The sequence below is a fragment of the Elaeis guineensis genome, chromosome 11 (genome assembly GCF_000442705.2).
Source record: "Elaeis guineensis isolate ETL-2024a chromosome 11, EG11, whole genome shotgun sequence".
Taxonomy (NCBI): Eukaryota; Viridiplantae; Streptophyta; class Magnoliopsida; order Arecales; family Arecaceae; genus Elaeis; species Elaeis guineensis.
Genome location: NC_026003.2, coordinates 110,296,533 through 110,407,082, shown reverse-complemented (window position 1 = coordinate 110,407,082; position 110,550 = coordinate 110,296,533). Strand labels below are relative to the sequence as shown.

General features: G+C 37.9%; 8 protein-coding genes and 2 non-coding genes across 16 annotated transcripts in view; 7 read left to right on the top strand and 3 right to left on the bottom strand.

Moving 5' to 3' along the window:
• Positions 1-4,439: 4,439 nt before the first annotated feature.
• LOC105054204 (CAAX prenyl protease 1 homolog) lies at positions 4,440-22,139 on the top strand. 2 transcript variants are annotated; one of them, XM_010935662.3, is made up of 14 exons: positions 4,440-4,725; positions 7,591-7,738; positions 7,956-8,040; positions 8,129-8,224; positions 10,659-10,724; positions 10,894-10,992; positions 11,198-11,311; positions 11,537-11,647; positions 12,200-12,262; positions 15,547-15,639; positions 16,411-16,524; positions 19,279-19,350; positions 19,496-19,561; positions 21,733-22,139. In XM_010935662.3, exons 1-14 carry the CDS (start codon positions 4,695-4,697, stop codon positions 21,850-21,852), a joined length of 1,278 nt encoding a protein of 425 aa, XP_010933964.1. In that variant the 5' UTR covers positions 4,440-4,694; the 3' UTR covers positions 21,853-22,139. The 2 variants fall into 2 exon arrangements, with proteins under 2 accessions (XP_010933964.1, XP_073101503.1); XM_073245402.1 differs by lacking the exons at positions 19,279-19,350; positions 19,496-19,561; positions 21,733-22,139 and adding an exon at positions 16,655-16,702 and having other exon boundaries at positions 16,411-16,558.
• Positions 22,140-26,328: 4,189 nt separating this feature from the next.
• On the bottom strand, positions 26,329-29,989 carry LOC105054206 (probable serine/threonine-protein kinase At1g01540). The gene is given in 8 exon segments (XM_010935663.4): positions 26,329-26,698; positions 26,844-27,053; positions 27,180-27,309; positions 27,404-27,574; positions 28,252-28,374; positions 28,524-28,628; positions 29,210-29,483; positions 29,486-29,989. Coding segments are annotated over 8 exon segments (1,473 nt in total). The 5' UTR covers positions 29,844-29,989; the 3' UTR covers positions 26,329-26,596.
• Positions 29,990-30,583: 594 nt separating this feature from the next.
• Positions 30,584-36,071, bottom strand: LOC105054207 (2-C-methyl-D-erythritol 2,4-cyclodiphosphate synthase, chloroplastic). Of its 2 annotated transcripts, none has more exons than XM_010935667.4 (3): positions 35,658-36,071; positions 35,440-35,570; positions 30,584-32,648 (listed from the first exon to the last, which is right to left on the bottom strand). In XM_010935667.4, exons 1-3 carry the CDS (start codon positions 36,001-36,003, stop codon positions 32,499-32,501), a joined length of 627 nt encoding a protein of 208 aa, XP_010933969.1. In that variant the 5' UTR covers positions 36,004-36,071; the 3' UTR covers positions 30,584-32,498. The 2 variants fall into 2 exon arrangements, with proteins under 2 accessions (XP_010933969.1, XP_010933967.1); XM_010935665.4 differs by lacking the exon at positions 30,584-32,648 and adding an exon at positions 33,202-33,761 and having other exon boundaries at positions 35,658-36,064.
• Positions 36,072-37,504: 1,433 nt separating this feature from the next.
• LOC105054208 (uncharacterized) lies at positions 37,505-43,545 on the top strand. Of its 4 annotated transcripts, XM_010935669.3 has the most exons (6): positions 37,506-38,050; positions 42,244-42,398; positions 42,592-42,658; positions 42,874-42,925; positions 43,003-43,136; positions 43,262-43,545. In XM_010935669.3, the coding sequence occupies exons 1-5, from the start codon at positions 37,708-37,710 to the stop codon at positions 43,085-43,087; spliced, it is 702 nt and encodes a 233-aa protein (XP_010933971.1). In that variant the 5' UTR covers positions 37,506-37,707; the 3' UTR covers positions 43,088-43,136; positions 43,262-43,545. The 4 variants fall into 4 exon arrangements, with proteins under 4 accessions (XP_010933973.1, XP_010933972.1, XP_010933971.1 ...); XM_010935671.3 differs by lacking the exon at positions 42,592-42,658 and having other exon boundaries at positions 37,505-38,050; XM_010935668.3 differs by having other exon boundaries at positions 43,003-43,545.
• A 2,439-nt stretch (positions 43,546-45,984) lies between these two features.
• Positions 45,985-46,064, top strand: LOC114914651 (small nucleolar RNA Z199). The gene has a single exon (XR_003802190.2). It is a non-coding gene; the product is annotated as a small nucleolar RNA Z199 (small nucleolar RNA).
• Positions 46,065-46,177: 113 nt separating this feature from the next.
• LOC114914665 (small nucleolar RNA SNORD18) lies at positions 46,178-46,255 on the top strand. Its single transcript, XR_003802204.2, has one exon. It is a non-coding gene; the product is annotated as a small nucleolar RNA SNORD18 (small nucleolar RNA).
• Positions 46,256-55,263: 9,008 nt separating this feature from the next.
• LOC105054209 (G-patch domain-containing protein 1) lies at positions 55,264-69,215 on the bottom strand. The gene is given in 13 exon segments (XM_010935674.4): positions 55,264-55,550; positions 60,780-60,896; positions 60,967-61,145; positions 61,148-61,193; positions 63,662-63,861; positions 65,421-65,517; positions 66,935-67,001; positions 67,089-67,179; positions 67,255-67,279; positions 67,416-67,495; positions 67,630-67,692; positions 67,695-67,713; positions 68,990-69,215. Coding segments are annotated over 13 exon segments (1,119 nt in total). The 5' UTR covers positions 69,068-69,215; the 3' UTR covers positions 55,264-55,493.
• A 17,080-nt stretch (positions 69,216-86,295) lies between these two features.
• LOC105054210 (protein SAR DEFICIENT 4) lies at positions 86,296-90,817 on the top strand. Of its 2 annotated transcripts, none has more exons than XM_073245280.1 (2): positions 86,296-87,421; positions 88,184-90,361. In XM_073245280.1, exons 1-2 carry the CDS (start codon positions 86,401-86,403, stop codon positions 88,225-88,227), a joined length of 1,065 nt encoding a protein of 354 aa, XP_073101381.1. In that variant the 5' UTR covers positions 86,296-86,400; the 3' UTR covers positions 88,228-90,361. The 2 variants fall into 2 exon arrangements, with proteins under 2 accessions (XP_073101381.1, XP_010933979.1); XM_010935677.4 differs by lacking the exon at positions 88,184-90,361 and adding an exon at positions 90,378-90,817 and having other exon boundaries at positions 86,298-87,421.
• A 7,276-nt stretch (positions 90,818-98,093) lies between these two features.
• On the top strand, positions 98,094-98,749 carry LOC105054211 (protein SPIRAL1-like 5). Its single transcript, XM_073245283.1, is given in 4 exon segments — positions 98,094-98,125; positions 98,127-98,199; positions 98,232-98,471; positions 98,565-98,749. Coding segments are annotated over 4 exon segments (420 nt in total). The 3' UTR covers positions 98,640-98,749.
• Positions 98,750-108,819: 10,070 nt separating this feature from the next.
• LOC105054212 (beta-carotene hydroxylase 2, chloroplastic-like) overlaps positions 108,820-110,550 on the top strand; it is a 1,873-nt gene continuing 142 nt past the window's right edge. Inside the window, exons 1-6 of the mRNA XM_010935679.4 lie at positions 108,820-109,404; positions 109,500-109,559; positions 109,667-109,873; positions 109,947-110,072; positions 110,177-110,233; positions 110,387-110,550. The exon at positions 110,387-110,550 is cut by the window's right edge and continues 142 nt beyond it. Coding sequence (XP_010933981.3) covers positions 108,961-109,404; positions 109,500-109,559; positions 109,667-109,873; positions 109,947-110,072; positions 110,177-110,233; positions 110,387-110,479 — 987 coding nt within the window. The 5' untranslated portion in view covers positions 108,820-108,960 and the 3' untranslated portion in view covers positions 110,480-110,550. The remainder of the gene's footprint in view (positions 109,405-109,499; positions 109,560-109,666; positions 109,874-109,946; positions 110,073-110,176; positions 110,234-110,386) is intronic.

Below are 110,550 nucleotides of genomic sequence, written 5' to 3'. Positions count from 1 at the left end.
CATTGAAAGTTCTTTGCCTATTTGAGAGCTTTGAAGAAGGGGAGCCTCCTTTCAGTCGACATTGAGAAGAACTTGTTTAGAGCTGCGATTCTTTCGATTAAGTATTGTACTTATTTTATCATTTTTGGAGGCTTCATTTTCTAGAGAGCTTGAATTTTTTTTGAGTTTGCTTCGATACTTCATTGAGACAATATGAAGCCGAGAATTTACTGAAGGTGACATCAAATGCGCATTTGTTGGGGTTAAGTTTTAAATGAAAGCACTGCAGCATCGTAAATGTTTCTCAAGGTTGGTGATGTGATGCTCGATAGCTCTACTTTTGACAAGCATGTCATCGATGTATACCTCTATATTTCTATCGATCTGCTTTTTAAAGATCTAATTGACGGCCATTGATAGGTCGCACCTATATTCTTTAGGTCGAATGATATGACCCTACAGCAAAAAAAGATCCCGATCAGTATCAAAAGAGATCTTCTCCTCGTTCTCGGAGGCCATTCGAATCTGGTTGTATCTAGAGAATGCATCCATAAATGATAAGAGCTGATGTCCCGGGGTTGCATCTATTAGCTGATCAATGCAAGATAAAGGATAGCTATCTTTTTGGCATGCCTTATTAAGGTCGGTGTAATCAATACAAGCGCATCATTTTTCATTAGCTTTTTTGACGAGGACAACATTGGCCAACCATTTGGGTAATAGACTTCTCACATGAACTTTACTTTTAAGAGCTTGTCCACCTCTTTCTGCATGGCCCTTTACCGCTTGGGAGCAAAATGTACTTCTTCTGTCTGATCGGGCGATGCTTCGAATTTACATTGAGTCGATAAACTATAATCTCTAGGTCGATGTCAGGCATGTTAAAGGCCGACCAAGCAAATACATCCACATTGGCCCATAGGAAGGAGATGAGGTGCCAACGATCCTCTTCACACAGGTTTGAACTGATATTTACCATTTGTTTGGGTCTTCATCAATGGGCACCAGGATTAGGTCTTCCACCGGCTGACCTCTTTGTTCAGTTAGCTCATCTCGTGCATCCAACTCATCTATCGACTGTTCCATGGGTGTTGCTTCATGTAAAGTTGTCATGTAGCATTCTTTTGTAAGTTGCTGATTTTCTTAGAGCTCACAAACTCCATGTGGAGTAGAAAATTTTACCATCAAGTGGTAGGTCGATACAATAGCTCGGAGAGTGCTCAATCCAGGTCAACCTAAGATGACATTGTATACGACGGGCTTTTGACTATAAAGTAATTTATTTTTATGACAACTTTTTTGGAGCTCATCTAATTATTGTGGTCAAAGAGATAGTTCCTTCCATCGGGACCGTAGTACCTGAAAATCCGATCAGGGGTGTACTTCTCTTCATCAGCAGCTTAGAATACAAGTTCATATGGACAAAAGCATTATAAAAAAAATATTAACTGAACTTCCATAATCAATCAGGACCTGATGTACATCATAATTAGCAATATTTAAAGAAACAACTACAGGGTCATCATGTGGGCACTAAATTCCATCCAGACCGGCTTCAGAGAAAGTAACTTCATCAGCGACCTTTATTCTCTTCGAATTCTTATCCTCAGCTTGGCTTAGATCCGAGGTATGACGACCAAGCCACCCCCAAAAGATCATGCGGATCTCTCCTGCTACTGGCTGATCTCGGTGGGGATCTTTCTATCGAGGAGGCTCATTGCATTGGTTCCTCGAGATCCGCTATTCATCAATGTACCAACGAAGGAGCCCATGTCTGATGGGTATTTTTCTCTCCTCCATGAGCTACTAGCATTCCTCTATATTGTGCCCATGGTCATAATGGTATCTGTAATACTTCCTCGGGTTCCTTGCCCATGCCGGGGTGAGCATCTTCTTTGGTGGGGGCAGCTCTTCTTGCCCCTCTATCTCCATGAGAATTTAGGCTCGGAGGGTGTTCAGCGGGGCGAAATAATGAAACCTCCATAGGGGAGTCCCAAATCGGTGAGGTGCTGTAGGAGATTTAGGTCGGTTGTTCCAAGATGGGATCCGAGAATGATGAGATTTTAGCTCTGGATGTTGATGCTGCACTCGTCGATAATCTTTTTTCTCTTGGCTGGCGCTCTGATGTGACACTCAATCGAGGTTCTCCCCCTGTCGGTCCCATGCTTCCTCGGCTTGAGTATAGTTCTCAGCTCATTCCAGCATTTCAATGAAGTCTTTTGGTAGCTTAGGTTGAGCAAGAAGAGGAGATCATTTTGTTGGAGCTCGACCTTAAACGCGATCATTGCCACGGACTGATCTAGATTTCGAACTTTCAGAGTAATTAGCTTATGTAGTCTCGCAAAGATTCATTCTCCCTCTGCTTGATGCTGACGAGGGAGTCTGAGTTACGTCGCTGTGGAGGCTGCTGACGAAATATGCGATAAAGAGCCGACTCAGTTGATGGAAAGAGTCTATGGAGCTTAGTGCAAATTGGAGTAGCAGTAGGGAGCTGTCTTTCTCAAAGTTGAAAGAAAAGCTCGATAGAGAGTCATATCACTGGCCCCTTACAGAAGCATCAGAGTTTAAAAATTCTTCAGATGGTCTACTGGATCGGTAGTTCCATCATAAGGTTCCATCTGAGACATCTTGAATCGAGGTGGGAGGGACTCATCCATTATTTTTGAGTAAATGGAAGATCAATATTGAACCCCAAATTATCATCCGATTGCTTCGGTGCTTAAAGTGCATTGATCCGCCGCTATATTTCTCAAAGCTTCTTTTCCATCTCATCTTCTTAGATTGGTTAATGCCGAGGAGAAGCATGATCTGGAATAGAGTCCCTTCTAGAAATCAGGGTAGGAGACTGCCTATAACAATGATGAGGTAGGCTGTTATATCGGCTTTGACGACTATCCCCCACCTTTAGGCTACGGGAAAGCCGATCGGCCGATCTTCCTCTGGCTGGCTATGTATTTTTCACGACGGGGGATGGCTTCATATTTTGTTGTATCCCTCTCACCGCGACTGAAAGACTTGTACCTGCTGAACAAGGCTGTTATATTGATCGTGAGAGATTGCTGGTGCTGTCGATGGAGGATTCTCTAATGCCGGTGGTGGTGGTGCATTGGTCGGCTAGATGTTATTGTTCTAATGGTCGTTGGAGTGTTGCGATGTATTTGATGTACCCTGTCGTGTCCTCATGGCGCAGAGAGTAAGCTTTCTCCTCTCGAAATAGGACCCCAAGACTAATTCCGAAATAAGACCTCAAAACTAGTCAAAGAAGGTCCTTCCTCTAGCGCCAATGTTGCTGCCAATCTCTCCGCTTGAGGTCGGTCGTCGAGGTGGATATGGCCAAGGTGAAATCGCCACTGGAACTTCGTCCGAACACCTGCAAAATAAATCCTCACCGGGGTGGTGTTCTCCGGTGAAGACCCTCTAATACTCAAGTCAGAAAATGGAGAACAATGGGAGAAGAGAACGAGGAGTCGGTTACGTACCTTAGAGGGTCCGGAGTCTTAATTTATAGGGGAGGAGTTTGAGTCGTATCTGTTTTGGAGTCCTGATGGTTTCCGGATTTGTAGCACATATTGATTCGAAAAGGATATTTACCTTTTATGGAAGACTCAATCGTAGAGGAGTTCTACTTTATTTGGATTTTCTCAATTTGAAGGAGAGATGGAACTGATGAGGATATTAGATCGGCCACGACGAGCTATAATAGTCATCCGGGGCCGAGATATTGAAGTGTGGAGCAGATGCTTCAGTGATCTGGAATAGGTTGGCCAAAAATGATCTAAAATAGATCGTTCGAGATCGAAGAGTTGAGAACTACTGCTGACGGGTTGATATGAAAAATATACCATAAAAAAGAAAAAGTATTTAAAAGTCTGCTAAAAATATTTTTTTATATAGGGCAGATGCGAAGAACTATGTCATTATTTATATATCTTAAGATATATTTTAAAAAAAATTCTTAAAAATATTAATTAAACTACAAATACTCCATCATATTACTATTATAAATAAAATAAAAGCGTGACAACAAAGCCAATGCAAAACAATAAATACATGTTGTGCCGTCTTTAGCATGCTAACATGTATCCTCGGTAATAAGTTGGATTTTTTGGTATGGAGAAAAGAAACTTTTTTATTTTAAAAATATTTATAGTAAAAAATAAATATTTGGTCAGAGAATTTTTTTCATAAGAAAAAGAAATAAAAATTAGTTTTAAAAGTAGCTAGGAGGTACATTTTTAACTTCGCTTTCTCTGAGCCAGAAGAACGAACCACCACGCGGCATGAGTGCACGATGCCCGGAACGCGTGCATTTGACGGCCAACTCCGTGCGAGGGGATCACGTGCATTTCACGTGCGCTCATGTTTCCCCGGGTTCGCCGTTACATCTAAACCCGGACCCTGCCATTACTACAAGCCCCCCGTTTTCCTTCGATAATGACTTCAGACGAGCTCGTTGCCCCGATTCCGTTACTCTACCACTTTGCTACTTTACCGAATCTCGGCATTTGCGGTGATTGAGGGCAAGCGTAAGGAATCCTCGTCGCCTTCTTGTTCGCTCTCCTCTCTGTCGCGCATTTCTGCTCCCTTTCGCCGAGTCGCTATACCGCCTAGCTTCTCCCCTGCGCCCTCAAATACCTCACTCTCCCCCCTTACCCTCGGCAGTGGAGTTGTAGAATTAGTGGCAGTAACGCACCGATTGTTCTCCTCTTCCCATTATGGCTCTCCCCTACTTGGAAGCGGTCTTGGGTGCGTTTTTCTTGCTCTTAATCCCACTCCTTTCTTTCTCGCAGTATTTTCTTCTCCGTGCTTTGATCCATCCTTTGGGTGATGATGACGATGACTTGATTCGATTCTCGTTTTATTTGTCGATCTAATTGCCGTCCAAAAGATTGGGATTATCATGATTATAATCTCTTACAGTTGGACTTGGTTATGCTTTTGCTGTCTGATCGTGTATTTAGGGAAGAATGAGTAGAGAAACCCTTTTTCTGGGTTTTGGGTTTAGTCGTTCTTGTTGGTTAGTGCTTCGGGGTAACTGATTTTATTTTCTGTGAAAGCATGCTTTTATCTCTTCTGCGGCTCTTTTTCTGGATATCTGGGTTGATAAGGTGATAATCAAGAAGTGCAAGAAGATGTTTGAAGAATGTTTATTTGGGTTGATAAGGTGATGACTTCTTTATGAAGTCATTCAAGCATCTGGCTCAAAGAGTCACCTTTGTATTAGCTCCATCCAACGCCTGGCTTAATGTCTTGCTGCAGAAACTGTTCTTTTTTTTTTTTTTTTTTGATGTATTTTCTTTTCCATTGTGTTTGCTAGGAATTCCACCTAAGCATCTTGGTGGAGTTGGTATTTTGGGGTTCAATTTACCTGGTAATTCATCCCAAACACCATTCATATCGTTGACGTGCTTAGGGTAGGATTTCATCTAAGAGACTGCTGTAAGGGGTAAGTAAAGGATGTCCTGAGTGTGAAAAAATGCTATTAAGTTAACCTAATCCCGAAAATTTGATGTAATCATAGCTATTCATCAAGTACTCTATCTCAAATAAGGGATGTACATCCCCCAGATCGGTCTGTTCTCCTATCTGTAGGAGGTAATAGTCTACTCCCCGAATGTGAGAATGCAGATAAAGCAAAAATGGGGACTAGAGGAAGGGAGGGAGAAAGGTGGTCATGAGTTGGAGCAGGGAGTTCCCAACTGTGATGCTGCTAGAGGTGGGGGAATTTGAGGGAGGCAAAGAAGAGAGGCCATGAAGTAGGGGGTGGTTGAATATGGTTAGGGGAAAAGGATGGCAGTGCATGAAAAGAAAAATGAAGGGAGTAGAGAGCAAGCAAGAGTGGAGATAGCCTTGAGTGTTTGCAATATTAGTCTTTTCTTAATATAATGATTAGGAATCTTAAAAAAAGTAATCCAAGGGTCAATTTTTTTCTTATTTAAATATGAAGATAAAAATTGCAAAGCAAGACTAATGGTGAAAAAGGCCTACTGCTGGAAATTTAATAAATCATTTCTCTGAATTACTTTTTTTTATTTGACTTAACTTTTTTTTATCTGACCTATCTTTCGGAATAGAACTTGACTACTGATACTATTATGTGGTGTGTCTATGCTATTACATGGTGTATATGTATGTCTATGTGTAATTGATATAACTGTTAACACTTTCTAAATCTCTAAACATGATAGAACTTTGTGCTAATTATTTTTAAAACAAATGATAGAAGGCAACAGATGGCATGGTAGTGTCATAGTCATATTGACAAGTCATTCTCCACAAGTGTATGATTATTGCTTGCTATGGTTTTGGACATCTAACTGTATTATTGTTGAAACAAATTTCCATAAATGCTTCCCGCAATCAATTGTAAGAATGTTCTAGATGTCCAATCACTGTTATTAATGACCAAACCAAAGTAAATCAAAGTATTCATACGTCTCCATCATTCTGATCAAACCCACCATAAATTTATAAATCAAGAAAAAGTAAGTGGACTGATCCATTGAATGATGACTATGTCAGCTATTTTGATATTTAAATTCAATATAGATTAAATTGTACAAGTGGATTATGTGATGGTGTTTCCTTGAAGATGAACTATCTACTTCATCGATGCTAACATTTTAATTCTCCAGTTTGCATCTCTAACTTTAGCATAGACCCACTAGTGTAATGTAAAAGACCCACTAGTGTGCCTCTAATGTATCTCTAACTTTAGCATAGAGACTTAAAAGGCTTCTAAAGCACCAATAGCATCATGAACATTCTGCCAGGTGAGACCATCTTGAGATCCCAATTTCTTTGCTGATTTGCTCTGGTTACCTAGTCACTGGCTGTAGTATCCAATACATCCAAACATACACGGTCATTACATTTATTTTGGATGACTTTATTTGACAGTTAAGAGGTTTTTAACCCCTTTTCACCCTTTGTGCTAAGAAATGATCTTATTTCTCCATATATACCTGCAAAGCAAAGATTAGCAAAACCAAGATTAACAGTATATTGCTATTATAAAAAATACAATAATACTGTTTTTTAACAAAAGCTAATAAAACTCAAGTCAACAATGTTGTAAGAAGGTTTGACCAATTATTGATCAGAAAAGCAGAAAACACTGTCAATTTAAAAGAATATGGTCATGTCCTTTCTATATGGCAAAATGTGACTGCTATATTCTCTCTACTTAGTGTAGAAATATGATCCAATTCTAATCTAACTGAACATATTTTTGAAAGAATGATGCTGTTTTCACAACATTCTGGACAAGTTCAAGTTCATATTTGAGCTACTCGACTTACAGGGAGTGGTCAGTAAATGCTGCTGGCAGCAGTATAATATGGTTGTATATTTGCATCATCTTGCGTTGTGTCCATGTGGTCATTATATTTGCAACAACCTTTGCTTTGGTTCCTTAATTTTTTGAAGGTAATTTATATTTGATAATGATAAGACAGGTGGTTGGTAATTTATTGTGTTTCATAATAGATGTGATTTAGAAGTTGGGAGTGATAGGTTCATAAAGCTTGGGACATGATTTCATGGTTGTGGTTATGGCTATTGATTTGAGTTCTAAAGCAGGTATCTTAGTGAATACATTCCTTTTTGCAGGCTTTATGATCTTAATGTACATCTTTGAGACTTATTTAGACATTCGGCAGCATGCAGCTCTTAAGCTGCCCAGACTACCAAAACCATTGGAAGGTGTGGTGAGTCAAGAAAAGTTTGAAAAGTCTAGAGCTTATAGCCTTGATAAAAGGTCTGTTTTCTTCTTTCATGATCGTTCCTTTTCCCAGCGGATATGTCTTCGTGTATGTTTAATGGCATATCTTTTAGTAATATTTTACTCAATCAATTTCAATTCTTGAACTAATTCAATGGTCACAGTCCCCTATTAAATTATTATTACCATTATTATTATTATTATTAGTAATAGTGGTGGTAATTTTTCTCTTCTTATGCATTTTGACTTTCAGCCACTTCCACTTTGTTCACGAAGCTGTGACTATACTAATGGACACTGCAATCTTGTATTTTGGCATATTACCTTGGTTTTGGAAGGTAACTTAGAAGTCATTGTGCTCATGTGTTTTAGATGTTCTATTTCCCCAATATTCACTACACATTGCCATTACTTCTCTGGCTGCAGATATCTGGAAACCTTGTGGCGTACATGGACCTGAATGCGGAGAATGAAATAATACACACACTTTCATTTTTAGCGGGTGTCATGATTTGGTCGCAGGTGTGAATGGATTTTTTTATCTAAAAATATGATCTAAACATAAGTTTATTCACAAAAGCACCATCATTTTGTGTTTGTTTCTCTTATTTATGCTTGGTTAGAAAGTAACTTTGCACTTACCCTGGTATTTTACTTAATGATCATGATATTGACATTCATTATAATCTCAAACTGATATGGTGTCAGTGAAAATGTTCATAGGGCTATAGTTTTATTATCGGACATATCTGATAAGAGTAAAGAGTCATGGCAATTACCAACATCTTCAAGATTATGAGTAAAAATCATTTTGGCCACCAATTTGGTTTGAGAAACCTTCTCTTTATGCCAACCCACTGGTTATCTCATTTTCTATCTGCTTGACATGTCACAAGTGATAAAAATCTTTATGCGTTTCCCTTTTTGTTCCATTATGCAATTGGCTATTCATCTACCTGATCTATTTTTTCTTTCACTCTTTTCTGATAGAAACTTAATTCAGAAGGTAAATGTGCAAACAGACTTGGAATAACTTTCCTTTTATCATATTTCTCTGGCTTTGACCATTTTGCAAATTCATTCAGCTCAGATTCATAGTCACCATGTTAGGGGCCAAATTCGTTTGGTTGCAGCAATTGATTGCTTCACCCCTCGTATTCGTCATTGATCACCCATGTATTGATGTAAATATAGTAAAATTATATATAATATTAAATTATTAATATAAACTCTTCTACTATATGGTCATAGTATAATAATTTTATATTATCTACTATCAGCTGAGCATGTGCGATGCACAATTAAAAAAAATAATAAATAAAATAAATTGATTAGAAAATAAAATTGAAATTCTTCCAAAAATTTGAATCAAATGGATGCTTGAGCTTTTACTTTTTCTCTTGAGCAGCATTTTTACTAGATCATAAGAGAGGAATACTTTGTAAAAGATTCTAGCTATCAAAATTGTTGACCAAAATGCTATTAAACTTAGATGATCTTTGGTATCATTTTCATTTGTTCTATTTTTAGAAACAAAAAAATAGAAATTTTTTTTTCATGTTTTAAATTTTTATCCTATAAACATGTTTGGTATAGTTAGTTATTTTTAAAAACATATATATGGCAACGATGGTCGAGGTGATGGTTGTAGTGATGGAGGCGGTGAAGGTGCAAGTGATGTTGGTGGTGGGGGCACCGCTGATGTGGTGGAAGTGGTGGTGGTGGTAATGATGGCAGTGGTGGTAGCTGCAGTAGTAGTGGTGGGGTTGCTGGCAATATGATGGTGTCGGCGATCATGACGGTGATGGAGTAGTGAAGGCAGTGATGGTGGTGGTGGAGGTGGTTTTGGTGGTATTGGTAAAAACATGAGTTTCTTATTTTTGAAAATATTAAAAGTAAAGATTTCTTATTTTTTTGTTCAAGAAATTTTGAAAGTGACTGTTGTAAAATAGAAGCTAAAAGCAATATTGTGAAACATATTTTTTTTTTCTCGATTTTTGTGATTTTATTCTTAAAAATAAAAGATAAAAAATAAAAGTGATGCCAAAAGCTCTTAGTGAACAAAATTTACGAGAAGTCAATATCTTAAAAGGATATAAAGGGAATGTTGACAGCTAGGATCTGTATGTAATTTAATCCTTTAAAAAAAAATTTCCTCTAATCCAAGAGTTGAACAGAACTTCCTTCCTAGCCTCTCTGTCTATGAAACAAACTCCAGCATCCTTGATAGTTTTAATTTGAACAATAAAATCCATTTGGACCATCAATATTAATTTATTAATTAGTTGTAGATCTGGTTTTAGTTGTAGAGATAGTTCTGGAACTTTATGGTAGCATCTAATTTGTGCAAGGTGGAAAATCCAAATACTGCCAAGCAACTCTATGAAAATTAGTTAGTTCTGGGTCCTTGGAACTACGTCTGGTCAGTTGAGTGTGCAATTTGTTAAATGGCCCTTGTGTGGAAGCTTCACCTAGTTGGGACTTGCATTACTGACAATGATTTAAGTACCTGTTTGTATTGTACCATATCCACAACATGCAGTGTGCCAGAAAGTTTGCAGCATGATGAAGGGTGGGGCACTTATGTTAAGTTTGTGCCAACTCTTTTTGTTAATGTATAATTAAATATTTTGTAAAGGACAGAAAGATCACTCTGAGGACAGAAGAATCATCTTGGGTAACTTATAAGGATTGATGATTAACTGCTGAACCTCATTTTTATTTATTGTGGGAAGTCATAAAAAATGCATCACTTATTGTCATTTTAAGCAACAGTTTTGGTTCCATGGAGTTCTTTCATTGTACGGTTTCCCCCATTTCTTCATTTCCTTTTATGTATCTTGGAGTTGTTTTTATTAATTATTATGGATGAAAATTACAGGTACGACAAAGTTTTGGACCTATTTGTATATTGCTCCTAATTTTTTATGCTAACAAAGCTCTTACTGCCATACAGATAACGGACCTGCCATTTTCTCTTTATTCAACATTTGTGATCGAGGCTCGTCATGGGTTTAATAAAGTTTGTCTTCTGTCTTTTGTCTCCTCATATCTATGCTACACTTGTTTCTAATTCTGAGTTTTTCTAAATGGGGCTTCTGTAATAAGTTGCTTTGGTTGTTCGGGTATATCTTTCTTAATTACTTTTATTCTTAGTTGTCTTATTGAAAGTTCTCTGAAATGTTCTACAGCAAACAATATGGCTGTTCTTCAGGGACATGTTTAAAGCAATTTGTCTTTACATCTTACTTGGACCACCAATTGTAGCTGCAATTATTGTCATAGTACAGGTATGCCTCTTTCTGGTATCGATTTCTTATATAATCATCGGATGTGCTAGCTACATCCAAAAGATGTTTCACTTGCCTTATTTTTGTGATTACGTGGTTTTCTGTCAGGAAAGTTTACTCCAAACCCTATTTATTTCATAGTGATGTGGAAAGATGATCTGGGATGTGCATCATTTTGCTAATTCTCTTTCTTGTATTGCTACAGAAAGGAGGTCCTTACCTGGCCATATATCTCTGGGCTTTTATGTTTGTACTCTCCATTGTAATGATGACACTGTATCCCATTTTAATCGCGCCTCTGTTTAATAAGTTCACTCCTGTGAGTACTTGGTTTCCAACATGGTAACTTATTTGCCTCGTTTTTGCTTTTATATATTGATTGAGAATTATTCAATATAAGAGAGGAACAATAATATTTTGGCCTGTCTTCTCTTGCCTTTCCACACAATGCTTTTATTGCTGTGTTTAAGTGGGTGGATGTGATATCCTTTTACTCACCATGAAATCCATATTGCTCATACTTTTATGTAATAATGTTAAACAGCTTCCTGAAGGAGAGCTTAGAGAGAAAATAGAGAATTTAGCAGCATCCCTCAAGTTTCCATTGAAAAAGCTCTTTGTTGTTGATGGATCTACAAGATCAAGCCATAGCAATGTGAGATTTTTTTTTTCCTTTCATTTTTTTGTATAGCTGGAGTTCATCTTTTTTAATATAGAATTATTGATAAACTAGTAGGCTTATTATCAAATGTTGATGATTACTATTATCACTGATGATTATTGGTATAATCTTATACCGCATGGAAGAAGCATGGAAGATGGCTAAACATGATATTCATGTCAAATGTGCATGGAATTATCAAAGAAAAATAAAAACCACAGACAAGCCACATTTAGTCATTGAATAAGTGGTGACAATAACAACAAATATCATGATTGGCTTGAGGTGGCTTGTCTTTATGGAAGCCCACCCCCTTGTTGTATAGCCATTGCCTACGGGCCTCTCTCTACCCCCAAAAAGGGTTAATGGAGCCACAAGCTGCCATTACAATATCAATGATCACTATTTGGTGTCATTTTTTCCCATCTTTGGGCATTAATAAATTTGCTACGTAGTGTTTCACTGCTATCTATAGTGAGTTACTTTTATACTATCTCCCCAAACTTATATGTGATATAATTTATATTATTATCTTCTACCTGACAGGCATATATGTATGGATTCTTCAACAACAAACGCATTGTTCTTTATGACACATTGATTCAGCAGGTTTGCTCTAATATTGCTAATTTTGTGTATGCTGCTTGTTCAAGGTTATATAAATAACAAAATAACATTGCTATACTAAGATAACCATATAGGTTTTTGTTTATTGTATTAATATGCATCAAAACCTTTTTTTTTTTTTAATTTTAAGAATGAATTCATATTATATATATATATATTTATTTATTTATATTTGTGTGATATCTTCTTAATTAGGGTTACAAGTGATAAAGTACTTAGCAGGAAAATTTTTTCTTTAGTTGCTGCAACCTTCTATTTTAGATGCTGCAATACCTGCTGTATTTCCCACTTCAGAATGCTATACAAACTTTTCTTTGCTTATACTATGGTTATTGCTAAGGCTCATCAAGATAAACTATTTGTTCTTCTCTTTCAATAGATTTTTTTCAAACTAACCATCAGGTAAACTGTTTGATGATATGAAGTAGGAGCACCTTTTGTGCAAAAGTTTCCTATCCTCTCTCTCATTTCCATTCTTTCATGTGTTATTGTATCATCCTTCCTCTTGTGCAACTTTGTGTCCAGCTTTTCCTCTTTGGAATCATGAGAAAACCTAATGTAGCATGTGGATCCTAATGCTGATGAAAACGCCATATCATTCACAATTATGTTTATTTATTATGATTTCCAAGTTATTGCTATGCTTGTTTTAGGTTTTCAGTGAAACATTCAAGGACTTTGTAGAGGGTTTAAGTTTTTCTTTTCAAGATGAATAGTTATTATCAGTAAGTTTTTATTAGTGAAATAGAGGTATCTTGACTCAGTTATTATCAGTGCATAGAGGGTTTAAATCCTTTTTGAGTCAAATAACTCTTGGGAACATGATAAGCTAGGTTTTAACCTTTTATATTTACATTAAATTTGCTCTAGGCATGTTATGATGCTTCTCCCTTGGGCGATAACTTTGTGCTGAGTGCTGGATAATGAGTCAGTTTTTATAAGTTTATTTCAATGATGGTGAACTCCCAAAGGAACACCTACCTCATTTGGTTGTTCTAGAAGGATGCTTGTTCAATCCCTTCAAGGTTATCCAAGTTGTTTCTTTTATGAGAGTTGCAGTTGTATTAAAAAATGCCAACCTAGAGCATGTGGGTGCAATGTAAGTTCGGGAATAAGATCAATTTTGGCTCCATGGCTGAATTTTGTTAGGTTGAAGTTTGATATAGAACACATTAAGGGGCTATTTGAATCATGGTTCGCTGTATTGATGCATGTCACTCTGTACTAGATGTATCCTATTGGTACCTAACTGAGACCTGATACAAGAGGGATACCAAGTTTTAGTGCACCAAATTGGCCCCCATATTTGGCGTATCAATATTATGCCAGATGGTACCGGTAAGAGGTTTTGTGAGGAGCCATGCGAGCACATATTTAGTCCCATATCAGTTATTCATTGGGAAAATCTTAGGCACTTATATAGGGTAAAGGAATCCAAATAATACCTTCTGACTATTTTGGGTGAGGTTCTGGATTGTTACAAATGGTATAAGAACCGATCTAGCCTATAGTCTATGTAGACTAGGGGATATTGTAGTATGAGTTCATTGAGCTGACCACGAGCTAGTTGTGGTGTTTATGAATAGATGCATGAATTTGGATCTTTAGCCTGATGAGGATCCTAGGGCTTAAATCGGAGAACTATGCGAGGATCCGTACGGACATGTATTTAGTCCCGTATCCGTTATTCACTGGAAAGATCTTGGATACTTATATAGGACCAAGGAACCCAAAAAATATTTTCCAACTAGCTTTTATGGATGAAGTCTTGAATTGTTATAAATGGTATTAGAGACGATCCAACCTATAACTTATGTGGACTAGGAGATACTGTAGCACAAGTTCATTGGGACTGACCGCGGGCCAATCGTAGTATCTATAAATGGATGATGAATTTGGACTCTTAGCTTAATGGGGAAGCCAGGGCTTAAATGGGGGAAGTATGTGAGGACCTATGTAGGCGTGTTTTCGTCCCACATCAGTTATTCGTTGGAAGATCTTGGGTAGTTATACAGGGTCAAGGAATTCAAATAATACCTTTCAATTAGTTTTTTTGAGTGAGGTCCTGGGTTGTTACAGGTTTGGTACCAAGGCAATGAACCTTGGTTTGGATAGCAGCTACTTGGTAATGTGAACCTAATTGTAGTTAGTGGCTCAGTCCCATGTTTGAGTAGCTGCTACTGTTGTGGGGCCCATGTGTTTAGAGATGGTCAAAGGTTCTTATGGCCAATTCGGCTGTTAAAAAATGCAGCTAGCAGCTGGGCTCTCTTCACTCCCATTTACCGTGGTGGTTTGGGCTTAAGCATTTTACCCCCTCACAGCCTGCAGGAAACCTTTCTTCCTCCACTCAGGCCACCATCCCCGTCCTTGGGGTGAGAGAGAGAGGATTTGAATAAACATGTTCTGATATTAGAAATTAGAAAGTAAAATTGCAGAAATAAAAATTAAAAACACTGTGAGAATGGAGGTGCAAGATCTTATCTTTCTTCACCATTTGGTAGATTCCAAATCACTTGACATCTCACACATGCAGACGTCTTTTGGAGGTCAGTGTCAGGGGACCTATAGATTAAATTTTTGACATGAGCAGAAAAACAGATCATCGTTTCCTGTTCTGCATCAAAACTTAACTATGACACTAAAAGTGACTACTTTATGTTAAAAATTCATAATACTGTCAGCCAGATACCCCTTTGTCCCTTTTTAATTTTCTCCTTTTTGATCTTTTCTCGGCATTTGAAGTATATGTCCATCTCATAAGATAATCTTCCTGCTTGTGTCCAACAGCATTCAGTAGAGAAACTACAAGGTCGTTCATACTGCCTGCTGTACATATATAATAACAGCAGCTCAAGCTGGTCCTCTTGTTTTTTTACATGGGTTAGGTTGCGACAGTGGTGGTTTGCCGATTTTATGCAAGTTGAACAATTTTTCATGTCAGTTCATCTATGCTTTCCAATGCAATTTCCAGTTAGTTTCATTATACATATATATGGTGATATACAAGCATTCATGAACAGGTGCATTTTAAGAAACCTCCTTAACTATGTACACTTCAGCTTCTAGGCTACATCCACATTTCAAGCATCCTTTTCTTTTCTGTAATTCAATGTTTTAGGTGTTACCTTAATTTCTAATCAAACTTGCAAGAACATTTAGTCTTGTAATGGCGACAAGCTGCACATATAGTCGAAAAGCCATTTCTGTTCATTTTCTGACACTTGTAAATCACTTATTGAATCTGTATTCTATGGCATTTTCCTCAGTGCAAAAATGAGGAGGAAGTAGTTGCAGTTATTGCTCATGAACTCGGACATTGGAAACTCAATCATACAATGTATTCCTTCATTGCTGTTCAGGTAATCCTTTGAATGATTCATTATAACTTCTCCGCTGCATCATTTTTGATCATGCTTCCCAGAACATATGAATTTCATGGTCATAAGATTTAATGTCCTTCCAACTCTATATACAAGCTATAGGTCAATGATTCACATCCCAATGGTACTAAGGCATCTTGCTGGTACCGAATCATTTTGATGAAAGAATTGGGACCTAGGATAGGCGTGGGCCACTGGTTCTCTCTTGAATCGAGATGTTCCAACACTTAAAGATGGTTTGGTATCCCAGGATGTAATTGTTTCTTTTTTCCTTGTTGTTGATGACCGTTTCGGTCTGTTCTAATACTGTACCAACTTGGGGCCAAATTGAGATGGGCCTAGGAACCAGGATTTTGACCATTGCTATAGGTGATGCTAATCCATGGATTCTACTAGAATGAAATCATGAGCCAAGCTTGAATTATCAAGTACCAAACTCGTATCAAATTTCTTGATCCTTCCATGTGCAAAACTTGTGTCTGTGACTTTAGTAGCTTTGGTAGGCAAACAAATGCATAAATATCTGGCACTGGCTGTGCATTAAAGGGGCTCTTGACATATTAATTTGTTGGTGTTCAATTGTTTTTCCTGTTGAAGTAATAATTGTACGTGTATATTTTACTTGAAACGTATTGAGCTTTATAATAGAAAAAAAATGCAAATTTGTTAAAGTTGTGCTAACTTAAAGTTGTTAAATATTGAAAATTTACTTATCCTCATTGCAGAAGTTTATTTTTCATTTTTGAGCAGATTCTCACACTTTTGCAATTTGGAGGATATACTCTCGTAAGGAACTCAAAGGATCTTTTTCAAAGTTTTGGCTTTGATACTCAGCCAGTACTTATCGGCCTCATCATCTTTCAGGTACCTCCTTGTTACATGCTATTCTATGTCTAAGGTAAACTTATCCTTGTCATTCTTCTCTTTGTTCTATTTTGAAGCTTGAGTTCTGCACTCAAAAATTATTCTTTTTATCGTCCTGTATTTTTTTTAGGAACTTGACATCAGAAGTTATTTTTGACCTTTCATATCTACTAGTATTCACCATCATCTTTGACAGTATTTTCTTTGTGGGCACATCATATAATGATCATAGATTCTTCATGCGCTAGATTAATGAGGTAAATGTTTTTCCCCCTGAACATGGATTATTGAAATGTTTCAATGTCACTCATTACTTCTTATGATAGATCAGCTGAAAGTAAGCCTAAACTTTTCTGAGTTTTAAATAAAATTTTACTTGTAATGTGGCGATATTGCTTGGATTGTCTTGTTCTCATTAAAAAGAACCTGGATGTTCATCAAATCATTCTGGAAAGATGGTAAATTCTTGATTGCTGGTTCTTTCTCACACAGACAAATTCAGAGAGAGCTTCTATCAAATTGACCAAATTTTGGGTTCTACTGTTCATACCACTTATCTTTACGGCTGTTGTTAGGAACAACATCCAAATAAAGTTGTCAAACAGTCCAGATGACCCCAGGATGGACCCTCTTATTGCCCAAGTGATTGGGCAACCGCCCATGTAACAAACTTTGTACAAAATTTGTAAAATAATTATACATTTATATATTTCAATTATTAGTTAACCCTTGTATTCTTATTACTAAACAATCCATATTATCCAAAGATACGCAGGCAACAATTAAAACATGAGTTCTACATAAAATGTAATATTTCAAAGTTTATCACAATCTTATTGTTTGATCAAACCTTAATGAAATGCAAGTATACAACACCTTAGCTAAGCACAAAACAAAGCAAAAATTTCAGAATAAACCAGGGCAAAATTGTAGAATAACATAGCAATTAAAGTGTCAAACATCAAACAGAGCATCCTCTACTCTGTTACAGCTAAGCCAAGGTAGGAGAAGAAAAAGCAAATCAAAGCAAAGCCCCTTTGTTTTAGAGGCATGGACTTATCTCTCGTTCCTTAGTGGTTTACCTCCATCAGCGACGAGGGGAGCGAAGAAACAAAATAGAGAAACAAAGAGGGAGTGAAGTGGAGAAATGGAGAGATGATATACACACGCGCCCGCACGCACAGAGAGAGAGAGAGAGAGGGTCGTGCAGTCATTGTCATTCCAAACCTCACCATGCAAGCATCGGATGAGAGCGAATAAAGAAGACGGAGAGATATGGGAGCCCTGGGCATCTTGGTTCAGGGAGGCAGTGAACTAGATCACCCATTTATCTTTCCCACTTTTCCCTTTTTTCTCCCTCTTTTGTGGTTGGACCCAACCTAATCCAAGTCAGATGTACTCAGGTCTCATTGGATCAGGAGTCTGGCAGGATGGCTAGGCAATTGGCCCGTGGAATTGGGCACCCTAGGTGACTGCCAGTAGAATTGGGCACCCTAGGTGCCCAGGCACCCAAATCCAAGCTGTTTAGGTGGGCCTTGCCTAGGCAGGCCTACTTTGGTGCCCAGGCATCTGCCTATGTGCCTAGGCAGGTGCCTGTAACAACACTGCATAACCAGATCAGCTCCTATATGTTGACCACCTTGCCCTTCTATGAACACCCTGTCCTTCTGTACCAGACCCAACCACTACTATGCCCACCCATGCCTTCATCTGTTTACCCACTCAACCTACCACCATACTTTCATTCTTGTCCCACTTTTTCTATATTCTATGCCAGAATCTTTCTCCAACCTCTACTACCATCCAAGATATCTAACATTAAAAAAGAAGAAGAAGAACAAGAAAACTACCATCCATAATATCGGACCCCTACTAGTTCACCTACCCTTCCCATTTATGGTTACATGCTGGCAGCTTTTCCTTGCCTTTCCGCTTCTGTATCCTAGAACTATCATCAGCCTTCTTTGGCCCTTTTGCCCCTTCTAGTTTACCCCATCCCCTTCTGCAAATCCACTTCATTTGTTGGTGTTGAATGGTGGTCTATCTGGCATCATTTTGTCTGCCATTGCAGATGGTTCAGGATAGTTAGGTCTTAGGGAAGGGGACCAATATAAAGAGGTGGTTAAAGGGGGAAGCTTGTGTGCTGCAATGGCAAATATTGCAATTGGGCAAATCGGGAGATGGGAAAGAGGGAGAAAAGTTAGCCAAAATGAGATGAACGAAAAGGTTGGGGAGTGGAGGGTCGTAAAACAGTGTTTTTGATTTGTATTGTATCTGTTGGAGTGCATGAGCTAAACTCTAATGGCCTCTGGACCAGGTAGATTACAGTTTACATAGTTCTCATGGTCCCACCATTACTTGTCAAATTCAGTTTTTTGGATCCTGTTGCTAGCTCACTGTGCTGTTCCTTCTGATAGCAGGGCTGCATAATTATTAATATTAGATGTGACTGCTCATTGTCCTAACTCATGACTCATTTTAGCACTATCATTTTCAAAGTTCCCAAGTCTCAATTATGCGCTCTTCTAGTCTATGTAATTTACGATGCTTCATTTTTAATTGGTGGTAGAAAGAATTTGATATTCTCTCTATACAAGCCTCATGCTTTTCTGTGTCTTTTATTTGACTTCTCATGTGTTTGCCAGATAGAAATGCTGTCAAGTTGATTTAAGCCGATTCACCCTTGCTGGTTTGAAGGACATGTTATTTTGGCTTTGTTCAATGCTACTCTAATGCTCTAGTTTTTATTTGCAGCATACTGTTATACCCCTTCAGCACCTTGTCAGCTTTGGTCTCAATCTTGTCAGCAGGGCTTTTGAATTTCAGGTATTATTTTGGGTCTTTCTTATGCATCATTTCTTAATTCAACAAAGCTGCTGGATTTAGTTCTCAGTCTGGCTTATAGTCCCAAGTAACTTGCTCATTTGGTTAGCATATCTGTACCAACTCGTGTAACTAATATGTTTTCCAGGCTGATGCTTTTGCAAAGAAACTGGGTTATGCTGCAGCACTTCGATCAGGCCTCGTGAAATTGCAGGTTTTTTCTTTAAATTCCTTTTTTCATATTGGCCACTTTAGTAAAAAATTAATTACTTCTGAATGATCTAGGACCTAGTTCTCTTGTATACTATCATTTCTCAATCTTAGTGTTTTATCGATGTGATTCATTGTAGGGACTTGTCTTACATGGGGGAAAGACAAGGCTTTTTTGGTTTAACAATTTTTGATAATTTCCCCATGCTTGGTCCATTTGAAATTATTCTCTTTTATTAATAATTAGGATCATTGCTATGGGGTTGTGTTCCAATAGAGTTCTGGTTTATAACTTGTCACTCAAAGATTAAGAGAAATCCTTATGCCAAACCTAGTAATTTTACCTTCTAAATGTCTTGCACTGTTGCAATGGAATGCCTCCATTTACGTAACATGAATGTACATATGTACATATCGACACATACATATGCATGTTAATGTGTGTTTTCATTCCTGTGTTTGGATGGTGCATGTATGTGCTTGTGTGCATTTGTTTGTCGCTTTTCCAGTAAGATTGCTGATAAGGGTGTAAAACATCTCAGATTGAACCCTGAAGATGTACCAGGTTCTGCTTAGAAAGGAATAGGAAAAGCTTAAGTATACTGCAAAAGTCTTTTTTCTCCAACACTTGGACAACCAAAAAAAGCTTAGAAATCTCTACCACTTGAGACAAAACAATAGTGATAAAGTTATTATTTCTGTCATTTTATATTATGAGTTTTAGAGTATATTTTATAAAACATTCCAAGTGTTTTTAGTTGTTATTAACTATTCATACAATAAATTCAATTCGCATGTCTCAAGCTAGAACATTTGTCTCCTTAAAAGAATAAATGGTACAAAAATTTGTGATATTAATGTAGTTGATTAGAAGAATATTGAGTGGCCTATGATTTGTTTGTTGCTTGGTGACAGTGGGTGTTAGGTCTATCACGTTTCATTGGTTGAGCAACTTGACTACTGTGTTTTTACGCCTAAATGAATTTCACATGGTTGCTCCTTGGTCATGAATTTAGATTGCAATTCAATAAAACAGGTCTCTGAACCTCCCAACTTGTCCTGTGGATTGCATCTTAGGCTGTAGGCCTCTTTATTGCCTAAAATTACATGCTCCTGAAATTTGGTTCCAATTCTTGAGGCAGTTGTCTTCCAATTGACAAATAATTGAGGTTTGCCCAATCCCAAAGGACCCTTCTCCATTTAGAGTTTCACTCCATGTAGTCATCTCAAGTTTAGAACTTGTGCTTGATATGGTAAAAGATGATTCTGATGATTGGAATAGTGTCTGTTGCCTTGTAAACTTCAATGCTAGCTTCTTGAGTCTTGATATTCATGAGCATTGACATTATTATTAGTTGAAAGAAGATTCATATGTGAATGTGTGCCAATTCATTGAGTTCATATTGTCTTGTGTCAATATAAGGGACCTGGTTTGGATTCCTCCGTCACTGATTTTTTATCAGGCTTCCACCTATCAGGTTCTTTAAGAATCTTTTTTTTTTTTTTCCCTGTGAACGTGGTTGGTGTGGGGGGGGGGGGGGTGTTGTGGTGAACACAGAGAGCATTGTGCAAAGCCCATGGAATTGTTTAGATGGTATATTTAGCTGATGTTAGGAATCAAATATTGAGTAAATCATCACCCAATTGGAGAAATCCCGGATCCCTCAGGCCATGACATGAGGCCCAATAACTGATTCATAATTTGCTTGTGACCTGAAGAGTATCATTTCTGAAAATATTGTTGTGAACAGTTACTGTCTCAGAATCTCGGGGCTACACTGAATAATCAAAGGTAGCCATGGTTCGTGGTTCTGACCTGTACTTCCCTGTACCAGATGTACTGCACTGTACTATTAAGGTATCGGTAGAGTACGAGATTCAACAGGCATGGGTGCCACACCAAGCTGTGTTGGGCGGAACCAACTGGTTTGACCCAGTTTTGTGTCGTGCTGTTGGTTTCAGGCAGTACCATAACTGGGGCACGAGACAATGGTCTTGCTACCTTGTGCCGGTACAGAGGCTATGCCATACCGGTAAGGAACCAGTATAGCGAACATTGACTGGAACTGGGGTTATCACTATAATCCCTTGATATTGGTTTTTCCAGTGACTTGATATATACATCTATATGCCCTGTAATTTTGCAGTAATTGATATCTGTATTGTTTCTTTCAGGAAGAGAACCTGTCTGCTATGAACACAGATCCGTGGTATTCAGCTTACCACTACTCTCATCCTCCACTAGTTGAAAGACTTGCGGCTCTTGAAGAACCTGGCAGTAAGAAGGAGGACTGATCTGATGTAGGTACCTGAGATCTCATTGTGGAACAATAGTTGTTCATCTTTCGGGAGTTCAATCCTGAATGTTTCACGGAAGGAGCGACATTTATATGCTGGAGTTCAGGCATAAACCATGCTCAATAGATGTTGATTCAGAGGAAATGGGCATATAAGATCCTCTATATGGAATCTGGATTGTGATTGTCTTTTATAAGTTACTTAACCCGAATTTCATTATGTTATGACATGCCATACTTCCAAACTGGGATTCTGCATATGAAATTGCAAATTTTGTTCCAATATATGTACTTGCATACTCTTATCAGAAAATACAAATAGCTGCCTACATATAAGTGAACACATCCATATTTTTAAATCAAGCTAGCTAGCAGATTCAATGGTTTTGACATTATTAAATGCTTTGCGTATTTATTTTTCATCTAGAAGAGTGCATTAGGTGTTTTACTGCAACCAGGTTGGTGAATTGCTGATATACATGTTACTTAAAATGTAGAACAGTGTATTATATTGACCGTAGATTGTCCGTTGTCTGCTAATATCCTAATCAAAGTAGAAGTCAGCAATGATTCACCAACTTTATGGGATTGGAAACCTTTTTTTTTTTTATCGTAGCGGCTGTACTCCGTCCACCAGCTAATTACGGTCGGAGTTAGATGCCTGACGGACCATTTTGGTCTAGCACGTTGGAGGAATATGGAGGAAATCAAGCCCTTTCTAAGCCCTGTATGCTAAATTATGGAAGCATTATTGCCAATAATTACATGGTTTTGAAATGACCTGGATGTTCACGTCCGAACAGAGCTAGGACAAACTTTGTAAACTGCTGCCGCGAGAATTTGACAACAGACACTGATGAAATTAAAGAATTTGTGCTTATGCTATACTTTCACAAGCATTGAACGATTGACCCCGTTGTGGATGATCACCGATGGCTTTAGTTCCTTGTGCTCATGGTTTACCAAATGGAAAAAAACTTGGCAGCCTTTGCCTGTCACAGTGCTGTAATGTGATTTTTTCCCCCTCCAAGGATGCCTCTAATTTTGATGGTGTGCTTATTTCTTCACCGCAAACTGTCTCATGCGTCTCATATCTTTCTTTGGCCGTTTATAGCTTGGTCAGCCGAAGTCTTTCTGCCGGGAGATTGGAACGCTACTTACCTGCTTATTTTTCTCAGGTTCCAACACCGGTGCTCGTTGCGTGTGGTAGGGTGGCCAGCTTTGATGCATTTGCAACGTGTATGCTCAGCGTGTTTTCACTCATGTAGCCAATCTATAAAGCCAACCTTTTTTTCTTTATCTTTCACCATGTCCCTTTTTCCTTTTCTAACTACGTACTCTTCTTTGGTCCCAATTTTTACGTGATCTTGATAGAGGCATAGAAATGTATTTATCAGATAAGGAGAGGAAAAGGGAAGTCTGTGCTTGCGGAAAAGAAAGAACTTGGGCATAATTTCATCATATGATATTGAAATAACGGGCTAGAGTGTTAGAAGTCTATGCTTGCTTTAAGGTCTATGTTTGTTGATGACCTCTTATCTATATGGTGATAATAAAAGAGAGAACTATTAGTCTCACGTTGATTATGAGTTAAAAAGAAATTTAGTTTACATAAAAAGGAATCACTCTTTTCACATGAGGTGCTTTTAGATTGGAATCCAGAGAAGCAAAACCGTGAGGTTCATAGACTAGAATGAATAATATCTTATATATTGAGTCATAAATTTTTGACTACAATATCATGAAACTATCATTATCTTCTCTTTTTAATATGAAAAACCTTCTGAGCATATTATTTATCGCAAAACTGCTGCATACTTATTCAACAAGATTTGTGGAAAAGGCAGTTAGGTCATGACATTGCTCACATGCATCATATCGTAAAATATAATTTTTTAGGATGGAAAGAGAACACCGTTAAATTTGGGACTTTGGTAAATCCAAATAATAGGTTCTTAGAAAGAAAGACATTTTTTTTGCCACTATAATAAATATAACAACTGTTAGTTTCCCGATTCAATTTCAGGATAAATTTTTTAGAACAAAATAATAGTTTCTACGAGGGCTTTTAATAGCTAATCTGACTGGGAATAAGGGAGATAATAAGATTTTTTGGGTTAAAAGCCACTTATGGGTTGATTTTGTTAGAATAGATAGAATTAAAAGTAGCCAGGAATTGTTTGGTGATTCCAGATGAAAGAATTAGTGATAGATAGCATAGTTTTGACAAATGTATGTATCTTGATATGCCAGGATTTACGAAGGAGGGTTTTGCAGTCTGAAATTGTGCGACGGATGCACCAAGAATGGATGAGATCCATTTACTAACAAAAACTTGCAAATAGTATTTGCTTCACCACTGTTTGAGATACCAATTTCATCCAATACTCCTTCCTTAAATGCTTGTTATTGTTCAAATAATAGAATGTTATTTTATGAATGGATATCACTTAAATCTTTTTAAAAAATTAATCATACACTATTGTTCTGATAAAGTAAACTATGCTGAAGTCATATACTACATATAATGAAAAAAGGAAGAGCAATAAAGAGCCGAATGGCTTTGGGGTGTAAAAGAGCCGAGCTTGATCAAGTCTGGCCAAGCTCAGCTTAAAATAAATTTCAAGCTTAAAATATCTATTTAAACTTAGTTTGTTTACTGCTATTTCAAGCTTAATTCAAGCCTAATTTCGAACCGAGCCAAACACAAACCTAAACAATTAATTTGTAAATCCTTAATCATGCCAGAAAATAATTCAAGCTTGAACTATGTTCGGTTCAAGCTTGAATTAAAGCTTGCTTTCAAGCTGGGTTCATTCTTGAATTAATATTTAATAGATTCAAATGTTAAAACATAGGTCAATTGATGCATTAAGTATAAAGCATTAAGTTTAGAAAAGAATACTAAAAATTCTGCTAGCTATGCATTTCTAAGAAAACTGAGCCTTGTCGAGCCGAGATTGAATGAGCTGGCTGTTTTTCAGCTTGCCTTGAACTATATTGGAAATCTCTCATGAAGATCATCTAATCATGAAGATTCTGAAACTTTAACCTCTGGGATCGCAGGATGGAGATGTCTCCACTTTTGCATGAAAAATGGAATCAAAAGGTTCCCAATAGAACCATTCACATCACTCTCCATTTGGCAGTGTCCTGATAGCCAATGAACAAACCTCATAAACACCAGTCCACACTGTACTGCTATTCTTTTTGGCTTTTTAGCTCTATTACTCCAGTTGGTCACTGTTCTCGTTTTCAAGCAAGCCTATAATTCCCCCCAACCGAATTAGATCTGCAACACCCCAATCTTATTTTTCCCAGCCTCGCACCCCTCACCTTCTACGATCAGAGGACCATGTGAGACTGTCTGCAGTTAGAACTTCACTCAGTTTGATCTTAATTCATCCCCAAACCTTTAAAATGTCCCTGCCCCACAATTCAAACCCGGCCTCATTATAAAAGTTTGTGAGCAACTAACTTTTGTACCCGAGGAGCATCGGGTTATTGCGTATACCTAGATTTGTCTAGGTTAAAGAAAGTTGTGCTCTTGTCCCATATACACTGCAGAGTACTCTGCCAAGGCTAACATTATTTATAAGTCTGAAGTGCAAAACTATTACACATTCTACTTATCCATCACACACCAGATTGTGTCCCATGATCATCAGAAATAACCTCAATCCAGCAGCATCGACCGTAGTTCTGGTGCCTGGAACTGTGGGATGCACCATGGGTCCCATTAGATCTAGACAAAATTGTTCCATTGTAGGTCCTTTGCATAACACTGAAATACACTGATCAGAGAATTCATACTGTGAAGTTGTTGGTAATCTTCAGGAAGATTAACCAAGAACGGTGAATAGCTCCGGAAGATAACTATTTAAGAGAAGTAAGCTACATAACATAACCATTTTTACCAAGGCTGACTTAATTGGATTTGGTGCAATAAAGAGGAAGGGGCTGACGTTTGGTACATAGATCTACCAATACCACTCAGAGGACTAACGCAGAGGGTGCAGTATCTTTTTGTTATTAAAGGCCAGTGAAGCAACCTTGAATGGATATGATCCAAACCAACAAATATAAATGAATTTTGAATGTAGATAGTCCAGGGAGACACAACATGCGAGCACACATGCAGCTATCGATCTATGAAGGAATCAGACATGAAAGGACCAATTGATTCAGGGAAATGAGGCATAATCGAAGAAGCCTTTACAAAATCCAATGGCAATAAAACCACGAGAAGAAGCTCGTTATATTTTTTTAAAAATCAAATAGCATTTACTAGATAACATGAGCTGCAAAGGCAAAGCAAGGAATTGTTTAACTGTTTATCTCTATTCTATATTACTGCCGTAAATGATGTTTCTTAAGATAAGTGCATAAAGGGACCAGTTGCAAACAAGAGGGGCAAAAGTATAAAACACATTTTAGATCCCACTGGTGAAGAGGCCACATGCAGAGGAGCTCATGAAAGAAGAAAATTCAATTCACATAACATCTGCTTGTCGACAGAAGCTGAAAGACAAAGCAAGATGCTGCAATTTGGAATTGTCATTAAATATTTTATCACAAATGGATGTTTCTGATGAGACAGTGCACCTCAAAAAGAAATCATTTTTCCAGCATGATGCTGAATCAAGATGAGAATGTGACATTAAATGGTTAAGAATGGAACAATTCCATTTTCGTTTCAAGGTTATGGCTGCAAATTGTCAGGCACCTACTTGATCCTGTCATCACCACCTTGTCTGATGGTCACGCCTGCTGAAGCTTCCCTCCTCTCCTTGGTTGTACCTGTCCGATGACTGAGCAGATGCTTCTCGCCCAAGTTTGCGATCCTGTGACAGGGGAGCAGAAAACAAATGGGGTCAAGCAGTGAAAGAATTTAACTGGTTGCAGAAGCAGAGATTTTTGAGTATTCTATTGCAAGCACTCAAGTTGGAATATGAGTTGGGTCAGATCCATGAGGATGGATTGGCATACATCGCGAAATAGCAAGTCATCCATTTCAAGCATGTGGATCACATGTCCCATTTTAGGTCGTTTCCTTGCATCAGGATCAACGCACCGCAAGGCCACCAGAAGTGCCCGTTTGAGCGCTTTGGGATATGGTTTCTCAAGCATCTTAGGATCAACAACCTGCTCAGATTTCCTGTCTCCGACCATATTTTTCAACCATTCAACCAGATTCACCTAAGAAAAACAATATAAAAGGTTCAAATTTAGCTCATTTGTTTCATCACTTGGACAGAAACTCTTTTCTTAAAGTATTTAAATGGATGATAACTTGGACAGATGAGTCCAGAGGAAGAAAGCAACCTCCCCAGGTAGTCTTGTGTAATCCACAGGGGCTCTCCCAGATATGATCTCCATGATAAGCACCCCAAAGCTGTAAACATCACTTCTGTCATTAAGCATCCCAGTGCTAACATACTCAGGTGCCACATAGCTGCAATAACAAGTAAGAACTGAGAATTAGGTCCTGTAGATCTCTTATTACTACAAGGAAAATGTAAACATATTGGTTGGGAATTCAAACTAACCCAAAGGTCCCCATGACACGAGTTGTTACATAACTTCTCTCAGAACCTAAGAGCTTGGCAAGCCCAAAGTCCGAAACCTTAGGATTCCACTGCCGGTCAAGTAGTATGTTGCTAGATTTAACATCACGGTGGACAACCTTTGGTTCAAGCCCCTCATGAAGATAGGCCAACCTGCAAGCCATGTTATCAATACCTTAAGATTGATGGTTCAGCCTTAGAATTCAATTCATATTGAGGGAAAAATATATGATTGTGACAAAGAAAGTTTGCTACAAGGGGAGCATCATAAAGTGAAAATTGTATTGGCTTAATTAGCTACTTATTAAAAGAAAAAATACACTAGCATTTGGAAAAAAGATGGCATGCTTTTTTTTGTACACAATTGTGTAGGTTTTTCTTACATACATGCAGCATGAACCACACCCTTTCCCCTCATGCACAAACCCCATGTGATATACAAGCGTGGTCCTTGAGGCTTATGCCTCAATCTCGTTATGACTATGAGTATGAATGCCCTGCCTTACAACTTCACCTTTCAACACTAATACATAGTGACTACATTATACTTTATTTGGTTGTCTATTGAACATATAAACGAGTACAAGATATTATAGTTTGATGAAGTATATGTGGTAAGATAATACATTAGAGTGCCTTTGTGATATTTTTTGTAAAATGCTCATAGCTACAAGTCTATTACCCTCTCCTCCATTCAGATTACTTCTCAGAGTATTGGCAGGAAGCTTTCTCTGTTGGTTTCTAAAATTCTTAAAGCAAAATTATTTTTGTAATTTAATTCCCTTGTCCAAGAGAAAATGAAACAAAATGTCATGGAAGGAATATTGTACCCTTTGGCTGTTCCCAGTATTATCTTCATCCTGATATCCCATGTCAGCGGACTCACTTCTCCGACATCCCCATGAAGCCACTGATCCAGATTACCATTGTCTACAAACTCATAGACAAGCATCCTGACCAAAAAGAGGGGCATAGGTCACTATCCAAAACTTTTAATCCACAGTCATTCCATCTTAAGCATCGCACAGGACTGCTTCAATATTTTAAAATTATTTTAACAAAGGAAATCAGCACATCAATTCTTTTAGAGCAAGTAGACTACCTGTAAGCCCCCTCAACACAGTAACCCAGCAAGCTGACCAGATTCTTGTGCCTAATACGCCCAATCGTCTCAACCACCATTCTGAACTCCTTTTCTGCTTGGCCCCTGATTTAAATAAAGAAGAAAAAACATGGTCTTTGTTTTTATAACTAAAGAAATCAGAATGAACAAACCCATGGTATGCTGAATCCAAAATAAAAAATAAAAGAAGTGTAAATCTTAAAACAACAACAACAAAAGCAACACAATAGAAAATTAAAGAAACATTAAAAATCTGCAGGTGAAAATGGGGTAAATTTCCAATCTTTAATCTAAAAATCTACAACCAGTCTAGAAAACAAAAAGTTACTGTTACTGATTTTTTTAGATAAACAAACAAAACAAGCAAGGTGACAGAACACATTAAAGACACAGATCTACAAGCGAAATGGCAACATATCTGCAAATTTAGCTTAAATTCATCACCAACCAACATGTGATATAGAAAACAACAAACTACTGATGTCTTATCCACGTCAACAACAAACAACTAAAAACATCAGTTCATCAGTAAAAAGAGAGTAAATTTCAAATTTTTATCCCAAAATCCTCCACCAAGTGCCAAGTCTACTGCTTTCAAGCAATACAAAGCAATGATAGCGCGATTCACCGATGGATTTAGGACTGGAATAAGGGCAGGCACGAACCTATTATTGAGCAAGTTCTTTATGGCGACCATGGTGTTATCGGCCAGGACCCCGCGGTACACGATCCCGTACTCGCCCTTTCCGATGACATTCTCCTCCGCGAACCTCTCTGTGGCGTCCTCCATCTCCCGCAGCGTATACCAGTGCCCCCACCCCAGATGCGACACCTCCGGCGGCCGGCCATCCCCCATCGACGGCGTAGTCCCCTCCATCGTCTCCCGGCTCTCCCCTCTCGCCGTCCCCGTCGTCGAACCCGACGGCGGAGCCGGCACCGCGCCGGCAGACGGTGTTGCTCGGCCAGCACCACTCCGCGCTCCGCCTTGCCGCCGATATCGATCTGCACATCAGCGGCGGCGGAGGGTGCGCGTTCGCGGTGGTGGACAATCTCAGGGATGTCCTTGGAGACGGGTGGGGTGCGGTCATGGAGGTGAAGCTTGTGGGGTTTCCCGGCGGTTATGGTGGCGGGGCGGCGGCGGCGGCGGCGGCGGGCGGTGAGGCAGAGGGAGAGGAGGAAGAAGACAAGGACGATGGCGGCGCCGACGCAGATGACGATCACCACCCACAGCTTCAGCCCGAAAATTGACGTCGGCTTCGACAGCTCGCTGGTCAGAAAATTCCCATCCCAGAACGACATTCTTCAATTCTTTCGCCGTTCAATAAATCAACGTTACAAGAATTAGAGAAATATAATGGCAGAAAAAGAGAGAGATTTTTGGATTTGGGGGGAGGGAGAGAGGGGCGGGCTCTGCTAATTCTTTATTTCTTTTGCTGCTACGTGAGGATGGATAACCGAAGCCGGAGACATTAAAAAAAAAAAAAAAAAAGAAAACCGTGGCGGTTGAGAGGCGAAGAGGACCGGAGTGGGGTGGTGGGGATTTGCTGTCAGTTGATAACTTGACAAATTTATCGTACAAAATTAGCGAGGAGCCATGCATGTAGTCGAATTGTTATTTTTTGGCAGGTTACGTTCCGGGATATCCTAGATCGAATAACATCTTAGTATATTTGGTGATTGATATGATGAGGATAAATAAAAAGGGTATGATTCTAGACATCTCCCAGTTTGATATGCCATGGAAGTGGGACCCAGCTTGGGTAAGTCACCATTTGCGTGCTGCCAACCAATTCCGAGTTGGTTGTTGATAGCGGTGCTAATTAGCTGCATTTATAGAAAGGAGGATAGACGTGGGCAATGTAGCAACACGAGTTTGAGAGATATAGTCTAAGATATTAGATGTGTGGCATGTATTTATTATCTTATACATGTAAAACAGTAAAAGAATGACTGTAGCTAGTTTTACTTGATTTTGAATGGAGGATAGATGACCTTCAAGATTGAAGTAGATGCAATGCAAGCTTCTGACATGTAGTTAGAGTAGCAGTACTTCATCTTAACTAACCCAATTTTAGCGTTGTATTTGTGTTTGATTCATATTTCCATCAAAACTTATTTTTTGAAGCTCCAGGATGTTGAAAGTTCTTTTGGCAAATCTTTTCAGGTAGGTATTGAATACTTCTCCCCTTTGTTGTTTAATGCTGGATTGTAGCCCCCTCATTTCCATGATATATAGGCGCGTCTCTCAATTTCTTTACAAACAAAGGATGATGCACCAGAAACAATGACCACAGGAAACAAATATGATGTCATTCAAAACGTAAGAAATGGATCATTTTGCTTCTCTTTGAGTTTTTAAACCCAAACAGATTCCAATTAACACAGTTGCAATCTAGGTAGCGGCAGAATTGAGAGGGTGGCAGCCCCAACCATCAAGGACACTCCAGACATTTCCTTCTCTCTGCATTTTTTGAAAAAGATAAAATTAATTATTAGGCCAAGAGTTAGTAGAGGGATACACGTCTTGCATTAGTATAGCAAGAGGTATAAACATGCAGATCCAAATGCTGTAATGGTGATGCTATCTTCCAACTCAAACCTCACTCCTATTGTACTCCAATTTGATAACCGATCTCTCCAAAAACTAGTTTCTGGAGGCTCTAGGTTTTTGAAAAGGATCTTTCACTTGAGATTTTAAAAATATACTCTATTCTTCACCTCTTTACCAAAAAATTAACTCTAATTTCTTGTATTCGATAATATATAATTTTTATTTCTTAGGTTGCTTTTTTAAATGAGTACAGGATTATTTTGTAGTAGAACCAATTTCTCTGTTTCTCCTTCCTCTGTTTAACCCATGACACGGACAGTGACCCTTCCTCCAAACCATCAACTACTCCAACAAACACGATGACTAATTCTCTAAATTTTTCTTAGAAAGTCCACAAATCAGTTGTTACTTTAGTTTTTAGCCCTCATTTCAAGCAATCTGAACCATCAATTCTGCTTGTGTAACAATTTGAGCAATATTTAGTTTGGTCTCTCTACTCCAATTAGTATCGGCCTAATCCTCGCACGTCATAGTCAAGCACTGGATCTTGAAAAGAAGAACGGCAAATTAAAACTTCCTTCTATTAGTTTTACACACACACACACTCTTTAAATAAAGGTGATTGCACTAATTTTTTTTTTAAAAAAACATTGAGATAATTTTCTTTTCTGATACAATTTTAAGTTGCAACCCAAATTCTCTGTCCTGAAAGTGATATCCTTTAGAATGAACTATTGTATTCATGCGGTCAATGCCTGAAGATACACAGAGACACCACCATTTTTTCACTTGGTTATCCATTTACTTTAAGTGATGCTCTCTATCTTAGTTGTTCAGTTGATTCCATAGTTTTATATGCATCAAGTTATCCTTCGCTATCAATCATATCCATTAGGTGTAATAGTATTTTGGTGGCTGTACAAAAAAAACTTCAGATTGAAACCCATTTCTAAATCAGTCCTTTTTTTTTTTCCGGTAGGAAACTTCTATCACGGTTGAAACGTTCAGAAGAAAGGCTGTCAGATTGCCCATCGGACTCATCTCCACGCATATGGAGCAGCGGGTAGAACCTATAGACGTATCCTAGAACGGATACTTGAAAAAGAAAGGCAGTAAAAGTTGTTAAAGATACCTACACGGCTTGTGGTCTTAGAAAAAACATTTGCAAGCAACGTCCAAACTTAGACAATTAGAAATCTTCATCTTTAAGCTTAAAATGCACGATATCTTGGTCAGATGTGCATGCATAATTTTGTACGTAACGACAATGTGTAAGGTACTTTACATAAAAAAAAGACAATGTGGAAGGTACTTTGAACTTATCTCTCAAGGCATCAGCAAAGGGAGACCCCAGCTTGGAAATGATGTCCCAAGTATTTCAATCTTACAAAGGAAAGCCAGTTTCAAGAATCATCGAATTTTGGCTTTGGGATCACTTTCAATGAAAAATTCATTCCTTCAGGTTGTCTCTTTAATTTGGGATAACTTGAGATCACCTTTAAGCCATCCAGGGTGCGTTCAAGCTCAAGCAAATTGATATTCTGGCACTTTATCTGCAACAAGTTTAGACACATGTATAGTGTCGGCTCTGTCAAGTTTCAGCAGTTATTCATACCCGGAATGGGATTTGGAGAACAAAGCAGCAATATTCAGTTACAAAAATGTAAAAAGGCTATTATAGAATCTTTCCAGTATATTATGACAGTAGTAAGATTAGTTTTCCTGAATTTTAAGTCCACAATAATATTTGAGCTACAGTTCCTCAGGATTTTCATATACACAGCTTGAAGTACCCTCGGGAGTACATAATTCTGGCAAACCAGCTATTGCATCATAGCTGATGTTCTGACCAAGATCTCTGCTAAACATGGAGGCTTACCACTTCATTGGTAGTCAGAAAAGTTACTCTGTGAAGCTGATACATGGTTATTTCTAGCCACACAACTGGTTATCCAACATTCATGTAAGTTCTGAAGTGCCTTTGTCATTTATTCCATTAGCAGTTGTTTTTATAGGCATCTCCAAGTCTGATATTTGGAGGAGATAATAGTCTCATGTGCAGATAGAATGAAAGAATATTTGAGTTCTACTTTCAACAAAAACACAAGCAAGCAAACTGAGATCCATTGCGAAATTACTTACTGGAGGAAAAGATTCAATTTGGTAATTTCACAAAAAATCTTGCCTGCTGTCAAGGACAGGTTAGCCACAAAAAGATAAGTTCAATATGGTAATTTCATAAAGAATCTTACTTGCTGTCAAGGACAGCTTGACCAGAAGGGGCTATGAAATATGTATAGCTGATAACTTTAAGTGAGCCTGAAGTACCAGGCCTCAGATGATTGGAAACAAGGTAAAAGGGCAGCAGCATCTGATGCCCAGTATAGGACCTGATGAGTGCATGCAATATCTTCCCTTGTTCTGCAACGGCATCATTTCCTCATCAGAAGAACCACAGTATGTGCTGCTATACTTCTATTTTCTCCAAGACTATCAACCTTCTCATGTGTTTTTGCTTTGAGGTTTACAACTGATGGATTGGCTCCAAGCAGATCACATAAGTTGGCTCGGATGTTCTCCTTATGTGGGCTCAGCTTTGGCTTTTGTAGAATTAAAGTGGCATCTAAATTTCCGAGCTCATAACCTGCCTCATGCATAAGCCTTACCTGGTGTGGAGCAGTATTCAGTAAGAAACAGTATTTTACCCAGTTACTCGATCGTTTCACTCAAGAAGAAAGAAGGCAGACAAGAAGATTCAATAATTACTTTATTTATTCTTCAGAAGCAATATATGCTTTTCAGTTTTAGATGAAGGAAATGGATCAAATAGATCAAGTACCGATGGTGGAAATGAAGGTGGTTACATCAGAACATGTATGCATCCTTTTTGTGATGGCAGAAAATGCTGCAAACTTAAGCATATGAGAAATTAAAGCATGATTAGCCAGATTATACCTACAAACAGACTAAAACATCAATAGACAAGAGAGGATGACTCATTCAACTCTTTCTAGATAAGAGACAGCGCAAGAGTACGGTAGAAACCCTGCTACATTATTTGAGCCTCAGTTATTAGCAGTTTCCTAAACCCCATATTCGAAAACTCATGCACCTCTTAATAATCCAGTCACAAGACCCACTGAGGAATTTACTTAACCTTTCCCTTCAATATGCATAAGATTTCGATGGTCGATTCCCAACCTGAATTGGCAATGCATAGAAGCACATCTATGCTACTGTAATGGCAATCAACATACCGTGCAAAAGCCAGTTCTAGGCATCAGTGACCGCTAGGAAACATTTTCTTAACAAGCACTATATACCGATGCCTATGCATTTTTGGACTCATTTGGTTCGTCGGAAGTGGAGAAGGGAAGAGGCAATTCCTAAAAAGTGGAGAGAGAGCTTTTTATTTAGTTAGAGTTTTAAAAGGAGAGACAATGGAAAAATCTCTTTTCATAGAAAGTCACTTATAACATTTCATAGAAAGTGAAATTTCATAGAGGAGGTGGGTTTTGAAACTTCCCATAGAATGAAAATTGATGGTGCTTTTTTTCTCAAAATATCCTTTTAAGACTACGACTAAGATTTTACAAAATATCAACGAATGGTTAGGATGAAATACTCAATAATGATAATATAATATTATATTAACATTATGTTAATATTTATATAAATATAATATAATATTTTTATTAATATTATATTATATTTAATATTATATTTATTAAGATATTAATAAAAATATTATATTAAAATATTAATATTGTATTAATATAATATATATTAGTATTATATTAATACAATAAATTATTATAATTTAATGTTATATTATAATATATTAATATTATATTTATATTTATATATATATAATATTATTATTATATAAAATTTAGGATAAAAAATATATAATTTTATATCTATTAAAGATATAATAGATATTCTATATAGTTTTTATAGAAAAATGAATGCTCAACCAAATATAAGCTACTCTTTGACAAGTCACTTTTTTATGTCAATCAAACGTATCAAAATTTTATGCACAGAAAATAACTTTTCGAAAATTAACTCTCTAAAAGTTACTGGGAAGAAAAGTTCATCCTGTGAACCAAATGAGCCCTCTACGTAAGTTTTTCAAAGTTGAAGCATTGGGCATCCTGATACAGTTTGAATCTTGATACTGGAGCATAACGAGTCACGCCTTTGACATTTAGAACAACTCATAATCCAATGCGAAAGACATAACAAGATCATTCTTTGGGTCCAGCAGGGAACAGGATCTAGCAATAGAGTCCATGGATAAAGTAATCAAAGGAATGGAAACAGCAAAAGAGTCCAACTCACAGCTTCTCTCACGAAGACGGAAGAAGCCGCACCCTTCCACTTTGGGTCCGAGTCTGGAAAAATCTGGCCGATATCGGGAAGCCCCAACGCCCCCAGAATCGCGTCCACCACACAGTGAAGCAACACATCCCCTGTAATAGATCACCATAAACAATAGGAATCCTAAAAACCCTAAAAGAACTCTATCACAAGTGAAACCAACCATTTATGCTAATTACCATCGGAGTGGGCCTCGCAGCCCCGGTCGTGGGGGATGTTGATGCCTCCAATGATCAAAGGGAGGCCTGGCTCGAGCCGGTGGAGATCGAACCCGTGTCCTATCCGGAAAGGGAGAGCAGGAGGAGGAGAGGAGGATTGGGCCGAGGGTTTCACGGAGTCCTGGTGATCCACCTGGATGGCAGCGACGGCGCTCAGCGTCCGGGAGATCGGCGGCGGCCGCGAGAAGGATCGAGGAAAGACCGAGATGGAACTGCGAACGGAGGTGGCGGAGGGGAGAGAGAGGGATCGTTTTTGAGTGGGACCAGAGAGGATTGGTGAGGCCAAGAACATGGAAGAGGAAGCCATATGGTCGGCGAGTGAGAGACCGAGGGAGACAGAGGTAGAATACAAGGGTTGCACGTTTTAATGGGTTTGGCCCTCGTGAATATTGGAAATTATATATATATTCTTACAAATTTATTATTTATATAAAATAATTTATATCTTTATGAATATATGAGATTACATAAATATCTTCTCAAATTTATTAATTTGAGACGGTATATAATTTTATATATTCCTAAAAATTAAAAAAAAATACATATAAATAGCAAGTTACAACAATATTCAAGCAATTTTAGATATTTATAAAAATATATATGTAAAAAATTAATATGATTATTGGAGGCAAGAAAAATTCTTTGGAGGGCAATAGCATGATGGCTCATGCAATTATGAATAGGCAAAATTTGAATCTTATTATTTGTTTGCTAGTTCAATTTTTTGATTGCCAATTTTATATCAAATAAATCAGAAGTGGTGTGTGCGGATAAAATTTTGGATTTTGTTCAATCAATTTACATTGATTACGAAACAGTATAGTGGCCCACCAAGTTAGACTTATAGGATATATGAGTCAAATTCGATGTATAGGTATTTGTATATTGTAATTATATAGTTGTATTTGTTCCACATCACTACTGGAATATAAATAAGTATAGATTTTTTTTCAACCTACGTTATGAAGAACAGAACAATTAGTTTGAATGTTTGACAAATATAGTGATAAAAAATTTTTTATGACCATACAACATATTATAAGTGACTATTGTTTTCTTTCTTCTTTTAATTTTAAAGATCGGCAAAGCTACATAATAGATATGCTCTCCCTCAAATTTTCCTAATCTTTTAGATTATGGTAAAGTCAAGATGAGATTTTTGATAAAAATAAAATAAAAATTATCAACATGATAAGTTTTAAAAGATAATCTAACTCCTTAATCTGAATAAATCATTATCCAGGAGCATGAAATATATGTTTAAAGAAAAATAATATAAAATTTTAAATCATACAATTAAATATATTCTCATAATATTTTATTTATAAATTTATTATATTTTAATATTTATGTACTTTCATAAATATTGTAATTAAATAGTTTTTATCTTTTACAGCTGATATTTTTAATTTTTCTAATCTGTTGCTCACATTAATTTTTTTAATGATATTTTATCTATTTGATTGCAACACAATTTTAAATTTTTATTTTTTTATTTATATTTCATATATTGTTGAATAGAGAATAGTGAAAAAAATAATTTATTATATATTTTGTCTATATACTTATAATTGGTTTATGATTTCCTTATTTATTTTCTATCACAATTTCTTAATAAGTTTCTTTTCTTACATGTTTGTAACTATTTTCTTAAACTTTTTTATTTCATTGAAATTGAGATTTCAATTTCATCTTTTTAATTTTATATAATCGCAAGATTGTATAGGTAATTTGAAAAAAAATGAAAGAATATTTTTAGATAAAAACTTATAGATAAAATCTAAAAAGAGCATTTTCGTCAGTCTGGACGTTCCCTGAACCGTTGGCTGTCAAATGCCCGAGGGCTCGGTTCCAATCCTCGTCAACAGGAGCTTCTCGCACGACCACAGTCACAGGAGACCATTCTTTGCTCTTTCCCTTCCTCCATCTCGATAACAAATCCCGGCGACTCGTCCCCTGAACCCTCACCGTCGGTCACCGGAGGGACATCCTCATCCCGGGCTTCTCCGCAATGGCATCGTCTCTCTGCCTCTCCCCAATTCCCCACCTCAATTACCGCCACCAGCACGCCTCTCGGTACCCGCCTCTCCGCAAATCTAGCGATTTCCGGCGTCACGGCAGGAAGCCTAGCTCGCCTGCGAGCGACGGGGGCACCCAGTCGGAGAACGCGGTGCTCAGGCTGGCGTGGTACGGCTCGGAACTCCTGGGAATCGCCGCCTCCTTCTTCCGGCCTGCTCCCCCGCCGGCCCCGGTGCAAGAGCTCGCCGGAGATGGGGATGGATTAGGGTCGATGACTCGTGCTCAAGTGGTGGAGGCCATCAAAGAAGACTTCCAGCGCTCCTACTTTGTCACAGGTTTGGAAGAATTCAGTGATTAATTAAAGATTAATTCTGATTTTCTAAATTCACTTTATCCTTGAAAGAAAAAAAAAGGAAAAAGAAGAAGAAATGGAACAATTTTGTCCAATAGTTTTAGATTGGGGGTAGTTCTAGATTTTTATGGAAAATTTGGTTGCAAGGTGAGGAAGGTGGAAAGAGTGACTAGGAATGCATTTAGGGTCGTTTGGTTACACTTTTTGATCTTTGATTTTTAAAAAATATTTTTTATTTTTTTTGATTTTTGCTATTGAGTAAAAGCAAAAATGCAAAAAGTATGTTTGGTAACTACGTTGCTATAAAGCAAAAAATAATATTTGGAGACGGCAGGTGAAGAGCTCGATGAGGAGAAAGTTCGGAAAGAGAAGGAGAAGGGGGTGGAGTGGTGAAGAGTTCGAACTCTTTATTTTTGATTTGCATTTTAGACGTGGAGAAGCAAAAAAAGTAGAAAAATAAGTTTTGGAAAGCAAAAATTTTTATTTTGCATATAAATAATTATTTTGATTTTTATGATTTTGCTTTTGCTTTCATGATGTTATCAAATATTATTTTTTGATTTTTACTTTTTAAAATCAAAAATAAAAATATTTTTTTAATGGCTAACCAAATGCACCCTTAATGATTCTTATTTAATTGAATCGAAACAAGATAGAGGAAAAGTGTTAACAGGGTCAAGGGTTTCTCTTTGGAGCAAGAGGATATATAACCAGAGCCCATAAGAGAGGAGTGGTTGGGGATGCAGTGGTAATTGACCTATAGACTGATCAAAAATGAAGTAAGAATGAAAATAAACAGCTAGCAGCAAATCCTTGGGGATCATGTCTGAGAAAACTAGAAAAATCATTATTGAGCACCTTTTATTTATCTGATTAGGTCAATTCAAATTTGATGACTGCCACCACTGGATTCTCTTTTGAATATACTCAAAAGCTGTTTACAGTCTTTTATGTTGCTAAGCTTTGAATGGTCTTTAAAACTTGATGATCCAACTGGGAGACAAATTTGACAAAAGTAAGGTATTATGATGAAGATATTGCTATTTAGAGCAGTGAAACTTGCACAGGTTCCAAGTGTTATTGTGTGCTTTATGTGCCTTAGTAGGCAACACTTTTAATATCTAGTCAAACCTAACATGGAGATATTATATTATGTTGAATGGCTACTAAGTTGACTAGTCAATGATACTTCTTCTCTTCTTGATTTTATGTTATAGTATATCTAATAAAATAAGACATTCACCGGACAAACAATAAACACAAACATACGTACGTTAAAAAATACTCTTAATTATGATTATTCAACAGTACCTTATGTTGAATAAACTTGGTTTTATTTTAAATGTGAAAGGGATGCAAGGAAAAATCAGCACACTTAACTAGAAAAATGTGTAGAGACCTAGAATTATTCTATTATGTACTTGGAAGGCTTGGGAGTTCGAGTTTCAGCAATTTTGTCAGGATGTTGTTGAAAGTATACTTCAAAATATTTTGGCATCCGTGCACTGCTAGGCATGCTACAATGGAATCTAGCCAGAGTATATGCAGCATCTCTCATTAGACCTATGCCAAATACAAGGAGCCATTATATGGCAGATTCCACGTTGGGTTCAATGTACTCAACCAATATCAAACCTACTTACAGACTCTAAAATATACACTGCATGCCATAGGAAAAAAAAATGAATACATATGGACAAGGACAACAGACTATTCATGTGCCACAATGTATACTTTATAACTTAAATCACTACACAATATTCTGTAACATGTCAATAGAATTTTCTGAGAATCCTAACCATATAACATTGTCAATGGAACTTGACATTGTTTGTATACAAGCATGGTATTTTCATGTAAATATTAAACTTGTTATCTTGGGATAGCATAACAGGTTTGTTTCTATAGATTAGCAGACCATTGCAACAATGATGTTCACTGATATTACTGATAGACTAGTATATAAGCATGTGCTTTGCACATGCTAGATAAGAGCACACAGTGGCAATCCTTTCTGATTGATCTGCTACCATGTGCCTCTCACTTTACATTATGTATGGGATCTCAAGTTAAAGGAGGTATACTGATCGCTGTCGTGTGGCTGGACTAGAGCCCATCAATGACAAAGCCATTTTGGTTGTATAAATAACATCAACCAACAAACCTTCTCTCTAGGTTTGGCTGAAGGATCAAAAGCATGGTTCTGTCCAAGTTTGTGAAAGCTCTATGACCAGTTCTCGACCTGATTCCAATCCTCTAAACTGGTGTTGTGTTCCTGGTTACAGCATCCTTGGGCAACACAGGAGCTTCCATGAAACCTCAAGGGTTGGTTATTAGATGGACCTACCTCTGAAAGATCAATTGACAAGTAGCAAAAACTTTCTTGATCATGTAACTTGTAATGAGTTATCGGTAAATTTTAATTTTGCATAGTAAAAAATATTCCTGCTTCTTTTTCTCCACTTTTTTTTGGATGGTGCCTTGAGGACTACATATATTGATGACATTCGTAATACACCAAGATGCAGCACAATGGCTCGGTGTTCATGGCCATAAAGAATTATTGTTAATGTTAGAAAAGTGTAGGCAAGGCTCGCAGTTTCTGTAATGGCACTGGTACCTGACCAGTAGAGTGCCGTACAGCATTGACACTCAATACACAAAAGAGCAATGCTTTGGTACCGATACAGCATTTTTTTGGCTTTTCTTTTTCTGAGAATTATTTAAAGGTTTATGAATGCTTAAAATAGTTTACTTTTCATGTACCCAATTAAGCCTCCGTTATCAGCTATGTGAGGAAAGAAGACGAAAAAAAAATGAAAGAAAGAAATGAAGGAAATAAGAAGAAAAGGAAAAGAAGGAAAGAAGGAAAAAAAGAAAGGAAGATAGGAAAGAAGCGAAAAAGCAAAGAAAGAATAGAAGGGAAGAAGAAGAAAACGAAAACAATAAATGAATAAAGAAGGAAAAAAAGGAAAAATGGTGCAACCCACGTGGCTTTAACCAGGTCTTTTATTTTCAGTAAAAGTTATTAAGTTTTCTTTTTATTAAATCTGTCAATTAGGGTCCTTCTAGGAAACTCTAAATGTCCAGGTCCGACAGGTCTCTAGATTGGTTGTAGAGTAAAAAAAAAGGACTAAATAGGAAGGTAATTGCTGGTCGTATATTGTTCTTAGCCGCTTGCTTTTGGGAATTTTTTAAGGGTCCTAATTAGGAAAGAAAGGATACTGGTTATCTCTATTAATGGGCATCACGATCAGTGACCTGGGTGCATTTTGTATTCAGAATTGATATTGAAAGGCTTTTTTTTTCTTTTTTTTATCTTGCTTTTTTTTCTTTTTTTTTTTTTTTTTTTTTTTGTCTTTATTCTTATGATTTTCAGAGCAATCATCTATTCCAATTGCAGTCGATCATATTAGTGGCTGTTTCCAGTAAGTACACAAAGAAGGAAGCAGGAGAATGAAAGAAAAAAGGAATAAAAGAAAAAAAACGAAGAAAAAAAAAGAAAAAAAAAAAAAAAAAAAAAAAGAAAAAAAAAAAAGAAAAAAAAAAAAAAAAAAAAAGAAAAAAAGAAAAGAAAAAACGGAAAGAAAAGGATAAGGCTGAACTCTCGAACCATCCAATCGAGTGAACCAGGCGGTTCCATTGGTTCGAGCCGGTTCAGTCCCTTCACCAACCTAAACAACCGAACCGACTTGATGTCGCACTGGTTCAGGTCAGTACATCCTGAACTAGGCAGTTCATGTCAATTCGGCGATCCTTGAATCTAGGGGAGAGGTCTAATTGAAGTTATATGCATCTCACAACTATTCATCTTGCATGTCTGCATCTGAAGCTCTGGAAGATTTTATTGGTGTAACTTTTGACACTTGCAAATATTAGGAAGCAATGTTTAGCCTATAGCTAAGGGACTAAGTCTGTCTTGGAACTAATGGCTGCATAAGTGGCATGTTACTTGCTAAGACATCATAATGTTGAGAATTTTTGACAGGTTTAGCAAAAGAAAATATTTGAAAGGAAATGATGTACATCAAACTACGGTTTAGTGCAGTGCTTTTGCCTGCTGAAATGGATCGACATTTGTCTGTGTCTTCTCTGATATATACAGGATACATAACCAAACATTACTTCATTTAATTACCATTTTTCTTTTGACTTACTAATGTTATTCCTTTTCAGGAAATTTGACCCTCAATGCTTATGAAGAAGACTGTGAATTTGCTGACCCAGCAGGTTCGTTCAGAGGTCTCCAGCGTTTTAAAAGAAATTGTTCAAATTTTGGATTACTGCTTGAAAGTTCTAATATGAAACTCAAGGAGTGGGAGGACTTTGAGGTGAATTTTTTGGAAATTAGTTTTCATAACTGGCTTTTTAGGGTAAATTGTTGGACAAATTATTTCTTCTCCTATCAACGAACATGACAAACACACAAGATTTTGCTCATTTGGTTTATTGTAATTTCTCCTGGCTCTCTAATTTCCTTAGTGGAAGTTATTCTGAGCTGATGATAGTAATGGATTGTTGCAGGATAAGTCAATCGGTCATTGGCGTTTTATTTGCATCATGTCATTTCCTTGGAGGCCCATCCTTTCTGGTATTCAGCACACTATCATATAAAATAGTGATACCTTTACCAAATACCTTTTTCTTCTTACCAGCCATCTAATGATAACATCTTGCGTTAGTTATCTATTTGTCTCACGTCAAGTGCATTATCTCAAAACAAATCAAATTAGCTGCTCTTCTAATTCTTGTTTTCAAATATTATTTGTTGGAGCAACTATTGATGATTTCTTTTTTCCCCTCCAGCTACTGGGTACACCGAGTACTACTTTGATGCTCAATCAGGAAGAGTGTGCAGGCAATTATACTCTTTTGTTCTATTAATACTCCCATGGATTTTAGGCATTACATTAACATCACTTACCTTTTATTCAGGCATGTGGAACATTGGAATGTTCCAAAGATGGCACTTCTTAAGCAAATATTCAGGCCAAGCCGCTGGGTATGGGAAAAACAGTGAAGAACTTCAACCATCAAGTGCGTGCTAAACCACTCAAATAGTGTTTGCTGTAAGTACAGAAGTGTGATCAAGAATGTGTCAAGTCCGAGCAGAAACGTTCTTGCTTATATACTTGGTTTTGCCTCAACAATATCTGGCATGATTCTTACCGGGGATTTATTTTCCCTGCTGCAGCTAACGCCCTGAGATATGTGTATGATGCATCAAGTAGTCACCTGGATATAATGAAGGTGAAATAATGCTTGTTTGTGAGATATGGGGGCTGTAATTAGATTTACATAATTGATGTATCGGCACCGTGCCTGTTAGAGCAACAGGGCTGGTGCATAAAATGGTTTTTTTGTTTAGACCACCCAAAGCAGAGAGGATTCTGACATTCTACTGAGCAGTTGATGTACCAGATGAGAAACTACTGGGAAAGAATTTGGATATTTTAAATATAAATGGACTTTGTGGTATGACATTTCTATCAGGTATGATGTTGCCTTGTACTTCTTCATCAAATGGAAGATGACCTCTTTTTGTTTTTCAATTTTTGGGTAAAACAGATGCATTAAATTAAACTAAGCATGAATAAATGTACTCATGAGAATCAGAAAATAAAATATTAAAAAATTAAATTGGAAGATCAACCATAAAAATCCATAATATTTATTCTGTATAGTTAGCCACATAATATATCATCCAGCAAGCGGTATTATTAGCTTCTTTATAAAATGTGAAACATCAAGAGTAGTCAGAGGATGCATCATTCTCCAACAATCCTATAATAGTGGATGCAGACTACTATTAGCATAACATGAATTAGAAAGTCATCTGATTACCATCATAGAATCATTTTCCAACTAAATCTGTGAAGCCTGCGGTATGTAGCATATTTCAAATCTTCTCATGCAACATGCAATTTTGCCTTAAGAACTGAATATTAAAAATCCTAACACATCTTGCTATAATAATATACCAATAGCACTTTCAATAACAATCCCAGGTCCATCAGTCACCTTGATCTCACACACTACTATCAGAATTCATCTTGAGGAAACAGGAGAAGATGCATAAACTACAAAGGAGAGTCACAGATTGCCTCATTGTTAAAGATCCCTTTATAACAGTTGAAGAAACTCATGAGCCTGGGAAGAAGCTTTTAAAAAAATTAATCTAGTACTCTATGTTGATCTTTGGAATATGCAATGATTCCTTACCAATCAGATGTTATAGGCCATATAACAACTCAGAAAAAATTTCTTTAACAATTTGTAGGATTCATCAAGTTTTGAGATGAAAGAATAGATAATGCTACAATGAAGCTTGTCTCCACACTTGAGATGCAACTCTATAACGAAGGATAACATAAGATAAAAAGTTAAGATAACTACTTTGCAAACAAGGAATAAGGAGAATAAAGCAATGAAGATTTACCCTTTTAGCCCATTGCCAACATCTTTGCCCACTTGATTGCAGGTGATTGTTGAAATTCTCTCTCTCCTCTCTCTCTCTCCTCTCTCAATCTTAACCCAACTCAACCTGATATTGGGTTGGGATTTAGTTAACCTGACCCAACCTCACATCAAACTAAATCTAGGTTAGACCAGGCTAATTGAGTTAATTTGGATTTGCCATACTAATAGTGTTATATGGGTTGAATAGAGTTTTTTTTATGATAAGAGAAGGTTTGGGATATTTTTGTCCGATTAATATCTATTGGATTCAGAATTTAGTCGTTCATCAACTTTTTGATAGCACATTTATATATAACATAACAAGATTAAAGATATAATTAAATAATATACATAAGTAGTCTACATAAAATATAATTATAATGTATACAAAGATCATGCTCGGTTGGGTTCAAATTCAACACTAACCCAAGTTTATTGAAGCTGAGTCGGTAATTTTACGTCCAAGCTCAATTTGAATTTAGATAAGTTCCATCCAATTTTGTTTAGTGTGCAACTTAGATGCGCAGGTTCAAGGTTGAGCCCAATTCAACATATATCCTTAGGGTCTGTTTCTGTAATCTAGTAGAATGTGGCTGAAATTTCTGCTGGATTTGCGGATTATCCCATATATTTTATTATGATTCTAGCAGTTAAACATCTCTCAGCCCAAATTCTATGGGAGGTATAAAAATTTTAAAAAAATTCATGCTGCTTTTTTTCTTGCTGCAACTCAATAGAACCCTAGGTTGGGATTTAGGCAGGTTTTTAGAAGATTTGAGTTGGACCGGCCAACATATCCGATTCCCACAAGATATATATATATATTTTTTAAGTTCCAATTCTTCAGAAATTTTCAAACAGGTACCTCGATGGGACCTAATTCTTTTGGATCATGGACATAAAGTATCACTCGTGTATTGCACGTGCCATACTCTTTATGCCCGACCAGCAACTATTGTGAGAAGATTTTCGTTGCAACGTGGTATCATGTTAAATTTGCAACAATCCAATCAAAATCTGAGAATTAATGGAGCGTATGGAGTATCATCATGAAAATTAATTAATATATGATAATCGATGAAAAATGAGCGTTCCCATTGAGTTATGATAAATTTGATGCGGTATCACCGTTGCAATGAAGTTTTTTCCTTGTATACCCTCGCTCGGCTGGCGTCTAGGGTTAGGGCTCTACCTAGACTGCCCATAAAATGCGCACAAGGCCGCTTCTCGGAGCCAACTGGCCTTCAAATCCTTCTACTCTTTCCTTCGATTCTTTGTTGCCCACTCTTGGCTTTCAACACTGCTTCCTTCTAGCCGACTCTTGGCTTTAACGCTGCTTATCTTCCGGTCGAGGCCTTTGCCCAGGTTTTCCCTTCTCATTCTCCTCTCTCCCTCTCCGTTTTTACTTTTATTTGCTTTCTTCAAATCGAATAATTTATTCCCGATCCTCTGCGGTAGGGATCAGGTGATGAGGAAACTGCAACAATATGAACCAATAATCTACTTCATGATTCTTAGTATTTAAGTCTCTGATGATCCCTTACCCTGTTTCACTCCATCTGATCTCATCCTCTATTATCTATATTCCATTTTTACTATCCTTTTTTTTTTTAAATGTTTCGAATCATCTGTTCATAAGATTTTAATTTGTGGGAGATGATGAAGAAGATATATTGGTCCGTGTTTCTGATTCACCGTGACTGATACTTCAGTACGAATCTCTGATCCCAAGCAAAGAAAAAGAGAAGTTTTTTAAACTCCTAACATTATCTAATTTCCGATTCCTTTTGTATAATTTATCTTCTTGTTTGATTTTTCTTATGCGTCTATGAGAAGATGTTTCATTTTTCTGAGCAACTAAAAGAATCTTTTGAGTTGGCTGCCCAGCCTAAGTTCTTATAGATGGCATTTCGGTTCCTGCTCAAATGCCTCGGGCGTATTAGACCCGAAACTTTTTGTCATGCAGATGAACTGCTCGACATTATCATGCATGGATTTTCGATGTTTTTCCTTGGACAAAGGGTGTCCACTGTCAAGGTTTTTGTGGGGAAAAAAGTTTACCTACCTACAATGCCACCAGAATGTGACCAAATATTGGGTGATGTGGATGGACATTACCTACCGTGGAACATACATTTAGTGTTGCTCTCCTATATACCATCTGCAGATCTAGCTTTCCTCCAAGTTTTGAAGTCAGGTCTAGATAAACCGCCTTGGATAGAACCCATCCATGCGCACACCTGTGTCACCACTGTAATGTGGAATATAAAGAACTTAATATGCATAATGTTCAGTAAGTCAGCAGATTAAGGTTATCAACAGAGCCTGGCATTTCAATTTCGATATCACAAGAATAAGACAATGTAGCCATCTGCAACAAACATCAACCAGATTGGTTGAGCTGTCACAACTATTGGAAAATGTGCAGTGAACATCAAATTTGCTGTATGTAATATGTAGATCTAAACTTGGTTATACTTTGTGGATCTCGTCTAAGATTCAGTTAGATCTAGATTGGATGAAGGGGTCTCAAATCAATGATCTGAACCATTGAAATATAATGTACCATCCGAATTTACATACCAAAATTCATGTGATTTAGAGACACGCACTTATGCATCAAGTTTAGATAATCTAAATAATCTTAATAAGATATTTATTTTAAGATTTTTGATGTGTAGGTTAAAGATCCGAAATCATATGAATTTTTATGTTCAAGTATTTGGAGGTAATATAAATATGACCAAATCTAAGTTGAGATTCACTTAGGTGTTAAATCCACCTCTAAATAAATATATATATATGTTTATGTATGCATATGTATATATATATTCATATCTAAAGACAATAGTGAGCATCTCCTCGCATAACTGTCACAGCAAAGAGCAAGGCAGTTGATTTTGGCATATCATTCCAGCAAGCACAAAGGCTCTTATTATTTACATCAAGGGTTTCTACATTGCAGAAACAGTTTCTATTAACAAAACGCAGAAACACTTGCCACTCCAATTGTATACCAATACTTTCAAAAATGTTGTATAGCTGTGAAGTGTGAAGGCATGTTGAATACTGAACAAGTAGAGATGCAGCAGATTAAGATTATTCTTGACATATATGTGACGAATATCTTCTAATAAATTACCAACCTAACTAGTGTTCTGCATGCCAGCAGCAACACCCTTCACGGTCAAGATAAGGATGTCTTCAAGCCTAGAGACAATCACTTTTAGGAGGTGTTTGGTATGAAACGATCCATCCAGGATCAAGGATGATGTGGGTAGAGGTGATGAAATCATCGTGTTAAGTTACACCATGATGATCTTACGTGGCAGTGATTTCAAATCATCTTCATTTCTTAAATTACTATCCAATGCGGTGATAGGAAAACTCTTGAGAACGGATATCAAATATCACTCTATTAGGATGATCTTATATTAAAATATATTAATCAAAATATCCTCACAATTGAGAAACTTTCGGAAGAGAAAATCTTTTTTTTCTCCACGATATTTTTTCCGCGACGTGGGGTGGGAAGTTGAGGCATCTTCTTCTCCACGGAAGAGAAAGAATGCGAAGTTGAGGCGTCTTCTTCTCCACGAGAGAGAAGGAACGTGGATACGTGAGGCATCATCTCTACGGAAGAGAAGGAAATCCTCCCTCTCTCGTGTCTTGATTAAAAAGAGAAAAAATCTATTTAATTTTGTTATAAAATTTTTTCTATCCTAATTCTCAATCTCAACTTTCAAACAAGTTGTCAGAAGTATTTTTGATATTATATGATCGGTAATCTTGAATTCTCATAGTATATCAAACAAGTAGCTTGTACAAATCGAAGATCTTCAATCACTGCACTATGGCAAATTAAATATAGTGATCTTAGATCACTGTAGCTTAAATCATCCTAAATTTGGATCACCAGTAATCTTAGATCACCGCGGTGATCCATGTTGGATCACCAAACGCCCCTTTAAGATTCAACTTCCCTAATCCAGCAGCTGGCTTACTAAATCCATGATCTCCTTTGACAAATGTGGCCTCACCTTTCCATGAAAATTGGGTCCCTGACCTGCTTCAGTGTATAAGCTTGACAAACATTCAAAGCGGTTATGTAAGAATCATGGAGACGTCATCTCTGTTTCAAGTAAGGATTGTCTTCGCGATGATCCTTGTGACCAGCAATCTACACAAGTTCCATAGTTTGCATTTCGGATATATTCTTTTGTGGATAAAAAATTTATCTAAAAATTTATATTTTTTAGATAAATATTTTTTAGATAATATTTAAATAAAAATAATTTATCTATATTTTTTTATACATGAGAAAGTAGTTTCAAAATATTTATCTATTTTTTTTTGCATTATTATTTTTCTGATAAATTCTAAAATTTATCCATATTTTTCATAATATTCTTTATACTTTTTAAGATAGGGAGAAAGTGGATGATTGAATTATTGGGTATTGAATGATGGAGGTATTAATAATAAGGATGAGGCATTTAGGAATAAAATTAAATGTCTATCTCAATGGAAAAATGATTTGGCCAACCTCCTAGGTGAATAAGATTTCCTCTCATGATAAATGTTATTGGTGAAATTAATTTATCTATCTTGAAAAATATGAGAATATGGATAAATTGGTTAATAGAAAAGTTAATTAATTTTTTTATTATATTTATCTACAAAAGAATAGGCCTTCAGGATAAGAAATGAATCTTTGTTGTTTGGAAACATATATTAACAAGATCAAAGTCATTGAGAATCATATATAGTATGCCATATCCATCGACAGGATTAATAAGCCTCATAATTTAAAAGAAGCATCAAATATAACCTTAGGCACTACGGCTTTGTAACTGGTTTCAATGGTCTGACACAGAATTAGAAAGTTCTTATTAGTAAATATGTTGCCAAATGAACAGGCCATTGAACGTTTCAAAATGTCCCATATAAACTATGCGTCAGCTATGCTTCTTTGGAGATTTTTGTTACACCTAACATTGCTAAGGGATTATGGTATGCAAGGCGTTTATGCACAAATTTAGATAACATATCTTTTTGTTACAAAAAATTTGACTTGAGAGGGTCTCCGCTAGAAGTAGCTAAGAGATTATGGAATGCAAGGCATTCATGCGCAGGTTTAGATAACATACCTTTCTGTTGCAAAAAATCTGACTTGAATGTCGGAGGATCTTCATCGAAATCATCTCTAGTAGAAACTTTTCTTGTAGATCCGATTACCATCGACTCGCTGAATTTCATCATGCTCCAGTGCCTCTAACCTGAGATGAATTTTATTCGCAACAGATTGATGGATGAAATTCATCTTGGGTTGGAGGCGCTGAAGTACGACGAAGCCCGATGAGTAGACGCGATTCGACCTACAAGAAAAATCTTTTCGAGCCATCCTTCGACGTTCAAGTCAGATTTCTCACAATAATTTCAATAATATATCCCACATATTCAGTACCAAGCCTCAATCAATGCTGCTCAACAAGCGGTGTCGCTGTAGCTAGAAAATGATGGCTATTATACCAATCGCTAGCTGTCATTATGTGAGATAATAACAAGTAAGCGAAATTCTTTTTACAACGTGCATGGTGTAGAAAATTCAATTTGAAGTATACCGCCTCATCCAATTAGACCATGTAGCCACCATTTTCTAATGGTCTGCAGTTATACTTATTTATTTAAAAATTTGAATGACGAAAATATTTTTTTTGAAAAAAATTATGAATTTATATCGATATTATGATATTTGTATTGAAATTATAATTTTCTGCACATGATGTCATAAAAAAATAATATTTTTTTATTAAAAAATTTATAAAATTTTTAAATGATAAAAATATCTCTATCAAAATTATGATATTTTATCAAAAAATTATGACATTCTATACAGAAAGTCATAATTTTAACACAGGATATCATAATATCAGCACAGGATGTCGTAATTTTTTAAAAAAGAAGAGGACATTTTCATCATTCAAAATTTTAAATAAAAAAATAAAATTATAAACATTAAATATGTTTGAAAGATGATGGCTATATAGTTCAATCGAATGAGATGGTATATTTTACGTCAGATTTTTTACACTGCAAATGATGTACAAAGAATTTCTCTGAGTAATAACGGTGAGACTGTGTTATATGCAACCTGAATCTAGCCAAGCTGGTAATTGGCCCAACCACTCATGGGCCAAGTTGGGTTTTGTCGTCTTCCGCCGTTCGGGTTGTTCTTGATAGGTCTATGTTGGTCGAGTTAGGAAATATTACCCGGAAACATGGAGTATCGATGGGAGCCCCCCATTAGGTTAGTTGGATTGTCTTTCCTATTTTTACCTCTTTTGCTTATTAATTAAATTGATAATTGTAAGCCAAACTCAGTTCCTGACAAACTTAAGCTGGACTACCCGGACCGAAAAAAAAGAAAGAAAAAAAAATCTAATATGTTAGTTACATTTGCTATTTTTTTTTTTTTGGTAGAAAGTTAGATTGTCTTCTTGTAAGCACATGCAAAAGTAAATCCCATAAATTTAAGCTGGACTCAAGACAGAGGAGAGAAGGAGAAAGGGAATAAATTTGACCTGCAGCTGTTGCGATCCTTAGAAATGAATATGAATATGAATATCGGGCTATAGATCTATCTATTGGGGATGTCTGGTCAGGACATCATTTTTATAGGATCTTTTCAATATCGCACGTCGCAGCAGAAAAAAAAAAAAAAAAAAATAATCAAATATATGGATCAGTCAAAAAAAGCTCGTCTCGACGAGACATGCAAGCTTCATTATGAGAAAAGAAAAAAATTACAAGAGAGATCACATCCTCAACTCTCGTACATCCAATCTCTTACGTATAAGAAGCTCTCCCTCACAAAAGCTCTCTCTCTAGAAAGATCCTCCTGAACCCCTGAAGCAACCGCTATCTACTGTCCAATAGTCTGCCTAAAACCCTCTGCTCTTACTCCTATCGATGCCTTACCTCTATTACTCTCTGGGTTCTCTGCCGAACAAAACCACATGCACTTACATCTCTGTTCACAAAACAGGGCTTTTAAAGCCTTAAATCCATGAGAAAACAGGAGTATAGACTCCTCACAGCGCCCAAAAACCTCCCTGAACCCTCAGATCACGACTAGCAGGCTCCAAGCCATCTGATCGCGACATGGTCCATGAAAACTACTGTAGACCGCGAGAAACCGAGGGGAAATTGTTGCCGATCCATAGTGGACCACGAAAAACGGAGGAAAATGCCCTCTCAGTTCACACAAGTCTGCATAGACCATCGGTCCATGCACTATGCATGGACCGCATGAAGGGTAATGCTCGGGCCGTGCCCGCGGCGCCCGAGTGGGCCTGGGCCGTGCATCGCTGCGCGCCCGGGCCTGGGCCTGCACATCACGCGCGCTCGCACGTTCGCATGCTGGGCCGCATGCTTGCGGCTGGGCTGTGCGCTGCCGTGTGCAGTTGCGCCACCGCTCCTTTGTCGCCCGCCGTCGGTCTCCACCACTCTAATTTTTATGCATCTTCAATCGAACGTATCTCTTCATCCGGACTCCGTTTGGGGTGATTTTGGGCTCGTTGGACTCCATTCGTCATCATGGACGTCGCTGTAGGCTCAGTGTGGACTGAATCTCAAAGTGTCAAATCCTAACAATCTCCACCTCGACTCGACATTCGGCCTCCTCCTAACTCTGAGAGTTCTGGATCTCCTCACCCCCATGTCCTGGGGTAATCGCTTGCTGATCATAGATGAACAGATATGGGAGTCGAGTCAGGCCACTCGATCTCATCTCCGTCGTTGCTGTGCTCCTCCTGACCTGAGACCTGCTCGGGGTATCATCCTGTGGCAATAGAAATCTCACCTTGCGATATCATCTCTCATCCTCTCGAGTCTTGCATCTCATGCTCGATCCATCTCCACCTGGAGCTCTACCTCGTTCTAGGCTCTCTTGGCTCCTGAAGCTCCATCTCGCATGGACTTTCCATCAAGTAGTAATATCCTCTCGTCCTCTTCTTCTCCTCCAGAATAATCCTATGCGCAACACCTTCAGGATTCTCCACAGCTATCATCTTGTAGCTTCTCGAATCCAGTCTGCTTAGTAAGATAAGATTCCACCTTAAATCGGATATGTATCGGACCTCCTCCAATCTCCTTACTATACCATCATGTATCCTCCAGCTGACCATCCCGATTCCTCTGATCGCACAAGTCGATCCATCTGATAGATAAACAGTGCCCTCACTAATCTTCAGAAGTCAAATTGGTCCTTTCTGCAACATACATGATAGATGCATGCAGAATTTAAAATTCACTATTGAGAAAAGTAAATATCTCGTCAGATATCTCTAGGGCATCACCCTCTGACTCGCTACTAACCGTCGCTGCAGTAGCCATCATCTAATCCCTGAGTTGAGAGCAATCTCTGGCTAGATGCCCAAGTCGTCACACTTATAATATCTGGCCTTGCTCAAGTCCTTCATTCTGGACTTAGACCGCCCTTATCGAGATCTCCTATCGCTCCGTCTATTACTTTTTACTCCTTCAGAAATCACCAAAGCTGAGTTGCCATCGGAGCTCGAAGCTGAGTTCTCCCTCCTGAGAACCTCATTCTGAAGAATCACCGCAGTGACCTCATTCATTTTGATGGTGCTTTTTCCACTAGAAGAGCAGTCACCAAAAACTTATACGAAGGAGAAAGTGATGCTAGCAAGACCAGCGTCCTGATCTTCTCATCAACTTTCTCGTCAATGCTGAGGAGGTCTGTGAGGATCTTCTGAAAGTGGCTGAGATGCTTCTGCACACTTTGTCCCTCAGTCATCTGCAGTTGATAGAACTGCATCCAGAGGAAGAGCGTGTTGGTGAGAGACTTCGCCATGTACAACTCCTCAAGCTTCGGCTACAGCATCGTCGGAGAAGTCTCACCAAGCATATGGATCACCACCTCATCCACTAGGTACAAGCGGATGGTACTCACCGTCTGCATCTGGAGCTACCTCCAATCCTGTACCTTCATGGTAGTCGGCTTCTCTTCGCACAAGAGAGCATCAATTAACCTTGCTGGATGAGCACATCTTTATTCTTGCCTGTCAAAGGAGAAATTACTCTTTCCATCAAATCTGTTGATCTCCATCTTGATTGATCCTGTCTTCTCCATCTTCAATCTTGCTCACCACCGCGCAATCTGCGTCCTAGTATCACCTCACTCTGATACCACTTGTTGGGATGTCTGGCCAGGACACCACCTCCACAAGATCTTTTCGATACCGCGCGTCGCAGCAAGAAAAAAAAGAAATAAAATAGAAACAATCAAATATGTGGATTGATCAAAAAAGCTCACCTCCATGGGACATGCAAGCTTCACTATGAGAAAAGAAAAAAATTACAAGAGGAGATCACATCCTCAATCCTTGTACACACAATCTCTCCCTCACAAGAAGCTCTCCCTCACAAAAGCTTTTCTCTAAGAAGATCCCCCAAAACCCCTGAAGTGACTACTGTCCACTATCCAACAGTTTGTCTGAAGCCCCTACTCCTATCGGCACCTCGCCTCTGTTGCTTTCTGGTTTCTGCCAAACAAAACCGCATGCACTTGCATTTCTGTTCACGAAACAAATTTTTAAAGCTTTAAATCCGTGAGAAAACAGGAGTATAGATTCCTTACAGCGCCCAAAAACCTCCCTGAACTTCAGATCATGACCGACAGCACTCCAGGCCATCCGATCGCGACATGGTCCATAAAAACCACCATAGATCGTGAGAAACCAAGAGGAAACAACTGCCAGTCCATAGTGGACCGTGAGAAATTGAGGAAAAATGCCCTCTCGATCCACGCAGGTCTCCGTGGATCGCCGGTCCACGCGCTACGCATGGACCGCATGAAGGCTAACGCGCAGGCCGCACTCGCACGTGCCCGTGTGGGCCTGGGCTGCGCATCGCACGTGTGCGCCCGGGCCTGCGCACCGCATGCGCCCACACATCTGTACATTGGGCTCCGCGCAGTTGCACCATCGCTGCCTCCCGGCCGATCTCCATCGCTCCGATTTCCGTACCATCTCCATAAACGTATCTCCTTTGTCCGGACTCCGTTTGGATGATCTTGGACTCATTGGACTCCTTTAATCATCACGGACCTCACTGTGAGCTTAATGTAGACCGAATCTCGAGACATCATGTCCTAACACTATCTAGTGGATTACAACCAATCCCAATGGATGAGGTAGTCTAAAGATAAAATCTCTCAAAATTTACAACGAAGTAGCGTAAGATTGAGCACCATTTCGAGGACTTCCAATGAAAATGTTTGTTTTTTTGTTTTTGAAGGAATCCGAAGAAAATGCTTTGTTAAGAGAGAAGCACCACTAGAAATTAACATACGCTATAGAAAAGCAGAGAAAAGCTACGCATGAGTCATGCTTTCGAAGAGGCTCTGCTACAACCTATCACTACCAAAGCTTTCCGAGTCCTGACTTCCAATCCGTGCCACATATCACGAGAACTGGGCCCCCTCCTAATCCCCTGGATCATTATTCATAATCATCTGGCCGAACTGGAGTAAGGACAAAGGACCTTGGAAACCAAGGATATATTATCAGGATAAGAAATTGGCTGGCAAAATGCCAATAAATGTATTATAAACAATAGACAAATTGTACAATTCAGCCAAAAGCAAAATTTCAGACTGCAAAATGCAAAAAAAAATAGAATATAAACAAATTGCTGCAAAAGCATAGAATATTCACTAGCAAAATTTTCATGGATGTTTCTCATTTTATCTTTCATAGAATGCGTAAATACTAAATAACTGCTAATTTTATGCATCATGCCACAACCATTTCCTTGTCCCTAACAAAATTTTTGGTCTCTCATAGAGAGACTACTCCATATTATGTACTTGATAAAAATAAATAAATCAATCACATACATCGTTACAGAATCTTTTCATCATGATAGGCAAAATCTCTCTTTCATGAAGCGAGACTCACTTTTTTACCCTCCACACGGAATGTCCTGCTGCCTTCTAACTGCAATCAAAGAAAAGAACGCCATGTAATGATAAGAAAATAAATGCAATTTTTATAGTAACACATGGTTCTCTCTCTGACAATAAATCCTTGACAATAATGATTTGCTCCATAAACAACGTAAACAGATTTTTAACACATTCTGCTAGACTTTTGTGTGGAAATAGAAGAATGCAATTACATGTGCATAGAACAATAGAAAAAACAAATTTGAATGCTTTGGATAGACAGGTTGACAAAGAGAAGAAAATGCATAGCACACACGCAAGAAGACCAAGGCATTGTAACATGATTAGATGGAAGTAACATACTCCACAACTGTCATCTGCTGCCACACATTTCACCACCTCTCAGTTGAGGTACATTAATGGCAGACCGCAAATAAAATGTTAGCCAGTCATGAAGCATACACCCAAGCAACCATCACCATCTAGGGAAAGGAATCACTTTTTGAGATACAAAAACAAGCATGTTAATCATCGCAAATGTTCTCCTTCTAGTTCTGGAACAGCAGCTCTATTGAGAATATTCAGCAGCTCACAAAATTTTCCACCAGACATTTATAACCCAATAGTCCAATACCTGATGAGCAGGTGTCCTTGCACCAGTCATCCATGCCTGTTTGGATGCTTGCGTGTCGGAAATCTTATTGCTGCAGTAAGATCTTCCTGGATGGGTTTTGTCTTAAAACTATGTAATGGGAGCAGTTCAAAGAGATTGTGACAGCCAGAGACACAACTAATCCCTGTTTTTCAGGAATAACTAACTCATTTCCAAGGAGATTTGTCTTATCCTTGAAAACTAGAACTAGTTGTCACACAACGAACACAAACTTGTCCCACAGAAGAAAGAAAAATTTACATGTGCTCATCAGCAAGAGCAATCTTGGTTGGTTGTTAGCTATTTAACTTTAAACTAGACAGCCTTTACATGTCCCTGTTCCAAAATAAGGAGGAATTCACGCATGTTTTTGTCCATGGATGATGGCCTCCCTGGAATTCCATGATGTGGCCTGAGCTTCTTAGCATTTCCACTTCAAGAGCAAGTTTGTCCATGAAATGTTCCATGTCCAACTCTGCTATTTGGCAATACGAAACCAAGAAATAAGATATCTTGTGTTTCCATAATTATGTGAGTATGGTAGCAAGAATGCTTGCAAAGATTAGTGGGCTATTCTCTAGTAGTTAGACCTGATCTGCTTCATGGTTAACAAAGAAGATATACAAAGAAGATATTCAACTGCATCAGTAATGGATCAAGTCTATTTCTTGAACCCTCCAGTACAAATACAGCTCCATCATCCTACAATGCACTGGCAAACATGCTGTGGACTAGCACCCTCTACCAAATGTACAACCCCTCAAGTGACAAGATGACTATATTATGGCCAGCAATCAGAGGAAAAAATCAACACAACATATGACCCATGAAAGAACTCAAGAAGTGGTGCAGGCATTTGGTGCCTATACATATCTTAAGAAACTTTTCTTTCAATATGATAACTGTACCATTGTGTTTGTAAACCAGGACAAGCTGGAAAGAACAGCCCTACATTCCTTTTGAGGCACTCCACTTAGGCCTAGATAAGAGAAACAACCTGTTGCGAAATACATGATATCTAGTCATTTAGCATCAACAAGCAATAATTCTGGCAGCAAGCCAGCAAGAGCAGCTGTCAAGGCCTAAAATGAGCATGCAAATGGCCAGCCATGTATCATCACACAACATTTTGGAATGGAAGGGCTTGTGTTCTATGACAAAAAACACACAAAATTTCCAAAAGAAAATCTTCCAGCCTAAACCAAGCGAGAATAGAGCGAAGCCCCATCTATCACCCAATATTTATATCTTGAAATTTAGCCACGCATGATAGCTCAAAAACCAAGCCCCAACTTTGAGAAAATATGATAGGGACCTATGTATGTTGATGACAGACCATTGCTGTTGATGTTGAAAGCAACTCGGTGACTTGAAGTTAAGTGGCTCAAGAGTTGATCAGAAAGCTTCCTCAGACAGCTGAAGGCCGAATTTAAATTTTCTTGGACTTCGATTTATTGTCAGAGTCAGAGATCAATTCTTTCTTTTTTCGGGCTTAGTTTTGACTTCTGTTCCTTAAAAGTGAGATATGACATGATTGAAATTCATTTATAAGTACCTTTCAATCTTTAAAGTGCCATCCTTCAGTTCGTTGGTTTTCATGAATCTTCAGCAATGAAGGAGGTCCTTTTCCCTCTGAAATCCTCCTTCACATGATACAAGCTCAGATGCAACACCTCTGGAGAAACTATAAGTATTCAAAGTTCTTCTTTTCCTCCTGACAGTCTTTTCCTTTGTTCTATGTTCATCCATTTTTCCTATACATATTTAACCCTTACCCTTGCTGGCCGCACATACAAGCTCCAAGCCCATCCCATTTCTCTTTGCACCAGATCTGTCAGAACTAGTTGTGACAATGACTACAATAGCAGCTGGCCTCCCCCAGGCCAGAAAAACAGTTGGACCGACTAGTTATTCTGGATGGTTGCTCTTGTGGAGGATCTATGAGCAACAAAAATGTTTGAGAATGGAGTTAATACTTGCATCCTTGTAGGAAATGACCAAGTTATGAGCACATACCAGTGCATTTGAAATTGATCCTCCATTTCTTTTCTACATTAAAGTCAATGTTATAGTTACTAAAATAATATTAATCAGAAATCAGTCCTTCCATCTTGAATCATCATGTCAGTCCATAGAAGACTTGTTCATGGCCTAGGGGCCAGCCTAGCCCGCTCAAGCCCGAACATTTTGGGTGGACTTGGGCAGAGGTTTTAGGCTCAGTGGGCTGGCCCAGACTTGGAAAATAAGCCCATCTATCAAACGGCCTGGACTCAAGTTTTAGGGGTTAAAGCCTAGTCTAGCCTGAATTTTCTTTAACCCTAGGTTCTTTCTATTCAACTTATGTGATAATTGTTTTCATTTTTGTAGGTGTTGAATCTCTTGATGTTTGCTCTACACAAATAAAAACTGGCTTCAAGAATGGTGACACGTAGTTTAATGGCCCTCAATATGTTATTGTCATGATGTTTTTTTTTTTTTTGGTATCATTAGGTTATGTTTGATATATTTGTAGCAAGGTATGCTGAACCGGTACCGTCGGTGTTTCGGCTGCGTGGTACGGTTCGGTATGGTTTCATACCATAGCGAACCGACGACCCAAACCGGAAGAAAAAAAAGAGAAATAGAGAGAGAGAGAAGAAGAAAAAAAAAGAGGGAGGGGAAGAGCCGGCGGGGCCGCCGGATGGCCTCCGACTGGCTGTCGGAGAGCACAGTCCACGCGCGCGACGCCGCAGGCGTGAAACAGGGGCATTGCCCTTGTTTCCCAAATTTTTTAAAAAAAATATGGTTTTAAGTGAAGTCGGCAAACGATTTGCCGGCTTTACGATTTTTTTTTTTTTAAAAAAAATTCTTAAGTCGGCAACTCGTTGCCGATTCATGATTTTAAAAAAAAAAAAAAAACAATAAGTTTAAAAAAAAAAAAAATCGAAACAAGTCGTCTGTTTCGAAAAAGGAGACGGAGCCGCGGAGGGCTCTGCCCGCTGACCGCCCTCAGGCCGTCGGCTCGTTGGCCATCGGAGCCTGCAATGAGGCAGTCTGTCCGGTAGGTTCCCCGCCCCCCTCCGAGCGCTCTCTCTCTCTTTCTTGCTCTCTTGAAAGTCCTATTGGGTGATATGGGCTCGAAACCCTCCGACGGCCGCAGCGGCCACCGCCGGCCTCCGGCGGCTCCCACCTCCCTCCCTCCCCTCCTCTCTCTCTTTCTCACTTTTCACTCTTTTTTCTTCGGTACCGCCGGTGTACCGATTTTACCAGCCGAATCGTGTCAGTTCTCCGTCGGTCTGGTACGAGACGGATGTACCGGCCGGTTCGGCACGTATGGCAAACCTTATTTTGTAGACTTAATGAAAATTGTTATTGATATGTAAGCTCAATGGAGAAGATCTAGAATCTTAAGTACTTATTTTGGTTATTAAGCACTGAAGTTGCTCTTGGCAATATTTAGTTATTCATATAAAGCATTTTTTAAAGTATTTTTAAGCATTTTTAAAATTAAAAAATGGTCAGAAAACTTGAGGTTTGTCCCAAGCCTGAAGCCTGAGTAAGGGCTGGACTTGGGCCTGAAAAGTATGCCCAAAGACATGGCCCAGGCCTAAGTAAATTGCATTAGCCTTTGGACAAAGCCAGCGCAGCAAGGCACATGAACAGGTCTAGTCCACCAAAAACTAGATTATGTTGCATATTAGAGTTTTCATTTTCTTATATGTCAGGTATCAGCCTGTTCGATGTTAACATGCTATTTGATAATTTATCCTTAGATTTTCTTCCACCCATTGATTGTTTTTGCATTGCACCATCTTACAGATGCACACAAAATCTTCCTCCTAGGCTGTCTTGTACCATATTTGGTATCAAATTTAGTCCACAACCATCACAACCTATAGCAGACAACCTCAAAGGTGTTATGACTGATTTGTAAAAGGGCAATTACAACTGCATAGGGTCCCTCTCAAATGTATGCAAGATCCTGGAAATTGTTTACAGGCAATTGAGATCATCATTTTCCTTGTGAGACCTATGCCACATGAGGAGAGTTCAGAGGATTTACTAAACCCTAATCCTATTAAAGGGATTGATTGGGAGGATGGTAGGAGAATGATAAGCCTCATTCACAATCCCAAAATGATCAAAAACCTAGAGAAGCTCATTGCTGAGATTACCGCTACCAATAGGTGCATCCACCCCATAAGTACCTTGGAGTTTCTTATAGTTCTACAGACCTCACACCTCATGAGGGTCTACAAAATTTTGCATGGGATCACAACCTGTACAACCCACAACCCAGATTTCCCACACTTGAGGACAACATTACTAGAAGGGTTAAAGTGAAGCCTAGTTTGCCAACCAGCACTCAGATCTAGAGTTTTCAGCCTACTTTACCTTTATCACCACCAGCAATCAGAAGCAAAAGCTTTATTAGTCTCAAACCTCCATCAGACAATCTCAAATCGATAAGTTTTTTTCTTATGGTTATATGACCTGGTTATTTAGTTCAAAGTTCTAATTTAAAGACCATTTAAAGTTACATCTTATCTGAAGTTCAAGAACCTATGGAGTAAAAACTAAAAGCGCAGTTCCCTGTAGCTTTAGACTATTTTTCAGAAAACACTAACTTTAAATAATTCATGGAAATACCTTTGCCTTCAAGTATGAAAGAGCATCATGCTTCGAAGAAAAGTTGGAGAAGATAGATCCAGAATGTGCCTCAACGAGTACTCTAAGCTGCTTCAATTTCAGTGACCGAGAAGGAGCCTGAAACAACTCATGTCAGCTACATGTGCTATGCAAACATGCAACTACAAAACTTATCCAACATTTTGACCTGGTGCAGAAGCTGTTTGCACAGCTTTTTTAGCTTAATCTTAGGTTCAACATCAACTCCCTCTTCCACTTCTTCACTCCGCTTACGCTTTGTCAAGCAACTGGAATCAGCAGAATTTTCATCATCATTGTCACCAAATGATGTTTTTTTCCCTTTCCAATGGCTACCAGCAATCTTCCTGGGCGATCCTTGATGCCAAGTCCCTGCTTTCCTGATGTAGCTTTAGCCTGAAAACAGTGAATCGCATGTCAAAATTTAATAGCAGCACTAATGTGGAAAATCACCACTCATGATTGGCATTCTGTAAATCATTATTGGCCACCTATGAATAATATCTCAAAAAATGCATGCCTAATTTTAACAGACTTTTCTTGGACACGTAGTGATAGTATTGTTAATTGGTCATTTGTCATGGCAATCAATACAAGTGGTACCACAGTAATAATGAAGTGTGGAGTTCCTTTTCAAGGCAGGGAGAATTACATGATGAGGTTAATTCAGTTTTGGTATATGAAAAAAATTACGTCGGCTCCTTTTAAGGCAGAGACATTTGAGGGATTGCTTCAACTTGAAAAAAGTAATCAATCAGTAGAGAAAATTAGACACTTGAATAAATTGACAAGCCAAAATAATATGAAGGATAATGGCCAACATCGTTTGTTCCTGTATGAATGGTCCTCTTAATATTATTAGTGAGTTGGTTCTGTTTTTCTAGTCCTACTATTATTGATCAAGCCTACCAGACAGCTTCTAAGCTACGTAGGGCTTTGGCACAATGTTCTTTAAGATAACACAGGTTTAAATCTCAGACCAACCACATGGTTTGTCCATTGAAAATGAATCTAGTAAGATAAATCCAGAAACTATGCAAGAATGCACTGTCCAAGGAAAAGGCAATTGTTGCAAACAACTAATGAAGAGCAATACTGGAGTGGTGAGATCTCATATTGCAACTTTTCCAAGTGTAGTGGAGAAGGTCAATATAAAATGATTTCCTCATTTAAGAGTCTTTAAATTTCTGATGACATGAAAGTTTCCAGAATTTGAGGAGCTCAGCCAATATAATATATAATAAATATATATATAATATATATATATATATATATATATATATATATATATATATATATATTATGAATAGGATTACAAGTAGTTGAAGGTTTCAAAGGGTCATGTGAATGGATTTCTCTTGATATATAGAGGTGGTTGACTGCACATATAAAATAAACAAATATTGAACAAATAGTTGCATATAGAGGTTAAAGTTTAAATAGGAGTACTATCATTGCAGAACAATCTGAAATGTATATTGACAGCGGAGGTAGTGTGAACTGAGTCAATTGAAAAAGAAAAAAGGTAAAATCTCATCATTTTAGTGTAGGTACACAAAACATAGTTTCAATTACTGTGATTGTTTGGTTAACTTTTTCAGGAAGACATGGAAATGATTTTTATAACGTCTACCATCCACATCAAAGTTAGCCCTTTACTGGGTGTTGGTGTCTCATTAACCTTGGTATTTTCCCAGGAAAAAGATGGGCATGCAAATATCTACGATTACAAGCACAATCAACCTAAGCACAAGAATACAACTTTAATCCATTGAACATTTAGGACCAAGCAAATTGATTAAATTTTAAAAAGTCCTAACATATGGAAGGCATGAATCACAAAGCACTTCTAGATGCTTATGGCCAATATAAAGGGGAAAAAAATACCAACAAAAACACTAGGGATTGACAAGTATCTAGGAATAGATACAAGAGCATCAGAGCCATACAACCAAATCCAGCATTACATGATACAGCTAAATTAAGGAAATGCCACGAAAATGTTAATCATCAGGCTCATGAGAAAGTAGCACATGCAATGGAGAAACTATGGCACAACTCAAGGAATTGGACAAGCTAAAATCAAGGATGTGCAGTGGCAATGAAAACATTGTATCTCAATAAATCTATACTGTATTTTCTAATATGGGATCAAAGTGTTATTGGGAAAAATCATTGCAGATGTTCCACCAGCACCAAATTCCACCACATCAATTTTTGGATGATTCCATATTAGCCCTGAACATGGATAACAAAAGATTAACCATATCCAAACTGGAGATGAAAAAATCTGTCATCATGCTTACATACGTCCCAAATAGAAGGATTGGTCATTCATAAAGACTCTCAATACATGATGCCCTCAATGTGCCTTATGTGATTTCCTACAAGCTTTGAATGAATTTACCAACCAAACACCTAATCAAGTTTCTATAAAATGATGGTCTCATACAAAATCATATAGGTCACATGAATAAAAGTTCTATCAAAATTCAGTAGAGGAGGAGGAGATTTCTATATACATACTTTGACATCAAAGCAGTATCTCAATCCATACATAAATAAAATTGAAATACAGAAATGAAAAGGCCATTGAATAAACCTTACACCAACACAATGCACTGTTCAACTTTCAACATAAAAAGAACAAAAAAAAAAGATTTGTCAGATATAGGCAATGCATATCTTAATATGCATAATAAAAAGTAATGTTCAAATCTCAAATCACAAAACTACAAGAAATATGCATATATTAAGCAAAGAGATTTATTTGATATGAGGTAAAACTAATCCAACAGCCTCCTCAGTTCCAGTTTAGATAAAGCTGTAATTCTAGAAAGTTAATCTATGAATGGAGGAACAACCTGAACAAGTTTATAAAGGTTTTCTTGGTCTTCCTCGGCAAACATTTTCCGCTTATTTAAAGCAAGACACCAAGAATCTACTGATTGGCAGGATTTAGTAGGAATAAACTGTGTTCCAAGAAAACCTCCTGAAACAAACCCATGTTTGTGACCCCACCAGTGCACATCTTCATCTTTGAGGCCTGTCCCAGAATGCACAACTAGAAAAAAAGAACAAAGGAAATAACATAAAGCCAAGCCAGGGGAATACCAAGAAGAACCACACATCATGGCAGCAGAAAGAAATTAATTGCCTGGATAAATGGCATGATGATGAAAATAACTAAGCTACAAAATTCAGCCATCAATTCAAGTCGTGCACAACTTCATTGCACCAACAATATTACCAATGCAACAAAACCTACAACTCAGGGCAATTTATAGGTCTTGTAGTCAGTAGGATTGAAAAATGCAGGTATCAGTAGGATTGAAAAATGCAGGCAAACACAAACAAAGGTAGAACTACACACTCAGGGCATGAGACATCAATCAGGTAGCTCTCCAGAATATCTAAAGCAGCCTCAATTCTCACTTCCAGACCAGCATGGCAACACCCCACCCCCTGGTGTGTACCACCACCCAAAAAATAAAACAAAAAGAGAAAAAGAGAAATTACAGCTAACACTCTCCTACCAAATTGGTTCTGGGAGTGTGGCCTCTTAAATTGATCAATATTTGGAGAACTAGGGGTGGACAAGTTGGATCAGAGATAACTGGTTCAGGTCACAAACAGATTAACACAGCTAGGCCATTTATTAAATGAGTTTGGATTTTGTGTTTAGGGATTGACCCTCCCAACCTTAATTGACCAATTTAAAAATCAAGGGATACACATTTACAACCCGGACTTGAAAAGTGACCCATTGTAAACCCATTCAACTCTATTGATATGACTATATGTGAAAGTTATGTTTATTACCGAATATGGATTACTGAATAACATTGGTTAATAGATTAACCAGGTTCATATTTGACAATTGTATGAGCTTGGTTTAAGCGTGTGAAGCCAGTTAAGTAGATTAATCATGTCAACTTCTACATGACCAACCTGGCCAGTATTTTGGATGAGTTCGAGTTATTAACCCATTTATTAAATGAATTGGGTTCAAGTTGACTGCTTTTCTATGATGCCTACATCTCATAAAAATACATGGTAAGACATGTAAATAAATGATGAACTATATAAATTGAGAATCCATACAGTTAATGATAATTTGCTAAGCCGCCTTATGATTGTAATCAAATGTTTGAGCTTTTTACCAATGCATCAGCAGATAAGAAATGAATGGTATGCATAAAACAAGATACAAAAAGAGGCACAGCAGACCAATGAATCAAAAAAATCACAATCTACATGTCTTTAAAGGCATGTACTCCAAAGTTTAGAAAGTTTGAAAAACTCAAACATAATTCAAAGAGATATTTTATAAAATAATATTCTCTGCAGGATGCAGCAAGTAATTCAAATCATTATGTTTATTTAAACAAACTGTAAACCACAACCATTAAAAAGTGAAGTAGAGACATGTAAAATAGAATCAAATATGAAACATCAGGTGGTTAATTTTATGATAATCATGACATGGATGAATCTTGAGCCAGCAAATAAATCATATTCTGTCTTAACAAGAGAGTTTATCTAGTTATATAAAAAAGTAAACAATAACAAGAGCAAGGAAATCTTGAAAGCACAACTAAGCATGCATATTAAACTACGTACCTTCCTCTTGAAAAATAAGAGAATCAGATGCTTCTAATGATGTGGGTTCACTATTTAGATTTTTTTTTGCCTGGCAATTTTCTTCAGCTTTATTTCCCTGCTTATGTCAAATTAAAAATCAATTATGTCATATAAATCCAATTTTTTAAGGAAAAAATTCAAGTTAGACTCTAGACGATGTCAAACTGCTGGGATCTGGCTGACATATCATATCACATTAGTAAAGAATTTTAACCGACAAAGGATGAATTGAAGTTGTGATCCAGCTATAATTAGAGAATATTTTTTTACTGTTACTGCTATCATGATTAGTATATCTAGATAAAATAGCAAATCTATAACTAACAAGTCACATCCTGAATATATGAGGTTGGTTTTATGAATCCTTCTTCACTATCTATTTTGAAGATATGACTTGTCATGTCGAAGTCTTCCAAATCATCTCACACAATTTCCATCCAGGTTATCTTAGGTCTGTTATCATCTTTCCATAGTCATTAACAAAGATAGTTTTACCTTTTACAGCTGCCTTTGTTTGTGCTACACATGCTTATATTGTTTTTTAATACATTCTCTACCACTTGACTACAAGATAAAAGCAAAGAAAACTAAGCCCCTCACCCAAAACAAATAAGGGCTGGAGGGGGGGAGGAGGAGATGGGATGGGGTGGGATTCATACGAAAATCTAGCAATTTGAAACCAGCATCAGCATCAATTTTGGAGCAAACCCACAAGTCCAAAATCCCATGGTCCCATCTTCAACAAGAGACTCACCCACATCCTGTTGTTAGTGAAATCTAGTTGTGGGATTAGCAACATCAAGCTGGTTTAAGATTGGGTTGAACCAAAAGTGGGAGACCAACAAAGACAGGATTTTGGTTGGATATTCACTAGTTTCTCAAAAGTATAAATACATGGGAATAGTAATCCAAAAGCCTGATTTGAAGTGATCAAAGAGCAAACAGTATATACAAATGAGAAAGGTTGAGTCAGATAGACACCAATGTCTTTTCCAAAGGGAGAAAGCCTTTTGTTGTTGAGTTATATAGAGAGGTAGATTAATTAGACTAGGGGTATTTTGGGAGTTGGATGGGTTTAGGATTATGATGACTTACAGAGAGATTAGGATCGAGGAGTTTGTAAAGCACCAGTAATCAGTTGAGATTAGGTTTCCATCCATCGAGACTCATAATCATTGGCAAAACTTAGAAAAATATGGGGTTTTTTGGAAGGAAATTGTATTCAAGTAGTTATTACAGGAATATTTTGGGAAAGGGTTATTTTGAGAATGTGAACACCCGCATTGGCGCACTAATATACTTACACACATATACAGAAATACATGTGCATAGGTATGCATGTATGTGCATATGCATGTTATCTATGTTTGTATGTGTGTATTATTAACATAATAATTACACAAACAAGAAAAATTTTTGAAATAACTAGTTTGACAGAACATGCAGAAAAAAGAATGATCAAATTTATAAACAGGAGAGGGTTGAGCACTTACAAGAATTCCTTGAAGATCCTTTTCTGAATATGCATTCACAATCTTCCCGCTCTCTCTTTTCTTATACCTGGTTAAAACCTCAAAGTAATATATACAACATAAAAGCAAACTACATGTATAAAGAAGAAAACAAACTAGGTGTTATTGAATCAACCTTCCCTGTGGCCGGGTAACCTTAGGAACTGGATTCACTTCTGATCTATCATTTCCAGATTTCACATAAACTTCTTTCGTTTCCAAAGCTTCTGCAAATGAATGTAATCCCAATATGACTGGAGATAATAAAAAGGCTTCAATCCAACAATTCAATATTACAATACCTTTCTCTTCCGGTTCAGCTATTTGCTGCACTTGCAGAAAAGATCATAAGACAAAGCAAATTTTGTCAAAGACATTGGAAGATGACCTAGAATAAACTCAAAGAAACATGTTTCAAGAAATTCACAAGTAACCCTTCGCTTTAAGAACTACAAGGCTTTACCACTTTCAATCTTTTAAGAATATTGTCAAATTGAGAGGTGTCAAACACCCAATTGTTAGAAGGGTTATCCACACCAATACCTGTCAATAAGACAATAACTATCAGTTAGGAATTACATTCTACTCCAAAATACTTCAGATTTGGCATTCTTACACTCATTAGAAGTCACTTAACAATTAGCTTCCACTTCCATTAAAGAGATACTAATGATCACCTTTATTATCCTGTTTGTTTTTTACTCTAACATATCCTTTAATCCCTTGCTTATCTTTGCCAAGCCCTCACCCTCTTCCCATCCCTGCATGATAAGCAAAAAAAGAATGAATTAATCCAGAAAACAATTAAACTAGTATTAGAACTAGCTGCAGCATATTATGTGCATTTATTTCTAAGAATATTGACTTTGACCATTTTGGTTTGGGAAAAAGAAATGCTAACTTTATCCTAACAAAAGGAATAAACAATATTTTTTTGGCAGATCCATAAGCATGACAACTTATAATGTTCTCCATGTATCAGTAGTCCGAAGATGAGGCATTCAAAACATGGTCATTAATGATTATCCTTAGATGAAACCTAACTCCCAGACATATAATGTTGTGGGCACATGATCTCAATGCTTGATTAATAAAAGATTTTTCTTATGTCCACATGAGGGGAAAAAATTGGAACATGTCAGTTTAATTAGCAATAACTGATGATGAGAGTCAATGCCTTGACTCATTGTCAATATATATGTCTTCTTAATGGAAGTCAGAGTCTCACGATCACACAGACATCAGACATCCAATGACACCCAAATTTGTAAAAGATTAACCCTTTGTTAACCAATGACATTTGGTTGGTTACACCAACACTTGACTATAGATATGTGGAACATGGAAAGAAAGAAGAGAGCAATTAGATAAAGTGAAGAAAACCTTTATTAAACCCAAGATGAATTTTTAGAGATACCCTGTAAATGTTAGTCAATTGGCAGTAAGTTAGAGAAAGGGATAAGCTGACAGATTATTCAAAACCAGCACCAGTAAGGCAGTAAAGGTGAGCGCTTTTGCTGCATCCCCGACTACAACATCATGTATCTACCACTCATATTGAACCGGTTCTCCAAGAAAGGAAAACCACACCTTTTCGTGTATTACATGTAAAATAATTATTTGTCTATTATGAAATATGCTAACTAAAATTACTGCCATTCTCATCATTTTTACACCCATAATTATATGAAATACGCTAGATATCAAGTACTACTTTTTATATTAACCAAAATTACAGCCTGTTTTAGCATTTTACGATCATCAACCATGTAATATGAAGTTCTTTTCAGAAAGAATTTTTTAAGAAAAAATGGTCTACTGAAGATGTTGAAACATGACCCTACAAGCACAATATTCGAATATCCAAATTGCCGGGAGACATCGATTTCATCTTCTCTTCTTGTTATATTATCTTTGTGATCGGCTTGTTATCCGAATCGGCCTTACGAAAAAATTCGAAAGATAACAGCCCAAGTTCTTGCATCGATAATTGGATAGAACAAAGCGATCGAGAGAAAGAGAGGGAGGGAGGAATACCATTTGCTTCATGAGGCGGAAGGCGGCGGACTGCCGGTGGACTCCGGAGTACAGTGCGGGAGTTTCCGGCGAGGCCATCGATTCTCTCCGTTGACCGCCGCCGTCGCCGGACCGCCGCGTGAGAACCGCCGCAGGGTTCTCTTGGTCGGTTCAAAGCTTCTTATTAGTATCGCAGAGGTGAACCCTAGCCCCAGAAGGTGCAGAAAATGGAGGGGGGAGTGGGCCGCCAACCAGTGCCCAACACCCAACTTTCTGGGCTAGAGTTGACTGGACGAGCTTATACGGATGGATGGAGAAGATTTTGCCACGATTTTAGTGACGATTGGTGAGAGATGATGGTTCAGATCCTAACTCGGCCATACGGTTGGGCTTTGGACCGGTAAGTCGGTGTCGACTCTATGGTACATCAATAGAGCTATGCAACCTAGCGTCACGCTGAGTGTGCTGCGGTTTGGTGTGTGTACGAGAAAATTTTTGTGCAGATTCGGCACCGAGTGTATTATTTTATTTGATTAATTCACATAATTATTATTTTTTAAAAATTATATAATAAAAATATTTTTTTAATAAAATCAGATTTTTTTTATTTAAAAATTTTATATGATAAAAATATTTTTTTAAATTATGATACTCCTTCTTAAAATTATGACATCCCTTCACAAAAATTATAGCACCCCTTACAGAAAATGCTAAACTGAAACATGATGTCATAATTTTTTTGAAAGAATATCATAATTTTTTTAAAAAAATATCATAATACTATAGAAAAAAAAATAGTGAATATATGCGAAAATAGTATGAATCCTACAAATTTATCTGCCATTAGCATGTTCTGCGGGGTGTCATAATTTTTGGGAAGGAGTATCCTAATTTTTAAGAAAAGATGTCATAATTTTTAAGAAGGATATTTTCGTCCTACAAAATTTTTAAAAAAAAAGCCGATCTACTGACATTAAATGCACATTAGGAAGCGGTGGCTACGTGGACCAATCAGACAAGACGGTGCGCTTCATGTCAGATTTTTTACACCACATGCGGTGCACAAAGAATTTTATATGTTATTCATGATTAGACCTATTCGTGGGTGGGCTTCAGGCTTAGACTCTATTTATTTTTAATCGGGCTTCAGGTCGGACTTATGTAAATTTTGATATTTTCTAGGCCCAAGCCCAGCCCATGATCCGGTCTTTTCATGATGTTATCACATGTAGTGTTGTGGCAATCCCCTGTTGCACCTATTACCGGTGAAGAGTAATTACAAAATGAAGTTTACACTGATCGAAATTATATCCGATAGGGACCTCTGATTCTTAAGTCAGTGGAGAGTGCGAACAGCAGGTGAGAATTAAAGAGACAAAGTTTCAGCTTCAAAAGACCTTACCAAATACTATTCATTTACCTTTTTTATAGACGAGTAGTTGGTAACTGTCCGTAACGATTAGACACATGGATCCATTTGTTTCGATATTATGTGATCGTGGGATGGGTGGTTATACCCACCACTGATCATGTTTTGGCCATTATGCACTTTCTGCACTGACAGTTTTTAATAAACCGACTATATGTCGGTAATCAAGATATGTCGATCGTATGTCGGTAGTTATGAAAGTCCGAATGATCATTGGTCGGTAATTCTGATATGCGATGATCATTAGTCTGAAATCAATTGAGTTGTCATAGTTGGAGTCTATCAAATTTATGGATAGCCAACTGTCAGTTGGCCAACCGATTGATAGTCGGCAAGTCATGCTTATCAGGCCGATCGAAAGTCGGAATCGAAAAGTCGGTTGAATCGCCCTAATAGTTGCCCCCACTCTCAAGTCCAAAGTAGTTTGATATGCATGTTGTCACATGGTTGTCACGTTGGATGAAGGGAGTTGCCACGTATTGTCTCAAGCCCAGATTCGACATTAATGATTCTTCGAAATCGAAAGATCTTCATTCATTTTGTCATTTCGATAACTGCAACATCATTATTAGGGTGTCGCTTCGAAAAGATAGTCCAATGTCCAGATGATTCGATTTTAACCAGTTGATTTCGGCTACGTGTCCAGATATCATTAGTTCAGCGCCGCTATACGGATAGTGGTAAGGTGGCGTAATCTGAGGGTAGGTGCGTCAACCGTCTGATCAATGGTCAGTTTTGATGTAGCCACATGTCGAAATCTGAGAGAGTCTTAATTTGAATAACTTCATTCGAACCACCGGAGGTCCTATATATATAGTGTCCTTTCATTTAGACTTTCCACTTTTGTATTCATCATTCTCCTCCGCAGCAGAAGGTTCTGTCTCCCAAGTGCTGAGGGTTCTTGAAGTTTCTGTTCTTCGCGTCACTCTAGCTTCAGATCAGTTTCTATTTTTTTTCTTTAGATTTTTTTCTTCTTCTTCTTCTTCTAGGTTCTTTTGTTTTCAATGGCAAGTAGGGTAAGAAGGCGCAAGCCTCAATTCTCGAGATAGTCAGTTGGAGAATCTGGCCGACGATTCTCCTTCGGATCCGGAGATGGAAATCTCTTCCTTGTCCAGACCCAATGTGAACGATTTCGAGAATAGTATCGTATCTTGGAGCAATATCAGCTTTCTGCTTTTGGTCTGGATGGGCGAGTGAACTCTCCTTCTTCGGATCAGGTTGTTTTTTATGTTGAGGTTTCGATTTCTGATTTCGAAGTTTGTCTGGAATCTTCTTGATTATTATCAACTTCATCCTGCTCAGCTGGCTCCAAACTCCATCCGGCTGATAATTAGCTTCGCTTTGTTGTGTCATCTTATCCCGACCAACCCTTGCTCTTCTCTTTTTCGGACTTTTTTATTCTTCGTTCTCATCCCAAAGCCAAGGGATGGTGATTTTTCAATCGAGGAAGGATCTTTCTTTCATCTCCGATCTTCTATCATCCATTCATCGGTGGAAGAATTAATTTTTTTTTTATTTCTTCTTCATCTGCTTGGGGCTTTCCTTTACGTTGGGGTGATCCACGAATGACTCTAACGAGCATAGTTGGGTCGACTCATCAATCGGAAAGACTTTCTCCGACTTAGAGACATGAAAGTTCCAGCACAATGAGAACTAATGATAGAGCAGGCTCTCTATGATGCCGGACTAAGTTTGGTAACTTCTTTAGATATAGCAAAATTGGTTGGTCGCTTTATTTTTCATTTACTTTGAATTTTGTACTAAACCTTATCTTTTGATTGCAGCCATGCAGACGATAGTGCGAGTTTCAGCTGTCGAGATCCGTCTACACACTGTCAAGAAGAGAGCAGGGCCGATGCTGGACCATCCTGACCATCGAGAAGAAGTCGGATCGACTCCCGTCAGTACTTGCAAGGGAGTCCGATGTTCCATCAGTATCGATTTTTGAACCGATTATAGCATTGTTGGCTCTGACAACACTTCTTCGGTTGAAGTGCCGTCAGCTGGAATCGAGACGACAAGAGATGAAGATGCCACACCAAAACCATCGATGGCGACATTAGTTGGGGTTCGGGCCGATTCTGTAGTCCCGGCCAAATCGAAACTATCAGCTGCTGCGCAAGCTATTCCTCTAGTGGAGCGGTCTGAGCGCAGTCAAATATTGACTTCATGGCAGTATCAAGCGAACGACTGTCGACTGAAAAGCAGGAGAAGCCGCCGACTACTTCCACCGACAATGGATCATCGGTGGGTCATCCGACTCTCTTCGACATTCGAATCTCGGTTGGTGAGTCGGCTTTGGCCAATCCAGCCTTAGCAAATGCTTATCAAAGCAGCTCTTCTCCCATCTGATAGGGAGAGCAAGAAAACTCAAACTGTGTCCGAAATATTTTTTTCATTTTACCCGACGATGCTTGGGGTGAGTCAATAAAATTTTTCTTTCTTTTTTTTGATCTGACTTGACTTGTCCTTTTCTTTCAGTGGGCACATGATATATACGCTCTAGAGAGCGGATATCGAAAGATCGCCAAGCTTCATCAGGCATGGATGGATAGAGTGGTGGTTGTCAACATGAAAAAACTACTATCGTTGAACAACTCCAGACAGCAACTGAATGGGAGAAGATGCTTCAAGAAGAAATCTCCCGTATGACGATCGACCTACAGCTTCCAAAGCCAACTTGAGTCAGCTCATCAGAGCATCACGTCTCTTGAGTCCCGGATTAAAAGCAAGAAGCATTTCATCAGTCGGCTCCGAAGAGAGAGACGGATGCATCGAGGAGCTTGAAGTGGAGTGTGAGAGGCATCAGGCCACCATGAAGAAGTTGGCACTGGCCGATGCAGAGTCGGCCTCGATGAAAGAAGAAGCTGAGTCGACGAGAGGTAGTATGAGTTTGGCCATCGAGAATTTTAAGGATTTGCAAGAATTTAAGGATGAAATTCTCGAGAACGATTCGTCTCTTACTACATCGGATATGAGGATGGTAGAGATGCAGTCGGGAGGTTGTATCCGGATTTGGATCTGAGCAGCATCGTCCCTCCTAGTTTAGAAAAAGAGGTTGCTGAGGAGACCGTCGCACCAATTGAAGAAGACACACCGACTGCACCAGAATCTACTCCAACCACTGAAGTAGCTCCAACCATCGAAGTCGTATTGGAGCAAGGTGATGAAGAAGCTGACTGGCAATCGGTGTAATACTTTTCTTCTTTTTTTTGTAATTGAATTTTGTAATCGAACCTTGGGTCTAATTTTGTAATCTTTTCTTCAATAAATGAAAAAAAAAATTTTAAGTATGAATTTTTTTTTACACTTGTACTTTCAATATTGTGAAATAACAGTCAAATTTTTAATCATCCATCAGTGAATTGAATGTCGATCAATAGTTGTAGTAGAGTTTGTCTGCTAGTCGGGTGTTAGTCGACTTATTATATATATTTTTTAGATATTTGATAGATGATGGTAAGCTGAATATCTTTCGACTATCGTAGTCAAGTCGGTATATTTCTTACTCTACCGAGGTCGAGTCGGCGTGATGTTTCGCTTAGCTAAAGCTAAGTCGGCATAAGTAGTCATTTGGCTTAAATCAGTTTTTACAAATAAAATTGAGATATAGTCGGTAAGTCAATTTTTACAATACAAAATTGAGATATGGTCGTAACAAACTAATCGATTATTTATCAATCTAATATTATTTTGTAGATGACTGAAGCTTTTATAATTCTGAAATCTAACATTTTATTTCGAATATCATATATGTGAACAACTTTATCGATATATATTTTCAAATTATCGACATTTCAAATCTGAAGAATAGTTATCCCATCAAGAGCTTCTAGTCGATATGCTCTCAGTCAAAGTATTTCGATTATTCTATAGGATCCTTTTCAATTCGAAGATACTTTTCTCTGATCTAGAGGCTTTGAAACTTTAGCTTTTCTTAGGATCAGATCTTTTGGATAAAAAATCTTCAGCTTGACTTTTGTATTATAATACAGGCTATTCTTTGCCGATATGCTGCCATTCGAACTTGAGCTTGTTGTCAAATTTTTGAAAGTAAGTCTAGGTCAGCTCTCCGATATTCAAAATTACTCGGCTCATTATACTACTCCACTCTTGCTGATGGTAATCCGATCTCAAGTAGAATCATCACCTCCGTCCATAGGTTAGGTTAAATGGAGATTCTTCTGTCAGTATACGAGGAGTTATCCGATATGCCTATAAGATCGGATATAATTTTTTCACCCAGAGGCCCTTAGCTTCATTCAGTCTGGTCTTGAGATCTGTAATATTGTTCAGTTTGTTACTTTCATTTCACTATTGGATTATGGATGACCGACTGATGTGAGCTTGTACGTAATATAAATTTTGCACAAAACTCTTTGAAATTCTGATTATCAAATTATCGATCATTGTCGGTGATAATGGTGTGTAGTAGATCAAATCTACATATGATTGATTTCTGAATGAAGTCTTCCATCTTACTTTCAGTGATTTGTGCCAAGGGTTCAGCTTCTATCATTTGGTAAAGTAATCAATGGTAACTACTATAAATTTTTTCTGACCGGATGCTAGAGGAAAAAGACCAATATGTTGATTTCCATTATGCGAAGGGCCATGATGCAACAATTGATGTCAGCTGGCTGGTCGGTTGATGTTATATATTAGCATACTTCTGACATAGTTCACATCTTTGGATAAGTTCAGCTGCATCTTTCTTCATGGTGGGCCAATAATATCTTTGTCGCAAAATTTTATAAGCTAATAATTTATCTCCCAAGTAATTTTCACAATTCCTTCATGAATTTCTCGAGTGCATAATCAGCATTCGCTCGTCTCAAACACCTCAGTAAGGGAAGAGAGAATGATCTTTTATAAAGTTGTCCATTCATCAAAGTATTTTGCGAGGCCATCCATCGTAGTTGTTTGGCTCCTGAGAGATCTGCAAGTAGAATTTTATCAGTCAAGAACTGGATGATCGCATCCATCCAGTATGGCTCGTCATTGATTTGTATTACTTCTTCAACTTTATGAATGCTCGATTATTCAAGACATTCGATAAATATCCGACAGAATGAGTTGAATGAAGTGGTTACGAGTCGGAAAAGTATGTTAGCTCGAGCATTCTCCATTCTTAGAATGTGAGAGATTTTAAAATATTTCAGAGTCGATATAAGATCTTTCACTTTCTGAAGGTACTTCATTATAATAGGATCTCAGGCTTCAAACTTGCTCTTAACCTATCCAATAATCAATTGTGAGTCGATGAAGATCTTCAAGCTATCAATGTCAAGCTCTTTGGTAATCTTCAAGCCAGCTAGGAGAGCTTCATACTCGACTTGATTATTTGAAGTTTTAAAATTAAATCGAAGAACATATTCGGTTACAATCTCTTTGAAATTGATAAGAATGAGAACAGCTTTACTACCTTGTGTGTTGGATACTCCATCAATATGTAGCACCTACACCGATGTTAAATCAGCCTTAGGAGTTTTAACTTGCTTTAATTTGTCATTGGATTCATCTTCAATTATTATCAGATATAGTATACTCAGCGATGAAATTGACCAAAACTTGTGCCTTCGTTGACGGTCATGAGCGATATTGAATATCAAACTCACTGAGTCTTATTGTCCACTTTGCCATTCGATCTGAAGTATCAGGTTAGTATAAAATTATCTTCAACAGCTGATCTGTCAAGATGACTATAGGATGTGCTTGGAAGTACGAAGGGAGTCACTGTGATGATATGATTAGAGCGTAGATCATTTTCTCCATTCTTAAATATCTTATTTCAGTATTATGAAGTACTTTGCTTGTATAGTAAATTGGCCATTGAATTTGGTTTTCATCCTCTTGGATGAGTATCGAATTAACTGCTTCTATCGAAGTCGCCAAATAGAGATACAAAATTTCTCTAACCTTTGATTTTGTAAGTAATGGTGGAAATGCCAGATATTTTTTTAGAACTTCGAAGGATTGTTGGCACTCATCTGATCATGAAAAGAAATTTTCTTGTCTCAAGGTCTTGAAGAAGGATAAATATTTTTTTGCCAACCTTAAGATGAATCGACTGAGTGCGACGATCCTTCCATTAAGTTGTTGTATCTCTTTTTGGAGCTTGGATACTTCATATTGATGATAGCTTTTATTTTTTTGAGATTTGCTTCAATTCCTTATTGTGATATAAGAAATTTAAGAAATTTTTGAAAGTTACTCCGAATGCACACTTAGTCGGATTCAATTTCATCTGATGTCATCGAAGTGTGCCGAAGGCTTTTTCTAAATTTCGAACATGATCAGAAGTTTGAAGGCTTTTCACCAGTATATTATCAACATAGATTTTATGTTTCGTCCGATTTGTGACTTGAATAGTTTGTTGACTAGCCGTTGATAAGTAGCTCTAACGTTCTTTAAACTGAATGGCATTATTTTGCAACAGTGAATGCCTTTGTCGGTTATGAAGGCAGTATGCTCCTCATCTTTGGATGCCATCTGAATTTGATTATAGCCTGCAAAGACATTTATAAAGCTCAAAAATCGATGTCCCGAAGTTGCATCAACTAATTGGTTAATTTTTGGCAAAGAGAAACTATCCTTCAGACAAGCTCCATTTAGATTTGTGTAATCGATACAATTCTTCATTTTTCATTGATATTTCTCACCATTACTACATTGACGAGCCAATCGAAATAATTAGCTTCTTTGATGAAGCCAACAGCGAGAAACTTGTTGACTTTTTTATCGATGACCTTCTGTCTTTCAGGAGCAAAAGGTCTTTTTTTTTGTCTCACCAATTTAACTTTAGGATAAATATTCAGTCGATGGATTATTACTTTTGAAAGAATTCATGGCATATCTGTTGCCGACCAGGTAAAAATATCGACATTTGCTCTCAGTAGATTCACTAGTTGTTGCTGCTCTAGATTAGATAATTACGATCTAATTTGGATCGCCTTCTCAGAGTCTTCTTCTTTTAACGAGATAGAAATCAATTACTCAGCTGGTTCACCCCTTTCTTCATTTTTTCTTTGATCCAATTTATCAACAGATAAAGAGTCTTCAAATTGATTATTCTTTGTAGAGATCAGAAAGCAACGTCGAGTAAGTTGTTGATCTCTACATATTTATCCAACTTCATTTCTTGTTGAGAATCAAATCAATAAATGGTATGTTGAAACTACTACTCTCAGAGCATTAAGTCCAGGTCATCTAAGTGTGGCATTGTAGGTCGATGGAACTCAAACAATTGTGAATGTCAGGAGAATACTACTTTATTATGGATCTGTTTCCACGATTCATGGAAGAGTAATTTTTTTTTCCATGATAACTGCATCTCCAGTAAAACTGACTAATAGCATCGAGACTCTTCTGAGTCAATCAGTCGGTAGTCACATTCGAAAGAAAGTCGAATAAAAAATAACATCAGTTGAACTTTCATTATCAACTAAATTTTTTTTTACATCATTGTTTGCTATCATCGTCGAAATGACGACAGCATCATCATGGGGAGTTTATGTTCCCCAACATTATCTTCCGAAAAAGAAATTACATCGTCAAGTCATCATTTCTTCGCCGACTTTTCTTCGAAAGTTGGCCCCCGATCCTTCAATCGCCCAGAGATCATATCGATTACTCCCGCTGTTGGTCGATTGTTGATCATTTCCTCACTTATGGCTGAGGCTGTTGGTCGGTAGAAGATTGAGTCGGACAATCTCGTCAAAATTTTTCAAAGTAGCCACGTCAGATCAAGGCCTCAATTTTATCTCTGAGTTAAATACACTGTTTGATATCGTGATCGTGATCATGATGAAACTGATAGTACTTTTTATCACGACTCCTCGATGGTGCTTTCATCGGTGTGGGATGTCGAAGATACTTCTCTCCTTCGATCTCCATTAGGATCTATGTACGAGAAGCAGAAAGAGGAGTATAGGAGTCATACCTGCCATAATTGTTCGACCTTAAACTCCGTCGACGAAGCGAAGCTTGCTTATTGGTGGTTGACCGATTTGGTTCGGTTGGGGCTTCAGTTTTTTTTTGCTTCTTTTTTGATCTTTTCCTTCTATCTGGTGCCGGTCAGAAGCACCTTCGTCCGTGCGAATATACTTGTATATGCACTCCAAGAATTCAGCATAGGTCTGAAGAAGAATCTTATTCAAAGAATAAGTGAATCTAGATCCCCTCAGACCTCTCCACATAGTCGATATGGCCATATCTTCATTGAGATCCCTGATCTCAAGTGTGGCTACATTGAAGCGAGCCACGAAATCTCTCAATGTCTCTGTCTCGCATTGCTTGATTGAGAAGAGACCATCTGATGTCCGTGGTACCTTTCAGCTAGTGCTGAAATAGACCACGAAAGAATGTTCGAGCTGCTCGAAGAAATTTATGCTCCCGACTGAAGCTCAGAATACCAGACTCGAGCAGCCTTCTGAATAGTCATCGGAAAGCCAATACATAGGAGGGCATCGATTGCCCTTTGGATCATCATGAGAGCCTTATAACTCTTCAAATGATTAATTGGATCGGTGGAGCCGTCGTATGGCTCCATCTGCGGTATCTTGAATCGAGTTGGGATCAGCTCATCCAAGATATGCTGAGAGAGAGGTTGGACAGTGTGGAAGTTGTAGCCATTGAAGGACTTCCGATCTTACACCAAAGTCAGACAAGTTGGTGGTCGATCTTCTTGAACTTGCGCTCGTAGTCGTCGAGCCACCGTTGCTGAGATAATCCAGAGGTAGAATCTCCTGAAGAATTTGAGGATGGAGAAGGAGAAGGTGTACGTGGCCTTTTTCCCTTCTTGATACAATGTTCATGAAAAGGAGAAGGAGATCGTCACGAAAGATGTACGGTGTGGCGAGAATATCGAGAATGTGGTTGCTTGACTCAATGAGAATGCCGAGATGGTCATCATTCTGGAGATGAAAAGGGAGAGCACCATAGAGGGCGGCGACTATGCTTGGATGGCACTGACTGAGCCACCGACCCCTCCACCGACGGTTGTTGCTGTTGCTGCATCTGTTGTTGTTAGAGACTGTGGACTGTCTCCGTCAACACCTTCATTTACTGCATTAGAGCAGCAATTTATGCATCCGTTGTAATTACTGGACACGAAGAGCTGGGCTCTGCCAATGGAGACGGGGGAGGAAGATCTTCCCAGCGGAAAGATTGCCTTGCTGATCCAATTGAATATTGAGCTCTGATCTTAGCTATGATTGCTCGTATTCTTCCCTTCCTGGTGTGCCAATCTGTTGCGGCCAATCTCTTGTTGTGCCCGTTATTGGTGAAAAGCACCTGCAAAATGAAGTCCATACTGATCAAAATTGTGTCCGACAGGGACCCTCCGATGCTTAAGTCAGTGGGGAGTGATGAACAGTAGATAAGAATTCAAAGAGGCAGAGTTTCAGCTCTCAAGAGATTTTACCAAATGACATTCATTTACCTTCTTTTATAGACGAGTAGTTGGTAACCGTCTGTAATAGTTAGACACGTCGGTCCCGCTTGTTCCGATATTATGTGATTGTGGGATGGATGGTTATACCTGCCACTGATCATGTTCTGACCATTATGCGCTTTCTGTGCTGGCAGTTTCTGGTAAGCCGACTATATATTGGTAATTAAGATATATCGATCGTATATCAGTAGTTATGAAAGTCCGAATGACCTTCGGTCGATAACTTTAATATGCCGACGATCATTGGTCTGAAATCAATCGAGTCGTTATAGTTGGAGTCTATTAAATTTACGGATAGTCGATTGTCAGTCAGCCAACTGATTGATAGTCGGCAAGTCGTGCTTATCAGATCGATCAAAAGTCAAAATCAGAGAATCGGCTGAATCGCCCCAACATGTAGGTGAGCGTGATTTAGCTGGGTTCATGGTGGACCAATAATGTCGCATTCCTCAATCAAATTATGAAATGTTTTTCAATGAATAGGGGTTTGCAGCGATCTGTTTTGGAAGGTTGCATATCCATCCTCATAATACCTAACTCAGTTGGGGTATTCTTCATTTAGATACATTTACTGGAGTTTGATCTGTTGTCAAAAATTTAAAAATAAAAATATATTTCTAGTTTTTATTTTTTTTAGGCAAGTGGCTATTAGTATTCTAATTGTTCTTGCCAAATTATTGAACTAGTATTGGTATTCTCATGCTTGGTGTCATGTCCTTTTGCTCACAGCTTATATAGACATCCATATTATGGTTCACGAGAACCCAATGAATAAGAACCGATCGAATCCAATCACACCATCCGAGTAGCCATTGCCATCTAATTAGTGTTCCGAACTTCCTGTGAGCCAAGGGGACATCAAAGCTGTGAAAGAAAAATTATCTGTTCTATATTGTATTGCCTTCTAGAATTTTTGTTTTTTTTTTTGGTAAGACCATGTCCACATAATATATCTGTGAGAAAGCAGATTAGAGGATAGCTATTGTAGAACAAAAACAGTCTAGTAAGGTGAATAGAGAAAACAATCAAAATGATCACTAATTTCTGTAGTTAAGCATGACATAACACCAAGGATACAGCACAAGCACACATTTGAGCACATTAACAAGGTATACTAATATATCATCACTACACTTTAGGGAAGTACAACAAAAGGATGGATGAAGCTATGTCTCTCCATTTTTTTTTTTTTTTTTTTGGTGAACTAGCTATGTCTCTCCTTTATCATGCAACCTTATTATACAATACAAATCCCACATCTCATTTCAACAAAAAGGTAACTATTTTAACCCATAAAAATAGCAAGGTACATAGAAGCAACAGGATAGTGTGCACAAATAAGTAGATATTACCTTCCATAAAACAAGTCTGCAAAGGCAACGCCCAAACATACTTCATTTTTGAAGAAGGATATCTTATTGCCTCCATTAATATATATAATAATTAGATAGCAATTAAATATGATGGTATCGCATTATAAAAAGCCATGTGTTGACTTTCAATTAGAGTTGGGCATCGGGTTGGGCCACCCATGCCCAGCACGAACTGGATCATGCCTAGCACCGCCCGTCGAGCACTGTAGTGGGCTGTGCAATTCTAGAGATCGGACTGGATTGGAGATTTGGTGGTCCATGGTCCAGGCCTAACATGGCCCTTCAGAGCCTGGGCTGGTACAGCACGGCACATGCGCAGGCCCGACACGGCCCACGTGCCAGCCCATATGGGCCTAGGCATGGCTCATTTAGTACAGCACGTTTTTAAAGTTTTTATTTGAAAAAATAATTTTTATAAAATAAAACAGGTTAAGGGATAAATAAAAAAAAAGATAGGAGATATATATATTTTTTTTGTAAAAGTAAAAACTACCTTGTAATGGTGGAAGATTTGGTATAAACTCCTATCAGTTTATTAAGATAAATCAAAATTATACAAAAGAGAGAGGGAGGCTAGGCTTGACCTTCAGAATACAATGAGAGAGAGAGAAAAAAATAGAGGTGACTCACCTCAACAAATAAAAGTAAAAATATATAATTTTAAGAAATTAAGAATTAAAAATAAATCTTACTAATTGCCAGTTATGTTTATATCGCCTCATCAGATCTAGTATCATGTCCTCCTTCATTCTGAAGTTTCATCTCCACATACTGCAATCTTTGAAATAGAGCAGTATCTCAATTGTCTCGCACGTCATTCTGCTCTTCTTTTCATCCAGAATGTCAACCTGCACTAAAAATTAATTCCGATGCTACTGTAGACATCAGTACAACTAAAATATCACATGCAATTGCAAACATAATATGATATTGATTTTTCATACTCTACCATCAGGCCAACACATCAAGATTTTCTATTTAATTTTTATCTAATGCAAAAGAGATTTTATTTGATAAATAAAATTCTGATTCATTACTTAAATATGAAGAAGATATAGATGAAGAAAATGCATGTGAATGTCTTCTATGTGCAAGGAATGAGAAAACAGATGATGAAAGAGAGATACTAGAAGTGGATTGTGAAGATGATGTGGATTGTCTAAATTCATAAATCTTTTTATCATATAATGTAAAAATATCATAAAGCAGCTAAGTTACCTCAGCTTTTGATACTTCGAAATCATGATTTATATATTTACTAATTTCATCAAGTAAAATATGTACATCACTTAATTTGATTCATAGATCAAATATAATAGCTAAGTTATGCATGGGACATACCATATCTCAATATTGATTCTATTTATTTTTTATTTTATAAATAATAGGCATTAAAATATCATCATATCTATATTGTGCAAATTGACTACAAATTATATATGCTTGTTGTAAAAATGCATAAGAGGTTGGAAAATAATTACTAGAAAGAGTATTTATAGCATTATAAAAACTAACTAAAATTTTTTTTTAAATTTTTTTTAAATCATTTTCAGTCAAAATAAAGTCTAATTCATAATCATGTATATATATATTTAACAAATTTTTGTATAGATATGCATCATGAATCATTGTATATGTAGAGTTCTAACGGGTAACTACATCAAGTTTAAATTTTTGAAATATTTACCGTGGTCTAGACACAATTGTTTAAATTTTTGTAATCGTACTCTTGAAATATGAATAAAAAATACTGTATTCTTAATTTTTGCAATTATATATTAAACCATGCCTATTTCAGTTTAAACAGAAAGATTCAAAATATGACATGCACATCTAATATGAAATAATTTCTCATTAAAAATGAGATGAAAGAGTCCTTCACTAATTAGATAGCTATGTTATTATTAGATGCATTATTAAATATAACTGACATAATTTTGTTACTAATACCATGTGTAGTTGCAGTTTGATAAATAGCATTGAAAATTTATTGGCTAGAATGGGGATAATCAAATGAACGAAAAGCAAGAATATGCTTATTTAATTGCCAATCATTGTCTATATAATGAGCAGTGATAGAAATAAAAGATATACTACTTACAGATATAGTTCATGTATCAAAAATTAATGATACTTTTATATTTAAGGTAAAAAGTGTTCCAATGAAATCATCCTTTATTGCTAAGTAATTAGTTATACCTACTCTTCTAAATGTACATCTACTGATTTTCTGTAAGTAGGTTGTAAGATTAATTGAACATATTTTTCAAAATTAAAAGATTCATATAAACTAAAAAATAATTTATCTCTAATTATCTATTTTACAAGTATTTTTCTTTGATTTTTATGAATATAAGCAAAAATTCCTACAAGGACAACCCCTTGTGTATTAAGGATGCTTGAAAGACGAGAATCACTTACACTATGAAACTCTTAATGTCTCTTCAAATGGCCAGTTCTCCAGTACTGGCACAACTATATAATTTGATATATTTTTTATATTTTACTTATAGACTCCATCAACCAAAACTTTATCAAAATCATTCCGTACAGCACTAGTTCTTTTACGGGAAGAGGATCTAACTTCAACAGAAGAGGCTTCAAAGGGAGTAGAAAGAGTTTCTTCCTCCTTAGAAATAGGAGAAATACCAATATGTATGGCGGTAATATTCTCATTATCATAAGTTGCCATCTAACTAAGTAAATTTAAAAAAATAAAAATTAACCCGTAACCAGCAAAAGAAAATTGAGTAGAGTCAACGAGGAAGAAGAGATAGAGTGGAGAGTTGGAGAGTTAGAAGAGGAGGGCTGGACCATCCGAGAGTCAGATAGTCAGAGAGCCGGATTTGTAGAGCCGAAGAGGTAGATCGGAATAGAGTCGAAAAGAGTACAGTAGAGTAACTGAAGAGCTGCCTCTTGAACTCCGACCTCCAAAAGGAGATGCGTCCTCCTCTTGTATAACTCTTGAATTGCTAAATTATAATTGCTATTTGTTAAATATTGAATGGAAGAGAGAAAAATTGCTGGAAGAGAGAATAAATAGTAGAGAGATTAGAGAGGAAGAGAATTGGTTTGATGAATTGGTGTTGTGAGAATGAAAGAGGAGGACCCTATTTATAAAAGTTCTAAAATTTTTATTTTTTTCAAAATACCCCTTAATCTAGCCCATTTTTGACTGTTGGAGGGGTCAAAATAGTAAAAATAAAAAAATAGCCATTAGGACCCCTTAAAAAATAAAAAAATCTTAAATTAACCATTACGGGCCGTACCAGGCACGGTCCGTAACGGTTCCAAAAGGGCTGTGCCTGGCATAGCCCGTTTGGGTTGGAAAAAAAAGAGATCGAATTTAGGCCTGCAAATGGGTCGAGTCGGATCAAGTCCTGAGTGATCTCGATCCGATCCGACTTTTTAATCGGATCTTGATATTGGATTCATACCCATCCTGATTAAAAATCGGATCAGATCGGATCAGATCGGATCGGATCGGATCGGGTCCATGGCTGAATTTATTGACCCATTGGATCATTCGGGTCGGGTCAGGTCTATATATAACCCGGCCCCAATCCATGAAATGCAGGTCCGATTCGGATCGGATCAGATCACGGGTTAAATTTATTTGAAACTTACCATCAGTGAATACTAATGCTGGATGACAACTAAGAAAGACTTCTTTTCTTTTTTTCCTCCAATCCTCCAATCGTAACTTCTAATAATTAATTATATTGGATGACAGAGGGAAACAAGCGATTTTTGAGAAGAGTCAAGATTTCAAAAGTCCACACAAAAGAAGAAAAGTAAAAAAAAAAAATTTTTTCATAATAATATAATTGTCCCAATCTAAAACATCATATAAGAGGAATACTTATACATGATTAAAAATGAGACTGCATATACTGTGGATGACACAACATCTGTGCACATTAGAGCATGCTCTGAAATTTCTTAAAGTCAACAAAATGAATTGAAATTCAAGAAGCCCTCTTGCTTTTGTACCTCATAGTACAGTAAACATAAACTAGAAGGTTTAGAAAACTGAGCCTGGCAAGAAGCAAGAAGAAGTAATCGAGATGTCCTTCATTTAAATTATCAGAAATCCATCCAATTTTTCTTCCTTGGGTTGTTATAGATGTTACAACATCAGAATAAAAGAACTGAAGGGTTTGAAAATTTTTAATTTTAAAGATTTTTAGTTTGAGAATCAGACGGAGAAGACCGAAGGGTTTGAAAAATTTTGACCCAAGTCCAAACTCCTATTTGGGTGAGTTACTCTAACTAGGTTCGGGTCCTATATTTGGGTTTGAATCGTGTCGGATCATGTATCTTAAGATCCAAATTAACCCAAAAATCTCAATGGGTTGGATTGGGTCGGGTTGGATCTAAATTCAGAAAATCCAGGATCTGATCCAGAAAAAGGAACGGATCCAATTTTTGAACCCGATCCGGCTTCATGGGTCTTTTAAATGGGTCCGGATCGGATCTAACGGATCGGATCGGATCACGGACAAACCCGACTCATTTGCAGTCTTAGTCGAATTAAACGGCCAACGGACATGCCTGACATGGCCTGTCAGTCCTCGGATCTAGGCCATGTCGGGCGGAGGGTTTAGGCTTTTCGTGCAGTGCCGGCACGGCCTGTTTACTAGATGGACGTGCCTGGCATGGTCCACTATAGTACTTGACCCGATGGGCCGAGACCGGATATGGCCTGATACGCCAAGTCTACTTTCAATTAGTTGAATTCATGTTCGTGACATTATTGTAGTCACACCATTAGATGATTTTATAATCAACAAAATATATATATTAAAATTTTGTTCTCTTTTGAAGCAATTGGTTGAATTCATGTTCATATTGCACGAGTAGTTGATAACGCATTGCACGAGCACATGATCAATAGACCGCAAAGTTTGGTGATGGCGTCGGTATTACTCTGAAAAGTTATTTTGTATGCCACTGAGAGTCCCTAAGATCGTGCTACACATAACAAACACTGGTATGCGTTATTACGCAACTTGACTGCCCCCTGCGACCAGCCGTCCCCAGGATCGTGCTACAAATAACAGATGCTAGTATGCGTTATAACATGACTTGGAGTGGCTTCTGCGACCAGCCTTGACCTTCCACGGAGATAACTTAGGAAGCTGCCCATTTGACGCGCTCATCTCCTCTGGCGATCATGGCGTCCCCGCCGCCCACCACCACCGCTGGTGCCATCGAAGGAGGCTGCGACTTCCTCGATGCCGCCACCCTCCGCTCTTTGCTCACCCCCTCCGCCCTCATACCCCACCTCCGCTCCTCCCTCCCCTCCCTCTCCTCCGCCGTCCAGGCCCCGCCCCGCCAGAGCTTCTCCCTCGACCCCTCCTCGTCCTCCTCCCTCCTCCTCATGCCCTCCTGGTCCTCTGACGCTTCCCTCCCTTTCATCGGCGTCAAGATTGTCACCTCCTTCCCCCACAACTCCGTCCTCCGCCTTCCCGGCGTCCACGCCGCCTACCTCCTCTTCCGCTCCTCCACCGGCGCCCCCCTCGCCTCCCTTGACGGCACAGCCCTCACTTTCCTTCGCACCTCCGCCGTCTCCGCCCTCGCCGCCGCCTTCCTCGCCCGCGACGACTCCCGCGTACTCGTCATGGCCGGTGCCGGCCCCCTCGCCCCCTACCTCATCGCGGCCCACCGCGTCGTCCGCCCCGGCCTGAAAAGAATCATCATCTGGAACCGAACCCCTGATAAAGCTCGAATCTTGGCAAGAGATCTCCAAGAACAGGAGGCGCGAAGGGAAAACAGCGGGGTAATTTTCGAGCACGCCGAGTGTTTGGACGAGGTGGTCGGGCTGGGGGACGTGGTGAGCTGCGCCACGAGGTCGGAGAACCCAATTGTCAAGGGGAAGAAGCTGAAACCCGGGGCGCATTTGGACCTGGTGGGCTCGTTTACCCCAGCGATGAGGGAGTGCGACGACGAGGCGCTGGCGAGGGGGAGGGTGTTTGTGGACTTTGAGGTGGCGCTGGAGGAAGCAGGGGAATTGGTGGGCGCGTTCCAGAGAGGGGTCATGGCGGCGGAGGATGTGGCAGGGACGTTGGCGGAGTTGGTCGGCGGGGCGAAGGTTGGGAGGAGGAGCCCAGAGGAGCTGACGGTGTTTAAGTCGGTGGGAACGGCGGTGGTTGACCTCCTGGCTGCACAGTTGGCTTATGACACTTACTTGCAGGGTAGAATCTATCCAAGTTTTGATTTTTGTTCTTATGTTTGGTATTTTGATGTTTATCTTAGATGCTTTAATTCCCATTACTTTTTCCTTGCTCTTTGTATTGGATCGTCAGTGTCGATGGTTTTTCTGCCAAATTTTTCTGTAGATCTTTCATTTCATTTCTCTTCTTTTCCTATGATCTTTAAACTGTTGATAGAAGAGATGAGAATTGCCGTGCTTTTAACAGTTCATTGGTAGGGTAACATGTTTTGCAATCTTTAGATCTCTACTATTAAATGGCAAATCATCATGGGAAAGTAAGTCATCTCTATGTGTTCTATTTGCTCAATTTATACTTTCTTTACTCCTTTTCTTTTTGCTGAAAAGGGTTCCTTTTAGGGTCTACGTTTGTACTTTTAGGGCTCACAACATGCAAAGCTGTTTCTTTATGAAACAATTGAGGATCTGAAAGTTCGAGAGAATCTTTCTCACAGCAATATTTGCATGATGTTAAATAATGGGAGATGTCATTGGGAGAATTATACATCAGAGTTGGGATTCATTGTCTTTTAATGTAAAAGCTATAGAAGAAAAATCTCATTGTTTGGAAATGGTTGTATGAAATACATATAGCAGTGAAGGTATAAAATGAAGTGTATAGACACCATTGCAATAAATATCTTAAATGCCATCTTGACACAAAGTCATTGCTTTGCTTTGCTTTACTTTACCTTTTCTCCTAATTTTTTTATATTTATTTTTAGCTATTTTCCTCTTTTTTCAGTTTTGACAGCAAGCAGACCCGTTCCTTTTCAGAGAATCCATTGAGGGACGTGCGAAAAAATCTAGTTCTTACTTGTCATTAGGTGAGCAATAAAAAAAAAATGGCAATATGCAGCCAGTTGATTTGAACTACAAATTATAGAAGTGCCTCAAGTTTTAACAATAAAACACAGTGGGTGCAGGCAACCATATACACAGAAGAAGGGATGGTTTCGTGCTAGATTGAGATTGAAAATGATTTTTAGTGATTTGTTTAGCTTAGAGATCTTGAAGAATTTAAAATGCTCGTACTTTGCACGTGTATTAAGTTGATGTAACAAGTGGGTGTTCTCGTGCGGTACATGTGTCTTTCATGGCAAGAGTCATTTAATGATTCTCAGAATTCCATGTCTTGACCGGGGAAAGATGACAAGAAAAAAAAAAAATTTCTTAGTTTCGCGATACTTTGGACTGGCCCATAACAGTTACAGTAAAATAATTATGCCATGTTGACTGGAAAATTTTTGTTATTCCATAGTCTAGATTAATTGGAATTGAGGCGATTCTCTAGTTTCTAGTCTTCAATAGTTCACTTCTGAATTTATTTAGGAGTCATTGTTGCTGTGCGAAGGAAAATTCTATTCAATGGATGTGGTGCAAGCATGTCGCATGATCCACAGGGCCGGTCCTGATATTTTTTAGACCTAGGGCTAAATGAAAAAATGGGACCTTCTCTATTAAAAATTAACATACTTTAAATATTAATTATCATTGAAAAATTAATCTACGTGCAATAATTTTCTATAGATATATTCGTTAAGCAGTGTATAAAATCCATCATTAACCTATTTAATTATTTTTCTTGTTATAATATTGTAGAAAGCCATCCTTGCACCTTATTGGAACATCAATACAAGGTCTAGGCCTGGGGCGGTAGCCCAGTTTGACCTGCCTCAGGGCCGGCCCTGATGATCCACCTCCACACTTCCCTGGTTTATGACTGCCACCTGCCCACGCACAAGTGGTGGTGGCATTTAACAAAAGTGGAGGAACTTAAATGGCAGATCACACATATTCATATGCACTTATCCAGAATATTGCAATATCGTGTATTCTTTTCACAATAATGATTTCTGGTGATTTTATTTAAGGGCTGCGTCACCTGGAGAGTTGAAAAGATTGTTGAGTTTACTGGTTTTCTAACAGAAATTAGAAAATATGTTTCATTTGCTTCAGCATGGTTCCGTGCAATTTTTACGATTGCTTAGGTGTAATGTAAATAACATGAACTCTAATTAAGGCCACCTTCACTAGTTCCCCCCTTTTCTCAAAGGAGTGTAAGTATGGGAAATATTTTGTTTGGACTTGCATAAGAAACTTTATCTGGCAGGATAATTATGCTCAAATCTTTTTCCATTTCTTAAAGCAAATAATATCAAAGATGGCTTGCTTTTGTTTGATCATGATTTAAAGTCCATATATACAGTCAAAATACACACACACTCAACTGAAGTTGGGTTCACAAATGATAGCATCAGGCAAGAGGTACGAGAAGGAAAAAAAAAAAGCAGAAACAGAGGGAACATTTAATTCCCTAACATTTGTATCTGTCTATGTATGTCCATTTGTATCTGCATGTGTTATACATGGTTGGTGGTTCTATGGGTATGTTGGTGGATAGATATCATCATTTGTCGGTACGTGTGAACCCAGCAAGCGTGTGATATATTTCTGTCGGGATGGATATTGCAGTCATCACTGATTTCGTAATGTAACCTGGATTTCTGTTTTCTCTATATTGAAAGGTTAGTGTGATGCCATGCCTTCTGACATCGAATATTTCTATGACATTAAGTGCATCTTTTGGGTATGGAAGTTTTTGGTTTTCAAAGTATCATTGTGGAATGCTTGATAGTTGTGATAACATTTCTGATGAAGTCTGATCACTCTGGTTGTATTGCCAAAATACAAGATTGTAGGATCATATCCTGTGTGGTTCTTTTATCTTCTTCGACAAGATCAGGAAAGCAGGATGATGTTTTCTTAGATACTATATTGATTGCTCTTTGGCTTTCCCAAATAATTTGTTAAATTCAGATCATTAAAAAAGGTTTTCCTTGTGACTATAATTTTTTGCTTGTCAGGTGTTAATCCGTGCATAACCATTTTTGTTTCTTTTTGCTGATCTTCATGAGTTCTTGCTATTTCTGTTGCAGGTTCTCCATGAACTTTTCCTTAAACAAGTTCATGCTGCGGAGTCCTTGGAAGGCAATCTGTTGCTGGACATGGATTTAGTTAATACTGATGTTGGTGTTTAAATGGTAAAATAATACAGGTGATGCTGAAATACTGGAAGATTAGGTACCACCATGGCATGGAAAATAATGTAACAAGCTGCTAGTTCTTATATAGGCGACTACTGTGTGCTTAAGATTTTATCCTAGTACATTTCTACACATCAAGCCAACTATCAGGTCATTCAAGGAAAATTTGGCAGACCAGAAATCTTGTATGAATACTATGATGTATGCAATTATTCAAAAACTGAAGGTGGTTTGAGTGGCAGATTTAAAATCAAGTTAGTAGGTGGCCGAGTTATCTTAAACCTGGGCATCTACCAGCTCAAGGAAATGAAGTGTTTGGGAAATTCAAGTTTCTTCTGACATCTAAATACCATTGAGAGTCTTCTGATAACATGACTTTATTGATGAGCTTGCATGACATAGAACTCGTGTCCCTGGATAGATGCCCAACATCAATTTTGTTTTCTTGTGCAAGTGGAGAGCTGTGTACCTGGTTGGGGTTCTAAAGGTTGCAAGTTAGAACTTTGACAGGCATACTTATATTAGAAACAAAGATATTCTCTATCAATACCTTATGACAGTAGTGTAGTCATGACCGACAAGTTATTCAAAATCCCAAAATTGCTAATAATAATACAAGCTACCAAATTGCTAACTTTGCAGATTGTTATAGGAAATGGACTCTGCTGACAGAGTGAATTAGCAATAGATATGGGTGTGTGTTGATCTTAAATCAATTATTGTGCCTAACTGTCTAGATTGGGTTGGGCCTATCATGTTGTCAGACTTGAGAAATTTTATATGAACAAATGACTTCATATGAGAACATAGTACATCTATGAAATCAGATCACAACTATGTATATTATATGACCTAATCATAAATTAACAATTTAAAAAGGCAGGCATGCTCAGATTGCAAAGCAACATCAACATGAAAAATATATTTCATGTTAGTAATGGAGTGCATGCAATGCGCACAGGTGAAAATGAATCAGTCGAGTAGATTAGAATGGCACAAAATGTTACATGGAGAGAATTTTATATTTGCATCCACAATAAGCCTCAATATTTCTTAAAAAATGTTTCAAAATATATTTAATATTGTGGGGATTTAATTGATAATAATGATAATATTTTATATTAAAATTGCTTTCATCAATTAATTTCATGATGAGATCAAAAGAATCTCTAAAGTTTTTCTTTCCAAAGATGACCTTCCAAACCAGTGAAGATTGCGGTATTTGATATATTTTTTTATCATATATTTTATTTTTATTTTTAAAAAATATAAAAATAAAAAAATAAAATTGACATATAGTATTGTGAGAGATTATCCGACAATCTTACATATCAACATGGAATGTCACTTTAATATCTATGTATTGCTTTATTATTATTATATAGATAGATTTTTTTTTCATACTATTTATACTTTTATTTCTTATTTTTTATTTAAAAAATAAAAAAATAAAACTTAACACATGGCATTGCGGGAGATTATCCAATAATATTATGTATCAATATGAAATGCCACCCTAATATCCGTGTATTATTTTATTATTATTATATAAATATTATTAATAGATAGATAGATTTTTTAATCATACTATTTATGTTTTTATTTTTTATTTAAAAATAAAAAAAAAAAAATAAAATCTGATACTGTGTTGTGGAAGATTATCCTATAATCTTATATATCAATGCAGAATGTCACCCTAATATTTATATATTTTTACTATTATTATATAAATAGATAGATTTTTTATCATACTATTTATATTTTATTTATTATTTAAAAATATAAAAATAAAAAATAAAACTTGACATGTATTATTTTATTATTATTATTTTATTATTATTATTATTATATTATATATATAGATTTTTTTATCACACCATTTGTACTTTTATTTTTTATTTAAAAAATAAAAAAATAAAAATTGATACGTGGCTTGTAGGAGATTATCCTATAATCTTACGTGTCAACACGAAATATCATCCCTAATATCATTATCATTTATTATTATTATATATATATTTAAGTAAATAATTAAATAATTTATTTTTTTTTAGGGACAAGAAATCACAAAGTTAGATGTAAGTATCATCAAATATTATAAATTTATTTAGAAGGCTAACCTAATGCCTCCCAATTCACCCGTTCTTGCTTAATATATATGAGTTCTATGAATAATCAATTCGCTGCGGCATTCTATCTCGCAAGCGAGGGCATTCTAAGGAGGTCAGCTAAATCTTTGCCATGCTACATATAGCATTTGAACATGCCTTACTGAAAACTTCGCCAGACTTAGTTTGACTTAACTCTTTACAACAGACGATACATTGTGTGCAATGCATAAAATGTTTCTTTTTCTTTAGGAAAAAAAAAAACAGTTAGCAAGGGAAAAGAACGAGGATTGCCACAGTGGATTTATATCCATACTTGGGAGAACAAAATATTCAGATAAAAAAATATCATATCACCATATATAACGGATAAAAGGCTATGATAATTTTTGGTTGAATTGAATCAAGCAGCACACTTGCCCACTCGTTATGGACGGCTAAAGACTAAGCCGTGCGGCAAGCGGACTGAAGTCATCGGCGACGAAGACAAGTCCAAGCCCATCTTCTTTGGGCTGGTCATGGAACGATCTCAAAGCGCACGCCGAGCACGAAGGAAAGGTTTGATATCTTTAACGGAGAAAAGATAAAAAAGCTCGAAGAGAATAATTATTGGTTAGAATGGTTATACCATACCTACTCCATACCATCCAATAATAAATCGGCACATCATTTAAAAAAATTATTTTTTTATTTAATATATAAAAATTATCAGCTAACCAATCATAATTAATTATAAAATTTATTCATTTAAAATTATTAATCAAGTTTGGATAATATATTTTTTTTCCACTAATAAATGATGTGCTGGTTTATTATTAGATAGTGCAAGATACATATAATAGCACCATTCTAACCAATAATTTCTCTTTGAGAGGATGGGGGTTTATGGGATTCCCTACCTATCTAGAGGCCATATAGGGTTGGCTAAATTTATGATTCCCAACAACGGCAGAATTGGTGAAGTTAGTAGGAGGTGGGTACTGGCGGCATGGGTTTAAGTCCCATTTGTGCTGAAAAAAAAAAGCATGAAATTCTATGACTTAATTATACAAAAAATTATAAATATTTTAAAAATTTTAATTTCATCTTGAATTTTTATTTAGTACAATCAAGTCATCAAGTTTTCAAATTTCTTCAATTCGGATCTGAGGTTGTAATTTTCATCGACCTGTCTTGTGGAGTTATGATGGCATATCTATATAACAAAAATTTACTTATGTGGCAAAAAATAATGACAAAGCAGAATGGTGACTTTTATTCTCCAAATTAGCTCATCTTCGATTAGGGTTTTGACCCATTCCGATCCAAAGCCCTTTTCACCTTTTTGGCACCTAAACATTGACGATGACCTTGAGAGAGGTGGTATTTGCCTTTGGTGATGAGCATCAGTGATTGATCCTCGATTTTGACAACAGAGATAATATTTTCAGCTTGTATTAGATTGTATTCATAAATATATTATGATTTTAGATATTTTTTCTCCATAATCACTAATCTTAATATCATGAATCTCTCAGTTAATCTGAAAAAATGATGTAAGGATTGCTTTAGCATCAAACATTGGCAGTGAATTTTAGCAGAAAGTGATTCAACTATTGATAAGAGGTGAGTGGATTGGTGAAGCTGGAGTGAAAGGGATTGGAAGAGATAGAGTTGCATTAGTGTCAATATCTATCAATCTAAAAATAAAATATCTTCTTTTTATTTCAATAATGCAAAAAAGAGAGAGGATAGAGATATAAAGAGAGAGAATTTTTTTTTTTTAATCTTTCCATTGATAGAAATTTTAGATGAAAGAAGATAGGAGAGAGAAGGACTTCTAATTTTTTTTTTTAAATCAACAAAAGAAGGCCATGTAAGTGGGTCACATGTATCACGTGACAATCCAATCATGACAAGCAGATGGAAATTAGAGTCAAGATTTGAATTGACGGAATTTAAAAGTTCAATGATTTGATTGCACTAAATAAAAATTTAGAATAAAATTAAATTTTTTTAAAAAATTTAGAAGTTTTTGCATAATTAAGCTTTTTGATTTCTGTATCTATCCCCATGGCCTCACCAAAATGTAAAAGAAAAAAAAAAAAAACTAGCCCAACATCCCATCCATGCAAAATCTATTTGTAAATGAATGTATGATATTAGTATGATGGTGGATCTATGGGATGATGATTATTTTGTCATATATGAATCTTGAGACCTACCTTAGATGACATGTTGCTACACACACACACACACAAAGGATCGCCTGCGGTCTAGATCCATCACATAAAGGTTTAATGCCTAGGAGACACAATTAATTAATGAAACCATAATTTTGTTGTGCAAATCACAGTAGTAGCTTTTTTTTTTTTAGAGGCAGTTGCATAGTGGATGGTTAAAATAAGAACAGTTTTACAATTCAACCCCTTTAAACTTTCCTGAGTTTCATACACTTCCTATTTAATTTCAAAAGAATCATATATATATATGAAAGGATGTTCTAGGTTAGTGTCTACTGTCTAGATCCATCACATATAACGCCTAGGAGACATAATTAATTAATGAAACCCTAATTTTGTTGTGCAAATTACAATAGTAGCTTGTTTTATTTTGGAGGTGGTTGCGCAGCGGGGGGTTAAAATAAGAACAGATTTACAATTTGACCTCTTAACTTTCTTGAATTTTATACACTTCCTATTAATTTCAAAAGAATTTAATTAGATCCTTTAAGTTACTTGGGTGATCCAATATGATCCTGCCTTACATCTCCATTAGCTGAATTTCAATAAAAAGACTCATATGTTGGCAACATGAGTCTTAAAATTTGCTGATATCTCTAGATACACCATCATATTGAATTGAAAGAGGAAAAAAAAAATCTTCCAATTGTGTGGAGATGATTGTATGTGGGATGGATATCTAGTAGTGCTCATTTTTGAGATCAACTAGATTTTTTCATTGTGCTTTTTTTATTAGTATAAGCACCTCGGCCTCCTAGATGAAGAAGGTGAAGCAACGGATATTGATGAGCATGATGAGGGTTTATTGTGAATTACCAATGGCAAAGGCGGAAGAGTATAGTAGAAATTTCTAGAGAGAATGAAATAGTGAAGGGAATAAAAAGTTGAGTCTTTTCTTAGAAGTAGTAGAGTCATTTTCATGATTTGTTGATAGCTACCAATAATGTTGTAGGAGAGATAGATGGTAGCATCATATTAGGTCACCAAAATAATCTGAAACATCCAATTAAAAGTTTTTGAAATCAAGGAGATAAGTATAAAACTAAAGCAAAGTTGAGGAGGTCAAACTATAGATTCTCAAAATAAAATTAGTAATTTATAGACTCCTCTATCTAAATAAAATCTCTATAACATAAGTCTGCTACTATCCTAAGCTATACTACTATGCTAGGAGTCATTTTAGTGATTAGTTGATAGCTACAATATCAAAAGAAAAATAGATGATAGGATCATATTAGGTCACTTAAGTTACTTGAAACATCTAACTAAAAATTTTTGAAATCAAGGAGATGTGTGTAAAACTCACGCAATATTGATGGAAAATGCTACTACTAGGACCAACATCATAATGAAAAATGCTTAACGCATGATAAGATTGTAAAATATGTATGCTTTTTAATTTTATTTTTGATTTAATCAAGATGCACAAAGAGAGTCATAATGTTGGATATTAAATTAAAAATTTTTCTATATTTATATTATTAAAATAAAAAGTAATGCTATAAATCATAGCGTGCCAAAGTAAATAAAAAAAAAAAAAAGCTCCGTTCCTTTTAACATGGGAGGTTTGGTGCAATTCATAGGATCATTGGTGTCATAAATAGAATTTCGGCATAAACATCAATCTCCTCCGTATCTAACGTCGGAGCTTCATTTTGATATGAATATTGAGCTTTGAAGTATTTTTTTTTTAAAATTTTAATAAAATATGTCCATTAATATCACCTATTTATGAAAAAATTAAAAAATACATATTTGTTTGTGCCCAATGTAATGGTACTCTGAATCTACACTAATGCTATAAAAATGACACTTATACAGGTAAAAATGTTAATTTTCACCAACATTCGACGACGAGTACTATCATCATCATTATTATTATTATTTTATTATAATTATTATCGTCATTAATTTGAGGCAAAATAAAGATTGCAAGTACTAAACCCAAATCCATACCAGCCGAAGATCGTACAGGAGAGGTAGCCAACGGATCACATCGCCAAACCCTTATCGCAGTCATGTCTTTTCATAACAAAAGTTTGATATCAAAGCCCACCTTGAAGGAACGGGGCGCCCTACCCAATTCACCATCCTTGAGGAAGCCATTTCTAGCTTGATTCCCCTCAATTTCGCGGCCAGGGGAGTGCCGTGCTAGCTGTTGCTTTAGGCCAATCATGTCCAAGGTACTCCATATACGTGGTAGGGTCCGTTATAGACGTTACGATGCTTTTCTTAACCTTCTCTTATGATTGTTACCAAGAACAAAGATCATTATTACTTTATTCGATGTAGTACACTTAGATCTCGACAAAGATTTGTGGTAGTTACATGTAACCAACCTAAAATATAGACTAAGATGATCTAGGTTCAAAGACTAAACAGAAAAAAGTTGGCAATCCAAGAAAATCTGTTGAGTTCCATTAGGTGCAAAAATGTCTTCTCCAGCGGCCCAGTACTGATCCCATCAGATGCCGACCTCGAACCAAAATATTTCCTTTGGCAAGCTGAAGGGCCAATACTACCCATAACATGTGTGCATCAAGCATGCATTGCATGGGTTTTTCTTTTTTTTTTTTTTTTTCGTTAAGAGAAAAAATATCAATAATTCAGAAACAAGTTGATGTACAGGAGATTTAAATGCAACTAAGGTGGTAGCACATTTTTAGGCTTCTTGTGTAGTTCTTTCACCTTACCAAGTGGGAGTCTATCAAGCATTAGTATGAATTTGGGAGCAAAAGTTGTGTATTCTGTTGGCAATTTGGCATAGCATTACTAACTAATGCCCAAACTTACATAAAATTGTTTACAGTTTGACAAATATATGTAGATATGTTCAGCATTATGCATTTATCTGCAAAAAATTGCACGCAAAAATCATTAAAGAAAATGAGAGCGCATTCATCAATTCACATAAGCTAGGTATTTTTACTACAAAAAAAATATAATAACGAACATCTTATCAGTTCATGGACTTATGCAGTCATTCGTGTGTGCGTGCGTGCGTGTGGGCTGCATTCCCACAAAGTATTCTTTCCCTTAAGTCGATGCATGCATTTCAAGTTGGGTCGTGTACACTAGTAGGCTTTGTCTATTGATGCATGGCTTGCTAATGCAACTTTGAATCATAAGTTTTATACATGCTGTCAAGTGGGCATCTTTCTTTTGATCTCAAGTCCCTTATCCCAGAAGTTTAACTTATAGACTTTAGGATACTCAATAATATATTGCAACGGAGAAAGGGCAAAGAAGAATAGATATGGATATTTAATTTGCATGTCATGAGCATGCATGCATTCTAGCATGAGGGATGCTTCTCTCCCACGCCCTACCCGGTCTTCTATAAATACTATGAACCTCTGCCACCATCTCAACAAGGCTGGCAAGGCACGGAACAAGTGGTCCATCATCTCAGAGAGTGCATCAAGATGAGTAGAGGTGGGAGCTTTGGGGGTGGACAGAGCTCTCTGGGTTACCTCTTTGAATCAGATGAGCCACCAATCTCACCTTCTGGATCTACCAAGTCCACCAAATCTCAGAAGCCTCCATCTGATGAAGGTGGCAAGAACAAAGCAGAAACCCAGGAGAACACCCAAGAAAAGCCCATCTCCAACAATTACCACAGAGCGCAGGGCCAGAACTCAGGGAACTTCATCACTGTAAGTAATATTGCATTTACATCTCATATCTTTCTTTATTTCATATAGTTTATTGGTTTGTGAAAACACTAGAAGTTCTCATAATTATTCCAGGGTCGGCCTTCGACCAAGGTGCAGTCAGTTCCTGGTGGAAGCTCGTCTCTTGGTTATCTGTTTGGAGATAAATGATGTGTGATCTGAAGTGGCTTCATCAGTGGTATGAAATAAGGGCATCTCAAGCCCAGTTGTAAATGGATTTTATTTTATTTATTTTTAAGTTATGATGTATGAGACTGTGAAATAGGTGAACAGCTGATCTCTTTCAAGGAGGCTTATACGACTGTGCCTCTTCTTGATGGTGAGAACTAGGAGTTCTTTATAGCTTTTATTTATTTTTTTGAGAAACCCATCCATGGCGGATGGTGTTTGGCAGACACCTACTTGTTTCTTGGTAGGGAAAGGATGGTACCAGAGATACCAACGACCAACCAAAGAAACTCAGGGACTACCTGAGTCTAGTAGTTGTGTACATCTTTAGAGTGGTATTTGAAGTTTGGTCCTGCTGCTGTGTTTATCTCCTGTGTGTATATTCTGTTAATTAATTGATCTGAATATGATCTTTGTTCAGATTTCCAAGTGTCAACCCATTCAAACATCATAATTGTTTTATTTGCAAAACAGATACTATGACCGTTTATGAAGACCATGATGTTTTTAGAGAGGTAAGGTGACAATCACAAAGATTCAAAACTGGACAGAGATTGTGTTTAATTTTGTCCAGTAAAGCTCATCTTGTCTGTAACCTTGACATGGTTTGCAAGTTTTAATGGCTGAATTATGTTTTTGTTGGGCGAATTTATATTAAATTAAAACTTTATACCTCTTTTGATCTTTCTTCATTTTTTCCCTATACAACTAGGATGCTTTACAATTTGCAAATTCATTTCGATTCCTTTCTTATCCCATAAGATTTAAAAAAGAGTGTCCTCTCAAAAGAGGAGGAGTTGGAGGAGGAGGAGGTAGAAAGTATGAGGAATAGCAGAAAAAGACTACGAAGCAGGGGGAAAAAAATACCAAATATGGAATTGAGATGGTGTAAATCCTAAAATTAATATAGCCTGGCCTGTTCTGGTGTCCAATGTTTTTATTCACTCTTTGCTCCAAATGGGCTAAAAAAACGTTCAAGAACAATAAATCCAAAAGGAATATCCTTGCACAATATTGGGCCATAATACATGTGTTCAAGTGGTGCTTAAAGGAAATGCCGGATTTCAACCTGTTTACTTAGGAAAATTATATAAGTCTGGTTGATTTCTTAGAAGATCTAAACTTATTCGCGAGCTTTTATATGTGCTTCTAGGTTAAGTAATAGTTCATGTAGTATATATCACAACTCTCAGAGTTGGTATGAAGCGCCCTGTACAGGCCGTAGTAGTAGGACCAAGAATCAATACTAAGAAGAACAGAATAGGAAAACTAGCGTGCACTTAAACTTCAATTAAACAAATGTAGATTATAATAGGACTGATTTCGTGACACTGGAGACATAATATGCTAGCTTGCTTACATAAAATGAAACCCCCACAAGTGTATATAGATCTTGGAGATCGCTTTAGAGTGGCTCTGAGATGATTGGGCATCACCATGATGAGTTTTCTAAAACTCTTCATTCCCATCCGAACTTCCAAAATAATTACCTTTGAAAGCTTCCCATGATTTCTTCACATACTCTATCTGGAACGTTTAGTTGACTCGTCGCTTACAACAAGAGTTTAATGATGCATAAATATATGTTGCATAACAAAATTAAAAATGGACAAATGACAACCAACCATATATTAGCACAATAATTTCAACTCCCCAAGTGTGTTAACAGGAAACCAAACCCAAGCTTCAATCTACATTGGCTTATCCATAGGATGAGAGATGTTCTTGATGAGTCTCCTAAGCCAAGTGCACTCTTGCGTAGCTACTGTAGTCACATTGTACTCTGCCTCATTGATTGATAGTGCAATAGCTAATTGTTTCTTGCTGCACCAAGAAATTATTGCTAATCTGGTGCTAAAGATGGAGCTTGAACTAGATCACCACGTTGATGGGTTGCCCGTCGAATCTGTGCCAATGGAGCTCTTCATTGTAGCATAAGAATGATTTCACAAGTAATATTCGCCACCTGGAACTCTAACGAGAATGTGGTACTAACTCATCTGCAACTTGGATTCAACTGGGGGATAGAATTATCAAGGATTTCCACAATTTTTCTAGTTTTTGTCAAATAAGAAACCTTATCAGTTGTCAGCAGTCCCTCCAGTGTGCGATGCAAGGCATTGTCTGATATCAATTTCTGGTAGACTCAAAAATATTACTCCCAGATACTATTTCAACAAAAAGGCCAGGTCTAACACATGCAAGATCTCCAACATCATGCCTTCTATAGGCACAGAAAATAGTTTAAGGTGCAAGAAACAAACACCAAAACAAGATTGTAGTGCTCTTTTTTTTTTTTAAATGAAAAGGAGGCAAGGCGCCACTCAGAATTTTATTAGCAAACAAAATGCTGTGTTCAGAAACAGGGAGAAGGCATGTGGTAACGTGGAATGTTCCTTCAACTAGTTATGCAGACTGGATCCTGGAGTGTTTATCGTCTATCACTTTTTATTAATCAACCCTTCAACTTCTAAGACAATGAGAGATCTTGAACAAGAAAATTAAGTTCATTATCTTTTCCTTAAATACCAAGAGCTCGGGGATAGAGAAGCCACTCCATCAATGGCCTAATATTTGCAAATGATTGTCTACTCAGGCAGGAGGCAATAAATTTGCTTGCATGGAGCTCAAATGGCTTGTCAGGGAGGAAATTAATTTCACTGAATCATATATATATATACCAAAGCACCTAGCATTTTCTCTTAGAGTTTCGAGGCATGTCAAGAACAATCCATCAGTTATTATAATGAACCTTACCTTCACATCTCAAAATAAGTTGGAGTTGGTGGAGCCAAGTGCCCTCTCAAGCAAGATTGGTAACTCAAACTTCCCAATTTATCTAGCCTAACCAATAACGTATCTGCCACCAAGCGCATTGGCTGTTTATCATAAAAACCATATATTTGTATTCGTTTAAACTGAAGTTATATGCTCCCTGGTGGAAATGGAAAATGTATTTATGCTTCCAAGTGTCGTTCCATCAATCATTAAAGATAATTAACTGATTAATTAGTAAAAACAAAAACAATCATAAAATTTATTATTCACATCTTCGAAATAAGCAGTGTTTTACTCAGGTTTGTTCTAATTATCAAATGGATTAGAGCATCTACCTAAAATTTAATCGAATAGTTTTACCTGCTATGAGGGAAGCAAAGCTTTAGGAATTTCTATTTGGCAAGCATAGACAAATCTTGTACTACCATATGAAAAGTTTAAGTGCTGACTTTGAATGTCTCAAAAAAATCTCCTCGTTATTTAAACTATCATTATGTAAAAATATTATTGTTAGATAGTTGATTTATTTCTCCCACCATGTTAATTTGGATTTTCTCACACAGCTAGCAGTATAGAATCACTAATGATTATGTAGGTGATATTTATCTTACTATCTTTAAATTTTCTCTCTAGTCTCTGCACATATGAAAGTAATCAAATGTCATTAGTGACGCATGTCCAAGAACTAGGAATAGCTAATCCTAGAAATTCAAGGTTCGCTGCAGAAAATGAGTGCAAAGCGCCATGTATGTTGAGGAAAATTTGTTACTCCAAAGAAAATCTCAAAAATAAATTATAGACAAAATCATTCTATAATTAATGCATCATACGATGCTGCTGAAGCAAACATTTTCAGATGTACTTTTCTCAACAAATGTGGAGCACTTTGCATTGTAGCATAGTTATGAATGCAACTTCTAAAATGTAGTTGACCCACCTCAACGAAGAGAACTTTTTTTTTTTTTGGAAATAATGGTGATGATGGCCCAAAATCTTATATTGAAAAACTTCAAACATTCTCTCAAAAGACAAAAATGGAGCCAAAATTTTGTATAAAATTCTCTTTGTGCCCTATTTGTAGAATTAGGAGCCAGATTTGATCGACTTGAAATACAACCTAATAATGTTTATATCTCTATATTTAACGAAAAAGAAGCAGTATTGTCATACAAAAATCTCAATAAAAAACTTAGAAGATGGCATCAATGGAGCTATTGACAGAGCTAGTACTTGGGATTGCAATATTATGAAATGATGAATGACTATGAATAATAGTTTGTTAGCTTCTCTATGCTCATAATGGTGGGAAATACAAGGATCTACCAGATATGGGAAATATTTCAGAAGAGTAGGAGGCTTGAATCACAACCCTCTTACAAAATGTAACATCCATCATATTAGGTAAGAACTACTAACCTTATACTAGTCGATACTAGCAAATTAAAGTATATTACCTTGCTTCATATGTGTGTCCCATGGCAAGTTTCAGTGGAGCCTGTCAAGCCGCAAGAGGCAGGAGTATAGACTGCATGTGAATACAAAGATGGTACCATCTAGATAAGGGCGCACATATTATAACCTACATCTTGTTTTAGACATTGTCCATTTGATGTCATAGAGATGGACCACCTGTTAGATAACCTAACATATGCACCAATAAGGCTATAGTACACCAGTTATACCTCTCCTACAAATGACGGAGGTTTTAAGTTGGAACTCTTGCTCCGTTGTGAAATCCAGGACTTGCATAATTTTTTCTGAATCTTATTGTCTTTGAAAAAATATGTTTTTGCCATTTAGATAGTTTCAAAGTTGGAGTGAGGGTTTGTCCTAGTATTCTTGCCTCTTAGCAACTGAAAATTTTAAGCCAATTCCTGAATATAGATGTCTTTGAAGAAATATTAATCTGAATAATTTCCCTTCTCTCTCTTAAAAAAAAAAGAAGAAAAAACTATAAAATCTAAGGTGCGGCAATTTTGGCTCACAATGAATCTAAGACGCGGCAAGCTTGCACAAGAGCACTTGTTGCCTAGTTTGAAGTGAGTGCAGGCCAAGGCCACCTTCATTCTTTAGCTCACATATGGTTCACTAGGGGATGAGGTGAATATCTTTATAGCCACTTGAATGGCCCCAAAAAAACTCTAAATTTCACTATAGATTTAAGCATTAATAAAGGCACATAAACACATGGCATAGAATACAGAGGAATAGACGAGAGTATAGATTGAAGAAGGGTTACTCTTCTTCTGAAGGATAGAGCCGTCCACTTCTAACCTGCAACTTTCACCATCACCTTATCCATGAAATAGCTGAATCAGAAGCCATAAGAATCGTACTTGTTAAAGGGATTCCAAGATATTTCCAAACCCCTTCTTGATTGGCGTTTGAAAAATTCTTCTGATTTGAACTTTTATGATGTCCAAAAGTTGAAGGGTTGAAGATTATGTGGTGTTCGAAGGATTAACAGCCTGCACAGAGAGTTCACTTTTATTCAATGAAACTAAATCAACTTCACTTAATGGAAAAAAGATATATAAAATATCACTTTCATTCAAGTTGTTTGTTCATCTGCATGGGGAGTTAAAGCAACTCTTGCCAGGCAACTATATCGTATGCTTGGGATGAAAAAGGATATACATGAGACAAGCTCCTAAATGCAAATTTAGAAATATATAATTGTCAGTTCACGCACTCCATGCATAGCCTAGTAGGCATGATCCAAATTAATAGGCTTTTTCTATCACCGAATCTTCATCGAATCTCCATGATCAAAGGAGTGACACCTAAATGTCTCACCTAAAAAGGTAGTCACCAATAGGTATGATGAAATATGCAACATATGTCATCCAAGGTTGACGCTGAATCATTTAGCACTATGGGACAGAGTGAAGTCGCTCGCTGGCTCATCAAGCTCTTAACTCTATTCTTATGGTTATCCTGTGTACTTGTTTTTGAATTTGATCTTGTTGTTTGTGTTGGACAGGATCCGGCACCACTCATTGCAGCAGAAAGAAAAAAAAAAAAGAGAATACAATTAAATACGTGGAACAACCCAAATAGGGGTACAAATTGATCGGATCGGATCGTGAGTGACCCCGATCCGACCTAGTCTCTTGATTGGATGCTAATGTTGGACCCAGACCCAATCTAATTGAAAATTAGATCAAATCGAGTTGGGTCCATAATCAAAAAGTCTGTCCCATTGAATCATCTAGATTGGATCGGATCCATATATAATTCGATCTCAATCTAAAAATTTTAGATCCGACTCAGATCCAAATTCTGATCGAGCTTTGTTTGTATGATAAACCAACATATGCAAAATTTATGACAAAAGAAAATAAGCATTACTTTACCTTGGCTATGAATTTATAAGTAATTTCTCAAAATCTTAAAGTCAAATTGAGTAAAACTGTATGAAAAATAACAATACTACAAGAGCATTTGAAATTCTAATTCTACTTTATTTGCTATATAGTTTACATGTTGGATTTAATACTGAATTCAAGTTGGGTCAGATCGGGTTCGAATCCAAATTCAGTAAATCCAGATCCGATCCAGAATATCGAATAGATCCAATTTTAGAACCCGATCCGGCCCCACGGGTCCTTTAAAATGAGTTAGATCGGATCTAAGCGGGTCGGGTCACGGGTCGACCCGATCCATTTGCAGCCTTAAGTCCAAGTGCTACCTCTACAGAGCATACAAATTTCACTATAAGAAAGAAATAAGTACAAAAGGAGAACACCAACTCTTAACTCTCATACACAAATATCTCTCAACAAGAAGCACTCACCCTCATAAAAACTCTCACAAAATCCTCTAAGGAGACTCTCTCACAGGCCTACCAGTACTAGGATCCTCGACGTCCTTGGATGCTTTCTGTGATCCAAGCCGCTACATCATGTTTCACGGCCACTCACACAACCGTTCAGAGACACTCTCGACTAGTCTGTCTACTGCTCACGCCAAACCGCTCCTCAGCTGCTGCTGTTGATGTCCCACAGTAATGCTCTGCTTGATGCTCTGCTCTGTTACCAACCCTCTGTCGGTGCTCTGTCTGCGTCTGCTCTGTCGGTCACACTTTATAACCTCCATGGGCCGTCAGGTCTTCTTTATAGGCCCCAAAACCCAATACAGATCAAAGACACACTTCTAATCAAACTCCATAAATCCAGCCGTCATCTGGTCGCACCAGTGAACTCTCCTGGCCGTTGGAGCGTGCAAACCAACTTCTGTACGCCGTGATATTTAGCCCTTGCACCATGTCGGTCCACAGATAGCTCATGAACAATGAGAAACGAGCATGAAACGTCCTGAACCGCATATGGACCGCATGGTCGATCACGAGCTACCTGTGGACCGTGTCACATCTCATGATCCATCGTGGACTGCATCACATCTCACGGTCCATCGTGGACCGCATTATACAGTGGGCTTACGCCCTCGCACCCACACTGGGCCGTGCCTGGGCCGTGTGCCATTGCTGGCCCATGCATGATTGCGTGCTCGTGCTGTGACTACGCGCACCTGGGCCGTGCATCTCGCGGGCCTGCATGCTTGTGGGCTGACCTGTGAGTCCCATTGGGCAGCGTGCTATGGGCCCCACTATTCCACATCTTTGAGCTCCTCGCAACATGCTCTTCGAGTTGAACTTCTTTGCATCTGATTTTTAGCTACTGTGGATCGAATTCGAGACATCAAATCCCAATAATTTCCACCTCGACTCGACATTTGGCCTCCATCTGACTTTGAAAGCTTCTAGATCTTCTTGCCCCCATGTCCTGAGGCAAACGCTTGCTGCTAATAGATGGGAGTCGAGTCAGACCGCTCGATCCCATCTCTGTCCTGCATGACCTGAGATCTGCTCGAGATAGCCTCCTGGCGACGTCGCTTATCATCCTCTTGAGTCTCCTATCTTGTATCCAATCCACCTCCATCTAGAGCTCTAACTCGCACTGGGCTCGCGCTAGCACCTTTCCTTATAGACGGCTCCTTCTTGCACAAGAAAGCATTGATCAATCCTTCGTAGTTGATCTCCATCTTGATTGCGTCTATCTTTTCCATCTTCAATCTTGATCACCACCACTGCAACTTAGACTCTAGTGCAAGCTGGCTCTGATACCACTTATTGGACAGGATCTAGTACTACTCATTGCAGCAGAAAGAAAGAAGAAATAAAATGAGAACACAATTAAGTACGTGGATCAGCCCAAGTGCTATCTCCACGGGGCATGCAAGCTTCACTATAAGAAGAAAATAAGTACAAGAGAAGAACACCCACTCTCAACTCTTATACATAAATCTCTCTCAATAAGAAGCACTCACCCTCACAAAAGCTCTTACAAAATCCTCCAAGGAGATCCTTTCACAGGTCTACCAGTGCTAGAGTCCTCAGTGCCCCTAGATGCTTCCTGTGATCCAAGCCACTACATCATGCCTTATGGCCACTCACATGACCATTTGGGCATAATCTTGACTAGTCTGCTTGCTGCTCACGTCAAGCCGCTCCTCAGCCACTATCGTTGATGTCCCATCGCAGCGCTCTGCTTGACACTCTGCTATGCCACCGACCTTCTATCGGTGCTCTATCTGTGTTTGCTCTGTCGACTATACTCTATCATCTCTATTGGCCATCAGGCCTTCTTTACAGGCTCCAAAACTCAATACAGATCAAAAACACACTTCTGATTGAACTCCAGAAATTCAGCCATCGTCTGATCATGCCTGCGAACTCTCCTGGCTGCTTGATCGCGCAAACCAGCTTCTATACGCCATAATATTTAGTCCCTACACCATGTCGGTCCATAGATGGCTCATGAAATGTGAGAAACGAGCGTGAAACGCCTTGAACCACACATGGACCACGTGGTCGGTCCACGTGCTACCAGTGGACCACAACACATCTCACGATCCACCGTGGACCGCATTATATGGTGAGCCTGTGCCCTCGCACTTGCACTGGGCTGCGCCCGACGTGCCTGGGCCTGGGCCGCACGCCTATGCACTCGCATTGAGCTAGCGCGTGCTTGGGCTGTGCATCTAGCGGCCCAGCCTGTGGACCCTACTGTTCCACATCTCCGGGTTCCTTACGATGTGCTTTTCGAGCTGGATTTCTCTGCATCTGAATTTTAACTGCTGTGATCGAATTCGAGATACCAAATCTCAATAGTTTGTTTCCTTCCTGAGCCATGGGAATGGATTTGTAAATTACTCCTCTGTATCCATCTCTTTCTCTAATAAAAAGAGGTAGCTTCCTGCTACCTTCTGTTTTCTCCCCCCCCCAAAAAAAAACCCATATTTCATCATTTGACCTATCTAACCAATAACCAGTGCTGATAGACTTGCCTCAATTGGTGGCTCAAGACAAATCTTGTTAATAGCTTCCATATTATATAATCCGATACATTCGTGCATATTTTCGGTCCACCACTTAGGTTGCATTTGATAGCTGACAATGTAGTCAGATTGTTGGTAATTTAATATGATAATCTGAATTACTGTGTTTGATATGTTTTTTGAATGGTAATCCAAATTACTTTGACAATTCAAATTACCTCATGAGAAGCAATCAGGATTGTCTTGGAGAAAGGTAACAATTCAAATTATCACTTTTTTGATAATATTGTAATAAAAATTTTGGATAAAATTAGTTTAAAAAAATCAAACAAAATCCATTGTCCAACTCTCCTCCTCCCCCCACTTCCCTCCACATGCGTTCCTAGCCCGCGACTCCTCTATCTCTCTTTGTTTGTCCATGACTCTACTTTTATCCCCCACCATCCTTGTGGCTCCTTTACGCCCGTCTCCACCACCGTCACGGCTCCACATGCGTCTACCCTCTTCCCACTCTCTTAGTATCTACGGTTCCCAACATCCCTCGATCCATCACTTCCTGTGCTACCATCTATCCATAGTACTCCCGCCACTTCTCTTCAGAAAAAAAGAATAGCATTCGGACAAAATTATTAAAAATATTTTAAAAATTTAATTTTATATTATCGATAATTTATTTATCATGTCAAATATATTAATCAAAATTTTTAATAATTTTATTATAATATTAACTATGTACATAAATATAATAATTAATATTATTAATAATTTAATAATAATAATTTATTTTGAAAATAATTCACACCCAAAGATACCGGCGGCACCAAATGCAACCTTAGATTACAACGCCGGCCTTAACTTCACGGTCTTCCCTCAAAGGACGCTTGTCACGTGTCCAATCAACGAGCATCTGAAACAAGATCGCCATGAGCACCAATGGTGGATAGACTTACCAGAAGAGCATAGTGGCACTCTCCGTAATTATAAATATTTCTGGCGGCATTTGATGAAGCATATCAGTATAAAATGACGAGGGCTTCGACTCTTCTTACGTTTAATTGCTCGCATTCTCTCCCTGTGACCGATCGGGGTTCGGAGACCCACCTTTCTTTTCCAAGCTTCAAACCCCTTCTTTCTCTCGCATTCTGATATATTGTAGAGGGAGAGAGCGCGAGGAGGAGGATAGTGTATGGCGGCCGGGATCTCCGCCGCTGTTACTTGCGGCCTCGGCGGAAACCCCTTTCTAAGCTCGCCGCAGCGCCGCCTGGCGACCGGCGACTGCGTCCAGCTCTACGCGCCCCTTCCCCTCTGCCGCCGCCGCCGCTCCTCCATCATACCCTCGGCGCTCCAGCCCTGGAAGCAGCGGAGGCCGGCCGCGGCGGTCTGCTTCGTCGTGGGGCAGAGCGGGAGATCCGAGATCACGGAGGAAACGGGGATCTCGGATGCGGCGGCGGCGGCGGCGGCAGCGGCGGAGGAAGAAGAGCGGCGAATCTTGCTGAACCGGACGGCGGAGAAGATGGCCAGGAAGCAGTCGGAGAGGCGGACATACCTGATGGCGGCGGTGATGTCCAGCCTCGGCATCACCTCTATGGCCATCGCCGCTGTCTACTACCGATTCTACTGGCAAATGGAGGTCGGTGCTCTTCTAGATTCTATTTGATAAAAAGAACGGCATGGATCCAATTCGTTACGAGATTAACCAAAATTAGTAACATTATCTGTGGGCAGGGAGGGGAGGTTCCGGTGACGGAAATGTGGGGCACGTTTGCCCTCTCCGTGGGCGCCGCGGTAAGCGTCGCCTTTTGTTCCAAATTGGAGATTAATCTTTGTTTAGAGTTGTAAGGGTAAAAAAAAAAAAAAAAAGCTAAAATAATGGATTAACTGAGTTGGCTCAGGTGGGAATGGAGTTTTGGGCGCGGTGGGCGCACCGGGCGCTGTGGCACGCTTCCCTGTGGCACGTGCACGAGTCCCACCACCGGCCGCGCGACGGGCCCTTCGAGCTCAACGACGTCTTCGCCATCATCAACGCCGTCCCCGCCATCTCCCTCCTCTCCTTCGGCTTCTTCAACCGCGGCCTCCTTCCCGGCCTCTGCTTCGGCGCCGTAAGTTCCGCCGTTACCGTCATCTCTCTTTCTCTCTAACGTTATCTGACATCCACGTGTCACGGTGTGATAGGGTTTGGGAATTACGATCTTCGGGATGGCCTACATGTTCGTCCATGACGGGCTGGTCCACCGGCGGTTTCCGGTGGGCCCCATTGCCAACGTGCCCTACTTCCGTCGAGTGGCGGCCGCTCATCAGGTATGCGTCTGCCCCTTCCGATCGTCCGTTTTTGTCTTTCTTTTGTGCCGCGCCACAATTAATGGAAATTTAATATTCATTTAAAAGTGTGGCGTTTTTCTCAGATACATCATGGGGACAAGTTCGATGGGGTTCCATACGGGCTGTTCTTGGGACCGAAGGTGGGTTCTCGGATCCTTGATTTTTTTTTTTTTTTGTCCTTTTCTTTAGATCTATTAGCAGTATATGACAAGAGTGGAGAAGGAGCTTCAATGTCCAGATGGATCCATTTGATGGGAATTTGTTAACGGATTATCTGTTTTTTGTGATCTCAGGAGCTGGAGGAGGTTGGGGGAGTGGAGGAGTTGGAGAAGGAGATTAATAGGAGGATTAAGCTCTATAACAACAACAGAGATGCCAGTGGCTGAGGATTTTTCTTTTCTTTTCTTTTTTTTTTTTTTTTGATGTAAGTTCTTTTGTGGTCAGAGTTTAGTCACTG

What these genes read in the sequence shown, in the direction of transcription:
- LOC105054204 (XM_010935662.3), top strand. Translation starts at nt 4,695, where the DNA reads ATGGCTCTCCCCTACTTGGAAGCGGTCTTGG. An exon ending in GTGTCATGATTTGGTCGCAG is followed by an intron (nt 8,225 to 10,658) that starts GTGTGAATGGAT and finishes ACTGCCATACAG; the next exon opens with ATAACGGACCTGCCATTTTC. An exon ending in ATGACACATTGATTCAGCAG is followed by an intron (nt 12,263 to 15,546) that starts GTTTGCTCTAAT and finishes CATTTTCCTCAG; the next exon opens with TGCAAAAATGAGGAGGAAGT.
- LOC105054207 (XM_010935665.4), bottom strand. Translation starts at nt 36,003, where the DNA reads ATGGCTTCCTCTTCCATGTTCTTGGCCTCACCAATCCTCTCTGGTCCC. An exon ending in CTGCGAGGCCCACTCCGATG is followed by an intron (nt 35,571 to 35,657) that starts GTAATTAGCATA and finishes GATCTATTACAG; the next exon opens with GGGATGTGTTGCTTCACTGT. An exon ending in CCGTCTTCGTGAGAGAAGCT is followed by an intron (nt 33,762 to 35,439) that starts GTGAGTTGGACT and finishes GCTCCACACCAG; the next exon opens with GTAAGGCTTATGCATGAGGC.
- LOC105054208 (XM_010935669.3), top strand. Translation starts at nt 37,708, where the DNA reads ATGGCATCGTCTCTCTGCCTCTCCCCAATTCCCCACCTCAATTACCGC. An exon ending in GCGCTCCTACTTTGTCACAG is followed by an intron (nt 38,051 to 42,243) that starts GTTTGGAAGAAT and finishes ATTCCTTTTCAG; the next exon opens with GAAATTTGACCCTCAATGCT. An exon ending in TTGGAGGCCCATCCTTTCTG is followed by an intron (nt 42,659 to 42,873) that starts GTATTCAGCACA and finishes TTTCCCCTCCAG; the next exon opens with CTACTGGGTACACCGAGTAC.
- LOC105054210 (XM_073245280.1), top strand. Translation starts at nt 86,401, where the DNA reads ATGGCGTCCCCGCCGCCCACCACCACCGCTGGTGCCATCGAAGGAGGC. An exon ending in TTATGACACTTACTTGCAGG is followed by an intron (nt 87,422 to 88,183) that starts GTAGAATCTATC and finishes CTCTTTTTTCAG; the next exon opens with TTTTGACAGCAAGCAGACCC.